Source organism: Oncorhynchus clarkii, chromosome 31, assembly GCF_045791955.1.
Source record: "Oncorhynchus clarkii lewisi isolate Uvic-CL-2024 chromosome 31, UVic_Ocla_1.0, whole genome shotgun sequence".
NCBI classification, from domain to species: Eukaryota; Metazoa; Chordata; class Actinopteri; order Salmoniformes; family Salmonidae; genus Oncorhynchus; species Oncorhynchus clarkii.
The window spans coordinates 28,697,751-28,841,929 of NC_092177.1; the positions used below are offsets into that span (position 1 = coordinate 28,697,751).

Consider the following 144,179-nt stretch of genomic DNA (forward strand, 5'->3'; position numbering starts at 1 on the left):
CCTGAAGGGCCTCGTCATTCCAGCCGCTCTCTGCGGCGAGGGTGAGGAACTCACATGGCATCACAACCACACTCTAAGAATCTTGACGAACGGACAGAAGTCGTATTGCAGCAACCTTTTCACAGGCCCGGTCGTCGAAGACCTTCCTCATCACCTCTGTGAATCCACTGAAGGAGAAGCAAATAGATGACTGTCTCTCCCAAACCGCAGTGGCCCAGGAGAGCGCTGCACCCCGAAGGCAGCCAATCAAAAAAGAAATGGCGCGTTCACTGGCATAAGAGTAGCGCTGTTGCTCAAACACTACTGAACATTGTACAAGGAAGAATCTGCAAAGCCCAAGATTGCCATCATAACGCTCAGGAGTTGGAACAAAATGCTCTCGGAGTCGAGAAGAGGAACTGGAGAATGGTTGTGACTTCTGGGCGGAGGTTCGGACCTGTAGGTCAGACAAGCTCCGTGAAAACTCATTTTAAAGTTATCCAGCAAGGTTTTTAGTGCTTGGTCATGTTGATCCAGTAGGGTGCCTTGACCAACAAGAATTTGGTGAAGCGCTGAAGAGTCTGCTGGGTTCATCGTTGGCCAGATCGTACTGTTACGATGAGCGAAGGGGGGGGAACTCAAGAGCAGACTCAGCAGAGGAAGCCGGGATGAATGCACAAAATGTTTATTGAACACAGCAAATGGGGAGTGCAGAACCGGGGCAGCTCAGATGTTTAGCAATAACCAGGAGTGTAGCATGAGGTTGGAGTTGGCAGCATGGAACAGGTCCTGTGGGGAATCCAAGGTAATGGTGGTTAGTAATATCCAGAGCAAGGTGGTTGGTGGTGAGATGGGGAACAGGACACAGGAGCTAGAGACAGAGCGGTACTGCAAGTAGAGGACAAAAATGATGTAAGTCAGAGAAACAAGCACATCAGTGCAAACAGGATCTAGAGCAAAGACAAAAGGCTAGAATCATAACTAACTGGTAGAGATTACGATCTGGCAGTGTGGAGATGGCAGGCTTGAGTATATGTAGAGGTTTTGATTATGGGACAATATGCAGCTGGTAGGGATCTGACTGCAGCCCACCTGTCTCCAACCACACAATCACACCAAGATAGAGAGAGAGAGTATACAGGGAGAGAATTGAAGGTTAGCACAACACTGGATGGACACCAGAGGTCGTAGTGGGAGCAGATCTGACAGTTGGGTGATGCAACAAGACCGCTTCAATTGGTGGACAGATGGCCTAACATTTTCCTGCAAAATGTCTTGATAAACTTGAATACATTTTCCCGTCTATGATAGCAAGCTGTCCAGGCCCTGAGGCATCAAAACAGCCCCAAACCATGATGCTCCCTCCACCATACTTTACAGTTGGAATGAGGTGTTGATATGCTGTAACTTTTTTTTCTTCTCCACACAGTGTTGTGTGTTCCTTCCAAACAACTCATCTGTAGTTTCATCTGTCCACATTATATTTTTCCAGTAGCGCTGTGGAACATCCTGGTGCACTTTTGCCAGCTTCAGACGTGCAGCAATGTTTCTTTAGGACAGCAGGGACTTCTTTCGTGGTGTCCTCCATGAACACAATTCTTGTTTAGTGTTTTACGTATCGTAGACTCGTCAGAGATGTTAGCATGTTCCAGAGATTTCTGTAAGTTTTTAGCTGACTCTCTGGGATTCTTCTTAACTTCATTGAGAATTCTGCACTGTGCTCTTGCTGTCGTCTTTGCAGGACGGCCACTCCTAGGGAGAGTAGCAACAATGCTGAACTTTCTCCATTTATAGACAATTTGTCTTACCGTGGACTGTGATGAACATCAAGGCTTTTAGAGATACTTTTGTAACCCTTTCCAGCTTTATGCAAGTCAACAATTCTTAGGTCTTCTGAGATCTCTTTTGTTCGAGGCATGGTTCACATCAGACAATGCTTCTTGTGAATAGCAAACTCAAATAGAGCTTATATATATATATACACATATATATTTTTTTAATATGACAGGGTAGCTCTAACCAACATCTCCAATCTCGTCTCATTGATTGGACTCCAGCTTAGCTGACTCCTGTCTCCAATTAGCTTTTGGAGATGTCATTAGCCTAGGGGTTCACATACTTTTTACAACCTACACTGTGAATGTTTGAATTATGTATTCAATATAGACGAGAAATACAATTTGTGTGCTATTAGTTTAATCACACTATGTTTGTCTGTGACTTATATGAAGATCAAATTTGATGACCAATTTATGCAGAAATCCAGGTAATTCCAAAGGGTTCACATTTTTTCTTGCCACTACATGGTTGAACATTGTGTTTATAGCACAGGTTATGGGTGTCGTGACGTTGTATTAGTTAATGTGACGACTGTTGCTCATCGAATTATTAAAGTTTCTAATTGCGTGATTAACTGAATCAAGCAATTATTAACTCATTAACCTGGGGCACCATGGGAAAACTAGTTTTTATTGAGTTTCTATTTCCAGAATTAACTCAAAGAACATCAGAATATCGATTTTACAACAGCCGCTAATTAACCAGTTACCTCTACAATCTGGTTCTGAACGTCGTATAGCCCGTGCATCTGCACGGACCCGGGTCTCACCAATGAGTTCGTACCACACCAATCTTAGTTGAATATTTATTTACTAAAAAGCTAAAATGATGATAAAAGATACACATAGACAAAACACATTATAGGCTATTGATTAGAACTTAGTATAACAGACCAACACACTATGGCATGTGTTACCCAACATGGGGATTTCAAAGAGAGAGAAAAAGAGAAAGTACACGAGGGAAATATACATTTGGGTGAGTTTGTCAGCTATGCTTATTCTAACCCTAGCCTTGCCCCAAACTGCCACTCTTATGGGTCAGAATATAATGATGTAATTACGTGGGGTAGACCTCAGAGGATTCTCTGCGTGGACCGTTCAGGGGACCGTTCAGCTGCTGGATGACGCACTTCTCCTGCGCACCTCTCTGATCGTCCTCCCGATGTCAGTGTCCTTTTGGCTTAGGAGTCTGTTCCCTCACCCTTGTTCTGGAAGGGCTCTTCTGAGGACAGACAGCTCTGTAGCTCAGAGCTCACAGCATAGGAATGAAACCTTTTAGATACCACGATTCGCTAGGATTGGATGCTAAGGGGATCAGGCTTGAATTCACCCGCTTCGACACAGCTACTCATCCGTAGCTTGGGTAGAAAAGGATTTCTTTGTCTTCAAACTTGTGTTGCGTTCTGGGTTCGTTGACCTTTTAGACCTTGGCTGCAGCTTGGGTCACGTAGTCTTCTCTGTGAATTCTTTACTCACAGGTTTTATACCCTTGGGTCAGAAGTGGGCGTAACCGCCTTTAGGGCAATTCTCTGGGCGTACCAAGTTAATGAGGGCAAAGTCTAGATTTCACTCAAATCCAATTTTAGACAACTAACTTAACATTTCATCTTTACCAAAACATTCCCTTTGATTTGGACATTTCCCACACAACGTACAATGTATAAACATCAAACATATACTAGGAAAACTTTTCACGTTACAATGTTTTTGTAATAACGTCATCTATTAATCTTTAATAACAAAACAAAAATGACATACATTTTCATATTCCGTCTATCGTCATGACCACCATTGTGGATGACGGAAACCATTGTTCCAAAGTCTCTTTATTTCATGTTTAATGTTCTGAGGCTGGTTCTCCATAGTAACAGGACAAAATAATTTGTCTGTCGCCTCAGATTTACCAGGGGCGTGAGGAGTCATAAAAACCCCACATCTTCAGACCCCTAGAAATCTCCTTCTCTGTTGGGGTTGAGAGATAATCTGTAGGGTTGTGGTCTCCTGTAACCTGATCTGATCAGGACAGTCATGACATGGGCTACAAGGCTCATTCTAATTGAGCATCTAAGAGGTGTCTGGTGTCGTGACAGACAGGGAGGAAACGTTTTACAGGAACTGACATTGTTATTCTCCTGATTGGCTGGTATCCCTAGTCGGCCATGCTCATTGGCTAGGTTGCTGACGCGGGGCGTCAGTGGACATTGTTTAATGTTAAATGAACTCTGGGGAGGTCTCATGCCAGGACTGGGATACTTTAACCCCAAGACAGGATGCAGAAGAACCTTATGTTCTGAGGAGTGAAATTTACACACAGTTGATCATTTTGCTCCTTCACACATTACATAAGATCCACTGTCTTTGAACCCTTAACATGCATGACCAGCACCATAGCAACCATACAACTTTTCTCTCCCTCCTGTTCCCAGGTGGCTAAGATCAATCTGCTGTCGGCCCAGAGGCGAGAGAAGCACATCCGAATCATGGTGCTGTCCATGGTGTAGTGCTACCTGTTGTGCTGGATGCCCTACGGCGTCATGGCCCTAGTGGCCACCTTCGGCCGGTCAGGCCTGGTCACCCCTGTGGCCAGCGTGGTGCCCACCGTCTTGGCTAAGAGCAGCACCGTCATCAACCTGTCATCTACGTGCTGTTCAACAACCAGGTGAGAGGGGGCTCTAGAGGGCAGACCAGAGGGACAATGGTGTTCACCTGTCGTGTAGCCTTTTCAGCAGTGGGGGTGCCGCTTGTATAGCAGCTTAGACAGCCTTCTATTGCATCCTGGCATGTGAGGCCAGAAAAACAAGCACATACAGCCTTTCAGAGTCATTACTGTGGCTATCATTGAGGCATCATTTTATGTGGGTATCATTATTATTTGTCCTACCATGCTGACATGATGTTTTTGCTAAATACTCTAGTTCAGGTTCAGTGTTGTACTGAACCTGAGTTCAGGTTCATAGACATGATGACTTTAGCTTGACCAGCTAATCATGTCTCTTGTGAGAGCTCAGTTGATCAATGGGGGTTAAAGTGCTTGTCAGTGAAGAGCAGAGAGAGGGTGGGTGGAGTGACACTGCTAATGTCCCCACAAGGACTACTGACAGTGACACCCTGGCTCCTGTCATTGTGAGGACACACTCCCAGGAATTACTTTGCCTCTCAACACCCTCTGCAATCCTGCCTCCCAGATGCTACCAATGTCACTTAAGAATGGACCGGCTGACATAGTTAGTTTGGCAGCTAAAAGCGCTCAGGCAGGCAGGATTTAAAGCTACCAGGCATCCCATCTGCCGTCTCTGGCTGCCCTTGAGCCAAGAAGAGGAGTCAAGTATCAACACAGACTGGATTTAAAATAACTCATGTTAATAGAGTACACATACTAAACTAGAAGTTCAGTGTGTTCTCTTTTATGGATGCTTTGTCAAATGCTATTGCTTCAGTGTGTGTGAAAGAGATTGACACTCAAAGTGGTGTGTGTGTGTGTCAGTTTTACAGATGTTTCGTGGCCTTTGTGAGGTGCAGAGGGGAGCCCCAGTCTGTGTACGGCTTCAACACCCAGCAGAGCAGCAGAGAGGAGAACACTACCCCGGGACACCCCTTTCACACCCCTCCCTGGTCCCAAAACAGCACTTGCTCGGCTCTCCACATACACTAGGCTACAGGAACCCCAGCAATTCCCCCCTTTGTGGCCTGAGGAGTGAGTGGCACTACACCCCCTGAGAGCGCCCCCCCTCCCCCCTCTACTGGGCTGGGGGAACCACACTCTCAGGTGGATTTTTATTTCAGATTCCCATTCACTACTGAAGAAGCAGCAGCTATTCTTCCTGTGGTCCACACAAAACATGACAAATACGAAACACTAATGGACAGGAACCGCAACACAAATCCAAACCAAGAACACCATGACCTGGGAACAGAGGAGAACGACTGCCCCCTCTCATGGAAGCCACCAAGGAAGTTATTGCATTTAATACACCAGATGTATTTCTTTGAACCGATTTTTATTTTAAAATCACACACAGAAGATACAAGGATAGTTTAGTTGCTAATGACAGCCTGCAGTAGCCCAGTGTGCCTACAACTTGAGTTACTCAGAGAGGGGGCAGCACTGAGCTAGCCTGCAACATCACTTCCTGATATGTCCTGATATTATCCTTTCCCTGAGAATACTTTGTTAATTACTTTTGATGTTGACTCGTTACACACTGTCAACATCAAAATATGGTAGTGAGAAGAAGCCCACTGGCTGGCAGTGGGAGATGATGGAACGAGAGATTTTTGCCAACATACTGAAAATTCTCTCCTCAATGAAACATTTGATCTCAATAGTTTTCGGTTCCCAAAACTAGAATGTTATGAACAGAGTGGACTAAGTTTTCTAGACTTTACCCTTTGCAAAAATCATTGCACTCTTAAACAAAGGCAAATTGAGTTATTGCACGTGCACATAGGTTGCGTTCCCTAACGGAAATATGCAGATGCAGACTAGAACGCGCCAATAGGATCTTGCTATCTCATGCTTGGCTCTGCCCACTCTGCCCACTTCCTTGAATGTTCTGCCCTCTGACTCATTTGTTCACATTGGAAACGACAGGCTGTGTTCTCTTGGTTAATTAAGTTATACAAATCTTTGCTAATATTCCACATGAGGGCGGTATTGAAGCCATGGAACATTTTTTTTTCTTCTTTTGCAACGTGATCCAAATGAACTACCCTCCAGTGCATGCATTATAACATTGGCTGAAATACTGAAATAGTACTCACTATTTAATGTTTCAAAACAACTTCTTTATCCAGACTATTAGTACTGCTATGGGATCCCCTATCGCTCCTAACTATGCTAATGTGTATGTGGGTTACATGGAGAAACAGTCAATTATCAATCATCTCACCAATAAAAAAATGTGCATAACGTTATTATTTGGAAATGGTGCATTGATATTTCTGTTTTATGGAGGGGTGATGCAAAACAGCTCCAGGCGTTCCAAGCTTTTCTTAACTCCTGTTCTGAGCACCTGAGATTCCCTATGCAATCTGACACAAGTCAAATCAGTATCCTTGATCTTTTGATTCTGTGTGAGGATAATGTGATATACACTGATCATAGAAGTTTGAGGGCTGAATGCTGTCGATGGTCCATAGTGGAAAGACATGGGGGAAAAAGAGAGCAGTGGAGTGCCTAGTAAAGAGGGCCAACGTAGGAAGCAAGAGTAATGATGTGTTGGAGTGGGAAGTGGTAATGATGTGTTGGAGTGGGAAGTGTTAATGATGTGTTGGAGTGGGAAGTGGTAATGATGTGTTGGAGTGGGAAGTGGTAATGATGTGTTGGAGTGGGAAGTGTTAATGATGTGTTGGAGTGGGAAGTGGTAATGATGTGTTGGAGTGGGAAGTGGTGGTGTTTGCGACCACAGGGTGTAAGTGAGGCCCTATCTGACTAACTAATGCAGTAAAGTGAAAATAGCTTGGTTAATTGGAAATGGTAGATTGTTAATATTGTGTGGTAGTCAGGCTCAGCAAGAGAAGATTTTGAGAATGGAAACGTAATGGGATGAAGATTAAAAGCCATGTACCTGCTGCGTATGCTAGGTTAAGGGGAGTCATCACTGGGGTCTTTCATTAGATAAGTAATCAGATAATCAACTACAGTGCCTTGCGAAAGTATTCGGCCCCCTTGAACTTTGCGACCTTTTGCCACATTTCAGGCTTCAAACATAAAGATATAAAACTGTATTTTTTTGTGAAGAATCAACAACAAGTGGGACACAATCATGAAGTGGAACGACATTTATTGGATATTTCAAACTTTTTTAACAAATCAAAAACTGAAAAATTGGGCCAGATCAATACTGCAGTTGAGAAAATATAAAAACATTATCTCTTTCAAGGACAGTCTCGTTAAAAAGAAGTGTTCTTGATACTTCATTTTCAAAGTGCTCTGAACAAATTAAACAAATACTATAGCTCAAGGGGCATACCACCAGAGAGAAGGGGAAGCCCTGGTCTGTTACTGATCATCGTACTAAATATAAATGTGTATTTCCCTTATGCCTATAATGTAGAATTTAGTGCTATGGCAGTTGTGTATTGATGAACTTTGTCTAGACAGCTTGCCAGTCATGTTAATAGGCTGCTGTATTAGTTGCTATATTGTTGCAATGTATGTCATTGTTCATATTTTAGATGCAAGGAAACTAAACTGATGCCAAAACATTTTTGTAGTAAAAAAAAAAAAAGAAAAAAAGAAAACTGTTGCCAAGGCTGCATTTAATAATGGAACACTTCAAACTGTGTCATTTCTCTGTTCAGCAATGTGCATTATGAAAATGAAAGTTTCAGGGGTTTTTTCCCCCTCGTTTGTCTTAAGTCCTCTTTTACTGCTAGTGCAGAGTGTTAACCCAAGACATTTAGTGGTAGTCTACGTCCGAAATGGCACCCTATTGTCTTTATAGTGCACTACCTTTGAACATGGGTCTTGTAGTGCACTATAAAGCGACTAGGGTGCCATTTCGGAAGTAGACTACCACTCCAAATGAGTCTGCTGATGAAATGCTATGGAAACTGCTTGACTCAATAGGATTAAATTAGAATCTTTCCATTTACTGAGAAATCCTGACTTGACCATAATCTTCCCTTGAGTTCCACCTTGTGATTCCTCTACAGTGTGTGTGTGTGTGTGTGTACCTCTGCTCACACGTTGCATGCGTCAATCAGTGGTCGCTTCATCGACTGTGCCTTCGGGCACCAGATTTACAGGGCTGTGCAATTCTGATCCAGGAGGGCTGAAGCACTTCTGTTTTTTTCTTTCTACCTTGTAGTTAATTGCACTCACCTGGTGTCCCAGGTCTGAGTAGAAGGAGAGAATGAAAACAATAAGTATTTTGGCTCTCTAGGACTGCCCTGCAACATGTGGTTAGCTGATATGAAAAATACTTATGCAGGCTTGTAAGATCTGGCATCAAGTCATTGATCACCGCCTTTCATCACCTGCATAGTGGGAGCCTCTCTTGTCCCCTAATTGTTAGGGTGTTTGTTACCAGCAAGCTCCTTGCGCAATGGCAAGGACCGTACCTAATCGGGAGGAAGATGGGCCCAGTGACCTACGAGGTGCTGCACCCGGACAAGGGTAAGAAGAAGCAAACCTACCATGTGAACCTTCTCAAGGCCTGGGAGGAGAAAGAGGAACTCTCCAAAGAAAAGTCCTTTCTGGTCCGCAGAGTAGAAGAGGATGAGTCGGATGGGGTCACAGAGGCATGGAAAGAACGAGCAGAAGTCATACTGGCTCACCTGGAAGAAGACAAGCAAGATGAGCTGAAGCAGCTGTTTGGCAAGTATCCGGCCCTCTTCAGTCAGAGACCAGGAAGAACCAAAGTCCTGGAACACGTCATTCGTTTGAAACCTGGCCAGAACCCTGTCCGCCAGCATCCTTACCGTGTGCCTGAGAGGCTGGTGGTAGCCCTCAAGGAAGAGGTCCACACCATGATAGAGATGGATGTTGTCGAGCCATCTTCAAGTGAATGGAGCAGCCCTATTGTCATTGTCCCAAAGAAGGATGGCTCTTTGCGCGTCTGCATGGACTTCCGTAAGGTGAATGCCATCTCCCAGTTTGATGCCTATCCCATGCCCCGCATTGACGACTTACTGGAGAGAATAGGTAGAGCTCATTACATCACCACATTGGATCTCTGCAAAGGGTACTGGCAGGTGCCCCTGGATGAACAATCCAAGGCCTACACTGCATTCCGGACGCCAATGGGCTTGTTCCAGTTCAAGGTCATGCCGTTTGGCCTTCATGGGGCCCCTGCGACTTTCCAGAGGCTGATGGACAAGGTCCTCCAGGACTGTGACGATTACTGTGCTGCTTACTTGGACGACGTGGTGATCTACAGCCACTCCTGGGAGGAGCACATACAGCATCTTAGCAGCGTCCTGGGGAAGATCCATGAAGCAGGCCTCACACTTAACCTCCAGAAGTGTGAGTGGGCGAAACAGGAGACAAAGTACCTGGGGTACCAGCTGGGTAAGGGTGAAGTTCGGCCTCAGGTGGAGAAAGTGGAGTCCATCAGGAATAGCCCTCAACCCAGAACCAAGACACAGGTGAAGTCCTTCCTAGGTCTGGCAGGGTGGTACCGGAGATTCATTCCACAGTTTTCGACCATCGCTGTCCCTCTGACCAACCTCACTTCGAAGGGGGCCAGCAACCCTGTGAAGTGGACTGAGGAGTGTGAGGAAGCCTTCATGACACTGAAAAAACGACTGTGCTCATTCCCTGTTCTCCAGACCCCTGATTTTAAGAAGAGATTTCTCGTGCAGGTGGACGCTTCGGCTGTAGGAATTGGAGCTGTACTGGCCCAAGGGGAGCCAAGAGAAGAGCTTCCTGTGCTGTACCTGAGTCGGAAGCTGTTGCCCAGGGAAACCAGGTATTCTACAATCGAAAAGGAGTGCCTGGCTATAAAGTGGGCCCTAGATAGCCTCCGTTACTACCTTCTTGGGAGGGAATTTGACCTGCACACGGACCACAGAGCACTGACCTGGATCCAGACCATGAAGGACCGGAATTCTCGTGTGACCAGGTGGTATCTGGAGCTCCAGCCCTTCAGGTTCTGTGTCCGTCACAAGGCAGGAAAAGAGAACGTTACTGGTTTTGACTTGCAAATGTGACGAGCTAAGGGAGTTGGGTTGGCTTTCTAGTGCCTGTCCCAAATGGCTCATTAATGCATAGACAGTAGTGATGTAATGTTGAAGCGGGAACCAACTTTGCCGAGATTCATACAGTGGCTACAAATTTCTGTGATATTTGAGGCTGATTATACCATGTTCACACAGGATTTCAGTTGGTGGGTGTGTGTGATGAGGTTTTTTAACATCAAAGAAACTTCTAAACTATGGCAACACTGCCTTGTTACTCTGAGCCTTGTTGGATAAACAGATTAGTGTCTGATGTTTGGCTGTTGCAGAGGCCCTTCTTTGACTTTCGTTTACAGTCGGTTAGTGTAGCCTTACCACTCAAATGCGCTCACATACAGAAACTTCTCCTTTGCACCCAGGGGTAAAAATTCGGGGAGAACTAGTTAGAAAGTGCTTTTAACTTTGGTTGCCTGGAGTGCAAGCAAAGTGGCTATTAGAGAAGGAAATTAGGACTTAGTGCAACTGGGCTAAACAAATGGCTGATTTGCAACTAGGCTAAACAAATGGCTGATTTAACTCCAGGATTTCCCCCCCCCCCCAATTTAATTACATTTGAATTAGCACAAATGGCGAAAAACGAGCTCAAACGCTGGTGTTAAAATACTCATTCAATTTTAAAAGCAGATGAATGATATTAGTTCCGCATAGACGGAGCATACAAGATTCATACAGTAAAAGGGAAGTGTGTAAGTGAAACAATGGCGATACGAGTGAGTATTTGTATCATTAAAATGTTTTTTGTTAGAAAGCTTCACAACTGCAGTCCCAACCTCTTGGTGTTAGGGGGCAGTATTTTCATTTTTGGAAGAAAAAAAAACATTCCCGTTTTAAATGGGATATTTTGTCAGGAAAAGATGCTAGAATGTGCATATAATTGACAGCTTTGGATAGAAAACACTCTAACGTTTCCAAAACTGTAAAGATATTGTCTGTGAGTATAACAGAACTGATGTTGCAGGTGAAAGCCTGAGAAGAATCCAATCCGGAAGTGCCCCAGGTTTTGAAAGCGCTGCGTTCCAATGACTCCCTATTCAGCTGTGAATGTACCATCAACGAGCTTACGCTTTCTACGCATTCCCCAAGGTGTTTACAGCATTGTGACGTAGTTTTACGCATTTCTGTTGAGAATAGCCGTAGGCGGCCACATTGCGTAAGTGGTCACATGGTGGCTCCGAGAGAGATTCTCGCAAAATACAGAGGTAGCCATTACTCCAATCGGTCCTAGTGAAAAACGAATTGTCCCGACGGATATATTATCGAATAGATATTAGAAAAACACCTTGAGGATAGATTCTAAACAACGTTTGCCATGTTTCTGTCGATATTATGGAGCTAATTTTGAATATTTTTCGGTGTTGTGGTGACCGCAATTTCCGGGCGATTTCTCAGCCAAACGTGAAGAACAAACGGAGCTATTTCACCTACAAAAATAATATTTTGGGAAAAAATGAACTTTGGCTGTCTACCTGGGAGTCTCGTGAGTGAAAACATCTGAAGTTCATCAAAGGTAAACTATTTAATTTGATTGCTTTTCTGATTTCCGTGACAATGTTGCCTGCTGCTAGCAAGGCATAATGCTATGCTAGGCTATGATAAACTTACACAAATGCTTGTCTACGGTCCCGTTCACGGGATGGGGTGTCACTACAGGTTAAAGCGGCAATAACAAACTTTTTTGGGGCGACCTGACCAAATGCGCCTAGAAATGTGAGTTATAGATCTGTCACTCATTGAAAACAAGTCTAAGAAGCGGGAGATCTGTTCTGTGTGCTATTTCTATGCTTCCTGTTCTCAAGTTTTGTTTTTGCATCTTTTATTTTCGGGTTTGTACACCAGCTGAAAATACTCTTTGTTATGGAAAATATATTAAACAGCAGTTTAGATGGTGCAATGATACTCTACACTATTTGCTTGTTTTGTCACAACCTGAAATTAGGGAAATTGTTAACATTTTAGCAACCAGGAAATGGCAGAGTGATTTCTGCATTGTGCACCTTCAAGCTAAAAGGTTACATCAACTCTGGGGTCTGTTTTGAGGCAAGCCACAGGGGATGACTTTTTGCCCACAACCCACCTGTGAAATTTTGCATGTGAATGTGGAACACTGTTCCACTTTCAGTAAAACCATACATATATTAACATGCCTTCAAGCTAGCAGTCTTTCCATTCTTGCTCGTCCTGTGGTCCAACTCAAATGCTTCACTATGAGAGGAGGCTGGGGGTGGCTCTTACAGCAATTTACAGAATTCGGATGAAAACCAACCATCCCCGCTGTTGATTTGTGGGATAACATTGGCCTCTCAAGCGTTGGTGTGGTTGACAATGACTAATTCTTTCTGTAACCAGTGTGGGTTTTTGGGCACCTATACTTGAAAGAGGGGCGGATTTCCAAAAATGTCTTCCCACTGGGTACAAGCTGGTTGAATCAACATTGTTTCAATGTAGTTTGTCAACGTAGTTTGTCAATGTATTGTTACGTGAGAAATACATTGGATTAGAAAAAAATAATTTTGAGGGAGCAATTTCAACCACAGGATTGTGTCATGGTAACTGAATTTCAACAGACAAACCTTGTTTAAAATACCTTATATGACCAAAAGTACGTGGACACCTGCTCGACAAACATCTCATTTCAAAATCATGGGTATTAATATGGAGTTGGGCTATTAGGCCTGTTCCCCATGGGGTTGAGGTCAAGGCTCTGTGCAGGCCAGTCAAGTTCTTCCACATTGATCTCGACAAACCATTTCTGTATGGACCTCGCTTTGTGCATGGGGGCATTGTCATGCTGAGACCGGAAAAGGCTTTCCCCAAAGTAGGATGCACAGAATAGTCTAGAATGTCATTGTATGCTGTAGGGTTAAGATTTCCCTTCACTGGACCTCCCGAGTGGCACAGGGGTCAAAGGCTCTGCATCGCAGTGCTTGAGACGTCACTATAGACCAGGGTTCATTCCCAGGCTCTGTCACAGCCGGCCGTGACCAGGAAACCCATGAGGTGGCTCACAATTGGCCCAGCGTCATCCGGGTTAGGGCAGCTGGGATTTCCTTGTCCATTTGAGCTGTAGCTGCTCCTTGTGGCGGGACGGGTGCCTGCAAGCTGACCTAGGTCACCAGTTGAACTGTATTTCCTCTGACACATTGGTGCGGCACATTGGTGTGTCAAGAAGCAGTGCGGCTTGGCAGGGTCATGTTTAAGAGGCTTGACCTCTCACGGTCCGTAGGGGAGTTGCAGTGATGGGGCAAGATAACTAAATTGTTATTTATTGTTTTTGCCCAAACCATGAAAAACAGCCCCAGACCATTATTCCTCCTTACAGTTGGCACTATGCATTGGGGCAGCTAGCATTCTCCTGGCATCCACCAAACCCAGATTCGTCTGGACTACCAGATGGTGAAGCAGGATTCATAAATCCAGAGAACGCATTTCCACTGCTCAGAGTCCAATGGCGGCAAGCTTTACACCACTCCAGCAGACACTTGGCATAGCGCATTGTGATCTTAGGCTTGGTCATAGAAGCCCATTTCATGAAGCTCTAGTTATTGTGACGTTTAGAACTCGGTAGTGAGTGTTGCAACCAAGGACTGGCGATTTAAAAAAAATTAAAAACATTATTTTTTTTAAATAAATTTTTTTTTTTTAAACGTACTTCAGCACTCACGGGCCAGCACTGTGTCGTTATTTCTCCTCGCAGTTTCCACTTCACAATAACAGCACTTACAGTTGACCTGGACAGCTCTAGAAGGGCATACATTTTACGAACTGACTTGTTGTAAAGGTGGCATCCTATGACGGTGCCATGTTGAAATACACTGAACTCTTCAGTAAGGCCATTCTATTGCCAATGTTTGTCTATGGCGATTTGCATGACTGTGCTCAATTTTATACACTGGTCATTAACGGTTGTGGCTGAAGTAGCCGAATCCACTTTGAAGGGGTGTTCACATACTTTTGTACATGTAGTGTATATTGAATTTGTACTTTACAAAAAAACAAACATCAGATCTAGATCCACGATCAGAAGAAAAACATTAGGCTTTGCGGCACCTCCTACTGGAAAATATATCTATAGCAACCCTTTAGACTCCCAGCCAAGGTTTTAACCAAACCCTGCTTAGCTATGTTATTTGTCACTGACTTACCAATGTGCTATCATGAGAACGATTGAGAGAAACTAAATACTATGAAGCATTTGTAAAGTCATCAACAGCTATTGTTTCAATTCAACTAAGAATAGACAATAGAATAGGCCTTGGGCTTCAAGCTCTGGTTGATTTCAAATGGAATGATATTTAGTTATATTCAATTGTGTTTGGTTGTCAACGCAACCAAATATCAATATTTAAAGGCGACGTATCTTCTGCTGGGTTAATTCAATCTGTGGCACTGAATTAGTCTGGTTTTAATGTTAACATATCTTGCATTACTCATCTCAACTCTATATACCGTATTCTACTGTATCTTGGTCTATACTCCTCTGACATTGCTTGTCCATATACAGTGCCTTGCGAAAGTATTCGGCCCCCTTGAACTTTGCGACCTTTTGCCACATTTCAGGCTTCAAACATAAAGATATAAAACTGTATTTTTTTGTGAAGAATCAACAACAAGTGGGACACAATCATGAAGTGCAACGACATTTATTGGATATTTCAAACTTTTTTAACAAATCAAAAACTGAAAAATTGGGCATGCAAAATTATTCAGCCCCCTTAAGTTAATACTTTGTAGCGCCACCTTTTGCTGCGTTTACAGCTGTAAGTCGCTTGGGGTATGTCTCTATCAGTTTTGCACATCGAGAGACTGAAATTTTTTCCCATTCCTCCTTGCAAAACAGCTCGAGCTCAGTGAGGTTGGATGGAGAGCATTTGTGAACAGCAGTTTTCAGTTCTTTCCACAGATTCTCGATTGGATTCAGGTCTGGACTTTGACTTGGCCATTCTAACACCTGGATATGTTTATTTTTGAACCATTCCATTGTAGATTTTGCTTTATGTTTTGGATCATTGTCTTGTTGGAAGACAAATCTCCGTCCCAGTCTCAGGTCTTTTGCAGACTCCATCAGGTTTTCTTCCAGAATGGTCCTGTATTTGGCTCCATCCATCTTCCCATCAATTTTAACCATCTTCCCTGTCCCTGCTGAAGAAAGCAGGCCCAAACCATGATGCTGCCACCACCATGTTTGACAGTGGGGATGGTGTGTTGAGGGTGATGAGCTATGTTGCTTTTACGCCAAACATAATGTTTTGCATTGTTGCCAAAAAGTTCAATTTTGGTTTCATCTGACCAGAGCACCTTCTTCCACATGTTTGGTGTGTCTCCCAGGTGGCTTGTGGCAAACTTTAAACAACACTTTTTATGGATATCTTTAAGAAATGGCTTTCTTCTTGCCACTCTTCCATAAAGGCCAGATTTGTGCAATATACGAATGATTGTTGTCCTATGGACAGAGTCTCCCACCTCAGCTGTAGATCTCTGCAGTTCATCCAGAGTGATCATGGGCCTCTTGGCTGCATCTCTGATCAGTCTTCTCCTTGTATGAGCTGAAAGTTTAGAGGGACGGCCAGGTCTTGGTAGATTTGCAGTGGTCTGATACTCCTTCCATTTCAATATTATCGCTTGCACAGTGCTCCTTGGGATGTTTAAAGCTTGGGAAATATTTTTGTATCCAAATCCGGCTTTAAACTTCTTCACAACAGTATCTCTGACCTGCCTGGTGTGTTCCTTGTTCTTCATGATGCTCTCTGCACTTTTAACGGACCTCTGAGACTATCACAGTGCAGGTGCATTTATACGGAGACTTGATTACACACAGGTGGATTGTATTTATCATCATTAGTCATTTAGGTCAACATTGGATCATTCAGAGATCCTCACTGAACTTCTGGAGAGAGTTTGCTGCACTGAAAGTAAAGGGGCTGAATAATTTTGCACGCCCAATTTTTCAGTTTTTGATTTGTTAAAAAAGTTTGAAATATCCAATAAATGTCGTTCCACTTCATGATTGTGTCACACTTGTTGTTGATTCTTCACAAAAAATACAGTTTTATATCTTTATGTTTGAAGCCTGAAATGTGGCAAAAGGTCGCAAAGTTCAAGGGGGCCGAATACTTTCGCATGGCACTGCATTTATATTTTTAATTACATTTCTTTACTTAGATTTGTGTGTATTGGGTAAATGTTGTGAAATTGTTAGATATTACTGCACTGTCGCAGCTGGAAACACAAGCGTTTCGCTACACCCGCAATAACATCTGTGTGACCAATCAAATTTGAGGTGGGTGAAAGCATAGTGATAACACACTGGAAATTCAATTAACTATTGGCTGTCTTTTGGAGTGGGTGAATATAGGATGTAATCTCATTGATAAACGTCTCAACCACAGGAGGCTGCTGATGGGAGGAAGGCTCATAATGCATTGACTGGAATGGTATCAAACGTATGAAAACCACGTGTTTGTGTTCAATACCATTACATTTATGCCATTACTATGAGCACATCCTCCCCAATGAAGATGCCACCACCCGCCTATGGTCACAGCCAAGTACTATCATGTGGTGTGCCCAGTGGGTTACTAACCTCTTAAATGTAACTAAATATAATCTAAAATGGTATCTAGGTAATCCCCAACAGTAATTATGAGTGGACCATAAACAATAACTAGTAATGCTGCATACGGTTCATCTCATCTTTTTGGTCAAAATTATTTAAATAAGTATTCAGACTATTTGCTATGAGATTCAATTGAGCTCAGGTGCATCCTGATTCCATTGATCATCCTTGATGTTTCTACAACTTAATTGGAGTCCACCTGTGGTACATTTTATTGATTGGACATGATTTGGAAAGGCACATACATCTGTCTATATACGGTCCCACAGTTGACAGTGCATGTCAGAGCAAAAACCAAACCATGAGGTTGAAGGAATTGTCCATAGAGCTCCGAGACAGGATTGTATCGAGGCACAGATCTGGGGAAGGGTACCAAAAAATGTTAGCAACTTTGAAGGTCCCCAAGAATAGTGGCCTCCATCGTTCTTAAATGGAAGATGTTTGGAACCACCAAGACTCTTCTTTAGAGCTGGCCGTCCGGCAAAACTGAGCAATCGGGGGAGAAGGGTCTTGGTCAGGGATGTGGTCACTCTGACAGAGCTCCAGAGTTCCTCTGCAAAGATGGTTGTCCTTCTGGAAGATTATACCATCTCTGCAGCACTTCACCAATCGGGCCTTTACGGTAGAGTGGCCAGACGGAAGCCACTCCCCAGTAAAAGGCAAATGACAGCCCACTTGGAGTTTGCAAAAAGGCAACTAAAGAATCTCAGACCATGAGAAACAAGATTATCTGGTCTGATGAAACCAAGATTGAAGAATTTGGCCTGAATGCCAAGCATCACGTCTGGAGGAAACCAGGCACCATCCTTACGGTGACACATGGTGGTAGCAGCATCATGCTGTGGGGATGTTTTTCAGTGGCAGGGACTGGGAGACTAGTTAGGATCGAGGTTAAGATGAACAGAGCAAAGTACAGAGAGATCCTTGATGAAAACCTGCTCCAGAACGCTCAGGACCTCAGACTGCGGGAAAAGGTACCTTCCAACAGGACAACGACCCTAAGAACACAGCCAAGACAATGCAGTGGCTTCAGGACAAGTCTCTGAATGTCCTTGAGAAGCCCAGCCAGAGCCCAGACTTGAACCTGTTTGACCATCTCTAAAGAGACCTGAAAATAGCTGTGCAGTGACACTCCCCATCCAACCTGATATAGCTTGAGAGGATCTACAGAGAATGGAAGAAACTCCCCAAATACAGGTGTGTCAAGTTTGTAGCGTCATGCCCAAGAAGACTCAAGGCTGTAATCGCTGCCAAAGGTGCTAAAACAAAGTACTGAGTAAAGGGTCTGAATACTTATGTAAATGTGATATTTCCTTTAAAAAAAAATTTACACATTTGCAAAAATGTATAAAACACAGTTTTTGCTTTGTCATTACGGGGTACTGTGTGTAGATTGATGAGGGGGAAAAAAACATTTTAATACATTTTAGAAATAAGGCTGTAACATGTTAAAATGTGGAAATTGTCAATGGTCTGAATACTTTCCGAATGCACTGTATTTAGTCTTAGAGAAAATGTGCATATTTTCTAAAGATCTTTCTTGATCTTAACATCAGCCTCCATCACTGTGGACATCTCACAGAAGTCTAGCTTGGCTTCCTGAACTTGTTAGGAACCTGCCTTTCATCTAATATTAATCTTGTCCATCTATGACAAAGTGAACTTTGTTTCTGTTTTAAAATCGATGAATTATTTTAGATTACTGGCTATAAATTGAACGCAATGTGCTACAGCGACGAAACCACTTTCCTGTTGCGTTACGATGTAAGGAGTCCAAGCATATGCATTGTTAGCAGATGTGACGTAGGGCTCAGACAGGAGTTGATGGACAGTCCGAAGACCAAACAAAATGGTCGGTGAGACATCCCAGCTACAAGTGGTGTCAGATTTCAGAGACATACTCCTGACTGTGAGAATCAGGGATACCGCTCAATGCAAGCCGTTTCGATCTTCGGTGTCCACAGATCTATTTATTAACAAATGACGTACAGTACCAGAGCCATGCAGGTCCCCTAAACAGTGGACTTAGAGGTTTTAAAACTAATTTGATGACGCAGCTAAAATGTGTATTTTATTCGATGCCGGAGAAGATGGCTGACGTTTTACGTGCTCCTAACCATTTGTGCTTTTTTGTCTGTATTTTTGCGTTTACTTATTTTGTACATAATGTTGCTGCTACCGTCTCTAATGACTGAAAATAACTTTTGGACATCAGAACAGTGATTACTCACCACGAACTGGCAGAAGCTTTTTTTTAATATACTTTAACGAGCCTGATGTGAAGGACTGCTTTCCCGGGAACAGGTCCAAATCCCCGTCATTTACGTGAAGAGACGGCGGAGAAAAAGAGGACGGAGGTCAGGCTGCATTCTGAGAATTCATTGGTGATTGAATAACCCCCCCCGTGCCTTCAGTTCTACTAGCTAACGTGCAATCATTGGAAAATTAAAATCGACGGCCTACGAGGAAGATCAAACTACCAACGGGACATTTAAAAACTGTAATATCTTATGTTTCAGAGTAGTGGCAGAATGACGACATTATCAACATACGGTGTATACGCTGTATCGGCAGGATAGAACAGTGGCGTCTGGTAAGACAAGGGGGGCGGACTATGCCTATTTGTAAACAACAGCTGATGCACAATATCTAAGGAAGTCTTGAGGTTTTGCTCGCCTGAGGTAGAGTATCTCATGATAAGCTGTAGACCACACTATCTACCTAGAGAGTGTATCTGTATTTTTCGTAGCTGTCTACATACCACCACAGATCGATGCTGGCACTAAGACTACACTCAATGACCTGTATTCCGCCATAAGAAAACAGGAAAACTCATTGAGAGGTGGCGCTCCTAGTGGACTATAATACAGGGAAACTTTAATCAGTTTGACCGAATTTCTATCGGCATGTTAAATGTGCAACCAGAGGAAAAAAACTCTGTACCACCTATACTCCACACACAGAGACGCGTACATCGGATTCTTCTGATGGCATTGAGGAGTACACCACATCAGTCATTGGCTTCATTACTAAGTGCATCGATGACGTCGTCCCCACAGTGACCATACGTACATCCCCCAACCAGAAGCCATGGATTACAGGCAACATCCGCACTGAGCTAAAAGCTCGAACTGCCGCTTTCAAGGAACGGGACTCTAATCCGGAAGCCTATAAGAAATCCCGCTATGACCTCAGATGAACCATCAAAGAGGCAAAGTGTCAATACAGGACTAAGATCAAATCATACTACACCGGCACCGACACACGTCGGATGTGGCAGGGCTTGCAAACCATTACAGACTACAAAGGGACGCACAGCCGAGAGCTGCCTAGTGACACAAGCCTACCAGATGAGCTAAACCACTTCTTCGCTTTGAGACAAAACACTGAAACATGCATAAGAGCACCAGCTGTTCCGGATGACTGTGTGATCACGCTCTCCGTAGCCGATGTGAGTAAGACCTTTTAAACAGGTCAACATTCACAAGGCCGCAGGGCCAGACGGATTACTAGGACGTGTACTGCGAGCATGCGCTGACCAACTGGCAAATGCCTTCACTGACATTTTCAACCTCTCCCTGTCTGAGGTCTGTAATACTAACATGTTTTAAGCAGACCACCATAGTCCCTGTTCCCAAGAACACTAACCTGCCTAAATGACTACCGACTCGTAGAACTCACGTCTGTAGCCATGAAGTGCTTTAAATGGCTCACATCAAAACCATTATCCCAGAAACCCTAGACCCACTCCGATTCGCATACCGCCCTAACAGATCCACAGATGAGGCAATCTCTATTGCACTCCACACTACCCTTTCCCACCTGGACAAAAGGAACACCTGTGTGAGAATGTTATTAATTGATTACAACTCAGCGTTCAACACCATAGTGCCCTCAAAGCTCATCACTAAGCTAAGGACCCTGGGACTTACCACCTCCCTCTGCATCTGGGACTTCGTAACGGGCCGCCCCAGGTGGTAATGGTAGGTAACAACACATCCACCATGCTGATCCTCAACACAGGGGCCCCTCAGTGGTGCGTGCTCAGTCCCCACCTGTACTCCCAGTTCACTCATGACCTCACGGCCAGGCACGACTCCAACACCATTATTAAGTTTTCCGGTGACACAAGTGGTAGGCCTGATCACCGACAAAGACATAACAGCCTTTAGGGAGGAGGTCAGAGACCTGGCCGTGTGGTGCCAGGACAACAACCTCTCCTTCAACGTAATCAAGACAAAGGAGATGATTGTGTACTACAGGAAAAGGAGGACCGAGCACGCACCCATTCTCATCGACGGGGCTGTAGTGGAGCAGGTTGAGAGCTTCAAGTTCCTTGGTGTCCACATCACCAACAAAACTAACATGGTTCAAGCACACCAAGACAGTCGTGAAGACTGAAAATATTTGGCATGGGTCCTCAGATCCTTAAAAGGTTCTACAACTGCACCATCAAGAGCACTGGTTGCATCACTACCTGGTATGACAACTGCTCGTCCTCCGACCGCAAGGCACTACAGAGGGTAGTGCGTACGGCCCAGTACATCACTGGGACCAGGCTTCCTGCCATCCAGGACCTCAAAACCAGGCGGTATCAGAGGAAGGCCCTAAAAAACTGTCAGGCTCCAGCCACCCTAGTCATAGACTGTTCTCTCTGCGACCGCAAAGTGGTACCGGAGCACCAAGTCTAGGTCCTTGAGGCTTCTAAACAGCTTCTACCCCCAAGCCATAAGACTCCTGAACATCTAATCAAATAACTACACAGACAATTTGCATTGCCCCCCCCCCCCTCTTTTACACTGCTGCTACTCTATCTATGCATAGTCACTTTAACAACTCTACCTACATGTACAGTGCCTTGCGAAAGTATTCGGCCCCCTTGAACTTTGCGACCTTTTGCCACATTTCAGGCTTCAAACTTAAAGATATAAAACTGTATTTTTTTGTGAAGAATCAACAAGTGGGACACAATCATGATGTGGAACGACATTTATTGGATATTTCAAACTTTTTTAACAAATCAAAAACTGAAAAATTGGGCGTGCAAAATCATTCAGCCCCTTTACTTTCAGTGCAGCAAACTCTCTCCAGAAGTTCAGTGAGGATCTCTGAATGATCCAATGTTGACCTAAATGACTAATGATGATAAATACAATCCACCTGTGTGTAATCAAATCTCCGTATAAATGCACCTGCACTGTGATAGTCTCAGAGGTCCGTTAAAAGCTCAGAGAGCATCATGAAGAACAAGGAACACACCAGGCAGGTCCGAGATACTGTTGTGAAGAAGTTTAAAGCCGGATTTGGATACAAAAAGATTTCTCAAGCTTTAAACATCCCAAGGAGCACTGTGCAAGCGATAATATTGAAATGGAAGGAGTATCAGACCACTGCAAATCTACCAAGACCTGGCCGTCCCTCTAAACTTTCAGCTCATACAAGGAGAAGACTGATCAGAGATGCAGCCAAGAGGCCCATGATCACTCTGGATGAACTGCAGAGATCTACAGCTGAGGTGGGAGACTCTGTCCATAGGACAACAATCAGTCATATATTGCACAAATCTGGCCTTTATGGAAGAGTGGCAAGAAGAAAGCCATTTCATAAAGATATCCATAAAAAGTGTTGTTTAAAGTTTGCCACAAGCCACCTGGGAGACACACCAAACATGTGGAAGAAGGTGCTCTGGTCAGATGAAACCAAAATTGAACTTTTTGGCAACAATGCAAAACATTATGTTTGGCGTAAAAGCAACACAGCTCATCACCCCGAACACACCATCCCCACTGTCAAACATGGTGGTGGCAGCATCATGGTTTGGGCCTGCTTTTCTTAAGCAGGGACAGGGAAGATGGTTAAAATTGATGGGAAGATGGATGGAGCCAAATACAGGACCATTCTGGAAGAAAACCTGATGGAGTCTGCAAAAGACCTGAGACTGGGACGGAGATTTGTCTTCCAACAAGACAATGATCCAAAACATAAAGCAAAATCTACAATGGAATGGTTCAATAATAAACATATCCAGGTGTTAGAATGGCCAAGTCAAAGTCCAGACCTGAATCCAATCGAGAATCTGTGGAAAGAACTGAAAACTGCTGTTCACAAATGCTCTCCATCCAACCTCACTGAGCTCGAGCTGTTTTGCAAGGAGGAATGGGAAAAAATGTCAGTCTCTCGATGTGCAAAACTGATAGAGACATACCCCAAGCAACTTACAGCTGTAATCGCAGCAAAAGGTGGCGCTACAAAGTATTAACTTAAGGGGGCTGAATAATTTTGCACGCCCAATTTTTCAGTTTTTGATTTGTTAAAAAAGTTTGAAATATCCAATAAATGTCGTTCCACTTCATGATTGTGTCCCACTTGTTGTTGATTCTTCACAAAAAAATACAGTTTTATATCTTTATGTTTGAAGCCTGAAATGTGGCAAAAGGTCGCAAAGTTCAAGGGGGCCGAATACTTTCGCAAGGCACTGTACATATTACCTTGACTAACCAGTGCCCCCGCACATTGACTCTGTACCGGTACCCCCTGTATATTGTCTCGCTATTGTTATTATTCTGCTGCTCTTTAACTACTTGTTACTTTTATTTCTTATTCATATTTTTTAAACTGCATTGTTGGTCAGGGGCTTGTAAGTAAGCATTTCAATTTGATGTATATCCATTGCTTTGCTCTATTCTTTTGGTTCAACTCATTCAGTGGAAGTATAGAAAGTAAATGACACATTTGTGAATCATATCCTGTGTGAGACGGTCAGAAAGGTTAGCCACCAGTTTTCACTTCCACTTTCTTTGCAGGGTGTAGTGTGTGATAAACAACCCAGCTAACAATTCTAGGGGGAGAGAACGTTTTAGTAATGTTCTCCTGATGTTTGTGTCCATTTTTTCCTTTAGTTGTGGGAACATTCTATGTATGTTAGCAAAAAACCTCCTGAACTTATTTAGCATGTTTTGGCATTAGACTTAAGAGGACATTCCCTTTCAAGGACAGTCTCGTTAAAAAGAAGCGTTCGTACTACTTCCTATTCAAAGTGCTCTGAACAAATTGTCAAACAGAACATGGTTACCATGTTTTCAGAATATACCATATTAATGTTCTAGACACGTGTCATGGGAACGTTGCAAGTACATGCCTGACCAATGACGTTTAAAGCAAACGTGGTGGCATAGCAGGAAGATCAGATCAACCAAGAAGTTGATCTGAGAGAGTCTTAGGTGAGGACATGTGGAATAATAACTGTATAAATTAACAATGTAATCATGTGTCAAATATGTAAGTTGAAATACATTGTACACTGCTCAAAAAAATAAAGGGAACACTTAAACAACACAATGTAACTCCAAGTCAATCACACTGATTGACAATAAATTTCACATGCTGTTGTGCAAATGGAATAGACAGCAGGTGGAAATTATAGGCAATTAGCAAGACCCCCCCAATAAAGGAGTGGTTCTGCAGGTGATAACCACAGACCACTTCTCAGTTCCTATGCTTCCTGGCTGATGTTTTGGTCACTTTTGAATGCTGGCGGTGCTTTCACTCTAGTGGTAGCATGAGACGGAGTCTACAACCCACACAAGTGGCTCAGGTAGTGCAGCTCATCCAGGATGGCACATCAATGCGAGCTGTGGCAAGAAGGTTTGCTGTGTCTGTCAGCGTAGTGTCTAGAGCATGGAGGCGCTACCAGGAGACAGGCCAGTACATCAGGAGACGTGGAGGAGGCCATAGGAGGGCAACAACCCAGCAGCAGGACCGCTACCTCCGCCTTTGTGCAAGGAGGACCAGGAGGAGCACTGCCAGAGCCCTGCAAAATGACCTCCAGCAGGCCACAAATGTGCATGTGTCTGCTCAAACGGTCAGAAACAGACTCCATGAGGGTGGTATGAGGGCCCGACGTCCACAGGTGCTTACAGCCCAACACTGTGCAGGACGTTTGGCAAATTCGCCACTGGCGCCCTGTGCTCTTCACAGATGAAAGCAGGTTCACACTGAGCACATGTGACAGACGTGACAGTCTGGAGACGCCGTGGAGAACATTCTTCTGCCTGCAACATCCTCCAGCATGACCGGTTTGGTGATGGGTCAGTCATGGTGTGGGGTGGCATTTCTTTGGGGGGCCGCACAGCCCTCCATGTGCTCGCCAGAGGTAGCCTGACTGCCATTAGGTACCGAGATGAGATCCTCAGACCCCTTGTGAGACCATATGCTGGTGCGGTTGACCCTGGGTTCCTCCCAACGCAAGACAATGCTAGACCTCATGTGGCTGGAGTGTGTCAGCAGTTCCTGCAAGAGGAAGGCATTGATGCTATGGACTGGCCCGCCCGTTCCCCAGACCTGAATCCAATTGAGCACATCTGGGACATCATGTCTCACTCCATCCACCAACGCCACGTTGCACCACAGACTGTCCAGGAGTTGGCAGATGCTTTAGTCCAGGTCTGGGAGGAGATCCCTCAGGAGACCATCCGCCACCTCATCAGGAGCAGGCGTTGTAGGGAGGTCATACAGGCACGTGGAGGCCACACACACTACTGAGCCTCATTTTGACTTGTTTTAAGGACATTCCATCAAAGTTGGATCAGCCTGTAGTGTGGTTTTCCACTTTCATTATGAGTGTGACTCAAAATCCAGACCTCCATGGGTTGATAAATTTGATTTCCATTGATAATTTTTGTGTGATTTTGTTGTCAGCACATTCAACTATGTAAAGAAAAACGATTTAATAAGAATATTTCATTAATTCAGATCTAGGATGTGTTATTTTAGTGTTCCCTTTATTTTTTTGAGCAGTGTATATTAAAAGCACTGTTTGTGTGGATGTCTCTAACCTTGACAACAGGCAAAGATCTGTGAATGAATCAGTGGTTCACCAATCAGGGCCTTGATGGGATCTGAAACTGTAAAAATATATATATTTGGCGACGTCCTTTCAACTGTAAACCTATGAAAACGTTTGATTCAATTGAAAAATCTAACATGCCCAACTCTAAACAGAAATATATAGATGCACCTCTAGGTGCTGTAACTCTGGTTGAATCTTTTTCTGTCAGATGGACAAATTTCAGCCACAAAGCCTTGGTCAGCAAATGCATTAATTGTGCAACATTCAAACTATTCTTTAGGTGATTTCCATGAGCATTTCTACTATGCTCTATCATATCACACACCAATCACTTCAAGAAAGGAACTTTTTGGAATCAGTCCCTGGGTAAACGTGGACTGGAGAAGCCAACAGGTAAAACTGGGATTGTTTAGAGAGGTTGATGCATTCAAATCAATCTCAGACACAATGTACACACACATACACACACACATAGACACGCACTCAGAGGCACACACCTAAACGTTGAGAGCTTCCGGGAAGTAGCCTCAGAGTAACACAGTTGCTAGTGACAGTCGACTGACAGTAGCTATTCAGAAGTGAATGGTGTGTGTAGGCAGCCAGACCTCCCCAGAGTAAATCTCTCTGCTCCACCATGATCAACATGTACCAGACCAACCTGCCTCCACCACCGATCCCCCCCCGGCTAGGCTCTGTCAAGTCAGCACCAGGAGCGGGCCACAACAAACCTCTCCTCGGGTTCCTCATTGGTATGATAGTGCTCCAAATGCTGCTACTACTGGGGGGATTCACCTACCTGTACCACAAGGAAAACAAGGTAAGAACTCACCTTTCTAGATACGGTTATACAGTTATTAGTTTCTTAGTGCCACGTTCAAAACTATCATAGATCATGGATACAAGTCTATTTCTGGTAACACTTTAATTGGATAAGTCCATCTGTGAATGCTCAACAGACTCTCAGTAGCATTTCAACTAACTGTCTATGAACACTAGTCCTTATCCTAACCTTTATTCTAAACCTAACCTTAGCCAGCAGTTGCTCATCAACAGATAGTTTGTTGAAAGTATGACCACCTGTAGAGCATCTCCAGATGAACTATCCGGACTATCCAAATAGAGTGTGACCCGTTTCATTATTTTATAGCTGAAATCTATCCTGAACGCTACTAGAGAGCGAGATATTGTTTGAATTTGACTGCCATCGGCTATACGTGACATAGTATAGTGTATTTTCAAAGAGCAATGTGGTTTACAGAGTAAGGGCGTCTTTTCAACATCTAAAGTATTTCAGTTTCAACCTAGGCCTACTATTCTTCAAGCACAGGAAACAACCTCCGTTATAAAACAATTAAAACAGGTTCATGAGAACATTTTCCATGATCAGAATAAACATTCAACAGAAACATTTAGCAACAGCACATACAAAACAACTGCTTAGTCCTAACATGCTTCATGCGCTTGTCCTGATGTGAACTTGAAAGACACATGTGATCCTCCTTAATCAGTGCTGATATTAAATATATAGTTAACATTAATTCCTGCTTTGTTTGGGCTCAGTATGACGAGGACTTTGAACACAAGTACCTGGATGACATGATCGTCCTGAGGAGACTTGGGGAGTGTGAGAAAGACAGCCAGTCAGTGCTGGACTGTGAGAAGCTTGTGGAGAAATACAAAAACATAATGGAAAAGGTAGGCTATGGTTTCTGAGACTCAAATGAAGATAGAGGTTTTCGGAGTACATTTGGAGAAGAAGAAATATGCAGTATTAACAGATAATTAAACAATGCTATGCTCTCTCTCCTATCAAGGTCTCACAAGTTGAAGGAAAAGGTATGTTAAAATATTTCATTACATCAGTGAGCTCCAAAAGTATTGGGACAGTGACACACATGTTGTTGTTTTGGCTCTGTACTCCAGCACTTTGGAGTACAGACTGTCATCTTTAATTTGAGGGTATTTTCATCCATATCGGGTGAACCGTTTAGAGTTGACAGACCTTTTGTACATAGTCCGCCCATTTTAGGGGACCAAGGGTATTGGGACAAATTCTCTTATGTGAATTAAAGTAGTACAATTTTAAGTATTTGGTCCCATATTCATAGCACACAATGACTACATCAAGCTTGTGACTACACATTTTCAGGATGCATTTGCTGTTTGTTTTGGTTGTGTTTCAGATTATGCCGTGCCCAATCAAAATTCCTGGTAAATAATCTATTGTGTTACTTTTATTGTAAATAAGAATAGAATATGTTTCTAAACACTTCTGCATTAATGTGGATGCTACCACGATTACAGATAATCCTGAATTAATCGTGGATAATGATGAGGGAGAAAGTTAGACACATAATTATCATACCCCCCCCCCCCCCCCAAAAAAAAACAATGCTAACCTCCACTGCCATTGTAATGGTGAGAGGTTAGCATGTCTTGGGGGTACCCTAACCCTAATCCCAGCAAATGCATCCAACAAATGTGTCACAAACTTGATGTACTGAATTTATTCATTTCTTAACCGTTCACCCGATATGTATGAACATACCCTCAAATTAAAGCTGACCGTCTGCACTTTAACCTCATAGTGAATGTCTCTTCAAATCCAAAGTGCTGGAGTAAAGAGCCAAAACAACATGTGTCACCGAGCTCTTTGTTTCTCTTTACTTCATCTGCTTTTACTTGCCACTCTGTCAGCAGAGGACCTCCTATTCTGAGAGGGTGAAGACTGACTGACTGTCTGTTCTCCGTTTCAGCTGTCAAACACACTGGGGGTGTGCCCTCGTATGGAGCCATGGCACGCATGATAGTCAAGCAACCTGTCGTTGGTGCACTCCCTTCATGTAAGAGTTACTTATCAAACATTCTTGGTTTGTCTTTTTCCTATGAAATTGTAGCCTCAATTCAAGAAAAGAGTGTCAGTATGAGGTACTACATAGAGCCATGACTACATGGAACTCTTAACTAATGTAAGCAGTAAAATCTGATTCAAACAAAACAACTACACCTTATGGAACAGCGCCGACAGTGAAGACACACACACACACATCGATTTTGTACTGTAGATATGTTGTAGTAGTGTGTAATAATGTGTTGTGAAGTGTAACGTTTGAACTATAGGTACATTTCCTTAGTGTTGCTGGACCCCGGGAAGAGTAGCTGCTGCTGCTTTGGCAGAAGCTAATGGGGATCCATAATAAATGCAAATACTTAAAATATAAATTGTTTGGTTGAACAGCGAAGTATCTGGAGTGGAACATAGGCCACTCAGTGCTGAGGAACGTCCAGTACTTCAAGTCCAGCTGGTTGAAGGTTCTGCAGCCTGGAGACTACGACATTTACTCCCAGGTGGCCTTCTCCAAATGGCACCCCAAAACCCCTCTGGCGAGCCGGGTGAAGCTGAGGAAGGGGGAGACAGGAAAGGAGAAGAACCTGATGACAGCCTACTGCAGCCTGGGGGACCAGAACCGGACAGACGTGTGTACGGCGTTCCAGGGAGGAGTGTTCAGTCTGGAGCCTGAAGACCAGATCTCTGTGTGGGTGACGGACCCCAGCCTGGTCAACTATGAGGAGGGGACGACCACCTTTGGATTATTTAAGCTGTAGTCTAGACATTAACTACAGTATGGAGAGGATGGACTGTATTACTTTGGATTATTACTGTATTGGAGTGATGGGTGGAATCAAGGCCCTGCGTGCTGTTGGATTTGGTACAGGACTGATAACAGATCTGCTCATGGACTACACCAATTTGAACATCTTTCTAAAAAGGCCTCGGTGAAAGGAATCCATGGAACTTATTGCTGTTGATTGGATAACCTGCTCTCCCTGCCCCCACAATGTTAGATATGAATATTAATTTCTAAGAATATGGCAATGACTGTGTATTTATTGTGACGGATGGTGTCTGTATAGTTAATAAATTATTATATTTTAATAAAAAATGTGCTTGATTATTTAAATGAAAAATAACCATATCTCTGGTAGGTTTCCAATTGGTTTATCGCACACAGTATCGTCTCAGTGCTTGGAACTGACGCAACCCGTGAAACCTTTATTTCCACAAGCCGCCCCCCCCCCCCCCCCCCCCCCCCGCAATTTCGTGGGTTGCTAAGCATAATTATCAAACTAAAACGGTTTGTTGTTTGACTCATCACCACAAACACTTTATGTTCATGGTCCCCAACGCAACTTATGAAACCAAGTTGAAAAAAAAATAAAAGTGTCTCACACAAACCTTCTGCAGCAATGTTGCATCCCTTCACAACAAACGCTGCAGTAACCTCTAGAATTAGCACCAGAGCAAAAAGATCTGTGCAGCAAAACCAGACAGGTCTAATGAAAATCAGTGCGTTTCATGAGGATTCTGTGACAGCAATATGAGGTCTTCACACAGGGCACAGACTGTAAGCCATTTTGTATACTGTAGTAACATCTACTCCAGGGGTATTCAAATCTTACCCTATGACATCGCTTCCCAAACTCGGTCCTGGGGACCCAAAGGGGTGAACGTTTTCTTTTTGTCTGTAGCATTACACAGCCGATTAATTAAACAAATAATTAAAGCTCGATGATGAGTTGATTATTTTAAATCAGATGTGTAGTGCTAACCAAAACGTGCTCCCCTTGGGGACCCCAGGACCCTGTTTGGGAAACGCTGCCCTACGAGGTCCGGAGGAGTGCTGTCTTTCTGTTCTACCTGATAATTAATTGCACCATCTTGTCCCAGGTCTAAATAAGTCCTGATTTCGAGGGGAAGAATTAAAGAGCAGTGAAACTGGCTTCCAAGTTTCGATTGGGATGACTAATCGGGTTTATAAAAACAGTACGAAAGTATGGCAACAAACTCCACACAGCCCTGCCGTCATATAGACCATTCCACTGCAGGGGTAGAGGGAGTCGTTGAGCAGCATGGAAAGAATAAGTCTACAGAGCAGAGGTGCAGCGTACCCTGTCAGGAGATGAAGAGAGGAGAAGTGGCTTTCACAGGATGTCATCTTTACTCAGTCATTCCATCCTGTCATGGGTCTCTCTCAACATACGCTAGTCACTGTAGCGTGTTCTATGTACCTGTGCAATCACCCAGAAGTGGAAAACAGGGTGGAACGCAGTTTACCAATGGACTTTTCCAGCATGAATGAAAAACGGATGAATAACGGCGGATCAAGTTAGATTTTTATTAAAAGAATGACCATACTGAAAAAATGAAAGTATGCCGCAACTAGAAGAAGAAACTAAATGCCTTACAATAGAGTTAGAATTTTGGCATCAAACCACTTTTTCAAATGATACAGTCGAAGTGCTCACTTAGGCTACCAGACATTGAAAAGTTTAAGACACTTTATGAAGAAAATAAAATGCATTGATAAAAATATTGATGTTAAAAAATAATCTCAGCAATAAAACATAAACAAATGATCCTGAAGGACATTTGTACAGGTGACAAAACATGTGGATCTGACCTGACAGACCGTGGGACCTGAACACAACAGCTTGTAACAGTATGCTGCTATACATCAGGACTACAGAGAACACAGTGGCCAGGAAACAGGGACAAGGCAATAGGCCCATTTTGGTTAAGTGGGTGAATGAGTCATCACTGTACATTAACAGAGATATGTCTCTTTATACAATCTGGTCTACTGCCCAACTGACTGTCTCAGAGTGACACTCAAGTGAAAACAGTCCTACTGAAGTGGTCACATTGCATTCTCATGAAGTTCATACTCTGCAGTATGAGGTTGACACCAGGTTCTACAGTGCACGCACTGCGCGTCATCCTGGGAGGAAGTGCTGTGATTCAACTGAATAATCTTTCCCCGAAGGCCTTGACATAAGTCATCAAAGCCCGGTTCCACATTGAATCGTCACACGACCCTCACCTGTCCCCATGAACGTCTAAACAGTGCCATTCAGTCCCATTGAAATGTGAAACATGACAGAAAACCTGTGCATGTAAATCCCTGCCACTTCCTCTGTACCTCATAACTTAATCCACTGTGATCAGGAGGCCCTTGATCCCACTACTCATACTTTACACTCTCCATCAACACAATCAAAGTGGGGACATATCTCCATCTGCATTAACTCACCTGGAAGAAGCATAAGAACGACGGACCAGGGACGAAATTTACAAACCGTCCAAGAAAAGGATCGTCTTTGTTCCCTTTTAGACCATAATTAGTTAAGATAAAAATGGACCGGAGGGTCCTGATCCTAGAACAGCAGTCCAACTCAGACGCTCTGTGAAAACGGGCGGAGGACACTGATGCAATGAGACTTCCTTGGAATGTAACCCTAACTCACATTGTGGGACACAGTTTACGAAGTACAAATAACATTGTTCCTGTGGTACCAAATTCTTAAAATCAAAATGGGTTGTGTTTTGTCTTCCCCAATGGACAATGCCAAATAAATAAAGATCACTTAAAATTTTTTTTCCTTAGTTGATCATTCTGTAGAGGTGGTTTCTGCGGTGCGGGTTGGTTTAAGGCAGAAACCCAGAGACCGCCCCAAGTGGGTTCCCAGTACCATATAACCTACATACAATACACACATCTCTACCTACATAATGAAATGTTTTCATGGAAAATAAATAAGCAATATATATTCTTTAACTCCCGAATAAAGCAAAGCTATGTATTATTAGTACATGTATTTAATTGTTATATCGTTTCGGTAAGAAAGTATAGGCCACACCGTTGTCATCTTTACATGTCTATTTTATACGCAATACACCATATACAGGTGTTCTATTTGTTATATATCTATATCCCTGAAAGCTTTGGCCTATATATTGATCGTCACATCTAATGTGTAACAATATCTTAAAAATACTGTACATCCGCGCAGATTGTAAGAAACACAGTCAAGGACATTAATCATTAATGTTAATACCAGCTTGGATATGAGCGGTATTGAAATCCACTTACCATGAGCTAGAGGACTGTTTTATAGTCCATGGATAGGTCTCACCCATCTGAAATGAAAAGCTAAAGCTCTGAGGATTATGAAACAGCTTGGAGACGCAGAGTCTCACGTCTAGAACGTGCAATCTCAAAATGCCAATGATGTTCAATAAAGCTCGATGCAAGCCTCACTCTTTCCCGACAAGGCTGCAAGGGGTGTCCTCAACACCAAAATAAAGAAACAGGGCTGTAACAGATGTAGAGTGGGCCAGATGAGCCCTAGTTATGGCAGAGGGAGTCGCTCTCCTGCAGAAACAAGTACATGCAAGAGAACACCCCATTGAACCGAAAGATGGCTTCTCGTTCCCATTCGATGTTCTATTGAAAATGTAGACCCAATAGTCCACAGTGGCGATGCAGCTGGTGACAATAGAGCAGTAGTTATTTCTCCTTTGTCCAAAATAGCTCCATCAGAGTTGACCAGTGCCAGTAGACGGGAGGCAACCAATCAGAATTTTTGCTTCTGGTTATCCCCCCCCCCAAGCGTCAGACCAGAGAGTTGCTAACCATTGTCCAGATGCATGAATCCAACCCTTCTGTGTTGCAGGGATTGAAGGCAGTCACACACAGTCGCACACACACACACGGGCTAGGTAGGTAGGTAGTTGGGTAGGTATGGGGAGTTGTTCAGTGCCCTCCATCCTCCCAAGCACAGTCGTTCTTCTGCTTGGCCAACTTCCTGACCACTCTCTCCAGCTCCTTACGAGACTTCTGCTCCTCCTCCATACATTGCTTCATCCACTTATTCTCCTGACAAGACCCATACAAGTTAAATATTACACAGCACAGATGTGAGAACACACCTACAAGTATGAACCCACACAAACCACAATTACCCACTACACCAACACGACTTAGCAAAAATGGCTTGTCAGCCTTTACCTTTCTCAGAGTGAACATTAGATGAACAATTGTTGTTTTACCTTCTTTAATTCATGGACCTCATCCTTTAAAGCATATACTGCATCAACCAGACTCCTGCCAGTGCAGAAACAAAAGGTTATCAGAAAGTGGGACAGCAGCATATCTTAATGTCACATTATGTTCTTTGACAAAGGCTTTGGAATTTGAGTGTTCCAGGCAGTCGAACATAATTTCACAAATATTGACGAGGCAATTTCTTGCTTCTCAATGTTCAAGGCAAAACTACCACTTGCTAACACCTTAACGTTATTATGTAAAGATATACATTTCTTAATTTTAACTGGATGAATAAATACCACAGATTTGAAAAAGCATCGTATTAGATGTGTTGAAACGACCACCTAAACAAAACTAACTGCAGATCCATGGGCATACACAGTAGGGCTGGGCGATATGGCCATGTGATATACATAATACTCTGAGTAAAAGAGAATGTTTTCGGATTTTCACCCTCCAGACATTATTTCCTAGAGGTCTTAATGATGAAATGCCTATGTATGTTATGTTGTAAAATGTGAACATGAATTATGCCCCCCTTTCAGTTTACTCTGACGTTTTTCTTGCGCTGTACCTGATGATTTATGAAAACTTGCTTGGTAGCTCGATGTCCTCATTGTGTTTAATACGTTTAAATGTACACACTATTTCAAATATTTATGAAATGCACATTGTTATATTTGGTAGCACTTATTGGTTCTCTTGACTCCAACCCCATTCCATGCGTGGAACGGATGTGGGTGGAGCTATGTCTACATAATGGTGCTAAGGCAGTGTGTCCGATACTTAAGCTTATTAAAGAGCGGTGACACTATCAAGAGCGGTGTGCGGGTTTCTTATTTTATTCAACTATTACCATGCACCTGCAACAAAGAGCGGTGTGCGGGTTTCTTATTTTATTCAACTATTACCATGCACCTGCAACAAAGAGCGGTGTGCGGGTTTCTTATTTTATTCAACTATTACCATGCACCTGCAACAAAGAGCGGTGTGCGGGTTTCTTATTTTATTCAACTATTACCATGCACCTGCAACAAAGAGCGGTGTGCGGGTTTCTTATTTTATTCAACTATTACCATGCACCTGCAACAAAAACAGCTCAGATGTGCAAGTGCCTTTTGGGCAATCTGGCCAAAATATCATATTTTTCAAATTTTTTACGGTATTTTATGTTTTTAATAATAAAACAGTTCTAAAATATACTTTGAGTAGTTCATGATCTTAGGGGGCAACAATTAAGTGATTTCAAATGAGTCTTTCTCCATTCTGACAGTATACCGCCCCGCCCTAAAGCACAGTGTTGTAATGGTTTAAAAAACGTCTATTCTCCTGAGTGATGGCCATCTTACTTTTCCTCTATGCTTGTCTGACCGTTGTTCTTCATCTCCTCCACCATGATCTTCTCTTCCTCCGGCAGAAGGACCTGAGGGACACACACTTTCCTCACCGCTGCAGAAAGACACAATAACACACATGTAAGTCTGAGTCATTACCATGCCTATCTATGGGCCATTAAAGGTGTGACGCACACACACCTTGGACCTGTTGAAATAAATGATTTGTCTGTATAAATCAAATCATATGTATTTATATAGCCCTTCGTACATCAGCTGATATCTCAAAGTGCTGTATAAAACCCCAGCCTAAAACCCCAAACAGCAAGCAATGCAGGTGTAGAAGCAAGGTGGCTAGGAAAAACTCCCTAGAAAGGTCAAAACCTAGGAAGAAACCTAGAGAGGAACCAGGCTATGAGGGGTGGCCAGTCCTTATGAGGGGTGGCCAGTGTGTGTATAACACACACACACACACACACACACACACACACACACACACACACACACACACACACACACTTACATTTATGACAGGTTGAAAATAATCCCTCACACACAGATGCATACAAGTGCGCGTGCCCACAGACAGACACTCTCTTCGGCTCACCTGTGCTGGCCTGATGCTGGCTGGCCTGATGCTGGCTGGCCCCTGTGCAGTAGGCCTCGATCACTTTCAGAATCTGGGCATCCTCCTCCAGAGCAGCTGTACCTGTCAATCAAAGGCACACAAGGGAAACTGGGAGTCAGGAGCCTTCTGAACCACAAAGACTGACTTTAAATTCCAACATTCAACTGACACAGACCTGACAGACAGACAGACAGACAGACAGGAACAACTGATTTAGCTGCTTCATCTCTATGGTAACTGTCTGTGTGTCTGCTACAGATGGTCAGTTTCCCTCTCATTGTTCCAGTTACTTTAAATTAACTGTGTAGTTTTTCCAGATTTCTATGAAATATGACCTATAATTAATTACATTGAGTGAAATAGTTTCCCTTCCAATAAATGGTAATTAAGTATGTTTAAAAGCAGCTTTTCTGTGTTTGAATGGTAAGGGCTACAACAGAACAGTGTGGGTGTATACCATCAATAAAAATATTAAATGGCAAGTAAAAAGCTGATTGGCCAGCTCAGCCAACTTGACATCACATTTAATGAGGAAACAGCAAGCATTTTTAAACAGTCTGTTTGAGTTGTATTTTTTTTCCTAAAGTGTTTTTATTTTATTTACACTTTGGCCACAAATATGAGTATAGGATGAGTCAACAACATTATTTAGGTATGAGTTAACGGACTGTGAACTTTAAAAAGTGAGATTTAGCGGGACAGTTACTAGGAGCTGGATGTCTCAACTAGCGATGACACTGAATGTGTGAGGTACCGTGAACCACATGAGACATGCGTTTTGAGTTACGTGCAGTGAATTACACTGGAGTGTCGATTCACAGTGAGAGAAATGAGTTCATTGGTTAGGCAGCGACTGTATTTTGCCACGCAGAGTGTGAATCTGTGCTTTCCTTGGTGGCAACACATTTATGGTTTCATTTCCTAGAGTGGAATGATCAAACCTACTTTTCCGTAAGACGAACTCCTCGTCGGAATGTTTCCTCTCTGCTCTGCGTTTTGGGAAGAAATTCTTAATGGGCCCAGAGCTCTTACTGGAGTCCTGTAGGAGTGACAGAGAACTGTTAGGAGGGTATGGTACACAGAGTCATAGCCAACACAGTGACACACACCTTCAAGCCAGGGGGAAAAACATCACAGTAAATGCAAGCCTACAGTAACACACACACACACACACATTGCCTCCATAGACGAAAACATACACGGTGACAAAGTCTTAGAAGTTCCACAAGCATGGGACAGCAGTAACCAAAGAAACCTGGGTCATGTTCATTAGGGCACGCAACGGGAAAATAAAATTACAATTTAAGTAGCCACTCCGCGTTTCAGTCAGGTTTCTTCCATTTGGTGCCTAATGAACACAACCCTGGTATTATTTTTAACAGTTTACTTTTAGAAATAAAAATTGTCCCCTCCGAGTCATTAATTAACACATTTAGTTTTTAGCACAACCATGTCACACACTTGGTGCTAACTGTGTGGCCTATGTCATCACGTCTGCTATAATGAATCACCTTTACCATTAATGAACCATTATAAAACCCTCTTATGTAACCCCTCCCATTTTCTAACCTGTAAACTGCCATTTATTATTTCTTATTTGATCATATGCTAGCCAAGGTGCAACAAGAAGCAGCTTCGTTGAAAATAAAGCACACACACATTTATGCACAATGTGTCCATCTCAATAAAGCTCCCTAACAGACCTATTAAAAAGCGGGAAGATTGATTCTTTATAAAAAAGTAGGGGGTGGGGGTGAGTGTTTCTGCATCAAATTCTACTTGTATCCGTTACCTAGAAATAGCTTTGTGTTACCTAGAAAACAGAACGTCTGCCAGAGGCTCTTGGTGTGTACGGGGATAAAAGACAGACAAGGCAGCAGAGAACACAGGAAACCAACAGCTTACAGCAGAGGAAGAGGCAAACAGAGCAATGACATGCCACTTCAGCACATGGACGCACACATCCACACAGAGGGAGAGCGATAGATCTAGCCTCACCTTCAAGATAGAAGACATCCTCTACAGCAGCCAGTATGGAGAGAGAGAGAGAGAGAGAGAGAGAGAGAGAGAGATATAGAGAGATGCATGAGAAGGAAAAAAAAGTGGGAGAAATTAGAAGAGGGTGAACGGTGAAAATGTCAGTACCCCCCCCCCCCTCCATCCTGCAGTATGAAGAAAACAGAGTGATGATTCCACAGAGAAAAAGAGAGGGGAGGGGGAGATGCAGCTAATAGCTGCTTTAACCCTGGGAGCATAGAGCATAGTGGATAATGCTGCACTCTAGCTTTAGAATATCGTGAAATCTCACCACAAATGACCTATTTTCAACCTACGTCATTGTACGCAACGTCTTTTTGTCAACGTTTTCATGGATCTCAGGAATCTGCAAAACGATAACCATTTTTAAGAGGATTATTCTGGCAAAATAAACGGTCAGTGACCGAGCTCGACCTCACTGCACAGTGACCACTTCCCGACCCTGTGGAGTAGCAGCTGGTGCAGCCCACCACCAGGTCAACCTGACAGCCAGACAAGCGCCATTCAAAAGACAAGTCTGTACTGGAATGAATGTAGTTACTTATCACCAACACAACCCCCTCACCTTGTCTATACACTGTGTTTATATAGAATCTGGGACCCCCGTTTGCCTACTCATCTGGTAAGAGCTCTGCCCACACAAACAGCTATATCTGACAGGGTTTTTCCATGGACCCGTTCGTTACCTCATGTTACCGTAAAAGACTTAAAGCAGTGCTCTTTACCCCAGGCTCCGAATAAACTTAGTGTGTGCAGGCTTTTGTCCTAACCCAGCACTATATCCTGATTCAAGTAATCAGCTATTCATCAAGAACCTGAATAGCTCCAGACTCTAGAGGGTTAATGCTGGGCTGGAACAAAACCCTGCTCACACTGCAGCTCTCAGGTATCAAGACTGAAGAACAAAGAGATAGAGGGATATTCTGTAGGTCTGGGTTGGCCTACCTCCTTGTAGCCCAGTGCAGCGGAGGGCTTGAGGGGTGGGGCGGGGCGCAGGCAGCTCAGAGACCAGGGCTTGGTGGTCTTGGGGGGCTCCAGGGGTCCCCGGTTGGCCTGGCTGGGGGTGCTGAAGCTGGGCAGGTGAGTGGGGGTGCCCACCATACTGACCGGCTTTCAGTCAGAGAGATGGGATGTGTGAGGTTCAATGCAAGTTGAATGCAAGTGCCAGCCATGTGTGAAGTACAGTGGATGTTCAAATGGTTCAGCGCAATGAGAGTTCTGGATACATGAAGTGGTGTAGATGTTCTCATACTATGATACTAAGTCTAGAGGGAAATACAACACAGCCATCTTGTTTAGCGAACATTCTCTACGCAACGCCACTTTCTGCATCTTTTCAGAAAGAAATCATGAACAGTGTGCCCATGTCTTTACCTTGATAATGGTGCCCACGGGGCTGGCTCCTTCGCTGTAGGCATGGAGATGGTCCAGCCACTCCTGCAGCTCCTGGGGGTTACTGCAGAACACTGTGATGCGATCCATTGTGCTTCCTGCAACACACACACACACACACTTCAGTGGGTTGCACTTTGCAGGGAAGTTTCAGGCGGGGTTACCTAGAGTTAGGGGTGGGTAAAACTGTTTTCAAGGCGTTTCGTAATGCCCACATATAGGGCACCTGGCATGAATCATAACCGTCCACCATGACAGCTGGCGAGTCGCGACTGGATGAAAAACTGGATTATGGGGTCATGTTTTTTTTTTTTTTAACTGTTAGCCAATCCTGTGTCCTGCGGCAAGTAAATAAGACAACTAGGAGGAGTGGTTCTCCCTGCAGCCCTGGCATGTTAATGATTGCATTGCATTAACGCTATGACGGATAATTTCACGTAACTCATTGATGTAGCATCGTTTCCCTTTCCCTCAGTGAACGTTATGAGTCACTGCATCATTAAAACCGAGACGAATCAAGGTTTTTACACCGTTTGTACAGAAGGGATTGGAATGAGAATGACATAATATAATAGGAAGATGCTCTGTCAGAAGGATGTTAAGTAAGAAATCCTCCATTCATTCGCTAAAAATGAGGCGCAACTGCATTACTGACCTTCGACCCACTGACGTGTAGAGCGTAATGGACCAGTGTGTTAAGATATAGGCCTTTCACAGGAAACCCAATCCTTGGCACTGATTGCAAACTCACTAGAATTAATCTACTTGATGGAACTGCAGACCACACCAAAGCTTATGAAAATGTATGCACCCATTACTGTAAGTCGCTCTGGATAAGAGCGTCTGCTAAATGACTCAAGGCTCCCTCGCTAACCTACGGTACCTGTGATCTCAAAGGTGTAGTGGCCGTTCTCCGTGTCCTCCGTCTGCCTGGAGACTGTGGAGCCTGTCAGCGGCAGCCTTCCCTGGGGGGGGGGGGGGGGGGGGGACAGAGAGAGAAGGGGGGGGGGTTGACACACTTCCCCAGATTGAGTGCAATACTTGGGACGCATTAGGTTACCTGGTATATGAAGCCGCTCATGCGCGGACTAGCAGACAGCAGGACCAGCAGACCGGGAAACATCATGAGGTAGCGCTCCTCCTTCTCCTATGGGGAACACACAAGCAGCGCCACAGAGTCAATCACACAACGACACCCACGGACACAGGTGAGGGCGATAGCCCATAAGAATTTCGGTGCACCTTTTATCCCTGCTGTAAACTATGTACATGACGAATACTTTTGATTTGAGTTAAAAAGTAAAGAAAACAGGGAATAGGTTTGAAATATGTTTGATTGGCGTCAGGTGGTGCTTCAATCAGACCAAAACACAGCCAGATATTTATTCCTCTCAGCTTTCAGATCCTCATAGTCGACCCCTACACAGAAACCACACTACGGGGGAGGGGGACTGGCTTTCCACTCTATATATGGCCAGTCTGGGGTTTCTGATTCATAATGAAATTAACATAGGCATAACGTATGAGAGGGGGTGGCAATCAGCATATAGGTCTCATCTATAGGACTACAGAGGGTAGTGCGAACGGCCCAGTACATCACTGGGGCGAATCTTCCTGCCATCCAGGACCTCTATACCAGGCGGTGTCAGAGAAAGGCCCTAAAAATTGTCAAAGACTCCAGCCACCCTAATCATAGACTGTTCTCTGTGCTAAATAATGTGGCAATTCAGTCATTTGGAAATGCTATTCACAGGAGCTGAAATAATACAATTCGGGGGAAACCGGTCCTTGTATCAACTCTAAACCTGTGAAGGAACAAACAGGCAGCTGTTTGGAAATTGTATTTCCTGGTCGTCAAGCAGAGAATGTTACTAGTCTACCTCCCTTTTCTCGTTATTCGCCTAACCACCGTTCATACTGCTCAAAACATTGTTATTTTGAACTTTGACCTTCTCGGAGGTGGTCTTGTAGCACTCTCTCTGGGTAGTACTTACACACAGATCTAGGATAGGCTTACCTTCCCCAGATCCTAACACTTCATATTGGGGGACACCTGTATCTGTTGCTCTCACCTCATTGGTCCCGTTCTGCATGTGGACCAGGGACATGTAGGCCACGTGACCCAGAGACTTCATGCCGTCTCCCTCCCAGCCTCTCACTGGCTCCGACAGGATCTGTAGTTCCAGGTTCTTACGTTTCCGCAGGTCCTGACACTGGGTCTGAAAGGAGAGGTGTCCATTACTGTATAGTTCATATGAGAAATTGAAACACTGTTAATGTGTGCTGGATAGATTAACCATAAGATAGAAGCTGTTTTAAGCCTGGTTTAGTAAGCATTTCCACACTATAATGTAAAAATGTCCAGGATATGGCAATGCTGCAACAGGTATAAAGGAACTGTGCATCGTGCAAAAGGTGAGTTACAGAGAACAGTTTACCGGGACCAGAAGGGGGATTCCCCATCTCTCAAAGACAAAATGACAAATCAACACCAACCAGGTTCACGTAAATAGGGCTGGTGGACCCAAAATATGCTCAAATACACACCTCACACGTCAAGAGACTACTACAGTGTGTGTGAGTCAACGCTTCCCCGCAAACTCTCAGCCACACTGTGGAAACTTCCTCTCAAACTACTGCTCCAACAGAAAACGGTGTATCATGCTGCTATTTCAGTCCACAACCCACCAGAGGAAAACGTTTTTCACTGAGGACATATTACACAGGAAGCAAGATGGTGTTTTTCTTTTCATTAAAACAACCGAGATGGGCGTATCATCTTGAGAATTTCTCTCATGGAAGAGTGTCTTTTATGTGATGCTCCATCTCAGTTTGGAAACATACGACCTATACAACATCTCCAATCTTCTGAGAAGGACAGCCTTCGGTAGTTTCAAATAGCTAAGTGTGCTTTCATCAAGACAGACAGTGATGATTCTTGGTAGTGTGTTAGGTAATATAGACTAGATGATGCTACTGTAGACTAGTGAGTTGATACAGTGCTCAGTGTACACGGCTAATCTCTATGGACCATGTCTACCTAAACATTGCATGAGGAACCACAGGGGTTCTGTACCTACCACCAAGCATTTAAAAGCCACCGTAACCTTCAAGATGTCACTGTAGTCCGGGTGGGCCTCCTGCAAGATAGTCAACAAATTATAAACATTTAAATAATGTACAGTATATCTTACACAATACCCAATTAAAAATGTATAAATCAATATACATTAAGATGTTTGGGAGGGATACCAATACATGGTATTGGGGAGTGACATCTGGAACAGCGGAGGTGAGTTAAATCTCAGTTGCTTATGGATCCATAGATGGGCTTATAGAGAGTTATGTTGGCTCCAGATGAGGCCTAATGTTTATTATTTATTTTACCTTTATTTAACTAGGCAAGTCAGTTAAGAACAAATTCTTATTTTCAATGACGGCCTATGAACAGTGGGTTAACTGCCTGTTCAGGGGCAGAATGACAGATTTGTACCTTGTCAGCTCGGGGATTTGAACTTGCAACCTTTCGGTTACTAGTCCAACACTCTAACCACTAGGCTACCTCCATATGTCTCTCCAGCTCCTGCAGCAGGATGGGATACTTGTCCAGCCTCATGAAGGGTTTACTCAGGCTGGTGGTCAGGGTCAGGATGCCTGGCGGACTGGCCCCCTGGCTCTCCATGAACGTACCCAGCTCCTCACTACAACAGACATACACACAGTTTTACTGCTGGGTGACCTTGTAAAGAGAGAGAAAATATTCTACCTTGGGGGGAAAAAAATCTAGATTTGTTGAATGTGTTTGGTAGTGAAAGAAAAAAGCTGAAAAGGATCCCACAGTATGAAAGATGCTAATTAGTTCAGTGTGAAATCAAAAGTGCCTCACCTGCCTGGAACATAACCACAACTATAGATATCCTGTGTGCAGCTTCCTGTGTGTATTTGTGTGTGTCATGACAGTGTTCTCTTGTCTCTGCAGTGCATGTTTTCACATTAACAATTGCGCAGAAAGAGACCGGGGGGGGGGGGGGGGGGGAAACACCAGTTCCACAATAGTGTACATGATTAATTGCGTAACTAACATAATAATTACACAACCACTTGATTCATTGCTCTGTTTGCTCGTTACAACTACATTGCATGTGATGGACAGCGCTGTGATTAACTGTTCACAGAGCCTCAGGGCCTGGCTGATTGTAGTGAGGGGATATGAATGATGAGGCCACAAACTAAAAAAGGTCACTTACAACGGACAAGAAAGACACAGTTGAGAGCATCCTGACTGGTTGCATCACTGCTTGGTATGGGAACTGCTCAGCCTCCGACCGCAAGGCACTACAGAGGGTAATGCGAATGGCCCAGTACATCACTGGGTCCGAGCTCACTACCATCCAGGACCTCTGTACCAGGCGGTGTCAGAGGAAGGCCATAAAAATGGTCAAAGACTCCAGCCACCCTAGTCATAGACTGTTCTCTCTCTTACCACCCGGCAAGCGGTACCGGAGTGCCAAGTCTGGGTCCAAGAGGCTTCTAAACAGCTTCTACCCCCAAGCCATAAGACTCCTGAACATCTAATCAAATGGCTACCCAGACTATTCACATAGCACCCCCTCCCCACACCACTGCCACTCTCTGTTGTCATCTATGCATAGTCACTTTAACTCTACCTACATGTACATACTACCTCAACTAACCGGTGCACATTGACTCTGTACCGGCACACCCCTGTATATATTGTTATTTGATTTATTTTTTACTGCTGCTCTTTAATTACGTGTTACTTTTATCTCTTATTCTTATCCATACTTTTTGAAACTGCACTGTTGGTTAGGGGCTTGTAAGTAAGCATTTCACTGTAAGGTGACATCTACCCCTGTTGTATTCGAGGTATGTGACTAATACAATTTGATTTGAGACACCGCTCTGTTGCACCTCTACATTTCCAGAGAAAGTATGACACCTAGTGGGTCAAAGAGAAACTGCAGCGACTCTTCTATAGCCTATGGTTATCCACAAAGACATTCCATTTTACTTGCATTACTAAACTGATGGACATGTTAATTTGCAGTGAAATGTCAATCAAATGCAGATGCATGTCATGCAGAACTGAGATGCCAGTAAGGACTGACCTGTGGTCAGTGAGTACGCAGACAGCCGAGGGGTGACTGGAACAGTATGACCGGTACAGCCTCCTGATCTGACCAATCAGGTTGAGGTAGCAGGCAGCCAATCGCTGCTGGCTCTCTGGAACCCTGCAACACACACAGAAAGAAGTGGCTGTGTTAGTTACTAGGACAACAGTTGGGTTGTTCCTGTATGTTTAGTTTCAGATTCCATTCTACATATTGTCCAATAGAGGGAGCATAGTAACCTGAGGCCACCCCATCTAGAGCTTCAGGTAACTGCCAAAATAAACAAAACACCACCAAGTGTCTTAATAGGGCATTGGGCCACCATGAGCCGCCAAAACAGCTTCAATGCACCATGGCATAGATTATTGGCATAGTGTCTGGAAGTCTATTGGAAGGATGTGATACCATTCTTTGTTGATGGTGGTGATCAAATGCAGTCTCATGCGCCACTCCAGAATCTCCTATAACTGTTCAATTGGGTTGAGATCTGGTGACTGAGACGGCCATGGCATATGGTTTACGTCGTATTCATGCTCATCAAACCATTCAGTGAACACTCGTGCCCTGTCCATGTGGGCATTGTCATCCTATTGGGGCATTGTAGCCAAAATAATGGCCTGCCCAGCATTTTTAGACATGACCCTAAGCATGATGGGATGCTAATTGCATAATTAACTCAGGAACCACACCTGTGTGGAAGCACTTGCTTTCAATATACTTTGTATTCCTCATTTACTCAAGTGTTTCCATTATTTGTCAGTTACGAGTACATCACAACAAAAACAATTATCCCTAGAATATCTGATAGAAACAGCGGAGTAGGCAGAAAGTGTAGTGACACAGATTAGGCATTGGGTTAGGGTAATGTGATTGGACCAATTCAGTTGCCTCAAGCAGAGCAGATCTCGTACAACGATGTGTACTACTCCCTTCACAGAACAGCGCAAACTGTCTCTAACCAGAGTAGAGAGAGAATTTCTAAGTGACCCCAAACTTTTGAAAGGTACACACACATATTTCCTTTATTTCCCTCCAACCCTACCACCCCTCTCCCAATTGGAGAAAAATAGTGAACAACAATGCTTGGGCCTGTATTTCCAGCTTATACATACCATATAAATTTACAATATATACTATATACATTTTATGGTGCATCCTGTTTCCATTGATCATCCTTGAGATGTTTCTACAACTTCATTGGCCCACCTGTGGAAAACCCAATTGATTGGACATGATTTGGAAAGGCACACACCTGTCTATGTAAGATCCCACAGTTGACAGTGCATGTCAGAGCAAAAACCAAGCCATGAAGTTGAAAGAATTGTCCGTAGAGCTCTGAGACAGGATTGTGTCGAGGCACAGATCTGGGGAAGGGTACCAAAAAGATGTCTGCAGCATTTAAGGTCACCAAGAACACAGTGGCATCCATCATTCTTAAATGTAAGAAGTTTGGAACCACCAAGACTCTTCCTAGAGCTGGCCCCCCGGCCAAACTGAGCAATCGGGGGAGAAGGGCCTTGTTCAGGGAGGTGACCAATAACCGGATGGTCACTCTGACAGAGCTCCAGAGTTCCTCTGTGGAGATGGGAGAAACTTCCCGAAGGACAAGCATCTCTGTAGCACTCCACTAATCAGGCCTTTATGGTAGAGTGACCAGACGGAAGCCACTCCTCAGTAAAAGGCAAATGACAGCCCACGTGGAGTTTGCCAAAAGGCACCTAAAGACTCGCAGACCATGAGAAACAAGATTCTCTGGTCTCATGAAAATAAGATGGAATTCTGTGGCCTGAATGCCAAGCGTCTAGTCTGGAGGAAACCTGGCACCATCCCTACAGTGAAGCATGGTGGTGGAAGCATCATACGGTGGGGATGTTTTTCAGTGGCAGGGACTGGGAGACTAGTCATGATTGAGGCAAAGATGAAAGAAGCAAAGTACAGAGAGATCCTTGATGAAAACCTGCTCCAGAGCGCTCATAACCTCAGACTGGGGCGAAGGTTCACCTTCCAACAGGTCAACAATCCTAAGCACACAGCCAAGATAATGCAGGAGTGGCTTCAGGACAAGTCTCTGAATGTCCTTGAGTGGCCCAGCCAGAGCCCGGACTTGAACCCGATCGAACATCTCTGGAGAGAGCTGAAAATAGCTGAGCAACGAAGTTCCCCATCCAACCTGACAGAGCTTGAGAGGATCTGCAGAGAAGAGTGGAAGAAACTCCCCAAATACAGGCGTGCCAAGCTTGTAGCGTCATGCACAAGAAGACTCAAGGCTGTAATCGCTGCCAAAGGTGCTTCAACAAAGTACTGAGTAAAGGGTCTGAATACTTATGTAAATGTGATATTTCCTTTTTTTATACATTTGAAAAAATTTATAAAACCAGTTTTTGCTTTGTCATTATGGGGTATTGGGTGTAGTGGGTGAAAAAACGATTTAATCCATTTTAGAATAAGGTTGTAGCGTAACAAAATGTCTAAATACTTTCCGAATGCACTGTACACTTACTTGGTGCACTCGTCCAGAGCAAGAACCAGACCCTGCTGGAAGGTGAGGATCTCCTCCAGGTTACCACTCAGACTGCCACTGTCTGTAATGCTCAGCCTGGACACCACACAGCAGAGAACATATAATTACAATGAGTAGAACAGATATACCTATTAAAAACAACAGCATGTTGCATGGGTCATTCAGAGAGATTCACAATGCCACAACAGTTTGCATCTGAATGAATTGACACCCATCCTTGTTCGCTGAGCTTACTTGTCGCTGGCCTTTAGGGGTCGTAGGTAACAGCTCAACATTGTCTGCAGCTCCTTGACAAACTCCCTCTCATGCTCCAGGATGTCCTGCACCACCTGAGAAAGATCATTTAAATAACCCACATCCTATTAGAGACAGAAACGCTGACACAGCCTAAACTGTTCCGCTAAGCAAAGCTGTAGTGGCCCAGTGAATATGGAGCTGTAGAAAAGGGAGATACAATGGGAGAGGGCCCACTCACCACAGTGTAGTAGTTCTTGGTCAGTTGAGATGCTTTAGGAGACACAGGTTTATCTGCAAGAAGTAAGGTAGTCGGGGGGCAAGGTTACAGAGCAGCAAACAGCACACAGAATGAGTGTTGTGCTAAGCATCATAATCTAGTCTAGTGTTAGTACAGCATGCTACCACAGACTCTTTCCCAGCCCTACTCACCACAGGGCTTGACCTCGCGGACATAGTTGCTGGGGAACCAGCCCGTCTTGCCGTTGAGCGAGCCCTCCCACCAGCCGCCCTCCTCCTGGCGCGACACACTGATCAGGTCTCCCTTGTTGAAGGACAGCTCATCCTCGTTGTTCTGCTTGAACTGGAAGCGCGCCTTCACCAGCACCATCCCGCCTCCGCCGTTCTCTGACATCTCCTGGTTGGGTAGAATAGTTGTCAGTTACCGACTCGTATATACAATTTAACCAATCGGGAAAGTTTGATTTACTATGCATTTATGTAATATGTGAGCCAAGTGTACAAGCCGTTCAGGACAGGCGTACAGGAGTGTGAATATATTTGTAATTACTGGTTAACAGCATATGCTACAAAAAAAATTCTAATTAGGTCTGTTTCACTGTCAGGGTCATCCTTTTACAAACATGGAATGACACACAAACGACTAATGTGACTGAGTGTGTGTGTGCGTGCGACCTTACCACTGGTTTGGATTGTCTGCGCAGGGACTTGGACCTGGAAGAGGTGTGTGTGTGTGAGGTGGTGGACTGGCTAGGAGCAGGTGTGCCGGACTGGGGACATGACCTCTCAGTGCCACAGTCTGTGGAAGAGGAAACACACACACACCTTAAATAGTTCATTATGATCCACCATGTAGTAATGTGACTGCAAAGGACTCAGAGGTTATATAAATGTTTGTGAGTGTCCTTGAATACGACAACTTACATAATTATTTTAATCAAGTACAAAATCACTTTTATTTCTACAATTCACTACTCATAACAGATGAGATGACAGAAATACTTGTCTTTCACACACACACACACACACACACACACACACACACACACACACACACACACACACACACACACACACACACACACACACACACACACACACACACACACACACACTTCAGTCGTCAGTTTAAATGGATTTCAGACCGTTGAAGCATTGGGCTGTGCAGTGCTAGCAGCTTGTTGATGACAATGTGTTTCAGTGCAGGCTGTTAGCTCTGCGGAGTCCCCAAGGGACAGTGGGCACACAGATGTCTGCAGTGCCTAGCTGACAGAATCACCTCACATCACCTCAACTAGCACACACTGATCCCAGACCAGCCATCTAACACAGACAAGCTGAGAAACCTTGATGTATATTATCATTGACCAACATCAATGACATAATGGCTCATTATACCTTAAATGTGCTCAAGTAAACCGATGGCGTGGATGGTAGTTTGAGTTGGACAATAACACTGGCAGGTAGACAAAATCATCTTCAAAGAGCTGACTAATAAACTCTTCTCAGTATTCTCTGACAGGAGTAGTCTTGTGAGAGGACTCCCTTTGCAGGCACCGTGATGCATTAGCTTCTAGCTCCAGCAGTACCAACAGAGCTGGGCATGTCTCTGCCACAACCTCTTCCAATGCCTGCTGCAAAACCTAAGTCAACAACTACACTAAACAGAAATAGAAAAACGCAACACGTAAAATGTTCGTCCCAAGTTTCATGAGTTGACATTTTAAAAATCCCAGAAATGTTCCATACATACCAAAAGTTTATTTATCTCAAACACTGAGGAGTATTTGTCTATAATAAAAGCCCTTTTGTGGGGGAAAAACTCATTCTGATTGGCTTGGCCTGGCTCCCAGTGGGTGGATCTATGCCCAGTCATGTGAAATCCATATATTAGGCCCTAATGAATTTATTTAAATTGACTGATTCCCCTATATGAACTCGTTGTATGCTGCATTTATATTTTGGATTATGTGGACCCATAGCGATCCATTACAACTGAGCCAACACACTACTAGATCAATACCTGGACCGATGTCGGCAGGTGACAGAGAATACTTTCTAAATGAACCAACACATGACTTTACATGAAACATTTGCAACCTTGTCGGCTGGTACCGAGTCTACATCTACTATCCAACGGGGGAAAGTGTCCCGGAGTAAAACCTTCATTTAATCTCCTTTCAATATAGGAGCAGATCATCACAAAGCTATTTATACATGTTTTGATGGAGAACCAACCATCTGGAACGCAAGATTAGCTATATATCCTATTAGTCACACAGACCATTATAAAGAGAATTGATAAAGTGAGATTGGCAGAGGTATCGCTACAGTCTAAAAATGACTGGAGGAAAAAGCACCAGGATCATGTTTTTTTTCAACCTTTTAGACCCGAGAATAGAGATATAAATAAAGACATTTTCCAAGGTAGATCTGGCCATGTGGGCAACAGGAAATCCCTGTCCGGATATGAAATGACCGGTGTGCTTTGGTGGTTCAGAGTTCTTCTTTAATAATTGGAGGGCACTCCATAGATATATCCATACTGGTTCAGCCAACTATTTCTAGGGCACCGCCAAGAGTCAGTGCCAACCTGGACATCACCATCATTCCCCATCCCTTTACAACTGCAGATAGGGGGGAGGAGAAGAAAAAACGAAAAGAGCACTAACGGCAGGCCAGTATAGAAGGAATGCTTGTGTTTCTCTTAGCTGTGAGGGGGTGAGTATTCCACATCCCTTTACACACGCAGTGAGATGCCCCAACAAGCCCTGTACTGTCAGCAGCTCCCTCCTCGTGGCCTGGCCACCAATACCTCTCGCAGCTGCACTGTCAGAACGTGCACACAATCACACAGAAACACAGGGAGAGAGACACAGTACTGAGGCCTGTCAGAGGATCATGATAAGCAGAAACACGGAGAGAGATGCCTTTTCTTGAACCCATTAAAGAGCGTGTGACTAACCCAGCCCAACTCAACAGCACTAGGCATTTTGAAGACTATTCCATTTCAAGCTGAGAGAGCGAGAGACTCTGGTCCAATCGTCATGCTCCGGCCTTTAGCATGGATGCTCTCTGATGAGGGTCGGCGCTAAGACAACTTCAAACAGATAACGACACTATTGGATATAGTCAAGTGGTGGCTTTTAGAATTAGCAGCAAAAGCTTGGCGCTAGCAGAAAGTCAAAACAGTGTATCGATTGGAGTGACTGTGTCAGCTTGCTGTTTGTCACGTGGATGTCTTATAGCCTAGCTGCACTGTTGCTTTGACATGAAATACCATTTCATCATATAGCTCTCTGCCATGTAAATTCCCTTCCTTACAACTGTCTTATTCAGGCTGAGCCAGGTGCCTTCTAATGCAATGTTACAGAAAAGAGCAAGGCATGTTCAGTAGGACATGAGAGCCATGGTAGTCATCAGAGTAAATATGGTACTCTGCAGGAGGCCCTCAGAATCAGACACACAGCCATGCCAGCTGTCTGTGAACAGGGCACCTTTTAAGATTCACCAGGCCTACTGGGACCAATCCAGCAAAAAATGACACATACATATTCATTTTATACACACACACACACACACACACAATCACACACACAGTATATTTTAAACCACCACGTTGAATGTGGTCAATGCGAGTCTCAGCACTACACAGTTCACACACTAGCACATAGCTGTAAAATGATTCAGTTTTCTACTAGAGCTTACAGCGAGTGAGAGCAGACAGGTTAGTCATGCAAACGTAGCATACACATCAATGATTACAATATTGCATGATAATAAAGGCAGGTGAGTACATTTTATTTTGGCCTTAACCTTAAGCTCATTATGGTCTTATTCAGTGGGGTACATTGTTTACAACCTTAAAAATAGAAAGAGAGAGATAATGTGTGAAGTAGGAATGCCTGTTTTACCCAGTGCATTTCTATCCGACTGTTTTGTAGCTGTGCATCCTCCTGAATAAGGCCCAGCAAATAAATACAGTCATTAGACTTACCCTGGGTGGCAAAGTTGACTCCCAGCAGAGTGGTCAGCACTTTGTTAAATTTCTCGCCAGAGTACAGGCACTCTGGTTCAAATCCCTGGCAGGAGAGGAGACCGACACAAAGAAGACACTTTCAATTCAAAAACAAAATACCTGGCTGCTCATATGACAGACTAAAATCAGCAGGGGAAAAGAAGTAGGTATAAAATCATTAGCAACAAAGGTGTAGGAGATACTGCTTGGCTGATTATCACACAGAGAGAATCCTGACCGCAGCCCAGCAACAACACATAATGGGATGTGACTTACACACAAGAAGACGGAGAGAAAAACAGACATTTTGAATGTGACCCATATTTTTCGTGGCCTAGTGGTTTTGGTAACAAAACAGATGGTTCTCTCCTCATTTGGATGGTCCCTGAGTGGCGCAGCTGTCTAAGGCACTGCATCTTAGTGCAAAAGACCCTGGTTCGATTCCAGGCTGTATCACAACCGGCTGTGATTGGGAGTCCCATTGGGCGGCACACAATTTGCCCAGCGTTGTCCGGGTTAGGGTTTGACCGGGGTAGGGTTAGGGTTAGGGTTAGGGGGGTTTGACCGGGGTAGGCAGTCATTGTAAATAATAATTTATTCTTAACTGACTTGCCGAGCTAAAGAAAGGTTCAATAAAAAACAAATTTGTCCTTCGATGCACGCCGAGCGCTCGCTCTGTCTGTCTCCCGGGCCTCACAGACAGCCGGTTATCATCTTTCCTCTAGCGGCTATGGTTTCACACTTCAAATGAAACATCTTAAATATAGAGGGTAGCAGAGCACGAGGCATCTGTTCACTATCTAGCCCTTCAGAGCCAACACAACTGACTGACTCATGCATAGTCTTTTCAAAGCTGAAGTGTGGCCTATCTGGTAACCATGTCAAGACGACAGACTGAGGTAGCGTGTGATATTGACAAGTATCAAATCGGTTGTTGTTGTCAAAAATGAACAAGCATCTACAGAGAAACGAAGCAAGGATACAAACATTAAAACAGTGACATAAAAGTTGAACAATCTGAAGCTAACATATGACACAGGAATCAAACTTGTTTGTTGCTGTCAAAAAGTCTTGAGCAGGGCCAGGGTAGTATGTGACTCGCAGGCGTTACAACTGTATGTCTATAAAAATAATAATACCATAGGCTCAGGATCTATAAATTCAACTATACTGTAGTCGACCATAACTCGTCAAGTTAGCCGTCACTCAAGCCGTCGCTGCTGCTTCCCATTTCTGCATCTCGGAACAGAAGTGAAAGTTGTGTGAATGTGGTCTTTGTCCAGTCACATGACAGCCCCATGGCTGTGGTTAAGAAACATGGAGGGAGAGAGGGTGACTGGCCAGAGTATGAACTGCAATGGTCTGGAAAAAGTCAAGATGACACATTGTACAGGGGCTTTCCAAATCCTTACGGTCGTGAGCTCCTGAACTGCCCCCAAGCCTGTAATTATGGAGAAGTGCGATCGCTGCAAGAAAGCAGAAGGGACCTCCCAAACCACAACAGACCAGCCTGCGTTTCTCCCCCGAACCACTTGACTTGGTAGCGAGCCTGGCTGATTAGTTGGTTTGAAAAAAAGTAATTTAATGTGATTCAAAAGCAGAAAAGACTGTTTATACGGGTTGGGGAGGAAAGGGCATGACTGAGGGTCCAATGGGGCAGTCACTGTAATGCATAGGGAGGAAAGGACTTCCAACACCCTCTTATTATGTGCATCATCACTCATAGTGCTGGAAATACAGTTGAAGTCAGAAGTTTACACACACTTAGGTTTGAGTCATTATAATTTGTTTTTCAACCACTCCACACATTTCTTGTTTACAAACTATAGGTTTGGCAAGTCGTTTCGGACAACTACTTTCTGCATGACACAAGTCAGTTTTCCAATAATTCCAGTGGGTCAGAAGTTTGTTGACTGTGCCTTTAAACAGCTTGGAAAATTCCAGAAAATTATTTCATGGCTTTAGAAGCTTCTGATAGGCTAATTGACATCATTTGAGTCAATTGGAGGTGTACCTATGGATGTATTTCAAGGCCTACCTTCAAAGTCAGTGACTCTTTGCTTGTCATCATGGAAAAATCAAATGAAATCAGCCAAGACCTCAGAAAATATATTGTAGACCTCCACAAGTCTGATTCATCCTTGAGAGCAATTTCCAAATGCCAGAAGGTACCCGTTCATCTGTACAAACACTAGTACATCATGGGACCACGCAGCCGTCATACTGCTCAAGAAAGAGACACGTTCTGTCTCCTAGAGATGAACGTACTTTGGTGCGAAAAGTGCAGATCAATCCCAGAACAGCAGCAAAGATGCTGGAGGAAACAGGAACAAAAGTATCTATATCCACAGTAAAACGAGTCCTATATCGATATAACCTGAAAGACCGCTCAGTAAGGAGGAAGCCACTGCTCCAAAACCGCCATAAAAAAAGCCAGACTACGATTTGCAACTGCACAGGAGGACAAAGATCGTACTTTTTAGACAAATGTCCTCTGGTCTGATGAAACAAAAATAGAACTGTTTGGCCATAATGACCATCGTTATGTTTGGAGGAAAAGGGAGGAGGCTTACAAACCTGACTCAGTTATACCAGCTCTGTCAGGAAGAATGGTCCAAAATTCACCCAACATTGTGGGAAGCTTGTGGAAGGCTACCCGAAACATTTGACCCAAGTTAAACAATTTAAAGGCAATGCTACCAAATACTAATTGAGCGCATGTAAACTTCTGACCCACTGGGAATGTGATGAAAGAAATAAAAGCTGAAATAAATCATTCTCTCAACTATTATTCTGACATTTCACATTCTTAAAATAAAATGGTGATCCTAACTGACTGAAGACAGGGCATTTTTACTATGATTAAATGTCAGGAATTGTGAAACTGAGTTTAAATGTATTTGGCTAAGATGTATTTAACTTCAACTGTAAATAAGGTTTTTCTGTTTTAATTGTTTTTTATAAATTAGATTTAAAAAATGTAAAAACCTGAATTTGCTTTGTCATTATGGGGTATTGTGTGTAGATTGATGATAAAAAAAAATAATATTTTAGAGGCTATAACGTAACAACATGTGGAAAAAGTCAAGGGGTCTGAATACTTTCCGAATGCACTGTAAATATCAATGTCACATGGCTGAAGGGGGGGGATCATTTTCACTTAGGGAGTACAGCTAGATTTCCTATTGCTGTTTAACCAAGCAATGTGATGCATACTGCTCAATGTACACTGCTCAAGCAGAAGTAGACAGTGGAGCCAGCCTTATGCCGTGTTTAAGTGATAGTCAGAACTAGGAAACTCAGAAATGTCCGTCTTGCTTACGGTTTGTACTTAACGTTCGCCACGTTCAACCAGTCATACATTTTAGAGTTTACTAGTTCCGACTAGCACTTGAACGCGGCATTATTTAAGACAAGCAGTCTTAGTTGAGACCCATCAACAAACCCATCTGTGTGTGTGTTCTGTGGGAGTGACTGACAGCATGCTTGCTTAAGAGGGCAACCCACTCCACATGGCAATCAAGAGACATGTCACAAAAATACTGCCTGCAGAGGAAAACAAATCTATGCTGAAGTCACAGCAAAACAAATGTAGGAAAGTTAAGCTTTTGTTGACAGAAACCTGAGTTGACTCTATTGCCACAATTATGCAGTATTATTTTCCAATCACCGCTTCGAATTGCTCAGCTGACAGTTATGTACATCGTGGAGAGGCCAGTCCTCAAATAAGCAAACCATTTTGGCAATAAATTATTGTTGTTTGTATGAAAATGTTTACTAAAGCTATAAACAAGAATTCAGCAAGGAACTCAAATCAAAATGTCCAACAACAACAAACACATGATCATACAACAAAACATGTCAATATAGAAGAGAGATGAAACCACTACCAACCAAGGTCTTTGAAATCACTTACCTCTACTTTCAAGGATGTGCATCCTCTCAAAAACTCCTTGATATTGGCGATGCATTCAGCTTCGTTCCTCGGTTCCTGACAGTACTAAAACAGACATAAAATAAATGTATAAAAATATAGCCTATTTTGGATATAAATATATAATGGATTATTTTTTTAGTTTACTATTACAGGCGTAGATGCAAATGACAACTCAAGGTGGGAGGAAATAAACAAAGTCACAATCCACTGTATCCTTTCGAATGTTGATATTTTACAGGTTAACAAAGTAACGGTGGACTCTTCCTACGTCTCTCTTTCAGGAATATTGTGTCGGTTTCATGACAACTGGAAACTCGGAAAAAAACGAGCTCTGATCGGGGAAAAATGGTTTGGAACGGTCAACTTCAATTTCAATGTCAGGGGCTTCATTGGCATGGGAAACATATGTTTACATTGCCAAAGCAAGTGAAATAGATAATAAACTAAACGGGAAATAAACAACAGAAAAATAACACTCATTGACCTCCATACAAAAACTCCTCACTTGATGAGCGAAGAAAAAAAAACACCTGCTGGGGAAGACAGATTTTGGGCCCATTATACCTGTCGCTTCGCCTCTTCCCCTCGATTATTCCTCAAATGAGGGGATTCGATTAATTTGGGCCGTCCCTAGTTACCACAGACACAAAGTCATAAACCCCGCCTATTTCTACAATTGATTTTGTTAAAATGTGATTTTAAACCTAACCTTAACCACACAGATAACCTTATGCCCAACCCTGACATTAAATAAAGACCAAAAAGCATATTTATGTTTTTTTTTTTTACGATATCGACCATTTTTACTTTGTGGCTGTGGTAAATAGTGGAAACCATCAATCAAATCAAATGTATGTATAAAGCCCTTTTTTTACATCAACAGATGTCACAAAGTGCTATACAGAATCCCAGCCTAAAACCCCAATCAGCAAGCAATGCATATGTAGGAGCACGGTGGCTAAGAAAAACTCCCTTGAAGGGCATGAACCTAAGAAGAAACATAGAAGCCCTGAGTCTGAACTCCGCCCTGTGCAACTGGGTCCTTGACTTCCTGACAGGCCGCCCCCAGGTGGTGAAGGTAGGAAACAACACCTCCACTTCACTGATCCTCAATCACTGGGACCCCACAAGGGTGTGTGCTCAGCCCACTCCTGTACTCCCTGTTCACCCATGACTTTGTGGCCATGCACATCTCCAACTCAATCATTAAGTTTGCAGACAAAACAACGGGTCTGATTACCAACAATGACGAGACAGCCTACAGCGAGGAGGTGAGGGCCCTGTGAGTGTGGTGCCAGGAAAATTACCTCTCACCCAATGTCAACAAGCTGATTGTGGATTTCAGAAAACAGCAAAGGGAGCACCCCCCTATCCATATCATCCGGGCCACAGTGGAGAAGTGGAAAGCTTCAAATTTCGCTACACCCCGCATTAACATCTGCGTGACCAACTGTAAGTGACCAATAAAATGTGATTTGAGAGAGGAACCAGGCTCTGAGGGGTGGCCAGTCCACTTCTGTCTGTGCCGGGAGATTATAAAAGTACATTACCAATCTGGCCCGGGCAGGGGTGTTCTTTCACTGGCGAGAGCTAGGTGCCCCGGTCAAATCCCACGGCGAAGTCGGCACCAAACAAAAGTGACCTAATTAAGCACGCGGTGTAATGAGTAAGATTCTTTTCGCATCTAAAAGTGATTGATTTTATGTTATGTTTCTGGACCATTCACCACGCTGCCTTATTGACAATAGGACCGAGCGGCGCAGATTGATTTGGTTGATTGCAGTTCGATTTGAGAAAGGCGCTCCTCCTCCACCTTTTTCCCTGTTCACGTCACGGGCCATAGACCGACTCAGCATAATCGAAAATGCAGTGCAAAACATTTTTTTCTAGTCAGTGACAATCATCAGATTTGAATTGGATAGCCTACAATTAAGTTACAAGAATGCCTTCCGCCTAATGTAGCCTGTTAAATTAACCAAGTAGGCTGTGTTCCTTGTTCTACATCTGTGATTCAGCTGATCTGTACAAAATACATTCCTGTCTGGTTCCCGAAATGTAAAAAGAATATACCTGCTAAAAATGCACAGGTTTTGCATAGTATAATGTGCATTAACCTGAATATAAGCATCTTTGGTTACATAATTATACGCGTTTTGGAACATGTTTCGTCATTTTCAGAATGCGGAAACACTTTTCACTTGACAGGAAGTCAGCAATGCATGCAAACCCATAGGAGTTCAGCACTCTTTTACATTATTGATACATTTCATCTTAAATTTGCATATTAATGTATTCCACGCTGGTTTAATTAGACTATTGAAGTTACATTACGCCAGTGGGGATTGGTAATTTATTCAAACAACCCCTCCCTTGCGATTCAAACAATCCCTCCACTGGCGTAGCCAGTGTTTTCGTCTCACGGTTCAAGTTGTTGACTTTGTAAATATTACTTTTCTCCGTTATCACCGTTAGAATGTTGCACGGATAACATTGCAGTAACAATGTTCTGCTTACCTTTGGAACAGTGCCGGGCACGAGCCGCTCCATGAGTTTGCACAAGACGACCCCATCTTTCAGAGATGTTTTCAGAAATTCTTCTGGGTCAGCTATGTTCTTTTTGGGTGAATTAAGCACCCCTAATGATATCAGCCACGTTACGGTCTGCTCCTCTGGGTTCATGGTTCCAATTAACCCTCCTTATTATGCATCCCCACCGAAGGCGCCAAATTACACAACTCCGTATCAAAATGTTACCCACATCCGTGTAACACTTCTGCTTGTTAAAAACGCCGTTTATACTAGTACTGGGTTCCCCTACTGGTTAATAACAAGCACTGTAGCAATACCTATATTGATGGTGGTTTCCATCCTATGCAATAACCTTTCGCCCTTCCACACCTGAGACACTGTAGGTGAATTCTGAGCTACGGTTGAATGCTTTGTGCCTCCAATTCCACTGACATAACATCAGGAAACAGAGAAATCATGTTATCTGAAGGGACACATTCCATATTCAACAGAATGCTGTAGAAAGTGGCGACCACAATAGTGCCTCGGCAAACAGAACGAAATCTGCATTACATTCTAGTCCAACATCTTCATCGACTCCCAAAACTCCAGGAATCAAGTTATTTTGCTTTTGGGCACCATATAAAAACCAACCATAGTCATTTGCAGACAGTCCTGAATAGCAAACAAATCTAAATGACACCAAACAATTCCAAGTAAAAAAAAATGTTTTATTGGCAAAAATAGACATTAAGACTTCCAAGGCTTATAACTCAGCCAGAGTTCTGTCCATGGATCTGCCCACCACGCTTGGTTCCATCACTGGTACCTGGAACAGGGAAGCAAATACAGTCTATTAAGTCTGAAAATATTACATTTAGCTAATAAACTCTTGATTACTGAATTGGTGGTGGTCATACACGTTCGGGTTCTCTATGCAGTGGTCCAACATCCACTTGGATCCAGCAGGACGGCTTTAATCAGCAATAGTTCCAAAAGATTGCTCATCCTGAAACAAGAAAATATAAATTATCATCCCGCCATTTCTTTTGGATTACATCAAATTGATAACCCAATCTTTCAGTATCCCCTTCAAATAACGCAATGGTCCGATTTGATTCTCGCTCCCATTCACTTTCCAGCTTGGTTGTTAGGACATGGCTGCTCTTCCGAGTGGTCTCCATTTGAGAATTGGCATGCTTGAGACAAGCTTGATCTTTGACTATGGCACAGAAAAATAAAATGAAATCCACTGTACACAAAAAAAGATTCCTTATTATGAACATTGCCCCTCAGTAAAAAAAATTGCCAAACATTTTTTGGGATGAGTTGGGAAAAAAAACAAGTGCCCAGCAAAGGTGATCTCCTTTTGTGATTCTGCGCATTGTTGACAAGTTAGATGTTGACCCGTAACGTAGGTTTAGTGGCTAATTCATTGTTTATCAAGTAAAATACAATTTCTTAAAATTTAGTAGATAAAAGACTACAAAAAAAAAGCTACTTCAATTGAACTACATTGATTCGTTTCATTCCCTGGGGCATCCAGTCTCTTGCACACTATACCTTTTGAGCAGACTGCAATTCACGGTAATGAGAAATTAAGTTAACAGACGAGAAACAAAAAGTTTTGCTTTGCTTACCAGCTGTTGACACTATCAGTCGGGTTGAAAAGACTCTGGCGTTTGGTTGTTGGTCTTTGGTAAGGTCGTTGCAAGCCAGCATTGTTTGGCTTTATGGCGATGACTCCATTTCCACTGAGGGAAAACTACACTGATTGACATTTGCGTTGTCCTCCGACAACCCAGTTGGACAATGCAAAGTACAGGACTGCTAAGTGTCATCTACAAGCGTCACAGTTGAAAGCTCTGCATCTCAAATGATCTCTACTTGTTGATGTGCGCTGGGCAATCGGTGTACATTTATGTAATAGTTTGTCACTTTCAGAACATCCATTAGTGTTGCGTAAAGAACTTTGGTTAAAAACTTTATTAGTATACGAAAGCCATATCCATGGGCATAGCAGGACTTAACAGCACTAAATGTACAAAAACTAAACACGCATCACTTGGCAATGATATCATTACATGGGCTGGGGAAATAAGTATTTTAACACTTAAAACAAAAAGAAATTGACAGCCTGAAGATAAACATCTCAAAACCTATGCTTGTCCATGGAATTTGACATCCTAGTTTTTTTGCCCTCTCCAACTTTCCACCCACTTATACAAGTAGTGAATGAACACGCATTACGTAGCGGTCGCTTTGATGTCATGTCCAAGTCCATCTCAGTATCTGCTGCGGGCAATTCCTCTATCGACTCTGGTGCCTCCGCGGCCACCACGGGGTGCTCCACGACTTGAGCCACTGTACGCGTCACGAGGAGGGTAGCCTCTCTCGATAGGGGGCGCTGGCCCCCGCTCCTGCCTGCCCATTCGCTCACCACGGCTAGGGGGGTATGGGTCACTTCGACTGCTGGGGTAACTTTCACGACCGCCATAGCCATCCCGGGAACTGCTGCCATAGTCGTCATAGCGACTGCTTCCGCCACTGCCATTGTAGGATGGTTGGGGGGCCCTTGAGGGTGGGGCGCTGCGTGAGTTACCTGCAGGGTCAATGGGTCAGGTAATTGGCAAGTTTCACTTCACACACTTTGCTGAATTATGAGCCAATGTTTTCTGTGAGTATTTCTTAAAAGACTATCAATTGCAACTATACGTTTAAATCTCCAATATGCTAGGGATCTGATCAAAACTTAACATTTAGGTGCTTTCAGCGATTATTTATCCAAGCTTGGGGGATCATAAATTAGGCAATGAAAGCCCTTTGAGCATGCCATGGTTTTGTTGAGGAGCTGCTTTTTCCTTTTAGAATTCCAGTTGTTAGAATCTCACATTGGTCACAGTTTTTCAGTGAGGTCTTGATGGTTTTGTGAGGGTCGTTTCACCCTACAAAAACAGATTTGAGCACGACTCCTTGAGGGAGTATTTTGTGACACTGTAGAATGAACATTGAATGGTTAAGAGGCTTTTTGGATGTTTCCCTTGCGGTGCATGTAAGGTCTCCAGCTCCCAGGGGGACATTGAGCAGGTTGTGGGAGACTGGAGCAACTTTTGTCCATTATACTTAAGTGGTCAATCTTACCGTAACCACCGTAGGGCTCTCGATAGGCGGCTGCACTAGGGCGCTCCATATAGCTTTTGGGTTCCCGGCCTCCACCATAGCCATCACGCTCACTAGTGAAAGGAATGGTGTAACATTACTTATGTCAACGGAACTCTCAACCAGTCTTTAGAGTCACAAGTCAAACATACCTGTAGCCCCTGGACATTGACCCATAGTCATCACGGGAACTGGATTGGGGATAATCCCTTGGTGGTGGTGCGTAGTCCCTTGTATCCCTGGAACTCGTATAGTCCCGGCTAGAGTAGCTGTCAAAATGGGAAAACATGCCACTTGTATAAATAAGCAATTTGACAAATGTTATAAGTAACATTAAGAACATGTAACCAAACGCAAACAGTAGTAAGATATTTGTTGAATGGGCAAACACACCTGTCCTTCGTGCTGTAATAGTCATCCCTTGGTGATGGGTAATCATCCCTTCTGGACATCGACTCTCTGCGGGGAGGGGGTGGGCCATAGGGGTCCCTGTCCCTGGACATGGGAGCTAAAGAAAACAAGATCCGGCAGTAATTATCAGGAGAACAGAAGTCTGTGGCACTACGTGGTTAGTCATTCCTTACAGCAATAAGTTCAAGAGAGGTATTCACACTTACTTCTACCCATAGGAGAAGGAGCGTGTCTCTTGGGTGGGGGGCCTCCATTACGAATCGGAGGTCCTCTCTTCAGTGGTGGGGGGCCTCTGGATGAAATCCCTTTGAAAAAGGGTTCTACAATTCCTATGTTATCATAGTAGTCTTTTGGCAGACAAGAAATGCAAATATTAATGGCAAACTCAGCACTCACGAAACAATGTGAAAAAGTAATTTCAAAAGACAAATGTCAGTTTCATAGCCTACATACATATCCCAATGTAAGTTTTTTTTAAATAATACTATTCATAAATGCCCAATACAACAACTCTGGTGAGTACTTCCGCAAAGTTACCTCTGGATGGTGGACCCCTCATTCCACTTGGTGCTCCTCTAGATCCTCGAAGGCCTCTAGGGGGACCACGGCTGCGTGGATGCATGGGTGGTGGGCCGCGTCCAAAAGTAGGTTTCGTAGCTTGTTCAACCTTGATTGGCTTTCCATCAAGCGACTTTTAAAAGAGATTGAAGTGAACATTAGGAATGTACACAAGCTACAGACACTAGGGTCATTTAAGTAGATGAAAAATAAAATGCACAACTTTACCTTCCCATTCATTTCACGTGCAGCATCCTTTGCATCTGCAGGACTCTCAAAGGTCACAAAAGCAAAACCTCTTGATTTGTTTGTTTCCCGATCTTTCATCAACAGAACTGGAAAGAAAAAAATAGATATTTAATGCAGACAAGAAGATGACTAGGTTACAAAATATTAATCTGAACTGATGCTCAGAATTGAGGTATTGGTTTTTTTTCCCCCAGCTCATAACCATTATGTTATTCACTTAATTGCTCATAATTGAGATCCAAGCAGTTCCAATATGCATAAGTTCTGTCCTCATACAATAGCAAGAGTAATATCTTTATTGGGACATAACTATTGCAATGTAACAGCAATCCATTTAGGTGTATTCTTCATAACCAAAATAAAATAAACATTTTAAAAAAATATGTACCTTCCACTATTCTGCCATATTTGCTGAAATACTTCTCAAGGGCCTTTTCGTCAGTTTCAGTGTCCAGGCCTCCGATGAATAGCTTCCCTGGTCGGTCTGCCTCTGCCATATTTGCGTCGGTTTAACCTAATAGGAGAAAATAGTTTTAAGCCACCAGATCGACTGTTTGTGCAACAAATGAGCATGCTTGGACTAAGGCATGTTGGGGGAAACTATTTGTCCTCCCTCCAGACCTCGGTTTCGAAACATGCCGTTAACTAGCTAACGTTAGTTTAATATTTGATTCGGGTCTACGTGGTGTCTAGCAAGTTTATGTGTTGTGTAGCTAACGTTATGTACTTAATTACGATTAGAAAGTTAATGTACAATGTTATTGTATATTTGTTAAGCTTTAACATGCAGGACAAAATGGCGTCGAAAGTGGAATGAATGGCTAGCTAACATTTCCAAACCAAACGTATCTCTGCCAATTCCCATCCAGCCAGGACATCAATTATACTAGCTCGAGTTACCTGGCAAGTAAGCGGATTTACAAACTAGTTAGTTTAAATCAGAATTACCACGTGGGACCATGTCAGTCCAAGTGCATTATTAGTAACTTAACAATAAACGTGCATTTAACAATAAATAACAACCGGACAACACTGTGGGTTCATTCAAGAAAACTCAAAATGGCGACTAGTTCATTTGAAGCTGGCTAGCTGTTAGTCGGATGTTAAAAAATAGGTGCATGCATAAATGTATGGGGGTTTTATCTGATTTTAACGTGAGTTGGACGTTTACCATCTGCAAAACATTGTGCACAAAATACATTTGAACGGTGCTTGACACCTACCTCTACGATTTCCACAACGCGCTGGCGCCTCAAGAAAACTGCGAAACGATGGATGTAAATTTATAACGATCACGTGCTATCACGCATCCGGAAGTAGCTGGCAATTTATGCATATTCTATCTGAAAAACCAGCACAGCAAAGAGTAAAACCACTGCCTCTTTTTTATGTGCATGTCTGATATAATTTTTCATATTCTATTTTCTTCCATTTTTTGTTTTATTCTAATGGGCATACAAATATAGAACATTGACAGCATTGAACACTAATAATGTTATAGGTAGGATGCTTGCAACATTTCAACTAACACGACTTTAGAGAAGACCAAGAGCACAGATGGAACAAGGAGGGTTAGTTGTAAATATATTTGCCAAGAGTCTGGAAGACTAACCAATCAAACGTATCGTCCACCCCACTTCTTAATGACAACCAAACGAACGACGGGTTGGATGTGTGCTAGTAGACAAGGCAGTGGTTTTGGTTGGACAGTTGGAAAGCTTGCTGATGAAAGTGGTTTGAGGGAGTTGGAGGTTGGCCCTTCTGTGGTGATAGGGGATGTTCCTCCATGGTTACTGTCAGATCCTGTTGTTGGTCTAACCTTGGTAGAGAAAAGTAAAAACTGGTTAGAAGTCAGTGATGTAGGGAAAGGTTGACAGTTACATTGGTAGAAGTTTTGCTTTTTTACCGCTTTTCACAGATGGATCCAAGGACCCAGATAGTGTGCGCACAGGAGCAGGCGTTTATGGTCCTGAATTTGATGTGCAGATATGTAGAAGGCTAACAGATGAACTGTCAGTATACTCCATTGAACTGTAAGCGATAATTGTTTCTCTCTAGTGGGTGGAGGATGTACAACCTGTTAGAATTAAAGTACTCTCTGTATTGAATAGTTTATCAGCTGGTAAATCTAATAGGAGTGATCTACTATAGGAAGTACAGTACGTGTCAAAGTTGACACACCTACTCATTAAAGGCTTTTTCTTTATCTTTAATATTTTCTACATTGTAGAATAATAGTGAAGATATAAATACTATGAAATAACACATATGGAATCATGTAGTAAACAAACTAGTGTTAAACAAATCTAGATCTATTTTATATTTGATATTCTTCAAAGTAGCCATCCTTTGCCTTGACAGCTTTGCACACTCTTGGATTCTATCAACCAGCTTCATAAGATAGTCACCTGGAGTACATTTCAATGATCAAGTGTGCCTCATTAAAAGTTCATTTGTGGAATTTCCTTCTTATTGCGTTTGAGCCAATCAGTTGTGTTGTGACAAGGTAGGGGTGGTATACAGAAGATAGCCCTATTTGGTAAAAGACCAAGTCCATACTATGGCACGAACAGCTCAAATAAGCAAAGAGAAACGACAGTCTATCATTACTTTAAGACATGAAGGTCAGTCCATACGGAACATTTCAAGAACTTTGAACATTTCTTCAATTGCAGTCGCAAAAACCATCAAGCGCTATGATGAAACTGGCTCTCATGAGGACCACCACAGGAAAAGACCCAGAGTTACCTATGCTGCAGAGGATAAGTTCTATAGAGTTACCAGCCTCAGAAATTGCAGCCCAAATAAATGCTTCAAAGTTCAAGTAACAGACACATCTCAACATCAAATCAAAGTTTATTTGTCACGTGCTCCGGTACAGGTGTAGACTTTACAGTGAAATGCTTACTTACAAATTGCGCTGTTGGTTAGGGCTTGTAAGGAAAAAAATAGGTATTAGGTAAACAAAAGATAATTGATGAAAAAAAAATATTAACAGTAAAATGACAGTGAAAATAACAGTAGCGAGGTTATATACAGTTGGTACCGGTAGAGTCAATGTGCGGGTGCACCAGTTAGTTGGGCTAATTGAGGTAATATGTACATGTAGGTATAGTTAAAGTGACTATCAGGCCTTCACATTTGAATTGCTGCAAAGAAACCACTACTAAAGGACACCAATAATAAGAAGAGAATTGCTTGGGCCAAGAAACGCGAGCAATGGACATTAGACTGGTGGAAATCTGTCCTTTGGTCTGATGAGTCCAAGTTTAAGTTCCAACCGCTGTCTTTGAGAAGCAGAGTAGGTGAAGGATGATTTCCGCATGTGTGGTTCCCACCGTGAAGCATGAAGGAGGAGGTGTGATGGTTCTTTGCTGGTGACACTGATTAATTTAGAATTCAAGGCACACTTAACCAGCATGGCTACCACAGCATTCTGCAGCGATACACCATCCCATCTGGTTTGCGCTTAGTGGGACTATCATTTGTTTTTCAACAGGACAATGACCCAAAACACACCTCCAGGCAGTGAAAGGGCTATTTGACCAAGGAGAGTGATAGAGTGCTGCATCAGATGACCTGGCCTCCACAATCACTCAACCTCAACCCAGTTGAGATGGTTTGGGATGAGTTGGACCGCAGGGTGAAGGAAAAATAGCCAACAAGTGCTCAGCATATGTGTGAACTCCTTAAAGACTGTTGGAAAAACATTCCTCATGAAGCTGGTTGAGAGAATGCCATGAGTGTGTAAAGCTGTCATCAAGACAAGGGTTGGCTACTTTGAAGAATCTCAAATATGTTAGGATTTGTTTAAACCTGTTTGGGTCACTTCAACAACAAAAAAGGGTTATTTCATATTTTTGATGGACTGTCATTTCTCTTTGCTTATTTCAGCTGTTCTTGCCAAAATATGGAATTGGTCTTTTACCAAATAGGGCAATCTTCTGTATACCACCCGTACCTTGTCACAACACAACTGATTGGCTCAAACGCATTAAGGAAAGATATTCCACAAATTAACGTTTAACAAAGCATACCTTTGTTAAAGAGATTTGAAACAAGATATAATTGATATTGGGTAGAGGTTAGGCCAAATGTAAGATGTCAGAGCTATTTTGATAGATGTGTGTGTAACCGATGTGAAATGACTAGCTAGTTAGCGGTGATGCGCGCTAAGAGCGGTTCAATCGGTGACGTCACTCGCTCTGAGGGGGCCGCGGCTTTTGTGGCGCAATGGGTAAAGATGCTTCGTGGGTGTCAGTTGTTGATGTGTGCAGAGGGTCCCTGGTTCAGGGCGAGGAGAGGGACGGAAGTTAAACTGTTACATGTGGCAGTAGAGATGGGACTGAGCACAAGGGTCGGCATTTATATGCCCTCCAAAGAAAGGTTGGTGGACCAAGATTCAAAGGTCAGATTCGGAAGAGAGAGGTGGTGTTTGCTCGAATTTGCTTAGGACATTGAACTTGTAATTACATCTGGTTGCCAAGCAAGTGAATGGTTTGCATCTGGAGTGTATGGTCGATTGAAACGGTGGAGCATGTGTTGTTATATTGTTGTAAGTATGTTGAAGAGAGGGAAGATTGAAGTGTGGGGTCATTGAGGTTGGAATGGGTTTGGAAGGCGATGGAGGAGGGTCTATTAGAACTTAGTAGGGATCTTTTTTATTTTCTCAGAAGTACTGAGCTAGGTAGTAGGATTTAGAAATGTTGTAAACCGTAATCGACCACACTCCAGCACAGTAGGTGGCGGCATGCACATTTAATGTTGGTTTGCGGACAGCCATTACATCATAGAAGAAGTAGCGTTGGACGCTAGCTAATTATCTAAGCTCAACTGGCTGACAAGCTGGCTAGCTAACGTTATTTTTCCTCGCAGAAACAAAAACGGAACTAGCTACATACCAAGTGAATTGAAATTAGAAACAAAACCGGGACAATGAAGACGCGGATAGACACTGAATTTGTACTTGTGTTCACGTTAGTTGCCTTTAGTACTTGTTCAGGATTCTACCTTCCGGGTTTAGCCCCAGTGAGTTTTTGTGAAGATGTTAAAGGAGGCGATGATTGTCAGGTAAATTTACACATTTGGTCTTTTTTTACGGACTGACATGGTCGCACGTGGTTATTTCGCTGTAAACTAACTAGTTTGTGCATCAAATTGACGGTTTAATGTTACATTTGTTTTTTGTTTATTTCCCTCCGACTGGCTAGCTAGTTACGGGGTTTGTTCCTAGCGTTATTTAGCTAGCTGCATGCTAATCAAGTGACAGATACTGTTGCACTAGCTACCAAAGCTATTCACTAGCTAAACTACCAAACATTAACGTAACGTTAACAGTTGTTGCTAGCTGACTAGTCTTGATTTGAAGTGGTTTACATTATTAGTTAGTCTGCAACTTGTCGTCACGGCTGGCTAGTAAGATAACTACAAAACATTTGCTCTTGAGAACCCAAGGCATTCTGCCTTATCTCAAGCAAGGTTCTCAGTTGTAAGCACTGCTTACCGGTATGACCATGTTAACTACAATCCCGATACTGTTTTAACGTTTAGAAACGCCAATCACCACTTGCGATACCGTTTTCGAAACATATGGAACTTATATTTTCTGAGAATCTTAAAAATAAAGACATACACTTACTGTATGTAGCAGGTTTGAACAGATCAATATGGCTTTTTACGTCCAGCCGACGAACTAACGTTACACTCCCCAGTTATTCTAAGAGAACAGGTGGACATGCTAGATGGCTAATTAACACAGACGGTCGCCTCTCTGTCCTCCTTAAACAAGGACTGTAACATGGAGGTATGACGATGTGGGAACCCTAATCCCCATAAAGGGTGTGTAGTAATTTAACCTTTAGTTTTCATAAAATTATTTACTGGCTGATATGAAAGATAAGTCAATTTTGTTTCCAAAACCGTACAGCAAAATATGCGTGTTAAAGGCCCAGTGCAGTCAGAAACGTGATATCTCCGTGTTTATCTCCACACTGAGGTTGGACTAATATTGTGAAAATGATAATGCCCTTTTAGTGTGAGTAAGAGCTGTTCCTAACCTCTGGCAATAACAGCTAATTATCAGTCCCCCCTCCACCACTCAGAACACTCCCAGATAGTCCTAGCAAAATTCTTGCTTGAGAAATTACCCTAAGAAGCTATTTTTGACAATTTTGTTTAAAAACAATCACAGTAATGCACTTAAAGGTGCTACGCATTTTTGCTTTATTTTTCCATGGCTATTTCTTAAAATGTCCATAATATATCTGGCGCTAATAGGTACGTTAGTGTTTCACAGTATTATTTAATCGCCAGTGTTGTGATCGGCCATGATATTCGCCAAAACCACTGTTCGAAGCTGGTGGACCAAAACCGAAACTAACAGTCGTTTTCGTCCACCGGTTTCAAACAACTGTAAAAATGATATTTGTTGTTACTGAAAATATATTTCACAGCAATTTGGATAGTACAATGATTCCCTACACCATTCAGTGCTTGTTGTATTATTAAACTGACTTCAAAACACAGGCCTCTGTGTGTTTATGACCTAAATTACATGCGCGTGTACAGTATATTCGTAGCATCTGTCAACCCATGTTAGTAGTTGCATATTAGATATCCCCTCTTTCTACATTCCTAACGGATATTTTCTGTCACATCCGCTTGCATGTGCGTGTTGACAAAGGTGTTTTCCCGCTAATTGCATTATGGACGGAACATTCGCGCGTAGCCTGCTGCCTTGTGCGTATTGCTGCGCTTATAATGTGATGAAATAATATAAATGTCTATCAACATGACGGATGCATGCATACTAACCGTAGTCTTGCAGGTGTTTGCAAGGTTTAGTGCATGTGCCAGGTGATCTAAATCGCAACTTCTGCACCGGCGCTCAAAAAAGTTGGGTAAAAATGTTCGATCATTTTAAGGATCAACCCCATGGGCAATCGTTGGAGTAAATTATAATTTTATTCAACACTTTTGCTTCTAAGTTAATCTTCCATGTTTGGGCAGTGCTTTGACTGTATCCCTGTAAGTGGTATCGCACAGATTTATTATGCAACATGCCTGTATGACCATCTCTCTCCTTCCTTAGACTCTCATCCAGCTGTTTGTGAATCGCTTGGACTCAGTGGAATCAGTTCTGCCCTATGAATATGACGTGTAAGTAGTAGCCAATGTTATTATAGTTGTGTTTTTGTATTCGTTTTTATTTCTATTAGATCTTTGTTTTTAATTTGAAATTCTGTTTGGTTTCAGTTTCAGACTTGATTGGCTAGTTGTTATTTAGTTCAGTTGTATACAAATATTACATTTTTATATGATTTATTTTGTGTTAGTGTTAGGGACCGAAAGCATGCATGTGAGGTAATTTCCAGTTCATAAGAGCATGTCAAATTTGGTGTCAGTTGAAAGCGAAGAGTCTAAAAAATAAAAAAATTAAAAAATTAAGGCATACAGTGCATTTGGAAAGTAATCAGACCCCCTGAAGTTTTCAAAATATTGTTACGTTACAGGCTTATTCTAAAATGGATGAAATACTAATTTCCCCTCATCAATCTACACACAATACCCCATAATGACAAATTAAAATAGGTTTTTAAAAACAGAAATGCGTTATTTACATAAGTATTCAGACCCTTTGCTATGAGACTCGAAATTGAGCTCGAATAAGCAGACGCCTATCTAGATAAGGTCCCAGAGTTGACAGAGCAAAAACCAAGCCATGAGGTCGAAGGAATTGTCCATAGAGCTCCGAGACAGGGTTGTGTTGAGGCATAGATCTTGGGAAGATTACCAAAAAATGTCTGCAGCATTGAAGGTCCCCAAGAAGGTCCTCCATCATTCTTAAATGGAAGAAGTTTGGAACCACCAAGACTCTTCCAAGAGCTGGTCATCTGGCTAAACTGAGCAATCGGGGGAGAAGGGCCTTGGTCAGCGATGTGGCCCGATGGTCACTCTGACAGCTCTGAAATGGTGGAATTACCCCCCCCCCCCCCCCCAAAAAAAAGCTTCAAAACACCATTCGATTTTGCACACAGTTTAGAAGAAAAATAAACTAAAACTGAACATAATACATGACTGTTTTTATTTTAGTTAGTTTTGGAGTCATAGATAATAGTTTGAGTATATTCTTTATTTTAATTTTTACAACATTTTCTCTTCATGATTAATTCAAGTTTTTATTTACTTTAACTTTGGCGGCAGCTCTGGCTGGTACATACCTCTGTCTACCGTATCTTACTTTTGTTAGATCATTGCACATTCATTGTCAACAAATTTATTTCACAGCTTTGACTTCTGCAAAGATGACAACGAGAGGAGACCGTCTGAGAACCTGGGCCAGGTGCTATTTGGTGAGAGAATTGAGACGTCGCCATACAAGGTAGGGCACCTCTGTCATCACAGGTTTCATTGATAGTCTGGCATGTACCACCAGGCTTTAATTACACTAAAGGTCCTCTGGGCCCAGCTTTTCAGGTATTGGATTCCATTGTTTTGTGTTGCTCAATCACTCCAGACAAGACCGGTTATTCAAGCTGCCCTGTTCTTCCTGTTATACCCATTTATGTGTTACTTTATGGCAGTGTCAAGAGTTTTTATTCTTCACTTTCCTTCAGTTCTCATTCAAAAAAGACGAGAAATGCAAGAAATTGTGCACCAAAACCTATGTGAAGGATAAAACTGAGGATAAGAACATGCTGGACTTCCTCAAGAGAGGAATGCAGTTGAACTACCAGCACCATTGGTGAGCTAATCATTCTCCTTCTCCTGAATAGGTTGAGATACTTGTAGTTAATTCTACAGAAAATGGGTCTGCTTACCCCCTTACCCCCAGGCATAGTAAGGCCCCTTAGCAGGTGGATGAACGTGGATGAACGGGAGACAGATTTTGTGTCAACCAAATCACTTGCAGGGCTTTTCCAGTTTGAGAGTTTTTTAAAATTGGGTTAAACAAAATATGTGTTTGTTTTCAGGATTGTTGACAACATGCCAGTCACCTGGTGCTATGATGTGGAAGACAGTCAGAAATACTGCAATCCTGGATTCCCCATTGGCTGCCTCGTCACCACCGAAGGGCGCGCTAAAGATGCCTGTGTCATCAATGTGAGCCATACTTTTACAATATCTCACACACAGGATGGTTGCCCAATATCTATCTGATAACACCAGAGATTGTAGCTATGCCAATTCTAGTTCAGGGCAGGCTGTGTTGTGAAATGGTAATATTCAGTAGTAACAACATCATTAGGTTGGACCATGAGTGGGGTGTGTGTGTCGTATTAGGGTGAGTCAGTGAGTCGTGCTGTTTTTATAATAGCTCTAATGATAACCTACTTTGAATATGATTGTGTTTAGTATGCACTATGTAATATGGGGTAATTGACTGGAATCTTTTCTCTTTTCAGTCCGAGTTCAACAAGAAGAACACATTTTACATCTTCAACCACGTGGACATCAAATTGACCTACCACAATGGGGAAGGGGAGGGGTGGAGAGGAGCTCGCCTGGTGGCTGCCACACTGGAGCCCAAGAGGTAAGAATTTCAGACGGCCAGATGGCGTAAATCAGGTGATGTATGAGCACATCTATTCCATTTTCATTAGCCGCACTTGAACATACTGGTGCTTCCATAGGTGGCCATGAATATGCACTGTTCTATACTCGATGAACAACTGTCTGCCACGTACGGTTGTTTAATATTATTGTTGATTAGTGTCATTTCCACATTTCAGCAGAGGAGTCCAAAACTCCTACTTTTTTTGCACTGCAGCGTGCATCTGGTATAGACAAGCAGAGTTTCATATGAAGCACTGGAAAGCCCACAACTTTATAATACTTTTTGAAATCGTTTTGTGTTGTAGCTAGTGGTCTTATGTGTGTTTGTGTGATTGACAGTATCAACAATGCTGACGCTGACAAACCTACATGTGAAGGCCCTCCCATGGAGGTTCCTGGAGAGTTTAGCAGTGATGTAAAAATCACCTACACCTACTCTGTCAGCTTCGAGGTACATTAGAACAGTTAACCACAAATTATTTGTTTTACACATACAAGTACACCATGTGTTTGGTTTAACAGCATAGTTCATAGAAGCATTAAAGTATTCTCTTTCTCAAATAATCATTTCTTCATTCACAGGAAAACAATGACATCAAGTGGGCCTCTAGATGGGACTACATTTTGGTCTCCATGCCTCACACCAACATCCAGTGGTTCAGGTACGCTAGGTCTCAGGTACGCTAGGTCTCAGGTACGCTAGGTCTCAGGTACGCTAGGTCTCAGGTACGCTAGGTCTCAGGTACGCTAGGTCTCAGGTACGCTAGGTCTCAGGTACGCTAGGTCTCAGGTACGCTAGGTCTCGCAACACTCAGCCTTGATAAGGGACTTACAGCACAGAAGTAGAGAAAATGTCTAACAGGCCTCTGAGAAGGCCCTTCCTTATCAGCAGACAACTGTTCTGTAAACACCAGCCTGAGAGACTTGTATGAAGTCAAAACCAAAAGGCAGTGACGTTTCCAGTCAATCACTATCAATAGATATGAGTTTAATCCATAATATACAGCATCTAGTCTAGTGACCAACCTGCACCTTAAATGTCACAAATGGAACACTGGAAATCATGTCTAACAAACTCCAAATATGCTAAACAGTATGTTGATCACTCTAAATGTAATAGGAACTTTAGTCTTGTTAAATATTCCCATTCCAGTGCTGTTATACAGTAGATTAGAGTGTGGTGCTCTTCTGCTGTCATGTTAATGCAGCATGGCTTGTGTTCCTTCCAGCATCATGAACTCTCTTGTCATCGTGCTCTTCCTGTCTGGCATGGTGGCTATGATAATGCTGAGGACCCTGCACAAGGACATCGCCAGGTACAACCAGGTGGACCAGGTAAAGAAACACACAGAGCAGCTCTTTGAGACACTCACCATCTCACTTCTCTGACCGTCAAACTATACGATCGTATGGAACCAAGTTACATGCAGCAAAACAGAACTGGATTATTCAGTTGCGTTCCATTGTACGCAAAGGAATCCTTCATGAGTGAATGGGGCAGATGGACGTGGCAGAAGATTCATCTGCCAAAAGTCATTTCTGTTCTGTATGTTGCCGAACCACAAGCATGAAACCTTTGTTGTAACATTTCATATTCACAGGAAGACTTGATAAAGGCTCCACCACCACAAGGAAAATCCATATTCTATGTAAGGAAAGCCATTTGAGCACAAATTGGGGATTGTTGGTGTGATTTCTGGGAGCTACCTCTTGAAGTGTCAGTGTAATTTGTAAACCTTTTAAAATGTGGTGTAGTGCAGGCCATCATTTACAGCTGAACAGTCCTTTGAATAAAAAAAATATAAAACAATCTTAACCACCACTGCTATTGGGCTAAACTGAGTTCTTGTCTACACCATATTTTACAGCCATTGGGTAACATGGTCATGTGGTTTATGCTACACTAGCAGGTGTTAGATGGGCTAAAGAGTCCCTCTTGGTGATTGGCTGATCTGTAACGAAGCAATTTGAATATGCATACATTTGACCATTCCATTGGTTCTGATTGGTTGTGGTGCACTCTAACCCAACAGGAGGATGCCCAGGAGGAGTCTGGGTGGAAGCAGGTGCACGGGGATGTGTTTAGGCCTCCCAGGAAGGGCATGCTGCTTTCTGTGTTCCTCGGCCAGGGAACCCAAATCTTCATCATGACCTTCATCACCCTCTGTAAGTAACTCTTCCTCAGATGCTTTAAAACCTCTTAAGGATCTGACCCTTTCTTTTACATTTTTGCATAAAATGACATACCCAAATCTAACTGCCTGAAGCAAGGATATGCATATTCTTGATACCATTTGAAAGGAAACACTTTGAAGTTTGTGAACATTTTAAATTAATGTAGGAGAATATAACACAAATATATATTTTTTTGTACCATTTTTTAAATTTAAGAGAAAGGCCATAATGTATTATTCCAGCCCAGGCTCAATTTAGAATTTGGCCACAAGATGGCAGCAGTGTATGTGGAAAGTTTTAGACTGATCCAATGAACCATTGCATATCTGTTAAATGTTATATCAAGACTGTCCAAATGTGCCTAATTGGTTTATTAAAACATTTTCAAGTTCATAATTGTGCAGTCTCCTCAAGCAATAGTATGGTATTCTTTCACTGTAATAGTTACTGTAAATTGGACAGTGCAGTAAGATTAACAAGAATTTAAGCTTTCTGCCCATATCAGATATGTCTGTCCTGGGATTTTTTTTGTTACTTACAACCTCATGCTAATCACATTAGTCTACGTTAGCTCAATCATCTCGTGGTGGGGACACCGATACCGTGGAGGTTAATAAGCAACGTAAAATCACATTGCCTTACAGCATCTTCAGAAGATGGTTTATTCAACATGAACTCAAGTCTACATGACCTATAGGGAAGAGTTTTTAATGGCGTAATAATAATTATCTTATTGACATTTTACTAGAGTAATAGTGGTAGTATTACTGTAGTGGTAGTATTCTCTGTAGTGATGGTGACATCGGTTTGACTCCTCTAGTCCTGGCCTGCCTGGGGTTCCTGTCTCCAGCTAATCGAGGGGCTCTGATGACCTGTTCTGTGGTGCTGTGGGTTCTGCTGGGCACCCCTGCAGGATACGTGTCAGCACGCCTCTACAAGAGTAAGCCCCATTTGACATACTCATCAACGAACCACCCGTGAATTCATTTAATAAGATTGAGTTTGAGAAGGGAATGATATGAATGCAAAACAAATCATTTCAGTGCTACAGTGATCAGGACAGTATGATATTCCCTCCAACCATTCAGTTAGATATGTATTTCTGCCTGAATAGTCTGTATTCTGTATGCCCAGTTTATAGCTTATGATTTGAACCCTTATTTCCCCATGTGTCCTCAGCTTTCGGTGGTGAGAAATGGAAGACCAATGTCCTGTTGACAGCACTGTTGTGTCCAGGGTAGGTCAGCTGTTCGCTGTATGTACTGTAACATCCAAAGCTGCATTCATTTGATATTCTCCTTAACAGGGAGATATGTACAGAGGCTTCACATCTGTCTCTCCCTTCCCCAGGATTGTGTTTGCAGACTTCTTCCTGATGAACTTGATCCTGTGGGTGGAAGGCTCGTCAGCTGCCATCCCCTTCGGCACGCTGGTGGCCATCTTAGCTCTGTGGTTTGGTATCTCCGTGCCCCTCACCTTCATCGGTGCTTACTTCGGCTTCAAGAGACCCGTGAGTCTCAAATCAGATCCCCTTGTCCATGGAATCTTATTCATTATGATTTAATTGGCAAAACTGGCCCCAGATCAGCACAACTACTTTGAGCTGGATTATGAATACGGGCCCTGATATTTTGCCCACTTTAAAAGCCAGCCCTTTCTAATGTGATGTACAACTTTCCATTTCTTGATGAGTTGCCACCCCTCTCTTGCTCCATTCTACAGGCCATTGAGCAGCCGGTGAGAACCAACCAGATCCCCAGACAAATCCCAGAACAGTCGTTCTTCACCAAGCCTGTCCCCGGCATCGTCATGGGGGGCATCCTGCCCTTCGGCTGCATTTTCATCCAGCTCTTCTTCATCCTCAATAGCATCTGGTAGGAAGCCATTTCTATTATATAAAACAACTGTAATGCTGTTGTGTGTGTCCTGTCACCTGTCCGACCGTCTGTCTGTTGCTGATCTTTCTGGTAGAACCGACTCGCCTGCTGGGAGACTTGTTTGACTGACTTCATTGATTGATGTAATAGTTAAATGTTTTTATCTTCTGTTCCAGGTCTCACCAGATGTACTACATGTTTGGTTTCCTCTTCCTGGTCTTCATCATCCTCCTCATCACCTGCTCTGAGGCTACCATCCTGCTATGCTACTTCCACTTGTGTGCGGAGGTGAGAGGAAACCATACTATTCAGTGCCTTCTTTCAGAATGGCCTACTGAAACGTGTAGGTGTACATTTACTGTAATGTGGACGATGGTGTACTAGGAAACACCATTAAACATTTACCAGGGTAACTGCTTCAACCATAATAGCCAACGTAATAACTCTTTCAAATCCAGAATGTCTGTAGCGAAACCTTGTGTTTCCTGTAGGACTACCACTGGTGGTGGCGTTCGTTCCTGACCAGCGGTTTCACGGCCGTCTACCTGTTCGTCTACGCCGTCCACTACTTCTTCTCCAAGCTGCAGATCGTAGGAGCAGCCAGCACCATCCTCTACTTCGGCTACACCTCCATCATGGTGCTCATCTTCTTCCTCTTCACAGGTGAGTGGTCTGGGAACACTGCGTGAGCGAGGTTTATGAACGTGATAGTTAAACAGGCCGGTGTGCGTCTCAATGAACCATTAGCTTGTATTATTTGCGAAGACCTGTCCTATTGTTTGTTCATGGACTATGGTTAAGAGGCGTTAACCCGCCCGTCCTTCAACACATACCGCTTGCAGTTTTATGAATGGCGGTGACAAATCTTCTGGAGTAGCGATCTGTCCCAGAGGCATTGTGTTGTAAAGACTATAAGCGGGAGAATGAGGTGGGGTTTGCAATGGAAATTGCTAAGTGTTTGAAGAAGCCGGGTTGATTAACATCAAAGGGGCTGCTCAGCCCGGCCCTGTACACACTTGCTAGGATCCAGGAACCCTATCCCATTCCAGTGACGACATAGACCAAGGAATGCGCAAGTATTGTTTGCTCAACCCCCCTCCCCCCGTGACAGGCGTCACACCTCTGGTTCCTCTAGTTTTACTGGCAGTACAGCTGTACTTTGCTAAATGCACTTAGACTTTTACCGCAGACATTTCCTTCTTACGGCAACATTTTAAAGAAGTCTCCTTGGAGATGCTGGAGTGCATCCTTTAAACTGAGACCAAATAAAGACTCATCATTTTTTAAATTTTCTTGATCATAATGGTAAATGAACGGTGTGCAGCTTGTAGTCTTAATGTGGTAATTTATACTGCAGAGGAATACAAACCAGTCTTCTAAATGGGTTGTATTTAGTGGCTTTCCCTCTTCCTGGTTCCTGTGCCAAGTTTGGCACTGAGCAGCTCATTCATATGCTGAGAGGAGGGAGAAAGACCAGACAGACTGTGTTCCACACAGTGAACTCCTCCCACTACTTAATGGAAAAGAGCTGGTCGTAGGAGCTGTGGCCGAACAGCACTCAGCCATGCTCTCTGACCACCTCTCCATGTTCCTACTCTTAAATTATACATGTTCATCTATAGTATTCATCAAACCTGATTTATTTTTTTGTAATACATTTTAGCCAAGCTCAAGATCAATAGACCCTCCCCTGGTCTCCTCAGTGGGACATTTGACTGGATTTGACCTATTATTAGCACTATTAAAACCGAGCACGCGTTTTAAACAAACGAATACCGGACGTATTTGTGAATTGCTGCTTGTAGTAGTTGATCAATGGTTAGCCCTCCTATAGGTGTTGGTTTTAGAGAGAGGGTAGCTTTCGTCTCCTAGAAAATAAACGTGAGGCAGCGCCCAATTTACCGGTTGCCATGGATTCTAATAGATGCACCAGCATCCCTGACTACGGCTGTTATGGCAACTTTCCCTCGCCGGCACTGAAAATATATAGCTGTGTACCAGGAGGAGAGCAATGTGGGCGATTACTGGGTATCCACATTCACAACAACAATACTGCCTCTCACCCTCTTTCCTTCCTGTGATGTGGAACGGGTAGAAATGGACACAGGGTTGACATGGTAACGGCACTTCGACCCCGTCTGGCCTTTGCTTACACACACACCACACACACACTTGTGACCTAGGACACAATTTAAGGAAAGTCAATACAAAACTACTCCTGAAGTAATGAGTTTCTCTCTCCCGAAATATTATATAGACCTATGATCTTATGGCGACCTCCTATCAGATGGATCCTAATAAATCAAGTTAAAATCATAGGCATTTACCGTCTTAAGGGCCAGATGTAGCCTATATCACCGAAACAGTGTCAGCCTCCATCTTAAGACTGCGATAAGCAATATTGGGATGGGCTGGCAGAAGATCCATCAATCTAAAATAACGGGCCTTCATCGGAATAATTCTAATCTGCCCCATTTCAGATTTTTACCGAATCCTCGTCCTTCCCATTTCACCTCGTCTCAACTTTGTTCAGAACTTAATCCAGGAGTCTCTTGTATGGCTCTCATTGACCCGTCAGATACGGGTGTTCAACGTAAAAAATAAAAATAAAAATTTAAATGATTTTTTGCCCAATTAAATTGTTCTCTCTAGAGAGGAGCTCAAACATCAGTGTCACTTCATTTCCACTCTGACAAACTGAATGGTTTATATGTACAGGTAACAGCCAAAATAAATTAAGCATTAATATAAAGTGTCTTGATAGGGCGTTGAGACAGAACAGCTTCAATGCACCTTGGCATACACAATATATACAAAAGTATGTGGACATCCCTTCAAATTTGTGGATTCGGCTAGTTCAACCACATCCGTAACTGACAGGTATAAAATCGAGCAAACAGCCAGGCACTCTCCATAGACAAAGATTGCCGGTAGAATGGTCTTACTAAAGCGCTCAGTGTATTTCAACGTGGCACGGTCATAGGATGCCACCTTTCCAACAAGTCAGTTCGTTAGATATAGGCTCAGTCGCAAAGTGGAAGGCCACACAAGCTCACAGAACAGGGCTGAAGCGAGTAAAAACGTCTGTCCTCGTTTGCAACACTCACTACCCAGTTCCAATCTGCCTCTGGAAGCAACGTCAGCACAATAACTGTTCGTCTGGAGCTTCATGAAATTGGTTTCCATGGCTGAGCAGCCGTACACAAGCCTATGATCACCATACGCAATGCCAAGTGTCAGCTGGAGTGGTGTAAAGCTCGCCGCCATTGGACTCTGGGGCAGTGGAAACACGTTCTCTGGGGTGATGAATCACGTTTCACCATCTGGCAGTCTTACAGACGAATCTGGGTTTGGCGGATGCCAGGAGAACATTACCTGCCCCAATTCATAATGACAACTGAAGTTTTGATGCCAGCCCCAGGCCATGGCATGTGGCTTGCATCGTTTTCATGCTCAACAAACCTTTCAGTGAATGGGGTCATTGTCATCCTATGGAGGGGCATAGCCATGGTATCCAAAATAATGTTCTGCCCAGCATTTTTTAGACATGACCCTAGGCACGATGGGATGCTAATTGCTTAATTAAGGAACCACACCTGTGTGGAAGCACCTGATTTGTATCTGTCATTTCTCAAGTGTTTCCATTGTTTTGGCAGCTACCTGTATGTGGCTGTAAAAGACCTGTACAGCTTGTACATTACACCCATGTCTTACAGTGTATTTACAGTCCTTCAGAAAGTATTCACACCCTTTGACTTTTTCCACATCTTACTCTTACAGCCTGAATTGTTTTTGTTTACTGGCCTACACACAGTACCCCATAATGTCAAAGTGGATTTTTCATATTTTTTGTTGCCATTTTTACAAATTAATAAAAAGCTGAAATGTCTTGAGTCAATAAGTATTCAACCCCTTTGCTATGGCAAGCCTAAATAAAAGTAAAACATTTGCTTAACTAGTCACCTAATAAGTTGCACTCTGTGTGCAATAGTGTTTAACATACTTTTTGAATGACTACATCTCTGTAACCCACACATACAATTATCTGTAAGGGAGGTTTTCCAATGCCTCGCAAAGAAGGACATCTATAGAGAACCACAGTATGAGTCATAATACCCATAAAATCTAGCGGTCAAACAAGGAAATGGTTCCAATTTGTTTTTCACCATTCATTTTTCCCATAGAGTATTTTAAAAACACTTAAAAACGGGCTGGGTTTCTTGTAGACTTACCCTGGCGTGATGTTTTGATAACTCTGTAAATGTCTCTAGGCCAAGGTGACTTAAAGGATAATGGAGAAATGTGGCACAATCCAGGTGTGGAAAGCTTTTGAGACTTTTTTTTTTTTTAACTAGGCAAGTCGGTTAAGAATAAATTCTTATTTACAATGACGGCCTACACCGGCCACTACCGGACGATGCTGGGCCAATTGTGCGCCACCCTATGGGGACTCTCAATCACGGCCGGTTGTGATTCAGCATGGATTCGAACCAGGGTGTCTGTAGTGACGACTCTAGCGCTGAGATGCAGTGCATTAGACCGCTGCACCACTCGGGAGCCAACTTATCCAGAAAAACTCACAGCTGTAATCGCTGGCAAAGGTGCTTCTACAAAGTATTGACGCAGGGGTATGAATACTTATGGAAATGAGATATTTCTGTATTTCATTTTCAATAAATGTGTCATTATGGGGTATTGTGTGTAGATGGGTAAGAAAATAATTATATACAGTCGTTGGCAAAAGTTTTGAGAATGACACATTGATTTCCACAAAGTTTTCTGCTTCAGTGTCTTTAGATATTTGTCAGGTGTTACTGTGGAATACTGAAGTATAATTACAAGCATTTCAAAAGTGTTGAAGGCTTTTATTGACAATTACATGAAGTTGATGCAAAGAGTCAATATTTGCAGTGTTGACCCTTCTCTTTCAAGACCTCTGCAATCCGCCCTGGCATGCTGTCAATTAACTTCTGGGCCACATCCTGACTGATGGCAGCCCATTCTTGCATAATCAATGCTTGGAGTTTGTCAGAATTTGTGGGGTTTTGTTTGTCCACCCGCCTCTTGAGGATTGACCACAAGTTCTCAATGGGATTAAGGTCTTGGGTAGTTTCCTGGCCATGGACCCAAAATATTGATGTTTTGTTCCCCGAGCCACTTAGTTAATCACTTGACTTATGGCAAGTTGCTCTATCATGCTGGAAAAGGCATTGTTAGTCACCAAACTGTTCCTGGATGGTTGGGAGAAGATGCTCTTGGAGGATGTGTTGGTACCATTCTTTATTCATGTATGTGTTCTTAAGCAAAATTGTGAGTGAGCCCACTCCCTTGGCTGAGAAGCAACCCCACACATGAATGGTCTCAGGATGCTTTACTGTTGGCATGACACAGGACTGATGGTAGCGCTCACCTTGTCTTCTCCGGACAAGCTTTTTTCCGGATGCCCCAAACAATCGGAATGGGGATTCATCAGAGAAAACAACTTTACCCCAGTCCTCAGCAGTCCAATCCCTGTACCTTTTGCAGAATATCAGTCTGTCCCTTATGTTTTTCCTGGAGAGAAGTGGCTTCTTTGATACCCTTCTTGACACCAGGCCATCCTCCAAAAGTCTTCGCCTCACTGTGCATGCAGATGCACTCACACCTGCCTGCTGCCATTCCTGAGCAAGCTCTGTACTGGTGGTCCCCCGATCCCGCAGCTAAATCAACTTTAGGAGGTGGTCCTGGCGCTTGCTGGACTTTCTTGTGCGCCCTGAAGCCTTCTTCACAACAATTGAACCGCTCTCCTTGAAGTTCTTGATGATCTGATAAATGGTTGATTTTCGTGCAATCTTACTGGCGGCAATATCCTTGACTGTGAAGCCCTTTTTGTGCAAAGGAATAATGACAGCACGTGATTCCTTGCAGGTAACCATGGTTGACAGAGGAAGAACAATGATTCCAAGCACCACCCTCCTTTTGAAGTCTGTTATTCGAACTCAATCAGCATGACCGAGTGATCTCCAGCCTTGTCCTCGTCAACACTCACACCTGTGATAACGAGAGAATCACTGACATGTCAGCTGGTCCTTTTGTGGCAGGGCTGAAACGCAGTGGAAATGTTTTGGGGGGATTTAGTTCATTTGCATGGCAACGGGCCATTGCAATTAATTGTAATTCATCTGATCACTTTTCATAACATTCTGGAGTATATGCAAATTGCCATCATACAGAGGCAGCAGACTTTGAAAATTAATATTTGTGTCATTCTCAACTTTTGGCCACGACTTTACAGTACCAGTCAAGTTTAGACACCTAGTCATTCAAGAGTTGTTTTTTTTTTTTTTTTTTTACTGTTTTCTACATAGTGTTGATGTCTACACCTATTATTATACTATGAAATACCACATATGGAATCATGTAGTAACCAGAAAAGTATGAAACAAATTAAAATATATTTTAGATTCTTCAGAAGTAGCCACCCTTTGCCTTGGTGACAGCTTTGCACACACTTGGTGTTCTCTCAACCAGCTTCACCTGGAATGCTTTTCCAACAGTCTTGAAGGAGTACCCACATATGCTGAGCACTTATTGGCTGCTTTTCCTTCATTCTGCAGTCCAACTCATCCCAAACCATCTCAATTGAGTTAAGGTGGGGTGCTTTTTGGAGGCCAAGTCATCTGATGCATCACTCCATCACCCTCCTTCTGGGTCAAATAGACCTTATACAGCCTGAACGTGTGTTGGGTCATTGTCCTTTTGAAAACCAAATGATAGTCCCACTAAGCGCAAACTAGATGGGATGGCGTATCGCTGCAGAATGCTGTGGTAGCCATGCTGGTGCCTTTTGAATTCTAAATAAATAACTGACCGTGTCACCAGTAAAGCACCATCACACCTTCTACATGTTTCATGGTGGGAACCACACATGCGGAGATCAACCGTTCACCTATTCTGCGTCTCATAAAGAGAATCTCAAATTTGGACCCATCAGACCAAATGACAGATTTCCACCGCTCTAACATTGCTCATGTTTCTTGTCCCAAGCAAGTCTTCTTCATATTGGAGTCCTTTAGTAGTGGTTTCTTTGCAGACATTCGACCATGAATGCCTGATTCACGCAGTCTCAACAGTTGATGTTGAGATGTCTGTTACTTGTGAAGCATTTATTTGGGCTGCAATTTCTAAGACTGGTAACTAATGAACTTACCTCTGCTGCAGAATATAACTCTAGGTCTTCCTTTCCTGTGGTGGTCCTCATGAGAACCAGTTTCATCATAGCACTTGAAGGAACTTTCAAAGCTCTTGAAATTGTCTATTGACTGACTTTCATGTCTTACAGTAATGATGGGCTGTCATTTCTTTGCTTATTTAAGATATTCATGCCATAATATGGACTTAGCCCTATTTGGTAAAATACCATCTTCTGTATACCAACCCTACCTTGTCACAACACAACTGATTGTCTCAAAACGCATTAAGGAAAGAAATTCCACAAATTAACTTAACAAGGCACACCTGATAATTGAAATGTGTTCCAGGTGACTGACTACCTCATGAAGCTGATTGAGAGAATGCCAAGTATGCAAAGCTGTCAAGGCAAAAGGTGGCTACTTTTAAGAATCTAAAATCAATTCTGATCTGTTTTAAACACTTTTTTGGTTACTACATGATTCCATGTCTTATTTCATAGTTTTGATGTCTTCACTATTATTCTAAAATGTTGAAAATAGTACAAATAAAAACCCTTGAATGAGTAGGTGTGTGTGTCCAAACTTTTGACTGTGTGTGTTATTTAATCCATGTTGAATTCAGGCTGTAACGCAACAAAATGTGATATGTCAAATGGTATGAATTAATCGGTCGACCTCTAATCGGAATGGCTGATTTAATTAGGGCCGATTTCAAGTTTTCATAACAATCAGAAATCGGTATTTATGTGCGCCAACTTTTTTTTTCTTTTACACCTATATTTAACTAGGCAATTCAGTTAAGAACATATTCTTATTTTCAATGACTGCCTAGGAACGGTGGGTTAACTGCCTCGGTCAGGGGTGGAAAGACAGATTTTCACCTTGTCAGCTCGGGGGATTCAATCTTGCAACCTTACTCACAGTTAATAACTAGTCCAACTCAATAACGACCTGCCTCTCTCTCTCGTTGCACTCCACAAGGAGACTGACTGCCTGTTATGCAAATGCAGTAAGCCAAGGTAAGTTGCTAGCTAGCATTAAACTTATCTTATAAAAAAACAAATCAATCAATCATAATTACTAGTTAACTACGCATGGTTGAGGATATTACTAGATATTATCTAGCGTGTCCTGCGTTTGCAAATAATCTGACTGAGCATACAAGTATCTAAGTATCTGACCCAACGGTGGTAGGCAGAAGCAGGCGCGTAAACATTCATTCAAACAGCACTTTCGGGCGTTTTGCCAGCAGCTCTTCGTTGTGCGTCAAGCATTGCGCTGTTTGACTTCAAACCTATCAACTCCCGAGATGAGGCTGGTGTGAATGAAGTGAAATGGCTGGCTAGTTAGCGCGCGCTAATAGCGTTTCAAACTTCACTCGCTCTGAGCTTTGGGGTGGTTGTTTCCCTTGCTCTGCATGGGCAATGCTGCTTCGGTGTGTTGCTGTTTCGAGCCCAGGGAGGAGCGAGGAGAGGGACGAAAGCTATACTGTTACACTGGCAATACTAAAGTGCCTATAAGAACATCCAATAGTCAAAGGTTAATGAAATACAGTGCCTTGCGAAAGTATTCGGCCCCCTTGAACTTTACGACCTTTTGCCACATTTCAGGCTTCAAACATAAAGATATAAAACTGTATTTTTTTGTGAAGAATCAACAACAAGTGGGACACAATCATGAAGTGGAACGACATTTATTGGATATTTCAAACTTTTTTAACAAATCAAAAACTGAAAAATTGGGCGTGCAAAATTATTCAGCCCCTTTACTTTCAGTGCAGCAAACTCTCTCCAGAAGTTCAGTGAGGATCTCTGAATGATCCAATGTTGACCTAAATGACTAATGATGATAAATACAATCCACCTGTGTGTAATCAAGTCTCCGTATAAATGCACCTGCACTGTGATAGTCTCAGAGGTCCGTTAAAAGCGCAGAGAGCATCATGAAGAACAAGGAACACACCAGGCAGGTCAGAGATACTGTTGTGAATAAGTTTAAAGCCGGATTTGGATACAAAAAGATTTCCCAAGCTTTAAACATCCCAAGGAGCACTGTGCAAGCGATAATATTGAAATGGAAGGAGTATCAGACCACTGCAAATTTACCAAGACCTGGCCGTCCCTCTAAACTTTCAGCTCATACAAGGAGAAGACTGATCAGAGATGCAGCCAAGAGGCCCATGATCACTCTGGATGAACTGCAGAGATCTACAGCTGAGGTGGGACACTCTGTCCATAGGACAACAATCAGTTGTATATTGCACAAATCTGACCTTTATGGAAGAGTGGCATGAAGAAAGCCATTTCTTAAAGATATCCATAAAAAGTGTCGTTTAAAGTTTGCCACAAGCCACCTGGGAGACACACCAAACATGTGGAAGAAGGTGCTCTGGTCAGATGAAACCAAAATTGAACTTTTTGGCAACAATGCAAAACGTTATGTTTGGCGTAAAAGCAACACAGCTGAACACACCATCCCCACTGTCAAACATGGTGGTGGCAGCATCATGGTTTGGGCCTGCTTTTCTTCAGCAGGGTCAGGGAAGATGGTTAAAATTGATGGGAAGATGGATGGAGCCAAATACAGGACCATTCTGGAAGAAAACCTGATGGAGTCTTCCTGATGGGACGGAGATGTGTCTTCCAACAAGACAATGATCCAAAACATAAAGCAAAATCTACAATGGAATGGTTCAAAAATAAACATATCCAGGTGTTAGAATGGCCAAGTCAAAGTCCAGACCTGAATCCAATCGAGAATCTGTGGAAAGAACTGAAAACTGCTGTTCACAAATGCTCTCCATCCAACCTCACTGAGCTCGAGCTGTTTTGCAAGGAGGAATGGGAAAAACTTTCAGTCTCTCGATGTGCAAAACTGATAGAGACATACCCCAAGCGACTTACAGCTGTAATCACAGCAAAAGGTGGCGCTACAAAGTATTAACTTAAGGGGGCTGAATAATTTTGCACGCCCAATTTTTCAGTTTTTGATTTGTTAAAAAAGTTTGAAATATCCAATATATGTCGTTCCACTTCATGGTGTGTCCCACTTGTTGTTGATTCTTCACAAAAAAATACAGTTTTATATCTTTATGTTTGAAGCCTGAAATGTGGCAAAAGGTCGCAAAGTTCAAGGGGGCCGAATACTTTCGCAAGGCACTGTACAAATGGTATAGAGGGAAATAGTCCTATAATAACTACAACCTAAAACTTCTTACCAGGGAATATTGAAGACTCAGCTTTCATATGTTCGCATGTTCTGAGCAAGGAACTGAAACGTTAGCTTTCTTACATAGCACATATTGCACTTTTACTTTCTTCTCCAACACTTTGTTTTTGCATTATTTAAACCAAATTGAACATGTTTCATTATCTACTTGAGGCTAAATTGATTTTATTGATGTATTATATTAAGTTAAAAATAAATGTTAATTCAGTATTGTTGTAATTTATTTTTTAAATCGGCCGATTAATTGGTATCGGCTTTTTTGGTCCTCCAATAATCGGTATTGGCTTTTTTGGTCCTCCAATAATCGGTATAGGCTTTTTTGGTCCTCCAATAATCGGTATAGGCTTTTTTTGGTCCTCCAATAATCGGTATCGGCTTTTTTGGTCCCCCAATAATCGGCATCGGCTTTTTTGGTCCTCCAATAATCGGCATCGGCTTTTTTGGTCCTCCAATAATTGGCATCTGCTTTTTTGGTCCTCCAATAATTGGCATCGGCTTTTTTGGTCCTCCAATAATTGGCATCGGCTTTTTTGGTCCTCCAATAATCTGCATCGGCTTTTTTGGTCCTCCAATAATTGGCATCGGCTTTTTTGGTCCTCCAATAATCGGCATAGGCTTTTTTGGTCCTCCAATAATCGGCATCGGCTTTTTTGGTCCTCCAATAATCGGTATCGACGTTGAAAAATCATAATCGGTCGACCTCTAGTATGAATACTTTCTGAAGGCACTGTATTATACTGAGTGTGTAATGTAGTGTTTATTTTGTATACAGCAGTACTGTGTCTAAGAGTTTCCCCCCCCTATCTTCTTCCTCAGGCACAATTGGATTCTTTGCCTGCTTCTGGTTTGTAAATAAAATCTACAGTGTGGTGAAGGTGGACTAACGGAATGAGGGCCGGACTCCCTGCTCTCCCAGTGCAGCGCTTTTACAGTGACCGCTTTGAGGAAAGGAAGCCCTTTGAATGACTTGAAAACATCTCGTCTCAGATCTAGAGAGGTGAAGCCCTCAAACTTGATATGTTGCGGTCGTAATTATTTTGGCTTTTACCATCTAAGATTAATTGACATTTTGATTTGAGTTGCACCTTGATCTACGAGGTGAGTTCCAAAGATCTAAGTTAGCGGGTGACTGGTTAGGGGAGGGTGGTGAAGGATGTTCCAAAATGATGTTTTTCCCCATTTCTAATGTAAAAAAACAAACAAAAGTACTTTATTTTGCTTTTATATTCTCAGAAACCTAAACTTATATTTTTTATTTTTCACCAACTCTGCTGTATTCAGAAGATGTGTTGATACTTAAAGAATGTCACCTCTATGGATCTGTCCTTTACAACATTTCTGTTCTGTTTTGTTTTGTTTTTATATTTGTTTGGTGAGGTGAGGACGGGCTGTAGCATCCTAACCATTTAATGACCTGTACTATCGTTTTACAGTAATGGAATCTGTATAAATATCTGCAACTGACTCTGCCATGAAGAAATCTGTTTATTTTTCTGGCTATATTTTGGTTGATGTGAAAATAAGAATATGTAGTTAGAAACACATCTTTATCGTAAATTAATTTGCTATAACAGTAGAAATGTAAGCCAAAGCTTATGACTCATGTTTTTTTTTGTTTGGATTGTAATGTCTCACACAGCACAGGAGAATACAACTTGGTGGATGATGACGATACAGTATACCACATTTAGACATTTATTTCTTATTCTGTAACTTTCACTAGATGCATAAAACCTCTAATTTTCCCCACCTTTTTAAAGGGGCAAACCGGGATTGGTACATCTGTTTAATTTGGTTAAATCATATACAGCTGTTGATTATTGAAGAATATAACATGCCCAGCTGTTTACTAAAATAAGTGGCGCTGTGACCGCTTTTGTTTTTCAAATCTTGGATTGCCCCTTTTTTAAAGGCAAAGCATCAATCTCACTGCCACTCCATGGAAGGAGTTCAGATCAGCGTTGTTAAACTCTCGCTTTATTAATTTTTATAAATTAACTGTACACAAGCATCCTCAGACCATGTTGAGGGGAAAAAAATATATAGAAATCTTCACAAATGTCTAGTTTTTAAAGAAGTACTGCATATAAAACATTCGTTATTTACTTTAGTGTCACTATTTTACATGTTCAACGGGAAACATATCACACAATACTTTACAATGGTGATGATTGCCTTCCTTTTGATGTTTGATTGTCAACTAGCACTCAAGGTCAATTACCTTTAAACAAAATGGCTGAAAATTAAGATTCTCAGCACTCAAGTCTATTTCACTCATACTTAACACTTCAGGCTCTCAACAACATGCATACAGATAGATCACACTTACTGAAGGACTTCCACTCAGAGCAGAGATGACCCACTGCTGAAACTACTATATCGACACCATGTTTGTTTGTTAGCCAACAATTCTGTGATGAGCTCTCAGATGAACTTGCTTTAGATTGAACAATTACACTTGAAGTACTATTAAAAAAAAACAAGTATTGGTTCCTTAAGACCAGGGGCAGAGACTGCTCTTTCTACATGTACAGTCGGGTCCATAATTACTTGCACTCTTGATGAGGGGGGAAGACTGTATGAAATAAGTAATACAATAATACATTAATACATATTGTATGTTAAAACAATTGGGAAATGATTTTATACTAATACAATTGATTGGATGATTCATTCCAAATGATTGGAACCCCTGTTTTCAATAAGCCAGCACCCTCCCCTTGTGAGGATAATGACATACTTTTTCCCTCAAGTGTTCTATGAGATTGAAGGAAACGTTGGGATGGATCTCAGACCATTCCTCCATACAGTATCTTTCCAGATCCTTCATATCCTTAGATCTGCTCTTATGGACTGTCCTATTCAATTCAAACCACAGGTTTTCAATGGGGTTCAAGTACAGATACTGTGATGGCCATTGCAAAATGTAGATTTTTTTTGTGGTCAGCTAACCATTTTATTTGTAGATTTTGATTGCTGATTGGGGTTATTGTCTTGCTGTCAAGTGTCCTGGTACTTGGTCAAGTTCATGATGCCGTTAACCTTAAGGGCCCCAGGACTAGTGGAAGCCAAATAGCGCCATAACATCAAAGATCCACCACCATATTTTACCCAAGGTATGAGCTACTTTTCTGCATATACTTCTGTTTTTCAACATCAAACCCACCACTGGTGTGGGTAGCCAGAGCTCTATTTTCATGTCATCTAGGCAAAGCGCCTATTCCAATCAAAGTGCCAATGTCGTTTATCAAACTCCAGGCGGCCTTTTATCAAGGGTGCCAATAATTATTATTGGGTCTGACTACATTTATTCCATGGCTTTGAGGAATACCGAATCGGTATGTGCCCATTTGTATTTACCGAGCATTCGGAAAGGATTCAGACCCCTTGACCTTTTCCACATTTTGTTACATTACAGCCTTATTCTAAAATTGATTTAAATTGTTTTTTTTTTCATCAATCTACACACAATACCCCACAATGAGAAAGTAAAAACAGGTTTTTAGATTTTTTTGCAAATGTATAAACATAAACTAATCACATTTACATATGTATTCAGACCCTTTACTCAATACTTTGTTGAAGTACCTTTGTCAGCTATTACAGCCTCAAGTCTTCTTGGGTATGACGCTACAAGCGTGGCGCACCTATATTTGGGGAGTTTCTCCCATTTTTCTCTGCAGATCCTCTAAAGCTCTGTCAGGTTGGATGGGGAGCGTCGCTGCACAGCTATTTTCAGCTCTCTCTGGAGATGTTAGATTGGGTTCAAGTCCGAGCTCTGGCTGGGCCACTCAAGGACATTCAGAGACTTGTCCTGAAGCTACTCCTGCGCTGTCTTGGCTGTGTGCTTAGGGTCATTGTCCTGTTGGAAGGTGAACCTTCGCCCCAGTCTGAGGTCCTGAGCGCTCTGGAGCAGGTTTTCATCAAGGATCTCTCTGTACTTTGATCTGTTCATCTTTACCTTGATCCTGACTAGTCTCCCGGTCCATGCTGCTGAAAAACACCCAAACAGCATGATGCTGTCACCACTGTGCTTCACCGTAGGGATGGTGGCAGGTTTCCTCCAGACGTGGCTCTTGGCATTCAGGCAAAATAGTTCAATTTTGGTTTCATCAGGCCAGAGAATCTTGTTTCTCTTTGTCTGAGAGTCTTTAGGTGCCTTTTGGCAAACTCCAAGTGGGCCGTCATGTGCCTTCTACGGAGGAGTGGCTGGCCACTCTACCATAAAGGCCTGATTGGTGGAGTGCCGCAGAGATAGTTGTCCGTCTGGGAGTTTCTCCCATCTCCACAGAGGAACTCTGGAGCTCTTTTAGAGTGACCATCGGGTTCTTGGTCACCTCCCTGGCCAAGGCCCTTCTCCCCTGTTTGCTCAGTTTGGCCGGGCGGCCAGCTCTTGGAAGAGTCTTGGTGGTTCCAAACTTCTTCCATTTAAGAATGATGGAGGCCACTCTGTTCTTGGGGACCTTCAATGCTGCAGACATTTTTTGGTACTCTTCCTCAGATCTGTGCCTCGACACAATTCTGTCTCGGAGCTCTACGGACAGTTCCTTCAACCTCATTGCTCAGTTTATGCTCTGACATGCACTGTCAACTGTGGGACCTTCTATAGACCGATGCCTGCCTTTCTAAATCATGTCCAATCAATTGAATTTATCACAGGTGGACTCCAAACAAGTTGTAGAAACATCTCAAGGATGATCAATGGAAACAGGATGCACCATAGCTAAATTTCGAGTCTCATAGCAAAGGGTCGGAATAGTTATGTAAATAATAACCTGTTTTTGCTTTGTCATTTTGGGGTATTGTGTGTAGATTGAGGGAAAAAATATTTAATCAATTTCAGAATAAGGCTGTAAGGAAACACAATGTGGAAAGTCAAGGGGTCTGAATACTTTCCCAATGCACTTTATGTACATTTACTATATTGAAAGTTTGAGACCATCAGTATTTTCAGAGGTCTCAACATGAATCTAGCTATAGTACTGGGTTTACAGTACTCTGTAACCTGTTTTCAAATCGACTAATAGTCTGACCTCCATGCCCTATGCTCTGATAAAGTGCAAAGATAAAGTAACACCAATACTTATATGGTATCTACGCTTTACAGACGAAGCTAAGTGAGCGGATGTGGTCAGTGGAGCCCTACCAAGAAGCATTTCCACATTCAGGTAACGGAAGTTTGTGAGAGCTCTCAGCCTCCTTTGAAACTCCGAGATGAGAGGGCCAAACTGGCTAAGGCAAACATGAACAGTGTAGCTTTCAGACGGCTTGGTAGAGCCACATCCACTTGGTAGTGGAGGGGAACAGTCAATGAGATACTGCACAGCTCTCTGACGAGGTGCTTTGAGAGGGAGCCAGACGGTTCAGCCTGCTCAATAGGCTTTACGGACAGGCATGGACACTCCACCGTCCCCATAACACCCTGAATTAATTGGCTGCACTGGAAGGCTGCATAGACTGGCTGAATCACGGGGCACAGATAAATGGGGGATATTGGCTAGATGAGATGCTGATTGGGAAACGCAACATGATTCTGGTGCTGAAGTAGTGATCTAGACTAATGAATCAGTGGTCATGTTGAGCCCACCATCTCTTCCTTGACATCAGGTGTTATACACCATGGGCAGGGTGAGTGGTAATGGTTAATACACTCTAATCATGCTCTCCACATAAGATAAGCAGAAGCTGTCACCAAGGGGAAATTGTGTTCTGTAGCAGCATTTTCAACACTTAAATCAAATACATTTGTGGCATGTTATTTCAAGTTGATATGATAGGTGATCTATTTCGTGGCACTTTGACAGAGATTCCCTCTAGAAACACTCCCCCTTCCCTTTATATTTTCAATGGCTAATGTTATATAAAAACATACTTTTGAATGCACAAAATTATCAATAAATACACTTTGGTGACCTTGTCTAGTGCTCTCGTAGACATAACAGTAGATGTGCATTTTTCAATTCCGCGTCAACCATGACCTAACAATAGGAGAACCAACAATGGCTTTTCAAGGAAAATACTGCAACTCAGGTTGCAATTATTTTCCTGGAACCATGTCTATGGCAAATAAGCATTACTAGGTCAATCTAGCCATCAAAAATACAACAATCCCGAATCACAACAAACAGACAATGTCAGAATGGATAACCTTGTAGACTAGAAGGCAGATCTGCTCAAGTTGAACCATGCAGAATAACCATGATGTCTTCATTGGAGGTGAAAACAGCCACATGAAAGACAAGTCAACCCCATCTCCCAGGCTGTTTCTCTGTAGACTGTTCTACTTGGTAGTGGTGTGGACAGTCAGCTCTCTCTCAGAGCTCAGGCTGGTGGTCTCTTTGCGGGTGTCCCTGGACCTCCTATCCATGGTGGGGGAGGAGGAGGTAGCCTCTGTGGTGGTGCCCTCCTCCCAGGTGCGGAGGGGGCAGACACGTGTGGACAGATTGGGCAGTTTGGGGTGCGTGGAGCGTCCGTCGGTCACGGTGAAGCAGCTGTCCTGGGCGGAGTTGTGGCAGGGACGACCCTGCCTGCAGAGCGGACCACACAGCAGGGCCAGGAACTCCTTCCTCACGCTGCGGTGCATGTAGCCGTAGATGTAGGGGTGGAGGCAGCACTGCAAGAAGAAGAGCACCAGGGCTAAGGAGGCCAGCCATGGAGGCACAGCAGCACTGGAGCGAATGGAGACCGTGTTGAGAACACTGTAAGGTCCCATGCTCAGGATGTACGAGGCCATGATGACGAACACCACCAGGGCTGCCTTGCAGTGGTAGTGGAAACGTCTGTGCCTGCCCCGGATGGGGTACCCCCCAGCTGAGAAGGAGTCCAGGGGTGGGGGTGCCTGTTGGGGTGGGCGCTGGGGGCTGCCGGGGCAGGGGGCCTGGGGATTCGGAGGCAGGTTGGGCTGGGACTTAGACTGGGTCTGGATGGGGTGCACAAGGGCGTTCTGCCTCCTAGCTGCCCTGAACACCATCCAGTAACAGCCCAGCATGATGAGCACCGGCAGCCAGAAGGAGCAGGTGGCAACCAGTACTGAGTAGGACAGGCTGGAGGACCACACCACAGAACACATGTTATGCCTGCGGTCAAAGTCTATGGCCCCCCAGCCGTAAAGGGGCGGCGTGCTCTGGAGCAGACTCAACACCCAGGTGCAGGCAATGAGGTTGGTGCCCAGATGAGGGGTCATGCGGGTGGGGTAGGACAGCGGGTGGATGATGGCCAGATAACGGTCCACCGACACCACGATGATGGTGTTCACCCCGGCGAAGGCAAACAGGTGCATGAGCACTATCAGGGCCTGGCAGAAGCGGGCATCCAGGGGCCACACACCAGGCACGGTGGCAGCAATGGCAAAGGGCATGACCAGCACAGTCTGGAGCAGGTCTGCCAGGAGGAGGTTGAGCACGAAGCGGTTGGCCACGTGGAGGAGCTGAGGCTTCCTCTGGAACACTAACAACACCACCACATTACCAAACAGAGACACACACACGATGGCTGAGATCAGCACCATCTTCACCACGCTGTTGGCCACCGACGGCCAGTCTGTGGGGCCAGGAGGACCAGAGGAACCAGGGTCCCAGGGCACGGTGCTGGAGTTACTGCTCACACCAGGCGCCTCAGAGGTGGACATGCTGAAGTTGGCAGGGTGGGGGAGACAACATGCGTGACTGTAGCTCTCACAGCCTTCACCGTTTCCACCCGATGTCTCACAGGTCCCCTTTTCTGTCAGTCGGTTTTCTTGAAGGAGAGGATGAGAGAAGACAAAATCACAAGCTCGAACGGAGGTTTGTCTGCTTTCAAACAGCATGTACTCTCTAATTCTAGAGGACTACATTGTTGAGGCTGATTTAATTTCACTATGAATTCATTCATTTACATTTTTTTTAAATATATTTTTTTTTTACTACGACTTATAGTATAAAATAATATAATTTCCCAATTTTTTGGAGCATACAATATAGCTAAGTATTTGAATCATTTATTTTATACATTCCTTATTGCTCATCTTTATCAAGTGTTTCAATCATTTCAGACTCCACTCTAGCTGCAAAACCATTGCATACATGGTATACCCATGGCAATGTCTCTTTGTAACAGCTGCATTAGACCAGTAAAGAGAGTACGAGTGTCTGTACATTTCATTATCTATCAACAGAAACCTGTGCAAATTTGAACCCCAATCGCCAAACACATTCTGACAAAATTGACAGTATTATTCCTTGATACCCGACTTGCATTGCAAATAAACATATACAGTATTTTACATAGGCGACTTGAAATTGAGAAGGAAAGGGATTCAAACAACCCCTTCCAAAATGCCATCCTTGCTCACTGATGCTCCCAATCAATGAATTTTGTACAATCTACTCTTCACTGTTGCCAAAACAGTAACAAATGTATCAGTGAGAATAAATGTTTTACCTTGAAATGGCCATCTTTCCTTTGTTTGGGGGCGGGTTCGGCTGCGGTGTTTTGGTCCGTGATGATGCTCCGTTCTCCTCAGCACCAGAGCCCGGGTTCCCACTTTGATACCGTTCGATTGTCATCGCTTCGTCGCGCTCCCATTTTAGGCAAGGCTGTATCGTCAATGGCAGCAGCCCCCACCCCCACGGCTCAAGCGGCACACGCTTCTTGCCATCACTCAACGGGGCAGATTATTTGGACAAGAATCATTTCCACTGCCCTTTCCCGTTTATTGTCATGACAAATCAAGCATTCCTTATGTAACGGACTATGAAATAATAGTTTGTCATAAAACGGACGACACCTGCGCTGCGAGAGCTGCTCATCTGCAATCAGCAACATTTATTTGCCAATTTTTGTCTTTGTTCAAAATGCAAAGACTTTTGGTTACACTGTAGGCTATTTTTGAATACAAGTCGTCGTCGTCGTCGTCCCCCCCCCCCCCCCCCCCCCCCAAGAGCAGCAACATTCATAATGCAATCCTGATTTAGATCAAAGTATCAAAGCAGAAACAAGTTTTACAAATGTTTTGGTGGTGACGAAGAACCCGATGGTCACTCTGACAGAGTTTCAGAGTTTCTTCTCCATCTCCTTCTCCACAACAGTCTCTGCAGCACTCCACCAATCAGGCCAGACAGAAGCTCTCCTCAGTAAAAAGCACGACAGCCCGCTTGGAGCACCTAGAAACAAGATTCCCTGGTCTGATGTAACCAAGATTGAACTCTTTGGCCTGAATAACTAGTGTAACATCTGAAGGAAACCTGGCACCCTCCCTACAGTGAAGCACGGTGGTGGCAGCATCATGCTGTGGAGATGTTTTTCATGGGCAGGGACCGGGAGACTAGTCAGGATCGAAGGAAAGATAAATGGAGCAAAGTACAGAGAGACCCTTGATGAAAACCTGCTCCAGAGCGCTCAGGACCTCAGACTGGGGCGAAGATTCACCTTCCAACAGAACAACGACCCTAAGCACACAGCCAAGAAAAAGCAGGAGTGGCTTCAGGACAAGTCTCTGAATGTCCTTGAGTGGCCCAGCCAGAACCCGGACTTGAACCTGATCGAACATCGGGTTCGATATGCCATCCCATCTGGTTTGCGCTTAGTGGGAATATAATTAGTTTTTATTACAGGACAATGACCCAACACACATTTTTGGCTGTGTGTTTAGGGCCTTTGTCCTGGAGAGACCTGAAAATAGCTGTGCAGTGACGCTCCCCATCCAACCTGACAGAGCTTGACAGGATCTGCAGAGAAGAATGGGAGGAACTCCCAAATGCATGTGTGCCATGCTTGTAGCCTGATACCCAAGAAGACTCGAGGCTGTAATCGCTGCCAAAGGTGCTTCAACAAAGTACTGAGTACATGTAAATGTGATATTTAATTTATTTTTTATAAATAAGCAGAAATGTCAAATCAGATTTTGCTTTGTCATTATGGGGTATTGTGTATAGATAATGATGGGGTTTGGAACAATTTAATCCATTTTAGAATAAGGCTGTAATGTAACAAAATGTGGAAAAAGTCAAGGGGTCTGAATACTTTCAGAAGGAACTGTAGCTACACAACAGTATGTGGAGTTGCATGTGTACTATTCCAGTTCGTTGTATTGAATCTCCAATAATCTCAATGGTCTAAGTGTTTGAATTATCCAATCAGTTGGTTTAATTAAGTGGGGATCTTAAGGTCTGGGATGTAAACAACATAGCATGTCAGGAGATGGTGTAACAACAGGCTAGGAGGGGGCAGGACACAACCTAGTGACCTCTCTTCATCGATGTTGTATAAGGCCAAGAGGTTTACCTGATCTGTCCAGGTTATAGGGTCTGGATGTGTTTCTTGGTCAGGTCATGTGATCAGGAAATACAGTACCAATCAAAAGTTTGGACACACCTACTCATTCAAGGGTTTTTCTTTATTTTTTACTATTTTCTACATTTTAGAATAATAGTGAATACATCAAAACTATGAAATGACATATGTAATCATGTAGTAACCAAAGAAGGGTTAAAAAAAATCTAAATATATTTTAGATTTTAGATTCTTCAAAGTAGCCACCTTTGCCAGCTTTGCACACTCTTGGCATTCTCTTAACCAGCTTCACCTGAAATGCTTTTCCAACAGTCTTGAAGGAGTTCCCACATATGCTGAGCACTTGTTAGCTGCTTTTCCTTCACTCTGCGGTTCAACTCATCCCAAACCATCTCAATTGGGTGATTGTGGAGGCCAGGTCATCTGATGCAGCACTCCATCACTCTCCTTCTTGGTCAAATAGCTCTTACACAGCCTGGAGGTGTGTTTTGGGTCATTGTCCTGTTGAAAACCAAATGATAGTCCCCCTAAGCACAAACCAGATGGGATGGTGTATTTCTGCAGAATGCTGTGGTAGCCATGCTGGTTAAGTGTGCCTTGAATTCTAAATAAATCACAGACAGTGTCACCAGCAAAGCACCCCCACACAACCACACCACCTCCTCAATGATTCACGGTGGGAACCACACATGCGGAGATCATCCATTCACCTACTCTGCATCTCACAAAGACACGGCGGTTGGAACCAAAAATCTCAGATTTGGACTCATCAGACCAAAGGACAGATTTCCCCTGGTCTAATGTCCATTGCTCGTGTTTCTTGGCCCAAGCAAGTCTCTTCTTATTGTTGATGTCCTTTAGTAGTGGTTTCTTGCAGCAATTCGACCTTGAAGGCCTGATTCAAGCAGTCTCCTCTGAACAGTTGATGTTGAGATGTGTCTGTTACTTGAACTCTGTGAAGCATTTATTTGGGCTGCAATTTCTGAAGCTGGTAACTCTAATGAACTTCTCCTCTGCAGCAGAGGTAACTCTGGGTCTTCCTTTCCTGTGGCGGTCCTCATGAGAACCAGTTTTATCTTAGCGCTTGATGGTTTTTGCGACTGCACTTAAAGAAACTTTGAAAGTTCATGAAATTCATGTCTTAAAGTAATGATGGACTGTCATTTCTCTTTGCTTATTTGAGCTGTTCTTGCCATAATATGGACTTGGTATTTTACCAAATAGGGCTATCTTCTGTATACCACCCCTACCTCGTCACAACACAATTGATTGGCTCAAACCCTATAAGAAGGAAATTAATTCTACAAATAAACGTTTAACAAGGCACACCTGTTAATTGAAATGAATTCTCATAAAGCTTGTTGAGAGAAAGCGCAAGAGTGGAGCAAAGCTGTCATCAAGGCAAAGGGTGGCTGCTTTGAAGAATCTCAAATGTAAAATATATCTTGATTTCTTTAACGTTTCGGTTACTACATGATTCCATATGTGTTATTTCATAGTTTTGACGTCTTCACTATTATTCTACAATGTAGAAAATAGTAAAGGTAAAGAAAAACCCTTGAAATGGGTAGGTGTGTCCAAACTTTAGACGGATACTTTATGGAATAACATATGGAATAATTCATAAATTGAACAATTGACTTGCAGAAACAGAAATAGGTTTGTGTTGACTTGAAACAATCCTAGGTTGAATGTGTTAATTATATTATCATCTGAAAGTCTTCGCAGTTGATAGCGTGGAGAAACAAAAGCTGCTAAGATCCTCTGCCCAATCCAATTAAACTGTAGCCTCCTCAGCAACATCCTACTCCACATCTGTAACTAACGAGCTCTCTCTAAGGTGTCCAAAAGTCCTTTGAAGTGCTGAGTAAGCACTCCCTGTTAGATTTGACTGCATATTAAATGCTGGTGGCCTCCTCATGGCCCCTGGTTCCAAGGGAGCTCTGTGGGCCCTCCAGCCTGCAGTGGCCTGTGGGATTACACCCTGGTCCTGTGGCAGTCAGGGACACCCTCAGGAGCCAGACACACACTGGGTAGGAACGGCCCCCTTCTCCCTGGAGCCCCCCAACCCCTACTCAGTTGTCGGGCCCCTAAGATTATTTCTAACTCACACACAGGCTGTTAACTAGTGCTCATTATAACCTTTGGCAGTGAGGAAGCGGTTCAAAGGAGAAAGTCACAGTGTTGCAAAATAACCTTGAAGAGGGAACCACAGCGAGAAGAGCGAGAGGAGATGAATCATATATTTATTCCCCAACATGCATACGGTTGATCTGAAGAACTGATGTTCCCATTGATCAGCCATCAAATCAAATCAAGATGTCATGTGAATCGGTCTGATGAGGTCGAGCTGTATTAGGGAGAGGGACTGCATTGTGGGTTGGGCACTCATGATACTTCAGACCAGGCTCAGCTGCTACTGCATTTGGTGGTGTAAAGAACAAATAGGTGAGTGAATAAAACATGTATCCACCTCTCCTGTACTTGTGGAGTGGATCAAGGACTCTGTTTGGTCACAGAGCCCCTCCCCCATGTCAGATGAAGACTGAGTCATCAAAGGTTCTGTGTAGTAATGACTTGTCAAACACTAAAACCATGTGAGTGGGTAGTATGTGAGGAAATCTCTTATTACAGTTGGAAAGAAGGAACAGGTTTTGAGGGCACCATTCATTTAGTGATACTACTGGTTTTGAACCGTCATAACAGAGTGGGTTTATACCGCCATCTAGTGCTGAGATTGATACATTTCATCAGTTTTTGGTATTTATTAGGATCCCAATTAGCTGCTGCAAAAGCATCAGCTACTCTTCCTGGTGTCCACATGAAACATGACATAACACCTAGTACAGAACATTATTAGTCAAGGACTGAACTACATACATTTAAAACATCACACATAGCCTACATATCAGTACATACACACCATAGCTTGGTCTAATTAAGCAATAAGGCCTGAGTAGGTATGGTATATGGCCAATATACCATGGCTAAGGACTATTGATAAGCACAATGCAACGCGGAGTGCCTGGACACAGCCCTTAGCCGTGGCAATATACCACAAACCCCAGAGGTGTCTTATTGCTATTATAAACTGGTTACCAACGTAATTAGAGCAGTAAAAATACATGTTTTGTCATACCTGTGGTATACGGTCTGATATAACACGGCTGTCAGTCAATCAGTATTCAGGGCTCGAACCACCCAGTTTATAATACATAATACACTGCAAATTCCAATACAAGATATATAAAATGGCTGTGTCTCTTCACAGTCCCCTTTGTGCAGTAAGGTGTTCTGTAATCAGTTTAAAAAATCTGGTTTCATTGCTAGCTTGTGTTACCTGGTGTCCACAAAGAGTTCCATTTAGTCATGGCTCTAATTAATACATGTGTTTTCCAGCCTCTGTTCTGGACCGGGGGACTGTGAAGAGACCTCTGGTTGCATGTCTTGTGTTGTACCGATGAGTGTCCGAACTGTATGCCAGCTGGTTTAACAGACAGTTCGGTACCTTCAACACATCAATACCTCGTGTTGGGGGGGGGGGGGGCTTGGAGGGGCCTCATCCATTTTAAGGTAGGTAATGTCCCTTCCCATCCATTTTAAGGTAGGTAATGTCCCTTCCCATCCATTTTAAGGTAGGTAAAGTCCCCTCCCATCCATTTTAAGGTAGGTAATGTCCCTTCCCATCCATTTTTAGGTAGGTAAAGTCCCTTCCCATCCATTTTAAGGTAGGTAAAGTCCCCTCCCATCCATTTTAAGGTAGGTAATGTCCCCTCCCATCCATTTTAAGGTAGGTAATGTCCCTTCCCATCCATTTTAAGGTAGGTAATGTCCCCTCCCATCCATTTTTAGGTAGGTAATGTCCCTTCCCATCCATTTTAAGGTAGGTAATGTCCCTTCCCATCCATTTTAAGGTAGGTAATGTCCCTTCCCATCCATTTTAAGGTAGGTAATGTCCCCTCCCATCCATTTTAAGGTAGGTAATGCCCCCTCCCATCCATTTTAAGGTAGGTAAAGTCCCCTCCCATCCATTTTAAGGTAGGTAATGTCCCTTCCCATCCATTTTAAGGTAGGTAAAGTCCCCTCCCATCCATTTTAAGGTAGGTAAAGTCCCCTCCCATCCATTTTAAGGTAGGTAAAGTGCAAAGGTGCTTTATTAATCTTGGAAAATTCCATTAACTTCTGTTTGTCGGGGGTCAGACACACACACACACACACACACACACACACACACACACACACACACACACACACACACACACACACATACTGTAATAGGAATTTCCAGGTGAACAAAAATGAGAGCAGTCGTTGGTAAAGTCAAACAAACATACCAACAGTTTATTACACATCTAACTGGTCCTTTCTGAGCACTCCTTTATATCCTAATCAGACAGTACCAACTGTTCTGTAAACACCAGCCTATTGGAGACAGGCCCTTTATATCCTAATCAGACAGTACCAACTGTTCAGTAAACACCTGCCTCTTGGAGACAGGCCCTTTATATCCTAATCAGACAGTACCAACTGTTCTGTAAACACCAGCCTCTTGGAGACGGGTCCTTTATATCCTAATCAGACAGTACCAACTGTTCTGTAAACACTAGCCTCTTGGAGACAGGCCCTTTATATCCTAATCAGACAGTACCAACTGTTCAGTAAACACCTGCCTCTTGGAGACAGGCCCCATATATCCTAATCAGACAGTACCAACTGTTCAGTAAACACCAGCCTCTTGGAGACAGGCCATTTATATCCTAATCAGACAGCACCAACTGTTCAGTAAACACCAGCCTCTTGGAGACAGGCCCTTTATATCCTAATCAGACAGCACCAACTGTTCAGTAAACACCAGCCTCTTGGAGACAGGCCCTTTATATCCTAATCAGACAGTACCAACTGTTCTGTAAACACCAGCCTCTTGGAGACAGGCCCTATATGTCCTAATCAAATCAAATCAAATGCATTTATATAGCCCTTCGTACATCAGCTGATATCTCAAAGTGCTGTACAGAAACCCAGCCTAAAACCCCAAACAGCAAGCAATGCAGGTGTAGAAGCACAGTGGCTAGGAAAAACTCCCTAGAAAGGCCAAAACCTAGGAAGAAACCTAGAGAGGAACCAGGCTATGAGGGGTGGCCAGTCCTCTTCTGGCTGTGCCGGGTGGAGATTCTAACAGAACATGGCCAAGATGTTCAAATGTTCATAAATGACCAGCATGGTCCAATAATAATAAGGCAGAACAGTTGAAACTGGAGCAGCAGCACGGCCAGGTGGACTGGGGACAGCAAGGAGTCATCATGTCAGGTAGTCCTGAGGCATGGTCCTAGGGCTCAGGTCCTCCGAGAAAGAAAGAGAGAAAGAGAGAATTAGAGAGAGCACACTTAAATTCACACAGGACACCGAATAGGACAGGAGAAGTACTCCAGATATAACAAACTGACCCTAGCCCCCCGACACATAAACTACTGCAGCATAAATACTGGAGGCTGAGACAGGAGGGGTCAGGAGACACTGTGGCCCCATTCGAGGACACCCCCGGACAGGGCCAAACAGGAAGGATATCAGACAGTACCAACTGTTCTGTAAACACCAGCCTCTTGGAGACAGGCCCTATATATCCTAATCAGACAGTACCAACTGTTCTGTAAACACCAGCCTCTTGGAGACAGGCCCTATATATCCTAATCAGACAGTACCAACTGTTCTGTAAACACCAGCCTCGTGGAGACAGGCCCTATATATCCTAATCAGACAGTACCAACTGTTCTGTAATCACCAGCCTCTTGGAGACAGGCCCTATATATCCTAATCAGACAGCACCAACTGTTCTGTAAAATCAAAAGTTAGTGACGTTGTCAGCGTCTACAGAATCACACAGTGTTCACAGGATGTCATCAATACAATGTTTATAAATTGTTTTATTTTTACCTTTATTTAACTAGGTAGGCCAGTTGAGAACGTTTACTGTCACGGCCGTTAAAAGAACTGGACCAAGGTGCAGTGTGGTGAGTGTACATTTGATCCTTTATTTGAAATGACGCTGACAAAACAATAAACAATACGTGAAGCTTAAGGCTACGTGCCATCAAACAAAGTTAACTTCCCACAAACACAGGTGGGAAAAAGGGTACCTAAGTATGGTTCCCAATCAGAGACAACGATAGACAGCTGTCCCTGAATTAGAACCATACCCGGCCAAAACATAGAAATAGAAAATCATAGAAACACAAAACATAGAATGCCCACCCCAACTCACGCCCTGACCAAACCAAATTAGAGACATGAAAAGGATCTCTAAGGTCAGGGCGTGACATTTACAACTGCAACCTGGCCAAGATAAAGCAAAGCAGTACGACAAAAACAACACAGTGTTACACATGGGACAAGCAAACGTACAGTCAATAACACAATATAAAAATCTGTACAGTTTGTGCAAATCTAGTAAGATTAGGGAGGTAAGGCAATAAATAGGTCATTGTGGCAAAATAATTACAATTTAGCATTAACACTGGAGTGATAGATGTGCATATGATGATGTGCAAGTAGAGATACTGGGGTGCAAAGAGCAAAAAATAAATAACAATATGGGGATGAGGTAGTTGGGTGTGCTATTTACAGATGGTCTGTGTACAGGTACAGTTATCAGTAAGCTGCTTTAACAGCCGATGCTTAAAGTTAGTGAGGGAGATATAGGTCTCCAGCTTCAGTGATTTTTGCAATTCGTTCCAGTCATTGGCATTAGAGAACTGGAAGGAAAGGCGGCCAAAGGCAGGTGTTGGCTTTGGGGATGACCAGTGAAATATACCTGCTGGAGCGCGTGCTACGGGTGGGTGTTGTTATGGTGACCAGTGAGCTGAGATAAGGCGGGGATTTACCTAGCAAACACTTCTAGATGACCTGGAGCCAGTGGGTTTGGCGATGAGTATGTAGCGATCAATACAATATAACAACAGTGAAGAATCAGTGTGTTCGTGTACATCCAGTCTGGCGTCAATCACTATCAACAGATATTGTGTAGGAACCGTTTGGTCATTTAATGTGTTGTGTATTTTGTCTGTCCAGGGATGTTTTAACTTCTTTTGTTCACTAGAGGGCACTATATGTTGGGTCAAGGGTCATTGGTCACATGTATATAAGTCGTGCAGGTGACCAGGGTATTTTTTCATTTGGAAAAAGTCCGTCCTCCACCCTCTCTACTCTGTCCTGTCTCCTCCGTGACCTGGAAACCGTGATCGGGTAGATAGCCACCTTTCATCGAGGACAGTCATGCTGATCCCACCTGAGTCCTTCACAGAAGACTTTTGAAATACGCCACACCCCCTTTGAATCAGCTTTTTGTTGTTGGAAGAGAACCATGCACACGCATAAAAACATCATCTATAAAATGTCTTGCACAACAAACTTAATTTGTTTTTATCACTTTACATGTTATTTTGGGATTCACCACTGTAAAAGTCATTTGCCTGATGACACGTGAGGGGAGGAGAGTCTCATTTCAGACAATTGCATTTTCGTCTACATACTCTCTCCTCGCCGCCTCTCCTCAATTACCTTTGTTTTCAAAAGGAGGCGAGCGAGGACGGAGAAGAGAGGACGCAGGAGTTGAGCATTTCTTATTGAGAAAAGGCCCAGGAAGGGTTAGCACGGGAAAAGAATGTCTATTATATTGACAAGATGGTCGACTGACCGCTCTAACAATGGAAATACATATCCGCAAAGGCGAAAGAAGAGGGGAGGCGAGTTCAGGTGGGAACATTCTAGCTCGCCAATTATCTTTTGTATACAATTGTAACAACCTAAGCATTATGAAACTTCTATTAATAAGCCTCAACTATAAAAATATCAGTTCACTTTTATCTTGACCAAATTCAACACTCTCATTGCCCCCATACAAAGACCCCTCACTTGGTCTGCTTAATGTTATGAGTGTTAAACAGGCCAAGTCTGCTTAATCTGCGCGAACAGATTTTGGGCGGAGTTGACCGTCTTGCTTTGCCTCATCCTCTCTGGCACAGGTTAAATATTTTTTGTTTATTTTGTGTTCAAAGCGACTGAGATTCTTGTTGGTAATGAAAAGCGCTATATAAAATGCATCTATTATTACGTGAGAGGAGAGGGCATACGGTTCTTACTGTCCCATAGGAACATGCTTATAGATTAACCACCTTTTATATGGTCATATTTTGTATTGGAACTACAGTTGAAGTTGGAAGTTAACATACACCTTAGCCAAATGCATTTAAACTCAGTTTTTCACAATAACTCACATTTAATCCTAGTAAAAATTCCCTGTCTTAGGTCAGTTAGGATCACCATTCCTCCTGGCAGATCTGGTGTAACTGAGTCAGGGTTGTAGGCCTCCTTGCTCGCACACACTTTTTCAGTTCTGCCCACACATTTACTATAGGATTGAGGTCAGGGCTTTGTGATGGCCACTCCAATATCTTGAATTTTTTATCCTTAAGCCATTTTGCCTCAACTTTGGAAGTATGCTTGGGGTCATTGTCCATTTGGAAGACCCATTTGCGACCAAGCTTTAACTTCCTGACTGATGTCTTGAGATGTTGCTTCAATATATCCACATAATTTTCGTCCCTCATGATGTCATCTATTTTCTGAAGTGCACCAGCCCCTCCTGCTGCAAAGCCCCCCCACAACATGATGTTGCCACCCCCGTGCTTCATGGTTGGGATGGTGTTCTTCAGCTTGTGAGCATCCCCCTTTTTCCTCCAAACATAACGATGGTAATTATGGCCAAACAGTTCTATTTTTGTTTCATCAGACCAAAGGACATTTCTCCAAAAAGTATTATCTTTGTCTCCATGTGCAGTTGCAAACCGTAGTCTGGCTTTTTAATGGCGGTTTTGGAGCAGTGCCTTCATCCTTGCTGTGCGGCCTTTCAGGTTATGTCAATATAGGACTTGTTTTACTGCGGATATAGATACTTTTGTACCTGTTTCCTCCAGCATCTTCACATGGTCCTTTGCTGTTGTTCTGGGATTGATTTTCACTTTTCGCACCAAAGTACGTTCATCTCCTTCCTGAGCGGTATGATGGCTGCGTGGTCCCATGGTGTTTATACTTGCGTACTATTGTTTGTACAGATGAATGTGGTACCTTCAGGCGTTTGGAAATTGCTCCCAAGGATGAACCACACTTGTGGAGGTCTACAATATATTTTCTGAAGTCTTGGCTGATTTCTTTAGATTTTCCCATGATGTCAAGCAAAGAGGCACTGACTTTGAAGGTGGGCCTTGAAATACATCCACAGGTACACATCCAATTGACTCAAATTATGTTTATTAACTTATCAGAAGCTTCTAAAGCCATGATATTATTTTCTGGATTTTTCCAAGCTGTTTAAAGGCACATTCAACTTAGTGTATGTCAACTTCCGACCCACTGGAATTGTGATACAGTGAATTATAAGTGAAATAATCTGTCTGTAAACAATTGTTGGTAAAATGACTTGTGTCATGCACAAAGTAGATGTCCTAACCGACTTGCCAAAACTATAGTTTGTAAACAAGAAATTTGTGGAGTGGTTGAAAAACTAGTTTTAATGACTCCAACCTAAGTGTATGTAAACTTCCCGACTTCAACTGTACGTATCTTTTCATACGCAATAAATGGGATCATCACCCAAAGACAGATCTACGTTTGGAAAGCTGATTATTGTGGACACGTCATGAACTGCTCTCAACCTGGGCCAGTGGCGTCTCATATGAAAATAATCCACAACATTCAGCTTCAAGTCCAGTGACCATCAACTCACACCTTAGCTGCGTTTACACCGGCAGCCCAATTTTGATCTTTGTTTCACTAATTGGTATATTGACCAATCAGATCAGTGCTGAAAAATATCAGATGTGATTGGTGTTTATTACAGAAACTCCAAATATGCTAAATATGATGTTGATCACTCTAAACTAAATATGAACTTCAGTCATCTTAAATGACCCCATTACACACACACACACACACACACACACACACACACACACACACATTACAGTGCTTGTGAGGGGCTGTGGCTAAAGAGAGCTGTATCAGTAAGCAAATAGATAATCAGGAGATTCACAGAGCGACCGTCACACCACTGCCCCTGAAAAGGACCCATTCACTTCTTCTGCTCACCACAATGGCGTTTGTCTCCGGAGCCCAAACAGTTTAGAAGTAATTACTTGTGTTTTCCCCAGAAGGTGATTACTTCACCACACTTGGCAGCCATTGTCAACAGCCGCGCTTCACATTCACGCAAGTGGGCCCTGCCCACAAAGGACAGAAGTGCCCGATTGATGACGGTCCTCAGTGGCCAAGGGAGAACTTAAAAGTACTTGTATGGGACTCTTTCGGGAGATTAACTTGCTATAAGGGCTACCTGCCATGGACACATTCGCCGTATTCATGGAGCAAGCACAAAGAGTTTTTGACTGGGGCCACAGCTACATGAAAGCAAATGGTGAATGGGATAATGGTCACAAAAGACAACAAACCTCAAGTGTAGAAAAATAAAGTGTCCTCTCAGATGGGAGGCCTCCATTCACGGACAGACGATTCTTCCCATTGACCATTGAGGATCCGCCCGCTCCGCCACCAAAGGCCCCAAGCTAATTAATTTTAGACAAGCAGTGTTGTGGGGAAGGGCTCCAAAGAGAGGACCACTCTGGAGCAAAGTGCTCTTTAATTAAACCTTTCTATCTGACAAACTTCCCTGGAAATGGACGTCACAGACCAACACACCAGCACAACAAGCAGTCTCCTGGCCCCTGGCCTCTGCCCCCCCACCCCACCCTCTGAATGTCACACATACACAATCCATGTCTCAATTGTCTCAAGGATTGAAAATCCTTATTTAACCTGTTTCCTCCCCTTCATCTACACTGATTGAAGTGGATTTAACAAGTGACATCAATAAGGGATCACAGCTTTCACCTGGATTCACCTGGTCAGTCCATGTCATGGAAAGAGCAGGTGATCTTAATGTTTTTTATGCTCAGTGTAGACTGCTGTCTTTCATAACACCAACACACACAAGCAGCACACTGACAACACACATTCCACTTTACGCTTCCTGACTTCAGAAGGTCTCTTAGACTACGAGCAGCAACACATTTGTGACAGAGAAAGAGTGAAGATTTCCCGTTCTCTGCATCTGTAAACCCATGGTAGAGCTTTAAACTCCCTGAGCCACAAAGACAGACTGGGGACTGTGGCCACACCTAAGCCACGTGTGTCAGATCCAGGCTTCTGCATTTTTTTTAGCTTATGTGTACGTGTGAGCGAGGGAGAGAGCGAGAAAGAGGGAGAGACGAGAGAGGGAAAGAGAGAAGCATGAGAGAGAGAAACAGAGAGGGGGGAGAGAGAAACAATACATGCCCACATGCATTGCAAAAATGTGAAATTGCTCATGCCATTATTTTAGGGTTGTAGATGAGAAAGGGGGGGGTTGAATTGCTCTTCTTATATAAAACAGATTAGGGGCCGAGGGAGGGCCAGATTTCTTTGCTCGTGCTCACGCAGTGGAAAGCCACTGACAGGTGTGCCTTTGTATGTGCATGTGTGTTCATGCGGTGTGTGTGTGTGTGTGTGTGTGTGTGTGTGTGTGTGTGTGTGTGTGTGTGTGAGAGAGAGAATGAGGTTTGTGTGTGAGAGCGAGAGAGAGGTGTGTGTGTGTGAGAGAGCCTTGTGTGTGTGTGTGTGTGTGTGTGTGTGTGTGTGTGTGTGTGTGTGTGTGTGTGTGTGTGTGTGTGTGTGTGTGTGTGTGTGAAAGAATGGTGTTTGTCTGTGTGTGTGTGAGAGGGAGTGGTGTGTGTGTGTATGAGTGAGCATGGACGGATGTGTGTCCCCAGTTAAGCTTCTCTAAGTTGTGTGTTTAATGCCTCTCCCTCGCTACCTCCTCATACCCCTCACCATGTTTTAGAAACGAGGGGCCATCTTCTCACACTCTGTTGAACTCCAGTGTTAACAGGCCAGACGGACAGACAGCCTGCAGTTCAGCTCATAGGGACATAGGGATGCAATGGGTAGAGCACACAGATAGAAACAGGGCCAATGCTAATAGATGGAAAGAAAGGTACATGAATATCGTTAGCTTTTTCAAATGGTTCACTGGCAGTCAAACTCAGACCCTGGATAAGTCTTCAAATGCAGAGCGTCAAAACCAAGCTGGTAAGACCTGGTAAGAATACTTTCAAGAACAATCAGTATAAACTCTGGATTTAAATATAACATGACTTTATTTAACAAAAAATATTTGGATTTTATTTATTCCATTAATCGATTTAAGCTTTAGCCACAAAAAAAATCCAGGCAGATTTGCTGAAGTGTATAAGTAATATTTATTATTAATGATATGATAGTGCCAGGCTCACCACATAGCACCATCATGTGTCTGTTGGTCCCAGTCTGACAGTAATAATGTGTCACTGTCTGGGTGAGTGGCGCTTCCAGGTCAAAGGTCACCTGCTCCTCATGTTAACTGTAGCGAGCCTCTTTACACCAGATTAGTCCAGCGGGTGCATCTGTGTCTCTCGTGCTGTAGCATTGTAGTGCATATAGCTGGTAGTTTTTACATTTGGTAAAATTTCTATGTTGTTGGAAAAGGGAGGACTGCATGTAACCATACTACAGCGCTACCTGAATGAGAGCTGGCAGAAACAGGTGTAGTTTAGTATTTGACCATTAGATGTCAGAGTTTGCCTTGTTAACGGGGCTCTGCTCCCCCTGGTGCTTGCAGAGTTGTGCACGTGGTGACTGTTTCTCCAGGAAGCTAGGGTGACATTTGCCTGACTTAATGACACAAGCTAATGAATCATTAGCGATCCCAGAGGTATTCCTGTTAGAGAGGCTTTGGCGTGCCTGGCCCTGGCAGGGGGTCCCCAGCCCCAACATGTTATGTATGCATATGTTTAACCACTGCAGCCCACACTAAAATGTATTAGTATTCTCCCGTTGAGTTATTTAGTGTGGATTGCCATTTGCTGTTTTTCCCTATTCCTTCCTCTCAAATCAACTGCAGAGGTAAAAGCACTTTGAATATCTGTGTAACTGTGTTCCTTAACCTTGTGCATATAGCCTTATGGGGGGAGTAGGCGTCATTGTGTCGGGCTAGGGCCCAGCTCTCTGGGTTTCTAGAGAAGGGCCAGAGAGAGAGGGAAGAGAGACGTTATCAATGGTTGATTAGGCGGACAAGGGGAAGGAGGTTTTGGATTTGCTGCATCAATGGTTGTAACCCCATCGCTTTGTCTTTATCAAGCAAAATAAACACATTCGCAGACAGATCAGGCTGAGAGTAGCAGAAGATAGACTAATCCTGTCTACCTTTCATTCATTGCTGTTGTGTTGTGCTGCAGTATTAAACTCCTGAGTATATCCTCTCAACGTTGTGAATGTACACACTGGGCACACCAACTGGTTTCAACGTGGATAATTGGGTAATATTTGGTTGAGATGTTGATCAATGAGTTTGCAACCAATATTCACTCACTCAAAAATACAGCCAAAAGTTAGTTGAATTTCCAATGTGTAATCACTATGCTTCCAATGGAAAAACAATGTTGGAATTTTGGTGTCCATCACTGTGCTTTCAACCATTTAAAAGCACAGCAAAGTTGAAATTGTAATACAGATATTTTGTTTACTGTTGAGATTACATTAAAAGTACATGGTGCAACTGATCAATGCCATTCGAGATTCTGCACAGACTATTACAGTCATTGGGAAGATCTCCACAGACCTGCGACAACCTCTGCATGCTATCTTGAACATGCACACTTTATATGATTACATAAGAAGACGTGTATAGTTACGATAACCTCAAAATGTGGCCATGGATGTGTTACTCATTTTATGGTTGAATGTTACATTAGTTTGTAAGAGCCTTAACTTTAGGCTATTTACTGCATTTCAAAACTAATATTGAATTGTATTTGGTTGACAACACAACCAAATATCAACATTTAAAGGAGATGTAGCTACTGTTAGGTTAGTTCCGTCTGAGACACTGGCTTAATCCCATTCTTTAAATGTTATGTTTGGTTGAGTTGGAGACTTGAATCCAACATATAATTTGTTAACTTGTCGACAAGCTTATAGGCAATTTATTGTATTTCAAAAGTGATCATGTATTTTATTTGGTTGTCAACGCAACCAAATATCAACATTTGAAGGAGATTTAACCTTCTACTTGGATAGTTCCATCTGTGCCATTGGCTTTAATTCCAGTTTGTCTATGTTGGATTCACATCCCCATCTCAACCAACAATCTAAGTTAAAGAATAGCACAAAATAAAATAAATTCTATATCACTTGTATTTTTGGTTGTGAGACAGTGGCACAGATGGAAATATCCAAGCAGAATAAAAATCTCCTTCAAATATTAATATTTGGTTGCGTTGACAACCAAACACAATTCAATATAACTAAATATCATTCCACTTGAAATCAACCAGAGCTTGAAGCCCAAGGCCTATTATATTGTCTATTCTTAGTTGAATTGAAACAATAGCTGTTGATGACTTTACAAATGCTATATAGACCTAAATATCATAATTGATAATATACTGTCTTAGTGATAAAGTAGGGTCACATTTAATTTTCTCTGTTAAACCTACCGTTTGGAATGACTTTGATAGCAACGGTGAATCTATTTAGTTTCTCTCAACATTCTCATGATAGCACATTGGTAACAGTCTGTGACAAATATCATAGCTAAGATGGTCTGGGCTTGGTTGAAACCCTTGAGGGGAGACCAAAGGTTAGCTGTAGATAGATAAATTCTCTGCCCCGCATATTGTTTTCCTTTTCTGATAGTGGATATAGATCTGACGTTGTTTTAAAGTTACAAATTCAATATATTTTATGTAAGGTTTGTCTATGTTGACATTTGGTTACCATGACGACATAATTTTGTGTTTGAAATTTCACTCTCAAAACAAGTTTTTCAAATCCAATGTATTTTCCATGTAGATTCCACGTCACAATACATTGACAACTCACGTCGAAACAACGTTGATTCAACCAGTTTGTGCCCAGTGGGAAGCTTCTGACCTGCTGTGGTCAATAGTTGATGCAAGCAACACTGAACCATGCATGAGAGCATCAGCTGTTCCGAATGACTGTGTGATCACTCTCTCCGTAGTTGATGTGAGTAAGACCGTTAAACAGGTCAACATTCACAAGGCCACAGGGCCAGATGGATTACCAGGACTCGTACTCAGAACATGCGCAGACCAACTGGCAACTGTCTTCACTAACATTTTCAACCTCCCTGACCAAGTCTATAATACCTACATGTTTCAAGCAGATCACCATAGTCCTTGTGAGCCATGACCTGCCTAAATGACTACCCCCCCCCCCCCCCCCATAGCACTCGTGTTTGTAGCCATGAAGTGCTTAGAAAGGCTGGTCATGGCTCACATCAACACCATCATCCCAAACCCTCGACCAACTACAATTCGCATTCCGCCCCAACAGGTCCACAAATGACACAATCTCCATTGCACACCACACTGCCCTTTCTCCCTTGAACAAAAGTAACACCTATGTGAGAATGCTGTTCGTTGACTACTGCTCAGTGTTTAATACCACAGTGCCCTCAAAGCTCATCACTAAGCTTAGGACCCTGGGACTAAACACCTCCCGCTGCAACTGGATTCTGGACTTCCTGATGAGCCGCCCCCAGGTGGTAAGTGTATGCAACAACATCTGCCACGCTGATCCTCAACAAGGGGGCCCATCAGGGTTGCGTGCTTAGTCCCCTCCTGTACTCCCTGTTAACCCATGACTGCATGGCCACGCACTCCAACACCATCATTAAGTTTGCCAACAACACACTGGTGGTAGGCCTGATCACCGACAACAATGAGACAGCCTACAGGGAGGAGGTCAGAGACCTAGCATTGTGGTCCCAGGACAACAACCTCTCCCTGAATGTGAGAAAGACAAAAGAGCTGATCGTGGACTACAGGAAAAGGGAGGCTGAGCGGGTCGAGAGCTTCAAGTTCCTTGGCGTCTACATCACCAACAAACTATCACACCAAGACAATCATGAAGAGGACACGACAACACCTATTCCCCCTCAGGAGACTGAAAAGATTTGGCATGGGTCCTCAGATCCTCCAAAAGTTTTACTGCTGCACCATCGAGTGCAACCTGACTGGTTGCATCATCACTTGGTATGGCAACTGCTCGGCATCCGACCGTAAGGCACTATAGAGGATAGTGTGTACGGCCCAGTACATCACTGGGGCCAAGCTTCCTGACATCCAGGGCCTCTTTACCAGACAGTGTCAGAAGAAAGCCTTAAAAATGTTCAAAGACTCCAGCCCCCATAGTCATAGGCTGTTCTCTCTGCTCCCGCAGGGCAAGCAGTACCGGAGCACCAAGTCTAGGTCCAAAAGTCTCCTCAAAAAGGCACCATGTGTAACTCTGTGTTGTTGTTTTTGTCGCACTGCTTTGCTTTATCTTGGCCAGGTCGCAGTTGTAAATGAGAACTTGTTCTCAATTGGCCTACCTGGTTAAATAAAGGTGAAATAAAAAAAAGAATAATAGTAAATTAACAGCTTTTACCCACAAGCCATTAGACTGCTAAACAGTTCATCAAATGGCTACCTAGACTATTTGAATTGAACCCCTTTCTTACACAGCTGCTATTCATACTCCCTTTACCCCTACCTACATTTATATGTACATATTCCCTAAATTCCCTCTTCTAACCTGTATCACCACACATTGACTCGGTACCAGTATCCCATGTATATAGATAGCCTCATTATTGTTATTTTATTGGGTTACTTTTTTTCTTAAAAAGTAGTTTTTTTAGCAAATATTTTCTTACTTAAAAATAAATTCTGCATTGTTGGTTAAGGCCTTGCAAGTAAGCATTTCACTCTAAGTTCTACACCTGTTGTATTCGGAGCATGTGACAAATACAACTTGATTTGATTTGAAATGGTGGATAACTTTTTTGTCTCAAAACAAGCTTCCTTTGTTGTGGAAAGCGGAGCTGGCCCGAGGAGATAGGACGTTACGTGTTTGAGTGTATATGAACCGTAGTAGCAGGGTCATTGGGTTATGGCTAATTGTCTCTCGTGGGGTAAACTCCTCTCTCGTTAATCTTTGAATTCACCAAAATGTGAGAACAGCTTTTTATGAAATACAGAAGAAGTGGAAGCTACCCCCCCGGATGTGTTTGGCCCCGTCTGCATTATTACTGTCTCCCCCCCTACTGTGTCCCTGGCTGGGTCTGGGAGAGAACCAGCCTGGCTGTTATGTACCAGGGGCTCCAGGTGACCTAGCCTGATGCCCCCTCTACCCCCTGCACCCCGGCTGCCACCAGAGAGGGGCATGGGGTCGCATGGGAGCATCGGGGGCACTTTAGTGATGAGGGGTTGAACAGGGTTGGCTGGTAGGGGGGCCGAGTTAGTTTTGAGGATGAGTGGGGAGTGAGGTGCGTTACCCTTGGGATAGGCTAACCCCTGACCCCTGAGACCTGCTAGACCTGCTAGCCAACCCTGGTGCTTTGTACTGTGACCTCAGTGAACCAGGGTGGGTTTGGTGATATAGAGCCCTGCAGCTGGGCAGAAATATTCATCTGGACATGTGCTGTAATTACTGTAGCAGTGAGGCTATGAGCTACGAACCCACCCACTGAGTTTGACACGGCTCTGACCTACCAGTTTCTACTGGGATACCATTCCTCTTTAGACAATCGGCAACTTAGATGATGGAAGCTCAAAATGTACTCTGTACATATCGTACTCGATACCTCTAGTGCAATTTCATCCTCATTTTTAGCCGCCTGTATTAATGGGCGGCCGAAGGCAATTATGAAACACGGGGTGGGCATCCTTTTCTGTCTCCTTCCCTGCGGCCGCTGTGGTCCAGCAGACCTCTGTAGCGGCTCGGCATGGCTTCTGCCCCTCCATTTTGTTTCAGCGTGGGTCAGTGCGGCAGGGTTACGGCTCCCCCATTGAAAGTGACGTTTGCGGGGCGATACAGAGGGATGAATTATTCTGTTTCATAGGGCCGCTTTACAGCTCATTGATATGCAAAGGAGAACCAGGCACGGCATTACCGCCCCGGCTCTGCCAGGTACCATTTAATATCACGTGGATATACACAGGATCCTTCATTTCCACTCAGGGGAAGATTTCATTCCGCCATACAGAGCCCTTGTAATTCCCCCGGCCCATAGAGGAGGAAGATACAGAGTTCTTTCCCATGGCTGAGTAAGAGTTGTTAACCTGAGATGGGATCTGCGGTACTAAGGGTAGCGTCCCCTAAGGCTAGGTCCTGGCCCTTTCCACATGATCCACACCTAGTAGGCCACAATCTGCCAAACTCTTCCTTGAGAGGTAAAGACAGGATCCTGTCAGAGATTTGACTCTTGACCCTTTGAGCGTGAGTTACCACGGCTCCAACAGGCCTGTGGAGATGAGCTCTGTGGAGAGTCAAAGACGAAGCCGCCAACATATTTGCTTGTACATAAAGCGCTCATCATCTCCGTGTTTTCGGAGACAGCAGGGGCGTGTCTGTCCTGTGGGAACCCCATCTGCAGGCCCGTGGTGGCGGTGGAACCTCCCCTTCCTCCACACCCATTAGCGTTCACCCCCAATTACACACATATTGATAGACTTCAACAAAGGCACAGCTTGCGCAGACCTACCTGCCTGCCCCCATATGCCAATTGTTTATGCCCAGGAACATATTTAAAGATGCACACTTCCACACCCTTAAATCTCAGCAGGAGGTCACAGGAAACAGATGAAGATGCAGGCAGGTTGATTAGGAAATAGTCGGCCTACATTTCCCTGAGTGACGCGCCACACCGTCACAACCGCCACCATTATGAACAACCAATCAACATCATTTTCTGTAGAAATCCCAATTTGGACTTGAAAGAGGTTGCTACGGAAGCTGATGGCTCCGATAAGAGAGGGCGTATCACTTGTCGCTTGGCGGAGCTTCCACCCCTCCTGAGTCGTGAAGGAGGCAGCCATTCACACCGAGCAGCTATCAAGCTCCATGCATGAAATTGCCTTTTCACATCAGCAAGTGGTGGATTTGTAACAGGGCCTTAAGGATAGCTTATTTACTCACTTGTTTATGGTGAATCAAAGTGAGGCAAACTTTTCCTTTTTTTTTCTTCTTCTCGCTCGGCGTGGAAGCCTCTTAGCCGCGGGCCTTTCATGGTGTCAGGGGCGGGGCCAAGGCGTTGCATGTGATTCCCTATCTCCGGGAACCCCGCAATTACATCTGGCACAACTCTGCATGAAGTAAGGCTTTATAGTCCTTTGTGCATCTCAGCTTTGAAGCGCCGGGGTCCTCTATAAGTTGCCTTTTTGTCCCCCCCCACCCCCCACTAGAGACAGAAGACTGAAGACAGAATGTGATGTGTCGTCTCCCTCGCCAACACAAAGCCCCAGTGCATTGGACACACCTTGAACGGCACAATGGATGAAAAGCGCTGCGAGGCTTGGACATGCAGGACCACGCTGCCAGATAAAGATGCTTCAAAAGTTGAGCCCTCCTCTCCTCGGCCACTCCCTCTCCTTCTTCCCCGGAGTGACAGAAAAAAGGGAGAGAAAAATAAAGAAAATATTCTATTTACATGTTCCTTTTATTGTATTTGCGTTCTATGCCTGTGCATATAAATGGCCATGTGTTGCTGAGGAGAACTAGGCAGACAGAGAGTAAATGTGTACATAAGCTATCGATTAGTGTGTGTACGCATGTTTTTGGGGAATAGTAAAGGATTATCCAAAAACATCCCCCGCTTTAAGGCTGGTGACCTATTAATAAACTCTGGAACCACATCGACAACCCCCCCCCCCCCCCATCTCTCTCCTCTCCCCACAGAGAGACTAACCACAGCTCAACAGGATCACTCCAAAACGCCCTCCATTTTGTCTGCCGCCTCAATCAATCACGTTTGGCTGAAATGGCCGGCCAGTGGTTTACAAGAGATAGGGGGAGGATTTCTGTGTGGACATTTCGTGGCCTTGATTTATAGGCATAGTTTTTGGTGGTAGGGATATTGTTCAATAAAATGTTTTATCAGACAATTCATGTAGAGGAAAACCATGATCATAAACACTAACAGTACATCCCTCCCTCCCTCTATCCCGCCCTGCCTCCCTCCATCCCCCTTTCTCTAGCTCTAGTGTCTCCCTCTCCCTATTTCTCTGCACCCCACCGAATTTGTCAAAAATGAAGTCAAAAAAGAGCTGACTTTTTCCCTGGTAGTAGCACCCCCCCGTGCTTCTCCTTTCTCCCCCGCCGAAACAGATGGCGTTTTATGCTGAGCACAATCAGGACTATTCAGCGTCAGCCGGGCGAGCCCTCCCCACCTGCGCTCGGCTCCCAATCACAACCTAATGAACACATTGGGAGCAGTCTGCTCCAAATTACTCCCAGTAGGGGCTGGGCCCACAGGTACCCCCCCGCCCCATCACCTAGTCCGCTCTCCCCCCTCACCGGTCCCCCTGAACACCCACCCAGTACCTCAGGCAGTACCCAGCCCCGACACCCTGGCGCTTAATCAAATCAAGATTTTCATCTCCCTCCCGTCAGCATTCCAACACAACACTGTGAGCTGCGGAGTACGGAGAGTGCAGCGTATATGTTTCATGTGGGCAGATTGACAGGCTCTCGTGTTCATGTGTTCATGCAGAACTGAGGGGACTGTCATGCCAGACAGTTTCTGGTGTTAGGCTGTTTGGCCGTTGTAAATGCTGTTTTCTTTGAGTTGCTCTCATCTACGCACACACTCCCTGAGTGGGCGTCTGAGGCATCCACTAAGGACAAGGTAATTACATCAGGGCTATCCATTTCCCATATTTCACATTCAGTGTTGTGATTGTCATGATACAAGCTACACTGAGTGTACAAAACATTAGGAACACCTGCTCTTTCCGTGACATGGTTTTCACCTGGTCAGTCTATGATCCTTTATTGATGTCCCCTGTTAAATCCACTTCAATCCGTGTAGATGAAGGGGAGGAGACCGGTTAAAGAAGGGTTTTCAAGCCTTGGATTGTGTATGCGGGTGAACTGGCAAGACAAAAGAGTTATGTGCCTGTGAACGGGCATGGCAATTAGGTGCCCGTCGCTCCGGTTTGAGTGTGTCAAGAACTGTAACGCTGCTGGGTTTTTCCCGCTCAACAGTTTCAAGAATGGTCCACCACCCAAAGGACATCCAGCCAACTTGACACAACTGTGGGAAGCATTGGAGTCAACATGGGCCGGCATCCCTGTGGAACACTTTCAACACTTTGTGGAGTCCATGGCCTTAAGAATTGAGGCTGTTCTGAGGGCAAAAGGGTGTGCAACTCAATATTAGGGAGGTGTTCCTAATGTTTGCACACTCTGTGTGTCTGTTTTCCAAGAACTGCCAACCTTCTGCAATATTGATTTTTAGTGTCTGTGCTTGTGTTTGTGTGTATACAGTATCTGTGAGCAAAGGCAGGATAATAATATATATATATATATATATATATATATATATATATATATATATATATATATATATATATATATATATATATATATATATATATATCTATGCTCGACAACAGAAGTGTGCTTTGGCCCCCAAAATGAACTGACATACCGAAACACCTTTCAATGCCCCCCCCCAACATCCACTGTGAGCCACGCTTCCCTCCCTCATCCTGTCCCATCAATCTCCCCTGATCCTCTTGGACCTCGGGCCAACAACCACCCCCATCCGCCCCCGTATCTGTCTATCACACAGCCTGACAGGTCCCCCCAGCCAAATCTATACCTCAAACGGCCCGAGGTTGGTGGACCAAGCCTGGTCAAAGCCTGGTCAAAGCCTGGTCCCTCTGCCGCATGTCAAGAAGAAGCCAGGAGCCACAGAGGAAGTGCAAATATCCTCTCTCCATTCTAATGGCCTTGATCCAGATGGATGCGCCCATGACAATAGGACCCCGTGCCTGTGGTTTTTGTCAGCGGGCAACACAGAGGCCACCACAATGACTCTGCATAATTATGCATGTAGCCAGAGGACTATTGACATGTTAAAGAGCAACCGCCAGTTGCTATGATAATTGATTTGGGCCCATTCCGAAACAGAGGGCCTTTTTGTCTCAACATGTCTTTTAAGGGCCACTTTGAGGGGCATACGGCATGGCCCAGAGACAATGGGGTTGAGTTATAATAGGATTCAGGAGGGTATCTTTTCTCTGCCCATTCACCCTTTAACATAGGGTCATATATACTGTATATCTCTGTAGTAAGATAGTAAGAGAGCTTTGATGGAGTTGCTATTGAGGAGGTGTGCTGTGGGTTTTTGGAGCCCCCTCTCATGTAGAGATGACAGGCAGCTGGTAGGTAGCTTCTGCCAGTGGAGGTGTATGGGCTCGAGGTAAATGAGATTGCAGTAGAATATGCTGGAACATTGCCATGACCTCTCTCCATTTTTACTATCATCCGATACTCTATGAGCCCAGACTTCCCTTTGTAGAAGACAGAGAGTCAGAGAGAGGTTGAACTCATCACTCCCAGCAACACTATAAACAGCCAGGCAGCCTCCCTCCACCACTGGGCTGTGTGAGTAATATCACACCTGTCATCAGGGACCACTGTGACCTGTTTCACCAAACATCAGCATCAATGGCATTCCTCCTGATCTTGCTGGCCTTAAGATTGGGCTGTTTGGTTACGTCACAGGACGTCCCTGCTCCCTCTCCGCTCTCTCTGCTTCCATAGTGTCTCATTGAGACTGGTCACTTCTTGTGTCCAGCTGCACTGTGTTTGGTCTGTAATGTAAAACCCAGGAAGCCTTTGAAACCTAATGAAAGCCTCTTCGGGAGGAGGTTGGAGGTTCATCATTATTAGGAGACTCAAAGAGTTCCCCCCTGACTCCCCGGGGCAGGTCACAGACATGCTGGACTCTTTTCTACAGCTGGAGGTTGTGTTGAGTGTGTCAGAGCGTGTGTGTCAGAGAGTGTGTGTGTAAGGGAGAGTGTGTGTCAGTTATAGTGTGTATGCCGGATAAGAGAGTGTCTGAGTTTAAAGTGTGTGTCTGAGAGTGTATGTATGTCAGTTAAGAGTTTAAAGTGTGTGTCGGACTCGGTTGCAGTATGTGTAAAGTATTTTGTGTTATTTTTGCAAGGCGTAACATATCATTATAAATGGATGATGTTGTACACAATTGTGCACAATTTTTGGGCTCATGAGCTCTACTTTCAAAACTACTGGCTGAAACTCTACAAAACCTTCGTAACGCATCTTTAAGAGTGAGTCTATCATCAGTAGATCCATCACCAGGCACCCCTACACGGCTCATTCAAACCAGCCCCAGCCCAAACACGAGGTGTGTGTGTAGGTGTGTATGTTCTGCCACATTAATGTTTATATTTCCTTTAGAACCGTGCCAAGCAGCAGACAGCAGCAGTGAGGAAGGATTAGAAAGCGTCACACTAGCACTTTTGGGCAAGTCCCCCCCATGTTAACAAGACATTCGTTAACGATATGGTGTTTACGCGGTGGTCGCATGTGTAATTACGGTGCTGTTGTATTTGTCATAAAAATCAGGGGGGCGGTGGGGCAGGAAATATAGCAGGAGCCATTTTCACTTTGAACAGTGGAAAATTAAATCTTGTCAAAAACCTCACAATGTTGTTTTGACATCATTTCAACGTTTATGGATTTTCCTGTGTGTGGTAAGATGGATGTGTAAAAGCTGTAAGTGGTTCACCTGGTGTTTGTTGGGGGGAATAAAGGTTGACTACCTTCAGGGAGGTTTAGCCTCCAGTGCTAATTCATGAGAACCATATTATGTGTGTATTAACCTATTGTGTGACTACCTACAGTAAACTAAACCTAGCTACTAATGGATCCTTATTCTGATGGGAATGGCCTGGTTAAGAGTCAATATTTAATCCATTCATCAAACTGTAATCCTAAAACTGTCCATGGAAGACACTATAGCCTTTTGGTCAAACATACTCTTTAGACAATGACAGACTCAGCAGTACTTACTAGGAGTACTTACTCAGCAGTACTTACTAGGAGTACTTACTCAACAGTACTTACTAGGAGTACTTACTAGGAGTACTTACTCAGCAGTACTTACTAGGAGTACTTACTCAGGAGTACTTACTAGGAGTACTTACTCAGCAGTACTTACTAAGAGTACTTACGCAGCAGTTCTTACTAGGAGTACTTACTCAGCAGTACTTACTAGGAGTACTTACTCAGGAGTACTTACTAGGAGTACTTACTCAGCAGTACTTCTATCTATCTATCTATCTATCCATCCATCCATCCATCCATCCCATGGGACGCTTTTGACAAATCCACACTGATAACCTCTTACCCCAGATATCAAAGCAAGAGAGAGCGAGTATGACCCAAAAACATTGACCTCTCAGTAGCCTTTCCAAGCCTATGTGCAAGTAGTCTACGGCATTAGTACTACTCTGTCAACAGTCTCTATGTAGAGAGTGAACTCAGTGACCTTCATTGGTTTCTGATTAATCACAGAGTGTTTTTAGGATGTGCCCCACTTGAGTATTTTCAGGTCAATCAGCATTGTATATGGGATGAACTTGTTTTAGAATTCGAGACTGCTAAGGCTACCAAATGTTACAAGATAATGCTGCATAGATGTTGTTGCTCAGATAAGACAGGCATGTCAGTAATGTCCCTTGTCCTTGTTGGTATCTATGGAGATGAGTGTTTGGGTGCCGTGGTGGCCACTCCTCCTGTCACCTCCGTCCCACCGGGTGGCAGCCTGATGCCTATGTAGCTATGCTAATGAGGATGCCTGCTCTTCTCAGCTCTCTCCTCTACCTTATCGCTCTCTCTCTTCTCTGTCCTCTGCCTCAGTGCATACCTGGCATGCCTCATAGGATGCCTTGGCTCCACAAGCTTTCTCATCCTCCTCTCTCTCTCTCACGTTCGCTCTCTGCCCTGCTTCCCTTATTCCTATTCGCCCATCACACGGGCTCTGTCGATGCCTTACATATTTTCTCTGCATTTCTCTGTATTTCTGGCAACATTTATATTTTCTGTGCATGTCTACATCTATGGTTGAAACTATACCATAGTTTGATTGTCATGGTCTGTTGGTCAGCAGCCATAGACAGTGCTAAACATGGCCCGATCATTCAAACTCAACTTCAGACAGATCTATTTAGCCTGTATCCTGTAGATAAAGAGATGGCCTTGTTTCTACAGATCACCACTGGTTAACTCTATCCCCAGAGCGTGACTGTGCGAGTGTGAATTAACTTAAACCCAACAGATGAATTAAAGGGATAGAAAAGTGGTCGTGATCCCAACATTATTTCAGGCCAGAATGGGACCGTCCAGACAGTATAAATCCATGCTGACTTACCCCCCCCCACTCACCCCTTAGCCTCTTTGTTCTCCATTGAGCCCGACCTCCCAATCGTGACTATTTCTTATCATGTATTTATTTTTTTAATCCACCCCTCCCCCTACAGTACTTGTCAGTCTCACTCCCCATGCACTGACTGTCTGGTGGTAGGAGCCCCCCTCTCTCCCCTCCTCCTCCTTATACAGTCCCCATCCTGTCCCCACTCATCCCCAGCCCCAGCCCTAGCCCTAGCCCGAGCCCTATCCCCAGCCCCAGCCCTAGCCCTAGCCCGAGCCCTATCCCCAGCCCGAGCCCTATCCCCAGTCCCGGCCCCAGACCCAGCCCCAGCCTTATCCCCAGCCATAGCTCAAGTCCCAGTCCCAGTCCCAGTCCCAGCCCTAGTCCCAGCCTTATCCCCAGCCATAGCTCAAGTCCCAGCCCCAGTCCCAGCCCCAGTCCCAACCTTATCCCCAGCCATAGCTCAAGTCCCAGCCCCAGTCCCAACCCCAGTCCCAGCCTTATCCCCAGCCATAGCTCAAGTCCCAGCCCCCGTCCCAGCCCCAGTCCCAGCCCCAGTCCCAACCTTATCCCCAGCCATAGCTCAAGTCCCAGCCCCAGTCCCAGCCCCAGTCCCAGCCTTATCCCCAGCCATAGCTCAAGTCCCAGCCCCAGTCCCAGCCCTAGTCCCAGCCCCAGTCCCAGCCTTATCCCCAGCCATAGCTCAAGTCCCAGCCCCAGTCCCATCCCCAGTCCCAGCCTTATGCCCAGCCATAGCTCAAGTCCCAGCCCCAGTCCCAGCCTTATCCCCAGCCATAGCTCAAGTCCCAGCCCCAGTTCCAGCCCCAGTCACAGCCTTTTCCCCAGCCATAGCTCAAGTCTCAGCCCCAGTCCCACCCCCAGTCCAGCCTTATCCCCAGCCATAGCTCAAGTCTTAGCCCCAGTCCCAGCCCCAGTCCCAGCCCCAGTCCAACCTTATCCCCAGCCATAGCTCCAGCTCTAGCCTAATTCCCAGCCCCAGTCCAGCCTTATCCCCAGCAATAGCTCCAGCTCTAGCCCCAGTCCCAGCCTTATCCCCAGCCATAGCGTCAGCTTTAGCCCCATCCCTAGCCCCAGTCCCAGCCCTAGCCCTAGCCCCAGTCCCAGTCTTATCCCCAGCCATAACTCCAGCTCTAACCCCAGTCCCAGCCCTAGCCACAGTCCTAGTCCCAGCCCAGTGCCAGCCCTAGCCCCACTCCCAGCCTTATCCCCAGCCATAACTCCAGCTCTAACCCCAGTCCCAGCCCTAGCCACAGTCCTAGTCCCAGCCCAGTGCCAGACCTAGCCCCACTCCCTGCCTTATCCCCAGCCATAACTCCAGCTCTAACCCCAGTCCCAGCCCTAGCCACAGTCCTAGTCCCAGCCCAGTGCCAGCCCTAGCCCCACTCCCAGCCATAGCCACAACAACAATAGGCGGATGTTTCGCCACAGCCTTGGAACCCCATGCGACCACCACTAGCGAGCCTGTATGCACACCATAAATAATGGATGCATTAGCATGCATGAATATCTTTTTGAAAGGGGGGATGCCTTAATTCATTATTAATCCCCTCACTGGCAAACAGGGCTGTTGCTACCTGGGCTGGGCTGGGTTAGGCTGGGCCGGGTTAGGCTGGGCTGGGATGGGTTGGCTAGGCTGGGCTAGGCTAGGCTAGGCTAGGCTGGGCTGCTACTAAACTCTACTTTAGGGTCTCTGTCTATGGCTGGTCTGTACACCTCCACTCCACCCAAATCAACCACCCCCCTTCACAAAGCCCCATCAATCGCTCCCATAAAACATCTGGAAGGAGGGATAATCTGCTATAATTTTGTAGGGGGGCAAGGGGCTGATCTTGGGGGGGACACTGTGGGGTGACCGCTCCCTGACAGTATCAAGGTTGGCGCTCTGATGTTGCATTTAGTTATCGTTCAGCCGTGGGTCTGGCTAAACGGTATGGTCCATTACTTCCAGTATATAATGTCCACTGGTGGAGACAACCAAACAATGTCTGCATTTTCTGGCTGTTGTTTTGTGAAGGTTGAACAGCCACAGAGCTATTGACTTTGAAGTTGCCATTAGCACCATTTAGTTTGGGGGGTGGGGAGTGGGGGGGTGACAAATATGACAGAGTGTAGAATAATGCTTTTAGCTGACAATTTACAATGGTCTTTGTACAGGGTGTTTGCATGTGTGTGGGTTGTGGGAGGGGAACGTGCATGGTTCGGTGCTACTGGTTCTAGACGTGTGTGTGTCAGAGTGTGTGTGTGATGAACTGTCAATGATACACCCCGTCCCTCTCTCCCACCACTAGGTTGCACTGCCTGACTCATAGCATCCACTCCCGCTTGTTTTGAGCCTCCTGGCTCACTCCAGCCAATCACCACCCTCCAAAACCCTGCCACACTGCAGCCTCCATAAATCACAAACCACTTTAGTACACCCACTTATACACACACTGGATATTTGCCCGCTTTAGTCACATACATAGATATGAATGTACATAATCCTGTTTGCTTGAAACACCATGTAACATAAATATAACTGACCCAGATAGTAATGTCAAACTTGATCCATGGCCTCATTCCTGCTTGTGTTTCTAACAATCTTATTTTTTCTCCTAGCAGAAATGTCTGGCATGGGTTCCCAGTAGCAGAGATAAAAGTGAAATATTTGCCAGCTATTCACCAGATGAAAGTGAATCATTTGCCAGCTATTCACCAGATAAAAGTGAAATATTTGCCAGCTATTCACCAGATAAAAGTGAAATATTTGCCAGCTATTCACCAGATAAAAGTGAAATATTTGCCAGCTATTCACCAGATAAAAGTGAAATATTTGCCAGCTATTCACCAGATAAAAGTGAAATATTTTCCATGCAGCTATTGGCCAGGTAAAAGCTAAATATTTTCCTCTATGTCCATCAATGTATTTGTACAGATAAATACACATAGGCACATTTATGTTTTGGAAATTACTCCAGGCTATTATTACAGTATTACTTCAGGCTATTATTACTGTATTAATCCAGGCTATTATTACTGTGTTACTCCAGGCTATTATTACTGTATTAATCCAGGCTATTATTACTGTATTACTCCAGGCTAATATTACAGTCGTACTCCTGGATATTATTACTGTGTTACTCCAGGCTATTATTACTGTATTACTCCAGACTATTATTACAGTATTACTTCAGGCTATTATTACTGTATTAATTTAGGCTATTATTACTGTGTTACTCCAGGCTATTATTACTGTATTACTCCAGGCTATTATTACAGTATTACTTCAGGCTATTATTACTGTATTTATCCAGGCTATTATTACTGTGTTACTCCAGGCAAATATTACAGTCGTACTCCTGGATATTATTACTGTATTACTCCAGGCGATTATTACTGTGTTACTCCAGGCTAATATTACAGTCATACTCCTGGATATTATTACTATATTCCTACAGGCTATTATTACTGTATTAATCCAGGCTATTATTACTGTATTAATCTAGGCTATTATTACTGTATTACTCCAGGCTATATCTCCGATACTCACCCAGGTTGCAGTGAGCTGTAGTCGTAGACTGTTCTGTTGTCTGTTAAGCTGTGGTACAGCAGGACCGCGGGTAAAGGTGGCTGTTTTGCTGATACACAAACACAAAGCGAGAGAGAGGGTCTGGGAATGTTCCCAGCTGAATGTTTGGGTCTTGGGTCTCCATGCTGCAGAGTGGGGCCAGTGGGTTTGGTGGCAGGCGGCTGCAGGCTCCACACTGTGCAGCTGAACTCCAATCAACCCCGCCGAATACCTCCGCCTGGGCAGGAAATGTAAATATTGTGCAGTATTGGCATGGCGGTGGCCAATCTATCACAGGGCCGATTTGGGTACGGGCCATAAGGGGAGCCCCTCGGTAGATCAGAGATGGGCTGCTGGGCCAGGGTTCAAAGGTAAACAGGCAAGACCTGGGCTAAAGAAAGAGGATCCGGCTCCATGCAGGAGGCCACACCCAAACCAACCTCCATCAGCCAAACTCCCCTTTGCCCCTCTAAAAGTGTCTAATCTACACCCTCTTCATCAGTAACCTCAATCAGTCCCTCCTCAGGAGTCTCCAACATGTCAGCCTCTAACAAGTGTTCCTCTTAACAATTCTCACATTGTGTAACATTTTGCAACTCTACAAGGGGGAAAATAGGTCAGTGATTTAATTTGGAATGTAATTTGATACTATGGACAAGACTTGGTCTGTGTGATGTAACAAGTGTCTCTTTTTCTCCATGAACTCCCCGTCAACCACTGTTTACCATTCCTCAGTTAACTATTCATTTAAAGTCCCCCAGTTGGTCAATAGAGCCTCTGGATAGAAAATGACATATAGGTTAAAACAATAGGTGATGATGCTGCCTGTCATTACGCCTAAAAGTAAAATGCGCACATCCTACCAGGAAATTAAAAGTCGACTGCGGATCTGCAAGGGATAAGTTGGGAGTGGATCAGATGATTATATAAAAGTATAATGCGCCCGTGTCACCACCGGATAGATGCTCGAAATGGTATGTCGGGTATCACTTTAATGTTCTTTCAGGACGGCGTATTTCTCTCCGCCGCCTGCCGCTTATTTCCTGCTTGCCCCAGTGAACTCGTCCGTGTGATCCGAAAAAATGCCAATTCTCATATTTTATTTCGATATGCCTGGGCTGGTTATGTATTACCCAAACAGGATGTGACATCACCGGGGTCCAAACTAAAAATATGTCGCAGGACAGTCTGTCTAGGATGTCCAGAACCCTGGAGGATGCTGCCTCGCAGTGGGGGTCCAGACATGTGATGTTCGCTGGAGGATGCAGGAGATAACCACGCAGGTGAGACAGATGCACAGGAAGCTAAGTGAGTCGCTTGCTGACTGAGTGCTTTTTAAAATCGTAGTACTTTCACAAGTTCAGATGCGATGCCACACGTTCCCCCTCTATCTGACTCAGGTGACGCAGTAAACGACCAGAGGTGTTATGGAGACAAATAACATCCATGGATTCCGCACAGACTCAATAGTCACGGACTGGGCTGTAATGTAAAGGGGGGCAATATATGTACTGTAATTACATTGAAAGGGTACACATGTCGAGGTTCAGACCTCGGCTTGAATGGCAGGTGTAATTGGCAGAAAACAGAGGTGGGGAGACGAGACTCAGACAAGCTGTGTAGGCTACTATAAACGTTATTACACATGTAGGAGCGATATTATTTATTTGTTAAAAATCGTCTTGAAACCCTAAGCTTGCCTGGTGAATTTATGAACTAGTGTTAGGAAAAGAAACAGATCGTGTTGAGATGAGTTGGTGCATCTCCCCTCCTCTCCGCGGGACAGCGAGGATGCTCTGAGCCGGACTCTTTCGTGTGTCTACACTCAAAGTGCTGCAGTCAGTCACGTGGTGTTTGTTATTGTCCGCACTCTTTTAAGTGAGGTAGGCTACAGTGTATGGGGGGAGCTGTTTATTTCACAGCACTCAAGTGAAATATTGGGATGCACCACTGCACAAATGATGGATACCTTATGGATAATTCTAACTATCAGGGCAAGCATTTGATTGGATAATGAAGTGATACTCAGATCATATGGAATGCATTTTCTCCACATAAATGTTTAATCATTTCAAAGTATTTTGAAAATGGAAACATATTTCACATGAATGTATACTATAGGGAGGGATACCCTCATGATATGCATGCATGGCATATATTATTGAATTTAATATATTGTATTTTATGGAATATCCTGACTACTGATGCTGTGTGAATAAAGTAAAATATCCATTCCCATAACTGTACAAGAACGTGCATCGCCTCCTTCATACCACTGTATATGAATGTAGCTTGTGTGTGACACGTTCGTGCAGCGAACCTATGGGATTAGGAGTGTGTATGGCTCAAACTGCAGTTGCCTGCTCGTCTGGCGTGATCGCTCTATTATTCATGGCTTGCGTGTAGACAGGGTGCTTAATCTCCAGGTTTACTGTGGCAGCTCATGTCTCAGTGTGCCTACGTAGCTAGGAGGCCAACCCAGGTCAGCCCACTGAGCACCAGGCCTGGCCGGGCTGAGGGAGGCTAAGGGCTGGCACAATTACAGTATAACCATGTAGTCGATGGTAATGGATGAAGACCGTCATGAAAATAAAATTACTGCCATAACTGTATTTGTAAATGAAAAGAAAAACATGAAAGCCATGAATAATAAAGCTATCACTCATTTCTGCTGGAACAAACTACTCTACAACGTGATGAAACTTTTTTGCTTCTTGCTGAAACATACAAGGTGTTGTAGCAAATTTGTCTTTGGTTGCCTAGCAACGCCCCTTCCCTGAAGCAGCAGCACATGCAGTTAGGAGCAGAGAAGAGGAGATACTGTGAGAGAAGAGGAGATACTTTTATTTTATTTTTTACATTTGAACCGTTATAATGTGACTGAGGTTATTTGGCTGACCGATAAGCATCATCCAGAATTCCATGACCGTCACAGCCCTAGCTAAGGGTAGCGATGGCTGTAGTAGCTAAGCGCCTGGGCCTAGCATGAACTTTGGGGCCAACAGCAATTAGCCAGGCAGGGCCAGCGAGCAGGGACATATATTCAGGGTTGCTGAAAGGGCCCGGGCGGGGGGTCTATTGGCGGCCGACAGGTGCAAGAGGGAGGAAGGCGACAGGAGCCGGGGGAATCGAAACCAGAGATGGGCCGAAGAGGGTTAGTGTCTCCAGCCCCCAGGGTCAGTTAGTAACACCCCCCCCCCCCCCTCCGAAGTGAAAGCAAGTCATGCCATTCCATTACTCACCAAAACAAATGCTCCAATCCTAATGATTCCAATCATTTGACGTGATTTCATACATACGAGGATCTCACATATTGTTAAAGTTCCATACATGATCAGGTTATTTTGTTCTTTGCTATAATCCCCATGAAGTACATAACTTGAAGGTTGATGGTGAAGTTGAAAGGCTTATGAAGGCTACTTGTCTTGCTGGATTCGACATGGAACAAAAGTACTGTATTGTTAATGTGCCGTTTTCTTCTCCCTGGCTGTTCTGCTTGAACTCCCTAATCCTGGTTAAAGCCGTTACACATCCTGCTGTCATGATGTGAGACTCCAGACAGGAGACTGGCTCTGCAACTTGGTTTCATTTAGCATTCCTCCAGGGTTTACGGGCAGGTGTTTCAAATTACGGGAAGGATATTTATTGGGAACTTTAAAGGGAAATTTTTTTTGCTTACCTCTCAATTAGATAAACACACACACTTATGCAACTTGCGCACACATACGTGCATGAGGGCACACACACACACACTTTTTTTTTACTGTCTCTCAACAACTTAACAAGCAAATAGATACAATCCTCTGGACTGCTGTCCCTCTCCTCTCTCTCTCTAGTCCTCCCATGAGGCCAGGGCAGTGTGTGATGTGGGTGGAAGGCAGGAGGGGATCTGTGACCTGTAATTATGGGGGCTTAGCAGGAGCAGTGGCTCTTTGGCGCTTGGTTCAAATCAAGGTGCAGCCTGGAGTCTAGGGAGGCTGGGCGGCCCCTTCCCCTCTACAGCCCTCTGCTCTACAGCCTGGCCTGATTGCTGGCAGCTGGGTGAGCCATGTCAAGTGGCAGGCTGGGAAATGTGAAATCCCCTGATAAAGCACAGAGCCCCTAAAAAGCCATGAAGCTCCTGTAATGAGGAAAGTGATGGGGTTTGGGTGTGTTGAGCACGCAGGCATCAGGGACACACCATGTGTGTGTGTGTGTGTGTTTGGCTGTGTAGAGAGAAAGAGATAGTGGAAGTTTACTGTGTGTGTGTGTGTGTATACTTACACTCCCCTTCGCTAACTGTGGAGCATAAGGCCGCTCGCTACAAGCCAACACCATGTGTGTGTGTACATGTGTGTGTTTGTGTGAGGAGGAGGAGGAGGAGGAGGATAGAGAGAGGGGAAGTCAGAGTTTGTGCACAGTTGACTCCTCTAATCCTGGATTTGGAAGGATCCACACATTTCCAACAATGTAAATCTGGTAGTTAGTTCAGCACAGCTACTGGAGGTAGAGCTCAAATCTTCCCGGTCCACCCTCCAAGCCATGGAGACATAATCACACTACACTACATACTGGTTATGCCTCTCATGCACTTCCATGTTCCTTTCCTTTCTAAACTATGCTAATACTAATTTATACCCTCATTTCAAGACCCACATTACAGTAAATACACTAAATACACTAAATACACTAAATACCATATTAACAGTAAATATAGTCAATACAGTAAATACAGTAAATACACTAATAACAGTAAATAGTAAATACAGTAAATACACTAATAACAGTAAATAGTAAATACAGTAAATACACTAATAACAGTAAATATAGTCAATACAGTAAATACAGTAAATACACTAATAACAGTAAAGACAGTCAATACAGTAAATACACTAATAACAGTAAATATAGTCAATACAGTAAATACAGTAAATACACTAATAACAGTAAAGACAGTCAATACAGTAAATACAGTAAATACAGTAAATACACTAATAACAGTAAAGACAGTCAATACAGTAAATACACTAATAACAGTAGAGACAGTCAATACAGTAAATACAGTAAATACACTAATAACAGTAAAGACAGTCAATACAGTAAATACAGTAAATACACTAATAACAGTAAATATAGTCAATACAGTAAATACACTAATAACAGTAAAGACAGTCAATACAGTAAATACACTAATAACAGTAAATATAGTCAATACAGTAAATACAGTAAATACACAAATAACAGTAAAGACAGTCAATACAGTAAATACAGTAAATACACTAATAACAGTAAAGACAGTCAATACAGTAAATACAGTAAATACACTAATAACAGTAAAGACAGTCAATACAGTAAATACACTAATAACAGTAAAGACAGTCAATATAGTAAATACAGTAAATACACTAATAACAGTAAAGACAGTCAATACAGTAAATACACTAAATTTAGTAAATAGATCCTGCCTGGGAATAGTGGCATCATTCTCGATATTAATGGCGGCGTTCCGCTTTAGAATGATTCCCGAGCCGCTGTAGCAGTTAAACGCATTCCTGGTTTTGTGGAGGCCATTATGTGGCTTCTTAATCACCACCTAGGCTTTTATAACCTCCCTGAGCTTCAATGTGTGGCTGCAGGGAGGGAACCACATGTGGGCCCCGACCAGGAAACACAGGCCCACAAGAATAGGCCCTCCCTCCCCGCCTCCCAGAACTTACAGTCTGGGCTCTGTAAGCTCAGTGGGCTGAACACAATAGGCAAAGGGCACAGTGAGAAGTGTTCTGCTGTATTTGATTGATGCTTATGAGAAGGGAACTGGGTACATTCTTTTCTATGATCCTGCTGGGAGTGTCAAGAGAGATTAGGAAAGTATTAATAGATGGATTTCTCTACTACTATGTGTAGAGAGCTGAATTCCATGGAGTAGGCTGGTAACCTCCTACTGCAGGCTTCCTCCGTCGCCTTACTGAACATATACCCTGGTCATATTATTTACATCTTCAAATCAAGCGGTCAAGAGAGTTGGGCTAGCAACTGAAAGGTCGCTGGTTCGAATCCCCGAGCCGACTATGTGAAACATATGTCAATGTGCCCTTGAGCAAGGCACTTAAACCCTAATTGCTCCTGTAAATCGTTCTGGATTAGAGTGTCTGCTAAATTACTTAAATGTAAAAATGTAATAATATACACTACTTGATGGGCAGTATTTCAGTTACATGTATTTGAAACAACTATTAGACTGGGCCGAATTACACTCCAATGTATTTTGTAACAAGATACTTTCTAGCTGTAATTTGTATTTTCAAAATACAAAATACTTTTCTATACCATTTTTTATTTTTTTATAGCGGTTCACCATTTTGTGGTCCCCTTTCACCCTGCATTGGTATCAGAAGTCTGATGGCACTATTGTGTGATAAGAGCGTCTTCTAAATGAACTACATATACATGTGTATGTACACATTTCCAATTGAAAAGCATCCTGAATATTATTTGAATGAGCTCTGCCACGAAACAAGGTTTTGTCTAGGAATGATTAAATTTTTGTCAAAATTGACTTTTCCTAGCAGGTTTAGAGGAATTTACACAGCAGGTTAGAGAATTAACAAAGCAGGTTAGGAGAAATAACGACGCAGGTTAGGAGAATGAGGTTAAGCTGTGTCCCATCTAGACATAACCCCGAAACAAGGCCAATGATAATACCCAGTGTGCTTTGCAGTTCATTTAGGTATATTCATATTCATGTATATACAGTATCAAATCAAATCAAAATGTATTTGTCACATACACATGGTTAGCAGATGTTAATGCGAGTGTAGCGAAATGCTTGTGCTTCCAGTTCCGACAATGCAGTAATATCCAACCAGTAATCTAACCTAACAATTTCACAACAACTACCTTATACACACAAGTGTAAAGGAATGAATAAGAATATGTACATAAAAATATATATGATTGAGTGATGGTATAGAACGGCATAGGCAAGATGCTGTACATGGTATAGAGTACAGTATATACATATGAGATGAGTAATGTAGGGCATGTAAACATTATATTAAGTGGCATTGTTTAAAGTGGCTAGTGATACATTTTCTACATACATTTTTCCATTATTTAAGTGGCTGGAGTTGAGTCAGTATGTTGGCAGCATCCACTCAATGTTAGTGATGGCTGTTTAACAGTCTGATGGCCTTGAGATAGAAGCTGTTTTTCAGTCTCTCGGTCCCTGCTTTGATGCACCTGTACTGACCTCACCTTCTGGATGATAGCGGGGTGAACAGGCAGGGCCTCGGGTGGTTGTTGTTCTTGATGATCTTTTTGGCCTTCCTGTGACATTGGGTGGTGTAGGTGTCCTGGAGGGCAGGTAGTTTGCCCCTGGTGATGTGTTGTGCAGACCACAACACCCTCTGGAGAGCCTTGCGGTTGTGGGCGGAGCAGTTGCCGTACCAGGCGGTGATACAGCCCAACAGGATGCTCTCGATTGTGCATCTGTAAAAGTGTGTGAGTGTTTTTGGTGACAAGCCAAATTTCTTCAGCCTCCTGAGGTTGAAGAGGCGCTGCTGTGCCTTCTTCACCACGCTGTCTGTGTGGTTTTACCATTTTACCATGCACCACAGCGCTTCTGGAAAAATATTATGTGGACAGATGAAACTACAGATGAGTTGTTTGGAAGGAACACACAACACTATGTGTGGAGAGAAAAAAGGCACAGCACAGCACACCAACATCAAAACCTCATCCCAACTGTAAAGTATGGTGGAGGGAGCATCATGGTTTGGGGCTGCTTTGTTGCCTCAGGGCCTGGACAGCTTGCTATCATAGATGGAAAAATGAATTTATCAAGACATTTTGCAGGAGAATGTTAGACATTTTGCAGGAGAATGTTAGGCTATCTGTCCACCAATTGAAGCTCAACAGAAGTTTGGTGATGCAACAGGACAATGACCAAAACACAGAAGTAAATCAACAACAGAATGACTTCAACAGAAGACAATACACCTTCTGGAGTGGCCCAGTCAGTCCTGACCTCAACCTGATTGAGATGCTGTGGCATGACCTCAAGAGAGCAGTTCACACCAGACATCCCAATAATATTTCTGAACTGAATCAGTTTTGTGACTGATCAGTGACTGACTGCAGGTCTGGTCCACAACTACAGAAAACGTTTGGTTGAGGACATTGCTGCCAAAGGAGGGTCAACTTATTATTAGTTATTAAATCCAAAGGTTCACATACTTTTCCCACCCTGCACTGTGAATGTTTACACGGTGTGTTCAATAAAGATATGAACATATAATTGTTTGTGTGTTATTAGTTTAAGCAGACTGTTTGTCTATTGTTGTGACCTAGATGAAGATCAGATCCAATTTTATGACCAATTTATGCAGAAATCCAGGTAATTCCAAAGGGTTCACATACTTTGTCTTGCCACTGTACATGTATTTTATTCAAATGCACTTGAAAATACAAGTATTTTGTTGTTTCTTTTGATCCATTGACCTAGGGTGTCAGGTTATGGTATTTTGAAATTCTATTTTGTAGTTGTTGCCCATCCCTGACCACATGACATATAAACAGTTAACCTTTGATTGGCCGTTAATATATAAGCCTTTGATTGGCCGTTTATATATATAAGCCTTTGATTGGCCGTGAATATATAAGACTTTGATTGGCCGTTTATATGTATAAGCCTTTGATTGGCTGGTAATATATAAGCCTAGGAAGGAGTGATGATGGCCTGACTCTAGTTTGATTGATGAGTTGAATAAAGGAGAGAGCAGCAGCTCCACAGTAACAGCGACATACTTGTGGTAGGCCAGCTCCATCCATCAGTCTCTGTTTACACCGCTCTTTCTCCACCGACCAGGGGAAAAAGAGGACAGATGATTGAGGGGGGTGATTAATAAGCTGAGCGGCTGTTTGTGGGAGTGATGGCAGCCGCGGTGATTCCTCCATAACTCCCAGCTAGCTAGATTCTTAAGAGTATATTGAAAGGGTATTAGCCTGGCCCTGGTTGGTTGAATAGGATCTACAGTATAACGTGTGAAGAGGCTGGCCTGCTCTGATGTTGTAGTATGGCTCATCTAGCGAACAGCTGTGGGCTCTTAGCGACTAAATAAACCTTGCAACCGGTTCGATGGGCGTCACGGGCGACATGCTCTGTCAGGGGCCGGCGTGCTTGATGCCATAATTCACCGGGCAACAGCCATACATGACATTGAGGAGTGGGGAGGGGGGAGGAGGAGGTAGTGGGGGCAAGTGTTTGTAGGGGAGAGGGGTAGATAGACACCCCTCTGCCTGTTTACCCTGCTCCTGATGACCCCCTGCCTGCTGCCAGGGCAATTATCACCTTGGAGGAATGTGGGACCTGTGTGTTAAATTCCCACTGAAGCCCCTTGGAGGAGGAGGTCAGGGAGTGGGATGTCCCCCCAGGGGGATTGGGGTGGCTGGGTGGCGAGAGGGAGAGGAGGAGTAGGGAGGGTGGTCCAGGTCCAGGGGGGATTCCTAGATCTGTCAGTGCGTCTCTCCATCCTCTAGCTCCACATCAGCCCTCCAACCAACAAGCTAAACAGGATTTGCATCCATGGTGTATTTACAATGCAAATGGATTCCCTCCCTCTTCATTTGATTTGGAGACTTATCCCAGGGCAGGCCTCACACCGTGTAGACAGACAGAGTTTAGAGTGTACACGAGGCTAGGAGACATCTTGTTTAGCTGCTTCAGTTAGCCAGCTACCAGACTGCTGCGTTGGCTTTGTTTTGCGCGGAAAACTGTTATGGTGTCAATTTTGTCTCGCTATTAGGTTTAGGTCTACCTCAGTAAATTTGCCCAAACACTGGCACACTTTGAAGGCCTGAGCCGTCTGCACTTTTAATGTGTCTGTTTGTGTCAAGCTGTTTTTAGTACACAAGTGTAAATCACAACTTTACAAGTGCACTGTAAAGGCTAGCTGTTATTTGTGTGTGTGTGTGTGTGTGTGTGTGTGTGTGTGTGTGTGTGTGTGTGTGTGTGTGTGTGTGTGTGTGTGTGTGTGTGTGAGGGCTCCAACGTGGCACTAACAGTGTATTGCAGTCCCTGAAGGTGTTAGTCTGAGCGTGTGTGTCTGGTGCTGTCCAGTCCAGAATGCCACTTTTTCCTCATCCTTCCTTTCCACCATGTCTAATGTAGAAAACAAGAGTGGTTGGCTGACACAGCACATCCTGTGCTGGATGGACATGCATGACTCCCATGAAAATCAACCCTGCTCTTTTCCCTAATATTCAGACCAGGATTATACATGTTTATGTTCTCTTCAACAGCTACTACATAAAGGGGTTTGCTAAAGGTACAATTACAAGAAAAACCACACTTTGCGTGTCCTTCATCTAGTGATGATGATAGCGTTGACTGATAGCTAGGCATACTTTAGCATGTAGCTCAGTTTGTGAGGCCAGTGAACCTCAGTTCCCCTCTAGACCAGCCGCTGCACTCCGCTGTGTCCTGAGCACTCTGTGTTAAGCTGGGTCGTTCATTAACTCTGCTGTGAGAGCAGCCAGCCTTGAACACCAAGCCCAAACACATTGTGACAAACCAGAGTATCCCCGCAGTGTCATCGGATGACCTCGCCACTTTCAATTAGTGCCAGTCCAACATCACCTCTCCTTTAAGACCACAAAGGGGCCCCACATAGTAGTGGGCCTGGTCTCCACCCACTGCCCTCTCTGCGTGGACTAGGGTGATGTTAACCCTAGACACTGATCTAAGGTCATTTTATGTTTTTTGTTCACTATTATGGTCAAGGTTAGGGTTGGATGGTAAGCTCATCCTAGATCTGTGGGAGCTGTCCTGGTGGCCCTCTGTTTTCATTCTTCATTTACAGGCAGGCAGCCAACACCCACCCTGTCTTATGAGGACCCCAGCCCATAACAATAGGAGTGACCGTAGACCCTGCCCCACGTACCCGCCAGGAGTTGAACTTCACCGTTGTCATGGAAACACACTTTTCCCCCCTCCCCAATGCCCCTCCCACCATTGTGGTTCTCTCTGCACAGTAATGGCCGTGGGCTGAGGGGCTTTTTAGGGGCATGTAATATAATGTAGTGACTCTACAACCAGGAACACATTAGTACCAAATGCGTTCTATATAATGAATGATTTCTGTAAGTGTTTTCTGCCTTTAAAACCAGGTCAGATTGTGGATTTGTTCATGTTATTGCAGAACATAGATTATTAAATCTGTTTACAGTATATTCCGTTTCGCTTCCTTAGGGATCTTTTGTTTTGGGTGGTTCAGAATAGCAGAAGGAGCAAAAGTCATCTGGTTGTTTTGCCATGGTTTAAGATGAATAGAAGCTGACATAATAGCTCTACTTGTAAAGTGAACTCCTCATACTGATCTCCAACTTGTCTGTCTGATAGCCCTGACTGTAGAGGCTGGCTTCGCCTACTACTGTCTGCCGGCGTGTGCACACTGCACATGTACTACACTAGAGCACTCATCCACACACTCTAGCCGCACGATCTCTAATGCACACGAGCTCACGGATGACTACACGCACATCCACACAAGTGTGCTAGTATCACGGACATTGTAAAAACGAGAGAATGAGAGAGCCAGAGAGAGATTGCACGGAAGAGGACTAAACAGGGAAATCCCTAATGCCAATTTTAGAGCCTGCACTGAATCAACCTTTACCCAAGGAAAGGTCATTGCTCCTAGTTGCGTATAGACTGTTACTACACATGCTAAGGAGAGTTGCATTGGTGTGCTGTATTAATTGATGTTACTACATGAGCTATATATTAAAACTGTATAGAGTGTTTTCCTGTTAGGAGGAAGGGTCCCTGTCATCCTTCCTTCACCTCTCCATCCATCCCTCATCCACCAGGCCCGTGTGGTGTGTCGTCTCTGGTCCGCTGCCCAGGCACAAAGGGAAGACCAGGCCTGACCCATTCATTGTGCTGCTCTTAAAGGAAACCACCAGCCAATATACTGTAGGCTCAATAGGGCTGGTGTTTTGTAAGGTCTGATAAAGTGCGAACTAAACCGTCTAGGATCTGGGCTGGTCCGCCCCGGGGTTGTGTCCTCCATTATGAAGGAAGCGGTCGTGTGTGTTGTGAATGTAGGTCTGTGTAATGCTTGGTTAGTGCTGAACACTGGGGTGGGACTAGGGAGGGCCTGGGCGTTGGGACCATTGAGAACTGGTTAAAGATGTCACCCCAGCGTTTGGAGCTGCTGTCCACTGCTGTTAATTATGAAAAGGGATGATTGGGCGGCTCCTTATGACTGGAGGAGGAGAGCAGAGCGACAGGGTTTTTTATGGAGCTTGTTGAGCGACCGGATTGGTATCTTTTGTGCGTGGACATTTTATTCAGATGGTGTCAAGAGAAGAGGGATGTCAAGATGATCAGAGTGGTTAGGGTGTGTGTAGACTCTCCCAGCGACTGTCCTCTTCTTTTGAATTACTTCCACGTGCATAATTTAGCAGTATTAAGAATGCATAACTTTGCATCCAAATTTTCCCTAACATTGAGGGAAGGAAAAAGGAATAACACATTTGTTACCAGTCACGCCTTGTTTTTCACGCCTTTCAAGTGACACTTCAAAAGATGCTCCCTGGCCCATCTTAGCATTTCCCCGACACCTCTTGGGATGAGATGGAACAAATGGGAGGATGATCCAGAGATCAAGTTCATTAAGCTAAGTAAAACAAACACATGGGCAGTGAGAAAGAGACAAAGAGGGAGGGTCTTGTGAGTGCCGTGGCCCTTGTCTAAAGCCGTTAGGGGCCCTGTGTGGGTGTCTGGGTCTCAAGAGTCTGCTTGGGTAATTATTAGCCCAGTATGTGGGAGTGTGAAGGAGAGTGTGTGTAGAAGTCTGTCTGTCTGGCTAGTGCTGGCTGTCTGTCTGTCTGGCTAGTGCTGGCTGGCTGTCTGTCTGTCTGGCTAGTGCTGGCTGGCTGGCTGGCTGGGTGTCAGGCTAGTGCTAGCTGGGATGTATGTCTGGCTAGTGCTGGCTGACTGGCTAGTGCTGGCTGGTTAGTGCTGGCTGGCTAGTGCCGGCTGTCTGTCTGGCTAGTGCTGGCTGGCAGGATGGCTGTCTGGCTAGTGCTGCATGGCTGGCTAGCTGTCTGGCTAGTGCTGGATGGCTGGCTAGTACTGGTTTGCTGTCTGTCTGTATGTCTGTCTATCTGGGTAGTGCTGGCTGGCTGTCTGGCTGGCTAGTGCTGGCTGGCTGGCTATCTGAGTGGCTAGTGCTCTCTGTCTGGCTGGCTAGTGCTAGCTGGCTGGCTATCTGAGTGGCTAGTGCTCTCTGTCTGGCTGGCTAGTGCTAGCTGGCTGGCTATCTGAGTGGCTAGTGCTCTCTGTCTGGCTGGCTAGTGCTGACTGGCTGTCTGTTTGTCTGTTTGCATTCTCACTGCATCATGTGAATGGATGAATCGACTGCCCAAAGTGAAGTGGGGAGGGCTCTCCTATAAACTCAAACCTATATCCCGCTTTGTATGAACTTACCCCCTCCCAATACTGCCCTCTCCTTCATACCCTGAGCAGGGAGAGAGGGGGTATCTGAAGAGGAGAGAAGCCATCTTTGACATGTCTACTGGTGCCCGTCAGGACAAAGGCCCATTTCCTGCTCTTCCATGTGGAAAATATCTGGGAGAGAAGGAGGAGGGAGGAGACAATTAGTGGGATCCGCTAATCACCAGGGAAAAACACATTTAATTGACATGTGAAATGTTGTTTAATCTAACAAGTCGATAGGCAGTATGACAATGGGCTGGCAATCAGGATTGGAAAGCCAGGGGACTTTGACAGCTGATTGCTGAGGGGGGAGGTCGTTGTGAGAGCTGGTGTGTGTGTGTGTGTGTGTGTGTGTGTGTGTGTGTGTGTGTGTGTGTGTGTGCTGGGGTGGGGTGGGGGAGACCCATGGGGATTAAACACCATTATGCCTTTAACCCATTTGGACAAATAACTAGGCTGCCTTTAAACACAGAGCAACACACTCAGCCTTAGTAAGAGAGTTGTTTGAGTGTTTTAGTATATCCTCTAAACCAGTGAAAACCAGTTATTTCTCATTGTATGACCACAATAAAGATGAAGAAAGGGAGTACTCCCGTCAACAACAAAAAAACACAAATGAGGGTTGGAGTGTGAAAAAAAGTAAGCCCCTTTCGCTTTGACAAAAATCAATAAGTATTTAAGGTTCTAAAAAACCAGCTTCCCCATATTGTAAAGCCTCGGTCTGAATTGAAAGCATGGAGTGGTGGTTTAGAGACCAGACTTAGACAATCCAAAACCTATTACTACGCTCTTATTTACCACTCATTTGTTCAAAAGCACATTGAACAGGTTCTATACATACTCGGTGCACTAAAATCTCAACCTCTGGAACCGTGGAGTCCAGAGTGCAAATAAACAGGTACTTCATCAATAAAAATGTCTTTCTATAAAAAATGATTCTGAATAGCTTTCATATCAATGTGGCCAATAATATGACATAAAGATTAAACTAAGAAAGATAGTAGGAAAACAGCCCATCCTCACCATAAAGCATAACTGTGGACCAGTGATGGGCATTCCGTCTCGTTCGACTCAGCTCACCAAAAAGAGCCGGCTCTTTTGTCTCCCAAACGGCTCTTTAAAATAATATATGTTTTGTAGTTCTTAAAGTCAAACAGTTTGCGATAGTTTGACTATGATTGGTGTTAAAACTATTCTAATTAAATTATTGACTGAAATCATACACTACCTTAACCACAATGTATTTAAAAATGCATTGGTTTGTTATGAAAAAGGGTGCTATTAAACATTTGCATTTAAAGTGTAACTTTTTAATGTATATGTATATATATGTATATGTATAATGTATATAAACAAAGTGCATATAAATGTAACAATTCAAAACGAATACAATCTGAACAGCATAATAGAATAATGCACCATATCAAAGAAAAATAAATAAGCAGCATCCCACTTAAAACATTAAACTGGTCCCTCTTTTCTCTCTCTTCTTTACTGCCATGTTATAACCAGCAGCATCCCACTTAAAACATTAAACTGGTCCCTCTTTTCTCTCTCTTCTTTACTGCCATGTTATAACCAGCAGCACACAGCAATGCTGACCAGATTTATCTTTTATGAGAGATTTGCATTCAGAAATGCAAGCTGCCTCACTTTTGAGGGGCTGATGTGGTTTCTTCTCTCAGTAATTATTTGTCCCGTTTTCGAGAAGACCCTCTCAGAGCGAACGGATGTGGCCACTATGCAGAGTCTCCCTGTCATGACTTTAGTAAGCTGTGGGTAGACAGAGGACTTGTTCTTCCACCAGCTCAGAGGATCTGCAGCTCCTCCAATTAGGATCGGACCTCCATTATGACATCTGCTGAGGGATTCCTTCATGCTGCATCCCCAGTTGCTCTCTCGTCAAACAGCATCCAAACAGCAGACGTTTGTGGCACTACTGCTGGTGCTTTTGCTCCTTCTGATCCCTCTTCTTCCTGTTTCCCTGGTGCCTGAGTCAGCTGACTGCTGGTGCTCTCCCTCCCTGCTGCTGAGGTGATTCTTTGAAGAGCCTCATCAATCGCTCTGGCATCACTGAAGGCTACCTGCTTAAATCTGGGGTCAAGTGCAGCGGTTTCTGATAGCACGTGGTTATATTCCATTCTGTGGAACTTTCTGTCCATTGATGAACATTGGGTGTCCATCAACTCTGCCACATGTCCTGTGGTTACATTTGCTTCTCTCTGGCGATTGGCTGTGATTCGCTGCAGACCTGACACAGGAGTGTCATTTTTGAGACTGTCACATAACTGAAAAGAGAGAACAGTAACTTATTAGTTCAGGTTCATGTTTTGTCTACTGATACTACATTCTCATCTACTGCTCATATACATATATAATACTGGATTAAATAATGATGTAGTAATAACTGCTTACTGTACCTCTCTCCACTGATCTCCACAGTGACCTGCTCAAAGGGTTCCAGGACTCTGCACACCTCCTCCTCCACCTCCCATTCCTCTTGGGTCAGAGCATCAACAGGTGCATTGACAATGGCCAGGTTAGAGATGATGGCATCCTTTGACTCAAGAAACCGCTCAACATATACAGTTTAGAGTTCCACCTTGTAGTGCAGTCGTGTTTATAGGCCTCAGCTCAGGCATCTCCATCTGGTGTTGTGTAGACTTTAGTTTTTCAGCACCTACTGTGCACCTGTGGACATATCCCAGCTGCTTACACTTTGTCCACAGTGGGCTTCAACACCTTCAGAGCATCTCTTACAATCAGGTTGTTTGTGTGGGCAAGACATGGATGATTGGTCCATTTAAACATTTTCATGGCTTTGGTTATGTTAGCTGCATTGTCGCTAACACAACAGACCACTTTTCCATCTACTTGCCATTCTCTTGCCACTCTCAACAGTTCCTCTGCCAAGTTCTCTGAGGTGTGTCTGTTGCTGAACTCAAAGCAGTCCAGAAGACAGCTAGACATCGAAAAATCTTCAATGAAGTGACATGTAACCGACATGTAAGAAGTGGTTAACCTTGATGTCCAGCAGTCAGTGGTAAGGAAAACTGCAGTAGGTTTTTGGACTCTTTCCCACACTGAAGCCTGTGTGCTCTCGTACAGTTGTGGAATAAGTGATATTGAAAGGGGTTTCCTGCTTGGAATTGTGTACATTGGATTTAGACTATTGCTATAATTTCTAAAACCTCTGTCCTCCACGATCGAAAATGGCAGGAAATCGGTGGCAATCATTTTAGTCAATGCTATATCAATTTGGCCTTGTTTTGCTACAGACATAGACTTTGGCATAAACTGGTCCATAGAAGACTGTGTTGCTGTGGGTCGCGGAGTAGGCCTACTTGACTGAGTGGATACATCTCCACGTGTTGAGGTGCTGGCTCCACCACTATCACTAGCAGGCCCGCTAGTTTCTCGAAGCTCCGCTACAGCTAGCTTCACAGATGGGTCCACAGTTCGCATATGCCGGTGTAGGTTATGCGTTGAACCGGCTTGATATGAGATTTTGTTTTGGCAAATTCTACACTGTGCTCTAACATTGTCTACATTATTAAAATGCATCCAAATGCTACTGTGCTTCCAACTCATTTTCCAGCTGTTGATTTCACAACTGTCCTTCCTCTCTCTCTCCTGCTAACTGTGTGACTGTGAGTGAGTTGGCTCGGCCTTCCCTCACGCTTCTTTGGTTCATTGGTTGACACTGCGTGTCTGATTGACAGGAACAACAGGTGAGGCTGTTAGTGTGAGCAGACAGTCAGAACGAATGTGTGCGCTTGAGCATTTATGCCGATATTATTATAATATTTTTTTTGTTCTTTGAATTAGTTAATTATGTTCATTTAAATCTTTTGATTATTCATATCTTAATTTTAAAATATTTTTTATAAATAGATTCGGTTCTTCTGATTTGCGAGCCGGCTCTCAACGTTCACCTACAGGAGCCCGCTCTTAGAGCTGACTCCTTCGCAAACGACCCATCACTAATGTGGACAAGATCGGTGTGCACTTTCCTAATCAGGCCTCAAACAATTCAAAGTGGTGCGTACAGGTCGTCGATACAATGTATTTTAACTTAGAGGGGGAAAAAAATCAACGTTGTTCTCGTGTGTGATCTTTTACATAACAACAGTGGGACATATTTAGCGATGGAAATATGAAAAAACAGTTTTGCAAACAGTTGCAAATATCTATTTGACACCAAATAATGGGGATAGCAATGGAGAGGAATGTCTGAAGTGAAGCAAAAACATATCAGGAAATGCACACTTTTATGGTTAAAGTCGTTTTTCACCATCTTTTCACATGCAGCCATGATGCTGTTTTATCATTTGGGGTGGCAGGTAGCCTAGTGGTTAGAGCTTTGGGTAGGTTGAAAGGTTGCTGGATCGAATCCCTGACCTGATAAGGTCAAAATCTGTCATTCTGCCCCAGAACAAGGCCTGTTCACCGGACATGCTACCTGTCCCAGACCTATTATTTGAAAATTTATAAACATTTGAACATCTTGGCCATGTTCTGTTATAATCTCCACCCGGCACAGCCAGCAGAGGACTGGCCACCCCTCATAGCCTGGTTTCTCTCCAGGTTTTCTAGGGAGTTTTTCCTAGCCAACATGCTTCCACACCTGCATTGCTTGCTGTTTTGGGTTTTAGGCTGGGTTTCTGTACAGCACTGTGAGATATCAGCTGATGTACGAAGGGCTATATAAATTGATTTGATTTGAGTTGACCTGCTGTTCCCCGGTAGCCCGTCATGGTAAAGAATAATTTGTTCTTAACTGACTTGGTTAAACACGTGTCCTTTACAAATGGCATTCATGTTGGTTTTACATCCCAGGTGTAGATGATTAGATTTCATGTTCACCATAGCTTGTGCATGTCGTGATAGTCTTTGAAGCTATCCCTCTCTGCCAGGAACCAAAAAGCGATCTGGCATTTCAGACAGAAGATCTGGCATTTCATCCCCCCCCCCATCCCCCCATGTGTTTTATGCAGTGCTTGCAGTTCTTCCTGTTGGCTTTTGGCATGTGTGTTGGATAGTGGCGCTCACCTTGATTGGGGGGTATTGTGATGTTTGTGAGGTTGCTTTGGGCCCCCAAACCCATTTCCAACACCAGCTGCTCTAGGAAGGCCAACTGGGAGAGAGGGGTTTGACCTTTTGCTTTGGCCATCTGCTTGTGGAGAATGAAAGCATTTACATCCCAGGTGTAGTTAAATAGTTGAAAATAGTTCTGCTTATTTTTATAGTGAAGGACACGTGTTTAACCA

At 43.7% G+C, this 144,179-nt stretch overlaps 6 protein-coding genes across 11 annotated transcripts; 3 read left to right on the forward strand and 3 right to left on the reverse strand.

Annotated features, from left to right (window-relative positions):
* Nucleotides 1-26,492: 26,492 nt before the first annotated feature.
* On the forward strand, nt 26,493-29,907 carry LOC139391167 (CD40 ligand-like). The gene is made up of 5 exons (XM_071138732.1): nt 26,493-26,780; nt 27,524-27,658; nt 27,778-27,799; nt 28,720-28,806; nt 29,202-29,907. The coding sequence occupies exons 1-5, from the start codon at nt 26,598-26,600 to the stop codon at nt 29,567-29,569; spliced, it is 795 nt and encodes a 264-aa protein (XP_070994833.1). The 5' UTR covers nt 26,493-26,597; the 3' UTR covers nt 29,570-29,907.
* Nucleotides 29,908-31,126: 1,219 nt separating this feature from the next.
* On the reverse strand, nt 31,127-58,125 carry LOC139390683 (rho guanine nucleotide exchange factor 6-like). 2 transcript variants are annotated; one of them, XM_071137976.1, is made up of 22 exons: nt 57,840-58,125; nt 55,305-55,388; nt 51,368-51,452; nt 48,051-48,169; nt 47,563-47,767; nt 47,372-47,424; nt 47,131-47,225; nt 46,876-46,971; nt 44,373-44,495; nt 42,806-42,944; nt 42,324-42,383; nt 41,316-41,462; nt 40,304-40,390; nt 40,127-40,208; nt 39,226-39,341; nt 38,797-38,961; nt 37,813-37,833; nt 36,760-36,853; nt 35,794-35,895; nt 35,202-35,301; nt 33,855-33,909; nt 31,127-33,681 (listed from the first exon to the last, which is right to left on the reverse strand). In XM_071137976.1, exons 1-22 carry the CDS (start codon nt 58,002-58,004, stop codon nt 33,559-33,561), a joined length of 2,316 nt encoding a protein of 771 aa, XP_070994077.1. In that variant the 5' UTR covers nt 58,005-58,125; the 3' UTR covers nt 31,127-33,558. The 2 variants fall into 2 exon arrangements, with proteins under 2 accessions (XP_070994077.1, XP_070994078.1); XM_071137977.1 differs by lacking the exon at nt 37,813-37,833.
* A 418-nt stretch (nt 58,126-58,543) lies between these two features.
* On the reverse strand, nt 58,544-63,528 carry LOC139390977 (RNA-binding motif protein, X chromosome-like). 4 transcript variants are annotated; one of them, XR_011629556.1, is made up of 10 exons: nt 63,434-63,505; nt 62,599-62,724; nt 62,190-62,296; nt 61,941-62,094; nt 61,610-61,723; nt 61,386-61,500; nt 61,145-61,261; nt 60,975-61,066; nt 58,754-58,842; nt 58,544-58,662 (listed from the first exon to the last, which is right to left on the reverse strand). XR_011629556.1 is itself a non-coding variant. In XM_071138418.1 (9 exons), the coding sequence occupies exons 2-9, from the start codon at nt 62,705-62,707 to the stop codon at nt 58,838-58,840; spliced, it is 840 nt and encodes a 279-aa protein (XP_070994519.1). In that variant the 5' UTR covers nt 62,708-62,724; nt 63,434-63,505; the 3' UTR covers nt 58,761-58,837. The 4 variants fall into 4 exon arrangements, 3 of the variants coding, with proteins under 3 accessions (XP_070994519.1, XP_070994518.1, XP_070994517.1); XM_071138418.1 differs by lacking the exon at nt 58,544-58,662 and having other exon boundaries at nt 58,761-58,842; nt 61,610-61,750; XM_071138417.1 differs by lacking the exons at nt 58,544-58,662; nt 58,754-58,842 and adding an exon at nt 59,474-60,435 and having other exon boundaries at nt 63,434-63,528.
* Nucleotides 63,529-66,966: 3,438 nt separating this feature from the next.
* LOC139390978 (transmembrane 9 superfamily member 2-like) lies at nt 66,967-87,681 on the forward strand. Of its 2 annotated transcripts, XM_071138419.1 has the most exons (18): nt 66,995-67,280; nt 69,301-69,368; nt 70,497-70,590; nt 70,826-70,953; nt 71,183-71,312; nt 71,615-71,742; nt 72,105-72,216; nt 72,348-72,427; nt 72,995-73,100; nt 73,367-73,414; nt 73,799-73,931; nt 74,761-74,880; nt 75,120-75,177; nt 75,291-75,450; nt 75,663-75,814; nt 75,994-76,105; nt 76,309-76,480; nt 87,034-87,681. In XM_071138419.1, exons 1-18 carry the CDS (start codon nt 67,146-67,148, stop codon nt 87,099-87,101), a joined length of 2,004 nt encoding a protein of 667 aa, XP_070994520.1. In that variant the 5' UTR covers nt 66,995-67,145; the 3' UTR covers nt 87,102-87,681. The 2 variants fall into 2 exon arrangements, with proteins under 2 accessions (XP_070994521.1, XP_070994520.1); XM_071138420.1 differs by lacking the exon at nt 73,367-73,414 and having other exon boundaries at nt 66,967-67,280.
* Nucleotides 87,682-92,040: 4,359 nt separating this feature from the next.
* Nucleotides 92,041-93,985, reverse strand: LOC139391045 (probable G-protein coupled receptor 101). The gene has a single exon (XM_071138528.1). The coding sequence runs from the start codon at nt 93,842-93,844 to the stop codon at nt 92,498-92,500; it is 1,347 nt and encodes a 448-aa protein (XP_070994629.1). The 5' UTR covers nt 93,845-93,985; the 3' UTR covers nt 92,041-92,497.
* A 25,326-nt stretch (nt 93,986-119,311) lies between these two features.
* On the forward strand, nt 119,312-122,831 carry LOC139390897 (putative uncharacterized protein DDB_G0290521). Its single transcript, XM_071138285.1, has 2 exons — nt 119,312-119,450; nt 122,050-122,831. The coding sequence occupies exons 1-2, from the start codon at nt 119,312-119,314 to the stop codon at nt 122,829-122,831; spliced, it is 921 nt and encodes a 306-aa protein (XP_070994386.1).
* The last annotated feature ends 21,348 nt before the right edge of the window (nt 122,832-144,179 follow it).

Bases quoted from the DNA above. Each gene is read 5' to 3' on its own strand.
- LOC139391167 (XM_071138732.1), top strand. From the start codon at position 26,598: ATGATCAACATGTACCAGACCAACCTGCCTCCACCACCGATCCCCCCC. The intron at 26,781-27,523 runs GTAAGAACTCAC...GTTTGGGCTCAG, and splicing joins TGTACCACAAGGAAAACAAG to TATGACGAGGACTTTGAACA. The intron at 28,807-29,201 runs GTAAGAGTTACT...TTGGTTGAACAG, and splicing joins CGTTGGTGCACTCCCTTCAT to CGAAGTATCTGGAGTGGAAC.
- LOC139390683 (XM_071137976.1), bottom strand. From the start codon at position 58,004: ATGAACCCAGAGGAGCAGACCGTAACGTGGCTGATATCATTAGGGGTG. The intron at 40,391-41,315 runs GTGAGAGCAACA...TGTTCCCCATAG, and splicing joins TGCAGAACGGGACCAATGAG to GAGAAGGAGGAGCGCTACCT. The intron at 35,302-35,793 runs GTGAGCCGAAGA...GTCTTTCTGCAG, and splicing joins CCAGCATCAGGCCAGCACAG to CGGTGAGGAAAGTGTGTGTC.
- LOC139390977 (XM_071138416.1), bottom strand. From the start codon at position 62,707: ATGGCAGAGGCAGACCGACCAGGGAAGCTATTCATCGGAGGCCTGGAC. The intron at 62,297-62,598 runs GTACATATTTTT...TTTTCTTTCCAG, and splicing joins ATATGGCAGAATAGTGGAAG to TTCTGTTGATGAAAGATCGG. The intron at 61,501-61,609 runs GTAAGTGTGAAT...TGTTTTCTTTAG, and splicing joins TCCTTCTCCTATGGGTAGAA to CTCCCATGTCCAGGGACAGG.
- LOC139390978 (XM_071138419.1), top strand. From the start codon at position 67,146: ATGAAGACGCGGATAGACACTGAATTTGTACTTGTGTTCACGTTAGTT. The intron at 71,743-72,104 runs GTAAGAATTTCA...TGTGATTGACAG, and splicing joins GCCACACTGGAGCCCAAGAG to TATCAACAATGCTGACGCTG. The intron at 73,101-73,366 runs GTAAAGAAACAC...TCATATTCACAG, and splicing joins GGTACAACCAGGTGGACCAG to GAAGACTTGATAAAGGCTCC.
- LOC139391045 (XM_071138528.1), bottom strand. From the start codon at position 93,844: ATGTCCACCTCTGAGGCGCCTGGTGTGAGCAGTAACTCCAGCACCGTG.
- LOC139390897 (XM_071138285.1), top strand. From the start codon at position 119,312: ATGAAAGCCTCTTCGGGAGGAGGTTGGAGGTTCATCATTATTAGGAGA. The intron at 119,451-122,049 runs GTGTGTGTCAGA...CTCCTTATACAG, and splicing joins TGTGTTGAGTGTGTCAGAGC to TCCCCATCCTGTCCCCACTC.